Genomic DNA, 131,086 nt, shown 5'->3' with positions numbered 1-131,086 from the left:
TAATAGCAATAAAAAAATCACAAAGTAATTTAAAGAAATGTTAGCCTGTTGAGATATTTTTATTTTTAAAGCCATATTTAATCAAAAACATTTCCATGTTGTTGGTTATTTTCCAGATTTCTGGTGGTATGGAATCACGTAGTTTATTCCATCAAAATGGCTACTTGTAGTGACATGTTAAAAAGATGCTGTAGTCAAACGTGTCTTAAGGTTTTTCAAAGTGAAAATAAATTACATAAAATGAGTAGTGTTTTTCATTGTGTGACATATATTAGTGTCAGGATTCCTGTTGTCTTTCATATATAGTTTTGCACCTTTAGAGCTGTCCCTGGTTAGTAGAGATAAACCAATACACAATTTATTGCTAACAGAAGAACAATCTTGTAAAGAAGATACCATTTTCTATACCTTGCAGGATACTTTTGTTGAGTTGAAAATTTCATGCCTGAGATAAAGCTAGTTTTCTACATGACTTCTTACTCATGATTTTTGGAAATGTTTTTTTCCCCCTTGGCCACATAGATTAATGAATAAATGATATAGTTAATATTGTCAGCAACTATTTATAACTTAGGTTGGGCTTGCTTGCTTCCTCCTTCCTTCCCTCCCTCCCTGCTTTTTTCCTTCCTTCCAATGTTTTTGCTGAACAGACATTTAAAAATTACTGATGTTTTAAACTAGTTGAGACAATGTGTAGTTAAAGCACTTTTTTTTTCAGAGCCCATTTTCTCTCTGTGTACACAAAATCTCAAAATGAGATGATAAATTACAATAGTTTTTGGTTGACAAAGACCTGTGTTTAAGACCTTCTCAGTCTGTAAAAACGAATAAAATAACTGCTGGTCTCTGTAACAGTATTATTTTGTGACTTATAATATTATTCTGAGTAAGAAATACAGTAAAATTGTGTCTATATATCAAACCACAGCAGTTTATAGCAATATAGAATGAGATGAGTCTCTGGAGAAAGTACAATGCATATCTAAGTGTCAGTAGGTACAGAATTAGATTTGTAGACAACAGGATACTTATTGTAGATGGACTAAATTATAGAATATCATTGTTGTGGGTTCCATCCAACTGAATTTGTTCTTACCTTAACGTGAATAGATTCTAAAGCTCACAAACTGGTAATGCTTAACATGGAATCTGTACAATATATTTTTTATTAAATGTAGTTAACCACACTTCAATGAACAGTTTGCATGTATTTTCAAATCTCCTTCTGACGCATGAATTAAATCAAAGAATACTCAGAGGTAGTTTTGTCAGTTCTATCCTTGGAAATATAACTTACAGAACCTGGCATTTGATGGTAGTCTCCTGTCCAAGTACTTACCAGGGTTGATCTTGCTAAATTTCCAAGATCAAGTGGGATCTGGTATTGAAACTACCACAAATTTCTGATGTCAGGTAAGTCTATTTGAAATGCTTGGAAATATTGTTAGGATCAGTTGTTAAACTTTTTTTTGACATCTCTCATTGATTTTAATGGATTTGGGTCTTTAGGATATTTATGCCCATTACTAATAAGTACTCAACTTACACAAATCATTGTTAAACAAAGTATATCTATAAAGGAATGAATTATTATAAAGCTTTGTGTTCTTGAAAGATGTTTGCTCAACATTTCCAACTCAAACGTACTTTGCAATTCCCTCTTCTATGATTTAATCATTTATAGTCCATATCTATTAAAAGGCAGTTAGTAGCTTTTGTGCAATAAAATATTTCCACTGCAAGGCTGTTCTAGGAAATTATTCTGTATCTTCCAGAAACTTCCACCAATGTGCTCACAGGTCAAAAATGTTTGTTTGTGTGCATATGTGTGTGTGTGTTTGGGAGGGGGGAACGTTACTCCTGGTTTAAATCTAAGGGTGGTGGTGGGGTATGTGTGAGAGTGCCTTTAAAAATACAGGCATTATTTGAACCAGAGGCACTAATGGTTGTTCAAGTTTCTCCTGTTCCAGGATGAGACAAAGCACCAAACAGGAATTCCTTACAAGAACTGGATATTCTGAATATGTAATAAAACATATGGGGACCTAACTATATTACATTAATTGTATCACATGTACCTTTAAAATATTTTAATAGGTGAGTGTGGTTCTCTTAATTTGTGTTAATATCAAAGTATGCACAAAAATAGAATTTACTTTCTGCCCTAGGGAATTAAAATGGCCTCTAATCTCAGTTTAAAAACTTCTTGAATCAACAACAGGAGACAGGAGTTCTTCACTTGAATAGTGACATTGCTTGATCTAAAATCCCAACAGGATTTAAGGACTGCAAAACATTAATGCATTTCTTTGACCTTGAGGGGCCTGTCTTTCTTGTGAATTCTTTCGGATTTCCTGCACCTGAATCTCTGCCTCCTCATAAGCAGCCTGATATCTCTGTCTAAGTCAGCTGCTCCCTCGGGTGAGCTAATGTTATCATAGGTTGCTAAACTCCTTGTGAGTGAAAGGTCCTCTCCCTGCCTGTTGGATTCCAAAACAGTTCCACTTTCACACTCCATCTCAGAGACAGCATCTTGCTCTAAATCCCCCTCCTTTCCCTCATCTACAGAACCATCTAGCCCTTTCCCAGGCCCTGAAACCCCAATCCCCTCATCTTCATCTGGCTGAACCACAGAAACCCCAATCCTCTCATCCTCATCTGGCTGAACCACAACACCTTGTGGCTTGAGGTTACAGAATAATTAAAACACATAAACATTGTTAAAACACCACAAATACACATATTAAAATGTATTTCTATAAAAGATACATATTAAACATATTTCTATAAAATACATATCAAAATACACAAAACAGAGATTAAACAAAGAACACAAGTTTAAAATTCATGCTTAAAAACTGGCTGGGTAGGTCTGCCGGAGAGATAGGTCTTTGGATGGTTTTAAAATTGCGACAGCTGATCTAGCTGTCGGAGTTCTTCTGGCAGGTTGTTCCACAGTCTTGGGGCAGCTGATGAAAAGGTCCTTTGGTGGTGGTTGCTAGTCGAGTTCTGATAGGCTGCATCAGATGCCCCCCAGAGGACCTAAGTGTTCGGGGTGGATAATCAAAAGTCTGAAAACCAAGCTTCATGAGAAGGATCCTAGGGAACTGAGTGTATTTATCATGGAGAAGAGAAGAGAGATGACATCATAACTATCATGAGATATGTGATGGGATGCAAAGTAGAAGGTGGAACAAGCTTATTTTTGGTTGCTTCAGAGATTACAATGAAAGCCAGTTGGTTGAAATAATAACATGTTCCACCTAAATATTAAAAAGAACTTTTTTATTGTAAGAGCTGTTTAACATTGGAATAGAATGCCTCAAAGGGTGGTGACTCTTCTTCTTTGGAGGTCTCCAACCAGATGTTGGATGAGCATCTTCCAGAAATGTTTTATTTGTGTATTTCTGCATGGCAGGATTTGAACTATATAGCCCTTGTGATCCCTTCACTCTTTCAGATTCCATTATTACCCAATCTAATTTATGGTAATTGTGTTTGGGAAGCTACTGAAAAAAAAATCTGTATTATATTTCTGTAGTGTTTTCCTGTCCTGTAGAATTTATCTTAAAATGTCTTGTTATGATGATATAAAGGCAGATCCCCAAATCAGTCTGGGACAGATAGAACCAGTTTACAGTTCAGAGGAATTTGACTGGTTTAAGGGGCTGAACCTAACATGAAAAATATTCTTACTTATCAGTGAGAAATTATTTATCAGTTCACTGGAGCAAAGGGATTTCTCCTCCCAGTTCTTTCCCTGTCTCTTGGCAGCAGTTTTAGAAAGTACAAAATAGAGGCATATACTTATGAATAGATTTTTGGATATGCCATGCAAAAAATATTCTACATAGTTTATCCAAAGCACATTTAAACTTTATTATATGGTTCAGTATCATAATATGATTTCAGTATCTTAAGATTATTTCAGAGACTTTGAAAGTTAAATGTTTAATGATTTCAGAGACTTTTTAGAATTAAAAGAGGAAGGCACACTTTAAAAGATTTTAGGAAAATATTCTCTCTGTGTAAGCAGTAATTTTGTATTATTTTTATGTCAAAAAAGAAGTAGTCGGATAATGTTAATCTGGCTGCTAGTCAATGCTTGTCTATCAGCCAGAAAAAAACTTGGCAGGAATATTTCATTTCTGTACCAAAAACTAAAAGACTAGAGTTGATTTTTTGCAGATGAGTTGAAACTATGTTGTCCATTAAAAACAGCAAAGGGCAGCTGGGAATAGGTGAATAGTCCAGCTTTCAAACACAACTTATCTGAAAAACCAATATTAAGAAAGGGTAATGTGGACTGAAGGTATGTCTGTGTCTTTAACAGCTACTCTAAGAAAAAAAAATAGGGAAGTGGCCAAATTTCTATTAAGTAATTTATTCACAAATGTAGGGTTTATTGTTAATTTACTGGTGGAGATAATTTCTACTTATATCTTAACAATTTTCTGCTTACCATTTGCCTTATCACACGAGAGCCAATGTGTTGTAGTGGTGTGAACATTAGACTATTATGGACCTCATTAAATGGGGCTTTTGCCCCGTCGTAGGATGCTTTCAACATGGAGTCAAGTATAGAGCTTCCCGGAGCCCGTCACATGATATAGGGCTACTTCTGGCAGGGCTCCATGCTGGCTCTGTGTTGAAAGCATGCTGGGAGGAAGAATTCAAAACACAGCCTGTGTTCTCATTGAATAAGCAAGGGGCAGTGGTGGTGGTGGGGAGCCGGGCAGCGATGGCTTTTCACGTGTGATGGGAAAGGTGATGTGGGGCATGGAGCAACAGTTTTCTCTGCTGTCTTAAAGATTCGCCACACTGCCCCATAGATTCCCTTGCTGTCACCCAACTTCAGGACCTCAATGTTATGAAGTCCCATGACTCTGGAGACCAGAGTCTGAATACTAGCTCAGCCATGAAAACCAATTGCGTGACCTTGGATTAGTCACACTTGATTTCCATTCCTTTTTTCTGTTTGTGTGAGCACATCTGCTGATACCAGCTGCCATTTGGAAGCATTGGTGGAAGCGACATGGGCCAGATCCATTCCCTTTTCCCTGCACTCATTAACACAGTACAAAGGAATGGCAGTGGTATGCCGTATGGACAAAACAAATGAGACAAAATTCCCCTGTCCACAATGTGCTGAAGCTGCAGGATTGATGAAGATTTTCAGGCAAATACCAGAGCATGGCAATTAAAGTGGTTTTAAACTGCATTAATTTTGCAGTATTCATGCACCCCCAGATTCTAGAGGTAAAGTTTTTTGTTTCCAGGGAGTGATAGATGCAAAGGACCTAAGGATTGTCTTTAATTTTGCTCAGCATGGTAACTGTTGAACAGAAAGCCTTCTTCCATCTAAGGGACTTCTTTCCTGTTTGCAAAGCAGAAACAAAATTGGATGGAACCCAGTATTGGCACACAATTTGTTGTTAAATGCACAGTTTTGAGGCCAATTAAAAGATGGCACTAGCAACACTTGTTGACATTAGCAATCAACAATTTAACAGAACACCTCTAAACTAGGACCCTGTCTATATTGGCAGGACCATTGTGGCAAAATGACTCCTTGCTTTTCCTGTTTGGTGAATACAAGAGATAACATTGGCAAAGTTCTCAGTCAGCAATTTTCTAGCAGCAGTGAATTCACATGAGAAATAATAATGTCATTTTAAAAATGTCTCATCATATAAACCTCATAAAGGGACCTGGATTGTCTAATATTATAATGCCTGAATGAATCTTATCAGTAACCTATAAGATGGAGAATAAATGCAAAGTGTTCATAACTTTCTGAAGACCTAGATGAGCGTGGGGAATTTTGTATTTGCATGCAGCATCATCATAAGCTGTCCAAAACTAAAAGTTTCCAGAAGTTTCATAAACATCCTCAGGCAAGCATCCAAATGAACAGGAGCCAAAAGCTTGTTTCCTGCCTGCGGCTAGTGTTGCGGTGAAGACAGCTAATGTAATAATCAGAGAAAAGTGATACTACGGTATGTTTTATTAGTAATTTCTATCCAAATTGTAAACCCTTTTGTGAGATATCATTTTTTATTTCAGAAGTCTTATATTTATTAGTATGTGTGTAATACAATGATAAAGTATATAGATGTGCAAAATCCATTGACAAAATTTGGATGCTGATGTAAGATTGACTTTTTAAATCTGTTTTTCTATTCTGTGCACAAATCTCTTCCAGCTTCCCATTTTTGGAGGTAAATATGCTGCAGCATTACATTTGTAACTAGCTTGGGGACCTGGTTTGTAATAGTATTCTTGTAATCCTGAAGCTAAAACAATAGGTTTCCAATTCAATTCTAACTAGTGCAGGCAGACAGAACAGTATGTCTTGTCTAAAAATCTGTCAGTGTGTTTATAGGTTGTTCTACTAAATCAACAGAAAAAAATCAATCAAGTGTAACAATTGCTTAATATAATAATTTATCATTTAAAAGCCCCATATTCATTCAGACTGGATAGTTATCTATTCTGAGTCACTGCAATCTAGTCCATCGTCCTTGGATGCTATTGCATCTTTACAAATAGGCATCTTTCATAGAACATAAATGGCTCGCAAAATATCCTTTAATTGAGTGGGAGTACTACAACAAAACATAAGAATACTTTAGGTGGAGAAGTTCTCTAATACAAGTACATCAAGGCTCAGGAGTGATTCTCCCAGACAGAATTAGGGACTATTTGTCAGCTACATTTTGAAAATAAAACCTAATTGTCAGTAATGTATAGGACCAAAAATGAAAAATAAACATATTGGTATTAGACAAAATGATGGGTCATCTTTCCCCTCCCTCCTCTTACTCTTACCCCTCTCCCCCTCCCCCCTCCCTCCCCCCCCCCTCCTCCTTCACCACACTATCTTGTCTGGTTTAACAAGATGATATTGAGTCTATTTGATGTTTTTCACAGTGATTTGAAATCTATCCAGAATCTAGAGATCAGTGGGGCATTATCAGGTAATGTGGCAGCAAACCATTATGGGGATGAAGACAATAGTGATGATGACAATGCAAAGTGCACATCAGTAAATTGTAATTTTATGTAATAATTTGAATGGGAAAAAGTGGAGGATGGGAGAAGTGTGCACTGAAAAAACTATTAAGAAAGTGAAGTTGTTTAGAACAAGGAAAAAAAGGCGAGAACAAGAGAGGAAGGAAATTTTTACAAACTTGTGTGTATACCTTGGGGATTGCTGTCTGGTTCTTTTCTCTTTTAAAAAAATGAATATAAACAAATTGGAACATAACATTACTATTGAGACTTCCCCTATTCTCATTATCTCCTTTTAAAAGAAGTAATGAATGAACTTGGATGGAACCTAAAGGCAGGAAATAATAAAGAAGAAAATCTTTGTATCCAAAGGAATGTAAGTGAAGTCAGAGGTCAAGTCCTGCAAACAGCAGCACACATGGGACAAGGGGAAAATTGTTTGCTGACCTTTTCAGCAACGTATGCCAAACCAAGATGTGGAAGACTTTTGTGCCTGCTAAACATATAAAGTGGGAGTGAGGGGGTTGTTATTTACATGAAAAGAAGGAAACTTGGAATATTGGATTTGAACAATCACCTAATAACATATAACATTAGAAACTGGAAAATTAGCTCAATTTAATTAAATTATAAGCACTAATGAGTTAAATAATATGAATCAATAATTTATCATTAATTAAGTAATAAAAAACTCATTGGTAGGGACCACAGGATTTATAGAAAATGGCATAGAGGTTGTCACTGTTGACCTTAGTTTTGAACTTTAGTTGCTTTCCTCCAATGTAAAATCCCTCCCATGTTGACTACAAAACCTATAATGGCATTGTTGATGGGAATGTTGGGAATCCAGCACATTTAGAGAACCCTGATCAAGAGCAATGTGTGGATGCCACAGTGAGTAGTCAATTAATTCAGTGTGGAGAATTCTTAATTTGAAAAAAATTGAGATTATTTAAGCATGTGCAGAACATAGTTCTACACAGCAAAATTACTATATTCTTTCTGCCTTTCCACGTTCAAGAAAGTGTGATCTATGTATTTTTGATGCAGGAATCCAAAATCCCAAATATAATTGAGGATATTTGCCATTTTAATGAGCAGATATATGAGAAACATACAGTATCCCTTATTCCTGGGTTTGCTATGGTATCATTTATTCATGTGTCAAAAAATCCCCTTTGGAAGTGTTTGTGGGCTCTCTAATCCTCTAGAAAGGAACCGGTGCTTCTTCTCAGTTCTCCCAGGAAGGATTAAGGACCTCTTCACATGAAAGCAGGGAAAGCGAATTGTCTTATTTTGTGCCCTACTGTTGAGGTCCTGTTTCTTTCTGTCTTCAGGGATGGCAGCCATCCCATGTCTTTTTCCCGCCTTTCCCCTCTTCTATCTGGCTTCTCTCAATCTTCTGTCACTGGGAGTTGGGTAGCACCTGACTCCTGAAAATGCAGTCTTCTCTCCATTTCTCTGCACTACTGCAGCAGATTCCCATGGTTAACCACTGGAAGGGATCTCAGTGCAGGAAGAAGTCACTCACCTTCTTAGCCATGTGGGGACTAGGGACAAAGGGTAATAAAAGACAGGTAATAAAGTTTCAACTCCAGTAGCAATAGAAAAGTGCCTTTCCTTGAGATCCAGACTCCCTCTGTACCATATGAACCTGACCACTACTTTCTTAGGCAGAGATCATTGACTATCTGAAGAAGTCCCTGTCCCTGGTAAAAAAAAGGTGTTGTATAGGTAAGAGTTGCTGATTTTACTCCAAGTAAAGTTTTATCTTTGTTGGAAGTGATTTTTCTATATTTTGTCACATGGCTACCTCAGATACAGATTTGCAGAGAGATATTTCTGCCCTGATATATGAATATGCCAACAATTTTGTCAAGAGTCAGCATATTTCTGAATGCATACCATTGGATTGTCTAGGAGTGCAGTGTAGAAAACAACCATGTAGGTCACAATTTGATTTGGTATGATACACATTCATCTGCTAAGTATGCTAGAATCAATCCAATTTCAATTTAATCATGATTCACTAATTATGTGTGAAAGCTCATCCCAGCTACTTAAGAGCTTCAATGCTTGTGATCATGATTATGCTGACAATAATGCTGTCAACTGCACAATTTAACCTGGAACTAACCCAGTTTGGATACAGACAAAGAAAGTAATATATAGCCCTCTGATGTGTGAGAACGGTTTCCCAGAGCTTACAGCCAGGTCACTTTGACCAGATTGCTAAAAGCATTCTTATTATAGGAACAGCCTATTCTAAACTTTATTGAAGTGAAAGAACTGGAGTGGAAAAACACAGAATTTATACGATAATTTTGCAGTATATTTTTAAAAGCCCCTCTGACAAGTGGAATAACTATTGTTACTAGGTCTAGCAGTGAGAGTACAATCTGATTAGAATGAACTAGAAACACATACTTCATGATTGGACAAAAAAGGCCACATTTTGGCAGAGTATGAGGCACAAATCTAGAGGTTGGATAACCCATGTCATCATACCCTCGAACATTTTAGAGATGAAAACTGTGATATGTGTGGCCAAGCAGTATCAACATGTCAATATGACAAATATTAATAAAGAAAAAACATGCAAGTTAAGAAAGCCTGTTATAGTTTGTTTTTGCCTAAAGACTTTACTGGGCAGTGGTATTAACCGGCACATGACACAGTCCTTATTGCCACCTCCCTGCCAAGAAGTTGTCTCGGATCTACCTTGTGCAAAGAGTTTGGGTGCTTCTGTGATAGTATCCTTTCTTCTCCCCTTGCTGGAATTTTAAAAATTCAATTTATTTACTGCAATTATGAAATGTCTTTAAAAATGAAAAGATGATTAAGTATAATGCAGTAAGTAGCTGCTATCCCACATCATGGGGAAGTTGTGGAATAGCTATTACACCCAGTAATATCTTAAGACAACTAGGAAGGCCAAAATTGAGTGCAAACTATTTTTGTACTTTAAATTCAATTTGTAGCAATTGAACTAAGATAGCAATCAAGTGAGAAAGTGGAAGAAGGTTAGAGAAACTGAGACATTTTAAAAGCAGTTGAAAAAGTGGTGAGTGGTAACCATGGTTTTATTGATAAGAGATCCGTGTGGGAACACTACCTGAGAGTGAAGCTGGTTCTTCAGCTGGGCCTGTACATGATCTCTTGAACTTCAAAGTTCCCTAGAAGGGATCCCTGGCGGAAAAATAGGAGGGCTTTAAGTTCTGTCTCCCCAGACTGAATCTTGTCTCATGCCACACTATCAAATTTGTGAATTAAAGAATGTCATGATTGAGATTAATAAAAAGATGGCGGGAAAGTGGTCAAGGCCCAATTGTTAGAGGAATGTCTAGAGCAGTGCTTCCCAAGTTTAGGTCCTCCAGATGTTTTGGACTTCAGCTCTCACAATTTCTAACAGCTGGTAAGCTGGCGGAGATTTCTGGGAGTTGAAGTCCAAAACAACTGGAATTCACCACTCCTAGTAGGACTGGAGTAAAGACTACTGCTTTAACTTGAGGATCTCACACTTCCCACTGCCCCTAATTAGCTATTCTTCCTAAAAGCATGGGCTCTTTGGAAGAGATGTGTACTGTGGCAAAGATGGTGGTCCCTTGGAATGTGCCATAACTCCTCCTCCTCCTCCTCCTCATAATAATAATAATAATATTGATTGAAGTAAAAAATCAGAAACTCCTCAAAGCACAACAGACAAAAAACCAGTACAAGAAAACCGCACTACAAACTAGAGCTGACAGCTGGCACAACAAAACATTGCATTGAAAGCTCCTTGACAAAATTGAAGGAAAAGCTGACAAGGAGAAGACCTGGCCATGGCTCACGAATGGGACCCTGAAGAAGGAGACAGAAGGCCTAATCCTTGCAGCCCAGGAGCAAGCCATCAGAACAAATGCAATTAAGGCCAAGATCGAAAAATCAGCTGATGACCCAAAATGCAGACTGTGCAAGGAAACCAACAAAACCATTGATCATATCCTCAGCTGCTGTAAGAAAATCGCACAGACAGAATACAAACAGAGACACAACTATGTGACCCAAATGATTCATTGGAACTTATGCCTCAAGTACCACCTCCCAGCAGTAAAAAACTGGTGGGATCACAAACCTGCAAAACTATTGGAAAATGAGCACGCATAGATACTGTGGGACTTCCGAATCCAGACTGACAAAGTTCTGGAACACAACACACCAGACATCACAATTGTGCAAAAGAAAAAAGGTTTGGATAATTGATGTTGCCATCCCAGGAGACAGTCACATTGATGAAAAACAACAGGAAAAATTCAGCCGCTATCAGGACCTCAAGATTGATCTTCAAAGACTCTGGCAGAAACCAGTGCAGGTGGTCCCGGTGGTGATTGGCACATTGGGTGCTGTGCCAAAAGATCTCAGCTGGCATTTGGAAACAATAGACATTGACAAAATTACGATCTGCCAACTGCAAAAGGCCACCCTACTGGGATCTGCGCGCATCATCCGAAAATACATCACACAGTCCTAGACACTTGGGAAGTGTTCGACTTGTGATTTTGTGATACGAAATCCAGCATATCTATCTTGTTTGCTGTGTCATAAATTAAAATAACAATAATAATAATGTATACCCCGCTTTATATCTCCTGAAGGGGATTCAAAGCATTAGTACACAATTTAAAATATACAAATATACAAACATTAAAACAGAATTAAATATAAACAGTATTAAAAATTCACAGTTAAAAACCATTCTATCATATTCAATGCATAGTCAAAGTTAAAACCACAGCACCCCCTGAATTGATCTTGAAAACCTTTTTCTTTAAAAGCCTGTTTGAATAAAAAGGTTTTAGCCTATGGCCGGAAGGACAGCAGAGAGGGGACCATTCTGGCTTCCCTGGGCAGGGAGTTCCAGAGTTGAGGGGCAGTCACCTTCTCTTTCGTTCCCACCAACCGAGCTTGAGATGGAGGTGAGACCAAGAGAAAGGCCTCTCCCGAAGATCTGAGGGCCTCAGCAGGTTCGTACAAGGGGATGCGGTCAGCCAAATAGCCTGGACCTGAACTGTCTAGGGCTTTAAAGGCCATAAGCAGCACTTTGAATTGTGCCCGGAAACAGACTGACAGCCAAGTGGAGCTGCTGCAACAGGGGGGTGGTCCGCTCCCTGCAGCCAACCCCAGTTATCAACCTGGCTGCAGCTCTTTAAACCAGCTGAAGTTTCCAAGCACTCTTTAGAGGCAACCCCATGTACAGCGGGATCCAGATGGAATGTAGCTACGGCATGTCCCACCGTGACCTGGCTTCTCAAGGAATGGGCACAGCTGGCGTACAAGTTTTAATAGTGCAAAATCCCTCCTGGCCACTGTCAATACCTAGAGGACCCCCTAATTGCTGACCTGTGTCTTCAGGGGGGATATGACGCCCTCCAGCACAGGCTGGATCCCTATTCCCTGATCTGCCTTACAACTGACCAGGAGTGCTTCTGTCTTGTCTGGATTAATTTTCAATTTGTTTGCCCACATCCAGTCTATTATTAATGACAGGCACTGGTTTAGGGTCAGGACAGCTCCCTTGGCTTTAGTGGAAAGGAAGTAGTAGAGTTGGGTGTCCTCCGCATATAGGTGGCATATATCTACAATAAGCTTATCTAATAGGTCAGAAGCCCTAGCTTTATGTCTTATATCTATATGAAAAGTTAAGATATGTGCAAACCCATTGGGATCCTGACATTACAATGGTACAACTACAGTTGTCCCTCCGTATTGGCAGTTTTGACTTTTTCGTATTTGTTTATCCACAGATTTTATTAGGAATCTCTAGGTCTTCTAGTGGGATTTTGTGGTCAACATCCTACAGTCAGGTGTTGTCTCCCTCAATTTCTTTATTTGTAGATTTTCACTGTCATGGGTTCTGTGCTCATCACCTCAGCAAATGTGGAGGGCAACTACATATCTTAACAAAAAACTTAAAATGAAAGGATTTGAAAATGGCTCTGTAAGGAGTTAATAGTAGAAAATGTTGACAGACTGGCAGGGAAGAACAAAATGAACAAACTCATAACTGAACAGGATACATATATACATGTGTGTTTGAGGTTGGATATGCAGACTATTGGCCAGCAACAAGAGAAACAGAAATGGAGTTTATTGTCCTGAAAAGGTGTATAGCTGGCCAGCATTCTGCATCGCACTGTTGCAGGTATTAGCAATGTATCCTATATTTTTGATGTTTAGACATATTTATGTAGTTTAAAGGCATCATGCATAAGAGGATGGTGTCAGGAAGTTTGCGGAATCATAAGGGAAATGAAAAAATTGTTTCTGAGAAAGATTTGAAATTGGTAGTGGACCACATTAAATCAGATCAGTAGGTGCGTATCCATAACTCTACTACACAAAGTGTTGGGTGATTGTTAAATGGTATATACAAGAAATTAAAAACCTAAGGAAAGAATGGATTGGCTGGAATCTTAATAGCAGCATTCCACGTGGCAATGTTTGTTGCAGATCTCACTAATTTCTTCTACCAACATGCTGGAGCATTATGTCATCATGCCGAGAGTATATTTGGTAACACTTTGTTGGTATAATTAGATTGAGAAGAATTGGTGCCTTGTTAAGATATTAGCATTATTAACTGTCATGCTGGAACAGAGCAGGAAGACTGCACACTTGGACCTCCTACCAAATCATTGGGATCCTTAGCCTGAAAAGCTTTTGGCTTCCACATAGGCAGCAAATGCTATAATTACAATCAGTACCAATTGTTTCTGATTTCTTTTGCATCTGTGGGATAACAGCTGGTTGTTTGTTTTCCTCCCTCTCCAAATCAGCATCAAAGTCACTTTGAGGACAACTCAGCTAAAATTTTTGACCAACGGAGTTTGGTTTGTCTGCAAAATAAAAATGTCAGACTAGAATGTCTAGAACCAGTTTCAAGTTAGACAATGATTCACTTTTAAGAAGTAAGGTGCTGTGAATTTGACATAGCAGCTTTTGTGAAAGAGGCCTAAATGACATACCATTTCATACTTGGAACCTAGGACTAATTTTCTTTTTGTGTGTGAAAAAAAGGCAATGCGATACTTTCCCCCCAGTCTTATTTACCTGGTGTATTATTAAAGTACATAAACACTAACAATCCACATGAAATTTCTTTAGTACCTACATCAGGATTTTGCAATCTTTGTGTGCTCACATAACAGTTATGGCACAAAGGAGAGGGGTGTATTATCAGTTTTACCAAAGCACACATTTTAGTAAGCATTTAATAAAGACGTAGTATGCATATTTATCTCAGTTACATATTTTCTGCTAATCTGACTTCTTGAGCGATATAATTTATAATATCTGAAGTATTTCACATCTGTGCTCAAATGCGTTTGATATAAGCTCTTATAGAAGTACACATATATCTGGAAATAAGAGCCTGGTGTTTTTTGTTGTTGTCAATCCTGGAAATCAAGCCTTATGAGCAATGACTGAGGAAGCTAGATATGTTTAGACTGGTGGAGAGAAAACTAAGGGGGTCATAAGATATCTAGCTTTAAATATCTGAAGAGGTGTTGCTGAATGATTTCAGCTGACCGCTAAAGGTAGGTTCGGAGCCCTACTCTTTGCTACTCTAAAGGCCAGATAAAGACATGAACCAGGTTTGAAGGCAAGGAACAGAAGTTCATTCTTTTTAACCAGAAAGGATGTCAGTACAGAGTCTGCACTCAAAAATAACCCACATAAAGCATACAGAGAGGTATAGAGCATTTTATCCATTTTGACAGCCATTCAAAATACCTGCTCCCTTCCCTGCTTGGTGGAAAAGCTGGTCTGGTTTGGATCTGGATTCATGCTGGCTGGGGTTTCTTCCTGATGTCACTATCTGGAGAAGGTTACTCTTGTGGTGGGGAAAAAAGGAACAACTGTGGTTGGTGAATTCAAAATTTGCATATGTTTAAAGGTCCTGTGAAGGGTGTGAGTTCAGGAATGTGTTGACATCAAATACAAATAGTTCCAAGATTAACTTCATATTCACTCTAGGTAAACACAAAGGGATAGTCCAGAAAACACAAAGGGGTGATTGAGATTACTTGATGAAACAATGAGCTGGCCTTGCCTGCAGCGAATCTGTTGCTGCATACCAGCTTATAGCCCCAGTCACATCAGTGGGAGCAAAGAAGTTTCCCAACATACATAAGTGGATTTATCAATGGGGCATGTCAGTGGAAGGGAGTTGTGGTTTACATGAACACATAAATATCTCATTAATGTTATATGGGCATCTCCAGGTTTGCATACATTAGCTGTCTTAGCCCATTTCCTGTCCCAGCAAGAGATTAAGCAATGCAATTTTACAGATTTGCAGTTCCAGTTACTCTTTAAGGGTTTGATTTCATTTGATATAATTTATACAATTTCATAAAAGTGGATTCCATATATAAGAGGAGATATAGCTGGCCGGATTATTTCTGGAATTGAGGAGGATCCGCATTTTGACATAGCAAAATTGGTAAAAATGAAAAATAAAATAAATTCATGTTCAATTCATCTCTGTCTGTTTGTGTTTAATTATTTGGGGGGGGGGGCAATTTCTCGATAACAATGTCATGAAGTTGAGGTGAATATATTTTTTGCTGTTCCACAGAGTAGAATGAGAACCAGTGGAATCCAGTAATAAGATTCTAAAGAAACATTAGGAAGATGAGTGAAATGGGGTGGCCATAACTGTAATATATATAAATAGAACAACTACCGATAAGTTACATACACATACAATTCCCCTCCAGCAGACAATATGTAAGAAAACTGAGGTAGATGGCTCAATAGTTTTCACAACAATAAATGCACAAGCTGGACAACAAACCAAGGGTGTCCAGAAAGCACCAGGCAAGTCTTGTCAGATAAGTCAGTTCATGGGATGAGCCAAAATAGTCTACCAGAGATTAGACAACCTGAATCTACCCAATTTGCAGGTGTCCTCCCTCCTGCAAATGTGAAGTAGTCCTCCCAACTTAACCTGATGCCTTTTTTATTCTCTAATACCCATCAATTGTAAACAAACAGTGTGAGAAATCAGTATGATAGCAACAAAGCACTTCACATGAAGACCTCACATGAAATTGAGGGGAGGGGGAATGACTGCAGAGAAGGCAAACAAATAAACAAAAGCAAAACTCAATGCGACAATAACAATTCTTCTCACACTCACCAACTAACTCCAATGTTACACTGAGTGATTTTCCAGGGAGGAGACCTGGCTGGGGTTGGCTGAACAAATTTTCTGCCTGAGCAGAGAACAAGATGTTTCACCCTTCCATTCCATGTGTAAAAGTAATCTGCACAAACCAATTTTATTTTGGATGATGTTGTCTTCCTTCCAAATTATTTCCTGGGAGCTTCCAGAATTACCAAGGACTTTCATTCGCACTCCTCAGGTCAGTTTAAATTAGGCCATAAAATAAAATTTTATAAAATTTTATGAAAGTGTATGTATCTGTCCTTGTTTGTGTGTTCCTACAATCTCAGCAAACATTACTGCTGCCAATAAACATATTGTTTCTAGGACACATATTCACAGAGATTAAGCAGAGGAAAACAAAACTCTCCTAATGCTTATCTAGTGAAATATTGATAAAGCTCTATTGACTATAACTGCTCCTGAATAATAATAAAATTGGAAATGGTTAAAAATCAATTTCTGAAATCATGCATGAGACTGAATACGAGATGTGCTCAATTAGTAGGGGAACAGAAAGGCAAAACTTGCAATATTTCAATAGATAGAATGCTAATCCATGAACATGAAACTAGAAAAATAACACTGGCCAACACACATTTTGGTGCCTCAAAATGTAGTTCTGTTTCTAGGTATATTTAATCTGCTTATTCCAAAAATGACACAAGTTTTCCCCTATTGGCTCTAGTTTTTGAGATACAGAACATGTGCTATCTATCAGTTTCCATTGCTCACTCATAGAAAATCAGAAAACCACATCTAAGAGACTAGAGCTGATGCAGTCTATTAAATTTAATTTGGGCTGTGTAGTTGAAAGGTCTCAGTACTCTCTGAGAACATTTTCCAACCAGCGTTAAAGAACAGAGGCTATTGTCTGCCGATTGTCTGAGTTGCTCCTGCAGAATTTTGGGAAATGTAGTTCAAGGAGAAGCCTTTGGAATTCTCAGCTTGAGGGGTCCTCGGCTTCCCTAAACTACATTTCCCAGAATTCTGCAGGAGCAGATCAGATGATTGGCAGAATATTGCCTCTTTTCTATAACACATCCTGAGTTTTTTGTTTTTTTTTACCCCTCTGTAGGCATTCCCGGTTAACAGTCATCAACATGCTCTGTTCCAGAGGCTTTACTCGTTGCATTGAATAACTTTGTTTTATGCAGTACTCTATCATTGTTTCTGTGTGTTGATGGGACTTGTGCTGAGTCAGATGTCAAGAAAGGGTCACTGTACTATTGTGGTGCATTAATGCATTTAGGGCATTATCACACCATGCTGTTATACTGTCATAGTGATGCATTAGTCTTTTGTTTGCTTCATTCTTATCACACAATGTTGTTGCTCTGAAGTGATATTGAAAACGTGTTTCCATTTCATACTGGAAATAATTCATCAATGACCATAATTTCCCACAACAATTCAGTAATCAGTTCAGGTGGCAATATATCATAGCTCTTTCTTCCACGAATAATCTATTAGTGGGAGCAGCATAGATGTGGTCATGTCATCTCTCCCAAAAGGACATCTCTGGCAACGTCCGTGTCAGGTGATTTTTCTGGTATGTATGAATCACTGGTAACCCCATCTTTTGATTTCAGATTTTTTTTTGTTATATGCTCATAATGTTATACTATGCCCTATCAGCATACTACTGTATTTTGCCATTGTAGTACTATTATGGTTACTTAAAAAAAAACCCAGATGTACCAAAGATGGAGTGAGAGGTGGGATACAGGAGTTGGTAATTGCATCATTTATGCAGATGAAAAAAAAAATGTAAATGGTGCTCTTACATTGCAAATATGGCAAGGGTTTACTATAATATGTCAACAGGTAGTTAGAGTGGATTTCAAACAAAATAATGTGGCCTAAAGGAGCAGTGTAATAAAACCCTTACTGAATGCTAATATTTTGATGCTTGTTTCTCCAGGTATTGTTGCATTTGCATCTGAATTTTCTGTTGATTTGGCAAAGAAATAAATCTGTTAGTGTTAGGTCAAAATTTCATTTGATTTATTATTTGATAATAAAATTACAAATTTCTTCAATAACTCAACATAAGAACTTGAAAAAATAGAATACGGGGAAAAAAACTGAAGCTAGCAGAGCCATATAGCCAGAAGACTTTTAAAGAGGCTTGGCATATAAATGTTTGGTGTCATGGAACCCAGTTACAGGGCTTTGGTAATTCAGCCCTGTAACTGGGAGTCATAACATAAACAATCCCAGGAGCACCTGGCAGAAGAAGATAGAATATGCCTGGGAACTTGGGGCCGAAAGTATAAACAATTATAATTGGTTTAGTGTGTGAAAATGGTAGTAATGTGATATTGGGGGTGGGACTTGATGATGATATTTACGTGTGGTGTTACGTAGCATCAAAAGTTATAAAAATAGTTGTATGTAAACATTGGGTCATTCCTGACTTTTCCAAAGTCATGTGTTCTTCAATAAAGATTGGATTTGAGAGCAGCCATCTCTGATCTGCGTTCAGACTGATCCTTTGAAGTGAGCAGGACAATTAAGTCAGGAATCCAGTTCTCACCCTCCTGCAAATTTGCAGTGAAGTGATAATGAGCAGGGAAGGAGATCAAAGCCATGACGGAGCAAAGGGGCCTCCGCTGGGAGCTCTGCCGTTGGCAGAAGAGACATTGCAAGCCATAGCTTCCTCTACGGGGTACCCCAAGCCGGACGGCGTGACCCAGAGGATTCCCAGAGGGGGAAGAGGCGTTCCGGCGGTGGCAGAAACCAGTTGGGGATCTGGAGGAAGCATGCCGGAGACCGTGGCCCTGCGGTTATCCATCCTGGAAACTCATTTATCCAGGCTGTCGGATACCGTGGGGAGAATAGTGCCAATATTGGAAGAGAATCTCCAAAAAGAGCACATCCGATATGGCGCCGAGAGAGAGCCAAGCAAAGGAGGCGATTGGAGCCAGAGGGGACAGCGAGCTTCAACGCAGAGTCCCGCGGCGGCAAGGGACGAGGGAGACGAGGAATATTGGCAGGAGCTGGAGTTCAGAGACAGAATGGCACGCGAAGTGGAGCGCTGTGATGAACCATGGGCCTTGTAGTCCTGCTCAGGACATTGTAATTCCTGATGAAGATGAAAACTTGGGTTTTTTACCTTCCCAGTCTGAACTGGATTCCTCTCAGCCAGATCTTTCCCAGGCAGATCTGGGAACCTTGCACCTGCAAGAAAGTTGTGCCCCAGAAGTATGTCAAACAACCCCAGAGCCTACTTCTCCCGTGTTCTTGCGCCGGGAGTTTTGTAAACAACAGAGAAGTTTGGATTCAGCTTCGCGCAGGAGTGCGAGGATAGCAGCTAAGAATGTTGCCAATTAACACTGGTTCTCGTGAGAATCTTTAAGGAGTTTAACATCTGGTCTCAGAGTTTAGCTTTCGTTTCTGATTCCCAGAGAACCGCTTTGGTGAGAAAGTTGGACTCTATATAGGTGTTTTGCCCGCGTAGCAACTTCGCGGAGTCAATTCGTCAGCCTACGGAGCGAGTCGTGTCTGGACAGCGCGTTCCGATTCAAGCCTCGCTCTTGCTCAAGCCTTGCCTTGCTTCCCAGCCTTGTTTACCTGCGGACCTTGCCTTGTTTCCCAGGACTAATCCTTGCCTTGTTTCACGGATTTTACCAAGTTATTCCACGGACCTTGTTCTTGTTCTTAGTTACCTTGTTCTACGTTCAAGCCTTGTTTCAAGTATCAAGTTATTTCCTAGCCACGCTCAAGTTTTATGGACTAAAGGACCTTGTCATCTCCCCTCACTTTGCTTGGCAAAGTGAGTGTTTCGGTTATTGGATTACAACTTTGGACCTTAATATTTCATATTGGACATTATTTCCTTGGACTAATTTTGACCTTTCCTGAAAGGTCTGCTTCTGGACTATCTTTTACATCTGCTTTTACTAACTTTATATATTTCCTTAATAAAGATATTAGATAGATTCTGGCTTCTGCGTATGGTTATTGGTGCTCTGTAGCCTGGGTCGTGACAGTTTGACTCCGCCTCCCTAAGCACCAATTAACCTTGGCCAGAATGTCTACCGGAACCGTACCCGGTGGGCAGCCACTGAGCTACACCATCAGCAAGGACGAAGTGGATCGCATCCGCGACAGACTCAACGCCCAGGATGGAGAAATAAAGGGCTTGCGGGAGCGCGGAATCCGCCTCCCGGCCATGGCGTTGCCTACCAAGTTTACTGGAGAAGCTTCCAAGGTTCATGTTTTCCGTCGCCAATGTCAAGCTTATCTAGAGGCCCGTGATGCCGAGTTTCCCCAAGAAGACATCAAAGTGGCATGGGTTTACAGTCTTCTAGACGGGCCAGCGGCCAACTGGGCGACGGCACTGTTCGACCAAGCCTCTCCACACCTAAGATCAGCGCAACATTTCTTGGACCACCTCAAGGAGACTTGGGGAATCGAGGACAATTTGGAGGCAGCCGGCCACAAACTCCGTCGCCTTTTCCAAGGAGACAGACCTATGTCTCAGTATATAGCCGAGTTCCGAGTGCTGGCCCACAACACCGGCTGGAACGATGTAGCCCTCAGAGGACAATTCCGGGAGGGTCTCAACATTGAAATGCTGGAAGAAATCTCCAAGGTGGATCCTCCCCAGACCCTCGAGGCACTCATTGATCAATGTTTACGGGCTGAAGTCATGATTGCCAACAGGAAACAGTGGGTTCGAGGCCAGGGCAGTAGAGCCGGGGCAAAACCCCCCGCTCCCGCCAGCGTTCAGCCACGTCCAGTGTGGAGACCCCCACCGCCAACCCCATACCCCAGAGGAGGCGAGGAGGTGCCGATGCAGTTGGGCAATGTGCGTCCCAGACTAGATGCCGCCGAGAAGGCCCGTCGTCAACGCTTAAACCTCTGTTGGTACTGCGGGAACGGGGGCCACTTCGCCAGAGAGTGCCCAGCCAAGGGGAAGCCTGCCGCCCGGCTTGCGGCGGCGTCCTCCACGGAGACGAAGACGTCTGAGCCGACTGGCACACAGCCGGCGGGGGAAGCCAACGACCGGGTGTAGAGAGGCTCGCCAACCCGGTCAAAAAATCCATTCAAGAGCCGCCAACCGGGGTCCTGTTCCTTCTCGTGGTCACATTATGGTCAGCAAAAAGGGGACCCGTCATGATCCACGCCATGATAGACTCTGGAGCTACCAACAACTTCATTGATAGAGAGTATGCCGACTCTCTGGGATTACAATATCATGATTTCAAGAATGCCCGTGTGGTGCAAGCCATAGACGGCCGCCCCCTCAAGACGGGCCCCGTAAGTCAATGGTCGGAACCCACCAGGATGTGGATAAGAGAACATATGGAAGAGATTTCCTTCTTTGTTACCGAGGTTCCCCATTTCCCTGTGATTTTGGGAATTCCATGGCTGACTCTCCACGACCCTAACATCTCCTGGTCCAACAGAGAACTGCAGTTTGCTTCACCGTACTGCCAAAACCATTGCCTCGTAGCCAAGGTATGCCATGCCACAGACACCGAGCCCATCATCACCTTGCCAAAGAAGTACTCCGAGTATTGGGATGTATTCAATGAGAAAGAAGCCGAGAAATTACCCCCACATAGACCTTATGACTGTGCCATTGACTTGGTGGAGGGGGCCCCGATCCCGCGAGGGCATCTCTACTCCCTGACTGAACCAGAGCAAGAAGCTCTCAGGGAATTCCTAGAGACAAACCTTCGCAAGGGATTCATCAGACCCTCTCAATCCCCAGCCGCCTCTCCAGTGATGTTTGTGAAGAAGAAGTCAGGGGAACTACGATTGGTGGTGGACTACAGAGCATTGAACAATATCACCAAGCGGAACAGCTATCCCCTGCCCTTAATCTCGGATCTACTGGATCGGCTTCGAGGAGCCAAGGTTTACACCAAGCTGGATCTTCGGGGGGCTTACAACTTAGTTCGCATCAGGGAAGGGGACGAGTGGAAGACCGCCTTCCAGACCAAATTCGGATTATTCGAGTCCCGAGTTATGAATTTCGGTTTATGCGGAGCCCCCGCAACGTTCCAGCATTTTGTCAATGACATTTTTCAGGACTATCTGGACAGGTTCTTGATAATCTACCTGGACGATTTTTTGGTGTTTTCTAGATCACAATCAGAACATGAGAACCACGTCAAAATGGTGTTACAACGATTGCGGGATCATGGACTTTATGCCAAACTGGAAAAATGCGCCTTTGATCTACAAGAGGTAGATTTCCTTGGTTACCGCATCTCGCCTTTAGGGCTCTCCATGGATCCAGCCAAGGTTTCAGCAGTATTGGAATGGCGGGCGCCAACTAACAAGAAAGAGGTGCAGCGTTTCTTGGGGTTCGCGAATTATTACCGCAAGTTCATTCCAGATTTTGCCCACTGGTCTGACCCAATCACTAGCTGCATCCGTGGAAAACAGCCCTTCCGCTGGACTGATCAAGCAGAGAAAGGGTTCCAGCAACTAAAGAAATTATTCACGTCCCAGCCAATTCTACAGCACCCAGATCCTGGAACCCCTTTTGTTGTGCAAGCGGACGCCTCGGATGTGGCAATTGGGGCTGTACTCTTACAACCGGTGGGAGACCACCTTCATCCCTGTGCCTTTTACTCCCGTCAACTAACCACACCAGAGAAAAATTATACCATTTGGGAAAAAGAACTACTGGCCATAAAGGCAGCTTTTGAAACTTGGAGACATTGGCTAGAAGGGGCCAAATTTCCCATTGAAGTCCACACTGATCATCGTAATCTAGAACACCTAAGAACTGCCCGCAAACTAAACCAGAGGCAGCAACGTTGGGCTTTATTCTTTGAACGTTTCAACTTCCAGATCCATTATGTGACCCCAGCCCAAACCAAGCAAGCAGACGCCCTGTCACGTAAACCGGAATACGCTGCAGGACGCAAGGAGACCTTTGAATCCCAACTGCTACAACCCGAGAACTTTGCCACGCTCACGGTGGGGAACACCAAATCCATTCCCATTGGTTCAACTTCCCCTACTCCAGGACCCATCTGTGCTCAAGAAATCAGGGCTAGTCAGCAAGCAGATGCCTGGGCGCAGGACCAACTTCGCCAAGGTCTGCATTTTCCCTTTTCGCTTAAAGATGGGCTGCTCTGCTATAGAAATCATGTTTATATCCCACCCGGACCGGGCAGGGAAAAAGCGCTTCGCCTGTGTCATGACTGCAAACCAGCAGGACACTTCGGACTATTTAAAACTATGCATTTGATCCTAAGGGATTTTTGGTGGCCCAAGATCCGCAAGGATGTAGAAAAATATGTCAACACCTGCCCAGTATGCCAGCGCTCCAAGATACGAAGGGAAAAGCCCTCAGGGCTTTTACACCCCCTTCCTACCCCATCTCGCCCATGGGAAATAATTTCCGCGGATTTCATCACTGACCTACCACCTTCCTGTGGTTTCACCACGATCTTAGTGGTGGTGGACCTTTTCACCAAGTTAGCCCATTTCATTCCCTGCGAAGGCCTCCCCACGGCCAAAGAAACTGCGGATCTATTTCTTCAGCATGTTTTCAGACTACATGGATTGCCCAAGAGTTTAGTCACAGACCGTGGATCTCAATTCACCTCTCGTTTTTGGAAGGCACTACAAAAACTACTGGGCATAGACTCTCGCTTATCTTCAGCTCATCATCCCCAAACAGATGGGCAAACGGAGCGCACCAATGCCACTTTGGAGCAGTATCTTCGCTGTTATGTAAACTACCAACAGGACAATTGGGCTTCTCTGTTACCACTGTCTGAGTTTGCCTACAATAATGGAGTTCAAGCTTCTACAAAAGAAACGCCGTTCTTTGCAAACTACGGCTTCCATCCACGTTTCTTTCCCCCTGTCATTGAAACTTCAGAAGTTCCCGCAGCAGAGGATTGGCTGCAGGAACTCACAGCGGTGCAACAACTTTTGCTCCAGCAACTGGACCAAGCCAAAGAGGACTATAAACGCCACGCTGACAAACACCGCCAGCCGGGCCCTGAAATCAAGGTAGGAGATCGGGTTTTTCTGTCCACTCGCTTTCTGCCCTCCCACCGCCCTTGCCGGAAGTTAGATGCCCGTTTCATCGGCCCCTATCCAGTGGTGGCGCAATTAAACCCCGTGACTTTCAAACTCTAACTTCCGCGTTCAATGCGCATCCACCCAGTGTTTCACCGTTCCCTGCTCCTTCCGGCGGATGGTGTGCGTCCTGATACAGACCAACCGGCCCCCCCTCCTGTTTTGATGAATGGGGAGGAGGAGTTCGAGGTTGAGGACATTTTGGATTCTCGCTTTCATCGCCGCCGCCTACAATATCTCATTGACTGGGTGGGTTTTGGGCCTGAGGAACGCTCTTGGGAAGACGCCTCCACAGTCCATGCTCCTGATCTAACCCGTCGCTTTCATCTGACCTATCCCACCAAACCGCGACCTCGCGCCTCGGGGAGAGGATCCCAGTTTGGGAGGGGCCCTGAGGAGGGGGATAGTGTGATGAACCATGGGCCTTGTAGTCCTGCTCAGGACATTGTAATTCCTGATGAAGATGAAAACTTGGGTTTTTTACCTTCCCAGTCTGAACTGGATTCCTCTCAGCCAGATCTTTCCCAGGCAGATCTGGGAACCTTGCACCTGCAAGAAAGTTGTGCCCCAGAAGTATGTCAAACAACCCCAGAGCCTACTTCTCCCGTGTTCTTGCGCCGGGAGTTTTGTAAACAACAGAGAAGTTTGGATTCAGCTTCGCGCAGGAGTGCGAGGATAGCAGCTAAGAATGTTGCCAATTAACACTGGTTCTCGTGAGAATCTTTAAGGAGTTTAACATCTGGTCTCAGAGTTTAGCTTTCGTTTCTGATTCCCAGAGAACCGCTTTGGTGAGAAAGTTGGACTCTATATAGGTGTTTTGCCCGCGTAGCAACTTCGCGGAGTCAATTCGTCAGCCTACGGAGCGAGTCGTGTCTGGACAGCGCGTTCCGATTCAAGCCTCGCTCTTGCTCAAGCCTTGCCTTGCTTCCCAGCCTTGTTTACCTGCGGACCTTGCCTTGTTTCCCAGGACTAATCCTTGCCTTGTTTCACGGATTTTACCAAGTTATTCCACGGACCTTGTTCTTGTTCTTAGTTACCTTGTTCTACGTTCAAGCCTTGTTTCAAGTATCAAGTTATTTCCTAGCCACGCTCAAGTTTTATGGACTAAAGGACCTTGTCATCTCCCCTCACTTTGCTTGGCAAAGTGAGTGTTTCGGTTATTGGATTACAACTTTGGACCTTAATATTTCATATTGGACATTATTTCCTTGGACTAATTTTGACCTTTCCTGAAAGGTCTGCTTCTGGACTATCTTTTACATTTGCTTTTACTAACTTTATATATTTCCTTAATAAAGATATTAGATAGATTCTGGCTTCTGCGTATGGTTATTGGTGCTCTGTAGCCTGGGTCGTGACAAGCGCCAGCGAGCTCTGGGAACTCTGAGGCCGCCATCTCCAACAGAGCTCCCAACCCCCCGGATGGGCGTCGGGGTGGAAAGACCACTGGGGCCAGGGATCGGGTCCAGTGGATTAGCAGACGAAGGCGGAGAGGAGCAGGAGATCCAGGAAGAGGAGGAGGATGTGCAGTACGACGGGGAAAGGCGAGATGCGGGGGCTACAGCGAAGCCAGTATGCGGATGGGGGGAAGGGCCGACAGCGGCGGCAGGATTTCGGGAGCCGCGCAGAATGACCACCGGAGTGGGGCGCGGCGTGATCCAAGGAAACCCGATGCAACCCTTCCCCATGCCTCCCAGACAGCATCAACGGGCCGCTGAATGGATGCCAAGAAGGGAAGATCTCAAGCTAGAATACGGAGGGGAATCAGCCGAACTGAACTTTTTTCTAATTAGCATCAGGGGATACATGGAAGACAATGCACACACATTCCCCTCCGAAGCAAGCAGGGTTCGGGCCATCGGCAACACACTAAAGAGAGGAGCGGCCAGCTGGTATGTGCAACTACATGCCAGACAGGACCCATGCCTGAGGTCAGTGCCCCGCTTCCTCGCCGCACTGGAAAACCGGTTCAGAGACCGGCTAGAGCAATTGAGAGCTCGAGACCAGCTTAGAGGAATAAAGCAGAGGGACAAAACGGTGCCCGAGTACGCAGAGGAATTCCTCCACCTCGCGGAAAGGGTACCAGAGTGGTCTGAAGTGACCAAAGTGGAATTATTTAAAGAGGGACTACGCCCCGAGATTTTCAGCTGGGCAGCGCACAGAGATGACCCCGAAACGCTCCAGGGATGGATTCAACTAGCGGGGCGTGTTGAATCCACCCTGGCCCAAGTAAAGCGCTTCAGGAGCAGCAGCGGCCAGCAAAGACCGGTGGCGAGAGGTCGAGGAGAAACGAGGAAGCAGGAAAGACCCGGAGGGAGGCCGGGGATTCCCTCCAGAGGAGACGACAACAAACCTAAACCGGGATGCTTTGTATGTGGGAAGACGGGCCATCGAGCAGCAGAATGCTGGGCACGGAAGGGGGAGCCGCCAAAACCCTCAAAGCCCAAGCCAGCAACCGGGAGGCGTGCGGAGGAGGAGGTGCGAGCCCCAGAATCTTCAGAAAAATTGGTGAGTCGGGACAAACGCATGATAGTAGTGCCAATCTGCCTCTCGGGGCTAGAGAATCGGGCCACCTGCAAGGCATTTGTGGATTGTGGTTGTTCCAGGAATATTATAACTCCAGAGTTAGCAGGAGCGTTGAAATGCCAGCAGATGGCGCTTGACTCCCCAATTGCGTTTTCGCAGCTAGACGGATCAGTTGCTACTGGGGAAGTATCTACAAAGGAAATACGGGAGGTCCCATGTAAAATAGGCAAATGGGAAGGAAGAATATCCTTTGTGATAGCCCCTATTGCCACATACCACGTAATATTAGGGATACCATGGCTCGAACAGGCAAATCCCGAAGTAGATTGGAGAGGAAAGAGCCTAGCATTTAAAGAACAGCAGACGCAATGGGAGATAAGCAAGATTGCAGAAGAGGAGGACGAGGGAGATGAAGAAGGTGAAATAGACCCACTGCTATTGCCACCTGAATACAGAGACTTTGTGGATGTGTTCAATCAGAAAGAGGCAAGTAAATTACCTCCCAAAAGGAATATAGAAGTAGAAATTGAAATAACCCCCGGAGCAAACTTACCAAAACCAAAAGTATATCCCATATCTGTGCAGGAGAAGGAGGAATTGAGGAAATACATTGATAAAAACCTGGCGCGGGGCTTCATTAAGCCATCCAATTCTCCTCTCGGGGCCCCAGTGTTATTCAGGAGAAAGAAAGACAACTCCCTAAGATTGTGCATTGATTATCGAAATTTAAATGCAATTACTAAGGACAATAAATACCCTATGCCCTTAGTAAAGGATTTAATTACCGTATTGAAAAAAGGGAGCATATTTACTAAACTTGATTTAATTGAAGCATATCATAAATTAAGGATCAAACCGGAGGATACTTGGAAAACTGCATTTTCCTGCGCATTCGGCCATTTTGAATATAAAATTTTACCTTTCGGATTAAAAAATGGAGGCGGGTGCTTTATGCAGCTTATAAATGAAATACTGCACCCATTGTTGTACAGAGGGGTATTCATATTTCTTGATGATATCTTGATTGTGACTGAAGATAAGGAAAAGCACGTGAAATTGGTCCGGGAAGTTTTGCAGAGACTAAGAGAAGCAAAGCTGTACGCAAAACTGTCCAAATGTGAATTTAATAAAACTCAAATTGACTTTCTGGGGTATCGGATATCTCCAGAAGGGTTAGCTATGGATCCAGCTAAAGTATCAGATGTAAAAGAATGGGGAGTGCCTCAAACAAGGAGGCAATTGCAATCGTTTCTGGGGTTTGCAAATTTTTATAGATCCTTCATAAAAGGCTTCGCGCAAATAACCGCACCCCTTACTGAACTTTTAAAAACAAAAGGGAAAGGAGAGACAGCAAAAGTAAAAGCTCCTGGCGCCAAACTAAGTTGGACGCCAGAATGCCAAAAGGCATTTGAAACCCTAAAAGAATGCTTCACAGAAGGACCCATTCTAAAACACCCCGATATCAGGAGCCCTTTCATAATCCATTGCGATGCCTCAGACTGTGCGTATGGGGCAGTACTATTGCAAAAGGATCAAAATGGGAACTTAAAACCCTGTGGATATTTGTCCCGGAAGTTCAGCGAAACTGAAAAATGTTGGCCGATATGGGAAAAAGAGGCACTAGCCATATTAAAAGCCTTAGAATGCTGGCGACACTTTCTCGAAGGAAGCGGAATCCCATTTGAAATTTGGTCTGACCATAAGAACCTCCAGTATTTAAAGTCCCCTCGAAAATTGTCCCCCAAACAGATTAGATGGGCACAATACTTCAGCAGGTTCGATTTCCAATTAAAGTTTTTTCAAGGGAAGCAGAATGTCTTGGCAGATGCTCTTTCACGCATGCCTCAACACGAAGGAATACCCACAGCAAAAGAGGGAACAATATTCTCTGACAAACAATGGGGCTTAGCTGTCAGAACAAGAGCACAAACCCAAAAGGAGAACACTGCTATGGTTGAACTCGACGGAAAAGATAATTGGGGAAACGAGCTGAAACAGTCTTATGAAGGAGACCAGTGGATCGCATCCAATGCAGAACAGGGGGAGCAGAAGGGGGGATTTTGGTTTGTGAACAAGAAACTGTATATCCCAGCAACATTAAGGATCAAGATTTTGCATCGTTTTCACAACAACCAGAGCGCTGGTCATACAGGAATTACAAAAACAACAAAAGCAATAGCAAAACATTGCTGGTGGCCAGGGATGAGGAAGGACATAAAAAATTATGTTGTTCAATGTGATGATTGTGCCAGAAATAAATCGAGAGGAGGGAAGCCAATGGGATTATTACAAACAGTAGCAGAACCTACCAGACCTTGGGAATGTGTAGCTATGGACTTTGTGGGGGAACTACCGGTTAGCAAAGGACATCGTTATATTTGGACAGTATTGGACCTGTTTTCTAAACAGGCCCACTTTATAGCACTGACGAAACTACCATCAGCCGAGAAACTAGCTGAATTGTACATAAACCACATTTACAAACTGCATGGATGTCCCAGTAGAGTGGTCAGTGACAGAGGAGTACAATTCACAGCAAAATTTTGGGAAAAATTCCTGGAAATGCTAGGAGCAGAAAGGAGTTTAAGTTCTGCTTTTCACCCCATGACAAATGGGGCGGTAGAACGTACTCAGCAGACACTTGGGCAGTTCCTTCGAATGTACTCTAACATGAGACAAAATGACTGGTCTCGGTGGTTGGCTTTTGCAGAACTAGCTTTTAATTCGACTATACATTCAGCAACAAATAAAACCCCCTTTGAAGTAGTTTACGGGTATGAAATACAGCCTCTGCCCCAGCTGCCAAGATGGACAGAGAATGAGGGAACAGAGGCAGGGAAATGGAAAGCGCAAATGATGGAATGCTGGAGTCAAGTGACTGCATCCTTAAAAGAAGCACATAAAAAGTATAAAGTATTCGCAGACAGAAAGAGGGTGGAAGGTGATAAATTGGAGAAAGGAGATTTAGTGTGGCTAAGTACCCAAAACATCAAACTGGGGCTACCTTCGAAAAAATTGGGCCCTAAATATATTGGACCATTTAGAATACAGGGTGTTATCAACGAGGTGACTTTCCAGTTGGCATTGCCAAAAAGTTTAGGGAAAATACACCCTGTATTCCATCGTAGCTTACTGAAAAAATATATGGGTACTTTGGACAAAATGGACACATAGAATTATTGTTTTGTTTCAGGCTTGTGATGAAAGAAGAACCGAAGAGGAGGACGAAGAAAAGGAGGGCACCATGTCATGGAACCCAGTTACAGGGCTTTGGTAATTCAGCCCTGTAACTGGGAGTCATAACATAAACAATCCCAGGAGCACCTGGCAGAAGAAGATAGAATATGCCTGGGAACTTGGGGCCGAAAGTATAAACAATTATAATTGGTTTAGTGTGTGAAAATGGTAGTAATGTGATATTGGGGGTGGGACTTGATGATGATATTTACGTGTGGTGTTACGTAGCATCAAAAGTTATAAAAATAGTTGTATGTAAACATTGGGTCATTCCTGACTTTTCCAAAGTCATGTGTTCTTCAATAAAGATTGGATTTGAGAGCAGCCATCTCTGATCTGCGTTCAGACTGATCCTTTGAAGTGAGCAGGACAGTTTGGCATTAAATCCCTCGTATGTTTATGGTGTGAAATTAGGTTGCCATCTCTTTTTTCCTTTTAATATTCTCCTTAGCAGGCAGGTAGATTGTAAGTTTCTTTATATCTAACAGCAGTTATTTAATATGACTAGTGCAGATTGTTGAGACTTTCATTCAATTTGTGTTCAAGAGGAACCTACCAAAATCTACATAAATTTGTATCTTACTGATGTCCAAACTGTGCTGCTGCTAACCTCTCCTTTAGCAGGATTATAGGACTACAAATCTGCTCAAGGAATACAAAAAAAGGTTAAGCAGCCTGAATTTGTTTTTTAATGAATTGGAACTTAGTGTGAACTCTGCAGTCTGGGTTGGGGTGACTTTATGGGGTATGCAACAGAAATATGTTTTGTGCAGATGGAGCATTTCTCTTTGATGGATCCAGAGCTGTTACTCTTTTTGGTAAAACTGACAAAAAACAGATTGCAAAAGTTGTTTTCCTGGATCTGATGATACAGGGGCCTCAGAAGGGGACTAAAAGTGATACAAAGCAAATTGAGAAAGCTTTATTTGGATTATTTTCAGCATTAACTCCCCCCCCCCCCTTCCTGGACAGAGATGAAGCGTTGCTTTTGTGGTGTGGGCCTATACAGACCTTGCAAAATTCTCCCCAAATCCAGAATTAATGGGGGAAGCATTTTATTATGCCATCTTTTTTCCTTCTATTTATGCACATGCATCCATGGAGCTGAAAGTGAAACAGGAACATTTAGTAGAGAAATTCCATGTAGTTATCAAAAGTTTATGCCAGCAAGGGAATAATTGATAGGAAAGGCAAGGGATGGGACGGTCTGTCCCGAGAAGCTTATGGATCCAGGTGGATTCTTAATGGTTTTTGAGGAGGTTCTTGTTACCCTATCAGATGATCCTACTGAAGACCAGGCTGACCTTTGGAGTTGGGAAATGGTCAGGGTTGTGGAAACAGTTAATTCTAAGCATAATTTCTCATGGATTGGAGCTAAATGGGCCACTTGGTTTACGAAACTAGTGGCAATAAAATATATTCTATTCTATATGGAACTAAGACTAGAGCATCAACTTAGAAAATTCAGTGCTATTAGATGCTATTAGCCAATTTGCCCGTCATATGCTGCTTCACTTCTGTTTTCATCATGGAACTTTTCACGCAGCATAAAGGGACTTCCAGCCGGGCTCCATGCTGAAAAGGGAGAACCCGGGAGTTTTCCTATGTTGCCTTCCCTTCAATAGGGGGAATTTAGGTGGTGACACTTCCCCCCAATGGGATGAGGAGGAAGGTAAGGTGGGTGATGCGTGGTGTGGAGTGGCAGTTTCTCCTTGCCCCCTGCCAGGAGCCCATGGATTCACCCCAATGTGGGGTGAATCCATGGGCCTTTCTGATAAGGTAGTTGAGTTTCTGTAAGTCAGAGTTGATGCAAAGGCACGTAACATCAACAAGATTCAGTTGGAAGCCCAAGCAATCGGAATGTGACACTAGGAACTTCTGAACAGAAATAGTTAGCTAAGAAATGATTAAAACCCTTTATCCTTCAGTCTAAGAGAGATCAGGATAGGGAATCACACTTATTTCACATTGGTGGTGTTTTTGTTCTCTTTCTGCAAGCAGGTATAGACCTCTTTATTTAGGCAGGCCTTTGGTTCTCAATTCATGTGGCAGCAGAGCCTTTTAATGGAATGTGCTGTGTTTTTATACCGTATGTTTTAAATTATTTTTTCATATGTGTTTTAAACTGATTTAAACTTTTTAATAGAATTATTTGAGTTGTTGTCCGACACTTCTGGAGTGCATGAAGTTGCCTGCAACTACATTGACTATTTTGACCAGAGATGATGGAATATGGAGTCCAATAGTATCTGGATTGCTGGAGGCTTTCCATCACAACCTTGTAATTACCAAAGAAATCACATTGATTTGGAAGATCAAAAGATGCTGACATTTATTAACCATTGTTCTTTATTAGACCTCACAGAGGTGTAAACTATACATACAAATACATTAGAAAGATACCCTCTTACAGTAATATTTCACATTTTGGACTGGATTCAAGGAGGGCTGCAAACATTTCAGTACATTCTACAAACCAGAGGTTGCTGTAGCCTTTATTTAATACAGTGTGACCAAGCGCTCCTTTTCCTTTTTACTGTAATCAGTGAAGATTTAGAAAAACAAACATATAAGCAATGGAAATCAAACAGCTAGCTCTTGAAAAATCATTCAGACATACCATGATAAATGTATAAAATGAACCACTTAAAACAAAGCTTTACACTATTTCTTTATGGAGCAATGCTTAACCAGTTTTACAATTCACATGAAGTGTGGATGGAACATGGATTGAATGGTTCTTAGTGACTTATGATCCAGTCGTTTTTTTTAATAAGGATTAAAATCTTCATTGTTTGAACCTCCTGTGTGTGCATGGAAAGTCAACATGGAGAGAATAATGGGATGTTACTAATAAATCTGTAGTAGGTATGGGATAGGGAGTACTGCAACACACCAATGTTACATACATAGTATGAAATATTATTTACTTGTCATCAAATCATGACAGTTTACATTTTGAATGAACAGAGGGGAAAATGGAAACTGCGCATATCCAAACATTTACAGCCCAATCTACAAAGCTTTGTGCTGGTGTATTGCCCATTCACTTCAGCAGTACTTGGGCCACCAAAATGCTTTGAGGATGATGGCAAAACAAAGCTGATGTGGTTGACTGTAAGCAAATAATACTCCACTTCATTGTGGATTTTAAAAATGTATCTATTATGGAACCAATAGCTTTCTTTATTGTAATATTTAGGAATTCAAGCATATTACCTGTACACACAGTTATACTTTTAAATCCATGACATTAATCATGCTCCTAATGCAACTGGGTGGATTATAAAACCTAGCTCAGTGAGTATGAAAGAATGACCTTCTGGAAAACAAATGAATATCAGTCTTAACATATTAACAGTTTAATAGCTAACAAAGTAATGAAGAACTTTTATATACTGAACTTATAAAATTACATAATTGTATAGGGTCACTCATCTTTATGTCCATCAGCTCTTAGTCCTGTTAGTTTAGTCCAGGTAGGATGGACATAAAAAGGCCTTGGGCTGAGCCAGCTGATAGTAGAAATTTGTATAATTTGCTTCAGGTGCTTCGTTACTCTCCTTGGGTCAGAACTGATTTGTCATCACTGGAGTTGGTTACAAATGCATCAGAGTCACTCTGTCATGTCTCAAAGTAAAATATGTTCTCATTTACTGTACAGTATAAGGAAACTTGCCTGTGCGTATGTTTGGTGCAGGCAAGTTTCGTGCTTAAGGCTCCTGTCCTCAATGGGTTTTTTGCCGGCGGAGTACTTTGGGGATTGGGCTGCAAGTGGAAATAAACCTAAATTACAATACAATTTTGGTAGATGGATTACAACAGGCATTTAAGCTAACAGTTTGATTACAAGAAAGTAGCAACAATAATTAAGGCTCACAAAATCACCCACATGCACAGAACTCTTCTGTTCCATCCGCCCCACCTTCAGTGCTAGCTCAGTTTAAAGTGGCATATTGGCTGTGTGATGTCCCTTATGACACTCCCTAAATCCTATTCTTTAATAGCAAAGTACCATTCATAAATTAAGGGCAACGGAGCATTTCATTTTCTCCTTTGCAAAGTAAAAAAATAAAACAAAATTAATCCATCAGTAGGCAAGATTTGTAGACTGCTGTCCACAGACAAATTATATTGCCTGTTATGGCAAATGGAGTTCTGCTTCTTCAAATGAAGTTTTATAGTGACACTGCTAACAGTGGGAGATTCCCACTTGCATGTGTTCTGAGTGGCATCTTGGGATGCATTTACACTATAGAATCAATGCAGTTTTACACCATTGTAACTGCTATGGCTCAATGCTATGGAACACCAGGAGCTGTAGTTTAACAAGGCCTTTAGCCTTCTCTGCCAAAGAATGCTGGTATTTCACCAAATTAACATAGATCCATAGCGTTGTGCCATGGCAATTAAAGTGGTGTTAAACTGCATTAATTCAGTGCCAGACTATTAACAGTGCAATGTGTAACTATACTCAGAACCAGGACATTCATTTCTATTTACAGCCATACCATTCTATCTTGTGTTTTGAATTTTATATAACTGCATTGAGCAATACAATAATTTGCCATTGCTTTTAAGTTATTCGGTTTTGATGATAGCATGTCATGGAGGTCTGTCATTCATAGGATCACCATAAGTTGAAAGTCACTTGATGGCAATTAACAACAATTAGTCCATTTAAATTAGATAAAGTTTACTCCTGCTATTGTAGTTAGGTAACTGAATATTTTGGGTTTGTTGGGTTTAGTTGAAAGCTTTTTCATTATCTAGTTGTTTACCAAGATAAACATGTAAATAAGAATGTGTTTGCAGATATAGGTTCTACATGTTCAAGATCTAGGGTTGGTTGTAGCTCCAGTCATGCAAATGCTTCCCGAGAAACCTGAATTTGCAGACATGTATCATGGAAGAAAGCTACCTCATATTAACAGTGGCTTCTTTTCTGAATGAAATTAAAATATTTGCAGGATTCATGCCAAGCACACTTAATTCAACATGCAAATGGAATATAATGTTGATTTTTTAAAAGCAGCAATTGCATTTTATGTAGTGTCTATAATAAAATAAGCAGGGTTTAGTAAAGGAAAACATTATTTAGGAAAAGCTCAGAGAAAGAAATATAATTTTCAATTAGGAATGCACCAACCAACACTTTACATGTAAATTGTTTTTTCTTCAGTGTTTTTTCCTCATCAGTAATGGCTCTGCTTGTGTTTCCCAGAGCAAGTTAAGCATTAGGTAATCTGAGCATGCAGACTTAGTGGACAACCAGCCATCAGTAAATGATTGTACTCTGCTATCTGCATATATATAGGTGGATCCACATATATAAGTGGAACTGAAATCCAAAAGTGGGATGGCAACCTTCACCTCCAATGTTAGTTGCAGCTATCACAGCAAATAAATCACAGCAATAACTGTTGCAAAATATCTGGGCTTGGGTTATTATATGATGTCATAATTTTACTCAGGAGGTCATGGCAATATTAGAAGATATTGGGTTATACTGTCAGAAAGAGATGACAAATTGATACAATGAGTGGATCAATATCAAGATGTACATTGATCCCGGAAAAATCATCTGGATTTGAAAAAATAGGCATAACTAATTTTTCAGATTGATTTCAACTATTTTCAGGTGTGGCTAATTTATATACTTAGCAAATCACAAGAGTAATCCTCCCAGAAGCAGTAACATAGGGCACAAAAGTACAAATTGGATCTTAATGTTTGAGGTGTGATTATTATTAGTATGGGACAGCATAAAACAAGTAGAACAAGCCATATTGTCTCCATTGACTCCAAAAGAATGCTACTGCAGTAAAGGGAGCTCTCCGGAAAATTTCTTAAAATAATAAATACATTAAAATAAAATAAAATTAGATCCTGTTTCCATCATGACTGGAGAGGTGGAAGCTTTTGAGATAATCAATGATCAGAGATCATGGTGGTGAAAGATCACAGGTCCTCATCTCTGCTGTATGTTATGAAAGCAGCTAGGGAAATAACCTTAAATAAGGACGTATACTTGAACACCAGAAAGAGGATTGTCCAACTAGTTTGGGGAGAGGTAATATTCAAGGAAACCCAAGGAAAGATATGTTTTTTTTTAATTGTACAGATGGGTAGAGAGGAAATTAGCATATTTGTAGTGATGCCAAACAGATCCTCAAGTAGATGATCACTATGGTAGAATCACCAAAAAAGCCAACACATACTTTTTGGGGTGTCATGTTGGCTATGTCTCATTTGTTGATGCATCCTAATATAATTAGTTATTAATTTGGATTTTTTTAAAACAAATAACGCAGACATTAAATGTGAGAAACAGAAATTTTGGGGCTATGTTATAGGTTAAATACTGAGGTTACTGAAGAGATAGAGAAAAGTTAAAGTATTCATACTTAATGCAGTATGAGGATGAGGACAGATGCCTCAAGATAGCGTGATAGAGATATTACTGCTCAAGTGCTCATATTTTAATTTTTTTCCTGTCCCAATAGTATCTCTGTCCAAAGTGGCTATGTCTATTGTATAGCATAAACATGATGAAATAGTGAATATCTAATATAATTTAGTGGTAGAGCATGGTCTGCATGCTGAATATCCCAGGTTCAATGCTTTCCATTTCCAATGGAAAGAATTAAGCATCACATGATGGGAAGGCCTACTCTTCCTGAGAGTCCGAATAGTTTATTCTGGTTAGATGGACAAGTTAGGCTTTACCAATGTTTTTTCATGTGTGTATAACGTGACTTCATTTTAAATCCCATATTAAGAGATTTGGTAACAAGGTTAATCATGCATTCAAATAATTTTCCTCCTTTCAAATCTTGACTAGGTGGGAATGATGAAAAGACTCCAAGAGCCTTGTTCAGAGTTTGAAAAAGTAATTTGCAAAACTGAAACTGGTTTGGAAGTCTGACTGTTCTTCAAAAACATAATTGACTAGAGACTGTAGTTTCCTATAGACTGTAGTTTCCTGGTCAACAATTTTTTCTGGGGCTACTTTAAGAAGGAAATGAGGAGCAGTGGGCCTATGTCCCATCTACACTGCTATATAATCCAGTTTCTGAATCCAGATTATCTGCTTTGAACGGGATCATATGGCGGTGTAGACTCATAATATGGCAATGTGGATCCAGCCCCAAATAATCCAATTGTTGGTTCTATAAAAGATGGGACAGAAAACATAAAATAATTTACTCATGAGCAACAATAACCCTATCATTCATTTTTGAAGTCTATGAAAAAATACAAGCCCTGATCCAGTTGAAGTTACATATGACTGAAATTGCACCTTACCTATGTACCTGGAGGTGTTATTGGAATCAATGAGGCTAATGCTAATGCTAATAATGCTAATAATAATAATAATAATACTTTATTTTTAACCCGTCCTCTCTCTCCAAGGGGACTCAGGGTGGCTTAGCATAGGATTGCACTATAAATTAATTGAAAACATTAAGTATGGCCCCAGTCATAATTAACCTGAACTGCATCAGGTTCATTTTCTATACCTAGCCTGAGCCTTCCTAGAAAAATTAAGACAATGTTGAGTTTTGTCTTTTTGAGTGGTATCTCTATATTGTATTATATGTAGTCAAGTTTCAGATAGTCTTCATCTAAGTATTAAACAGAAAAACATAAATTCTATGTAAAATACTGATTTTTGAGCAATGGTAGTCCTTGGAGACTATTGTAGTATTGTGATAAGCAAAAATGTCTATAAAATTAATACAGGCTTATATTTAGGATGTTGTTTCTCTTTCAAGACAAGGATTTGTGGTACATTGTTTACCTTCCTCTATATCTGAAGTAAATAGCTTGTGAAAAAAATGGATATTTGTGATTTATTAAATAACACAAGCCATTGTCACAAATAAAAATCTGAATTCTCCTTTTAAAATATTATCACTGAATCCACTTAACTAGAAGGCCATTGGAAGACAAAATAATTGAAAGTTTGTTTGGATTACTTTTAAAACATATGACATATGAACTGGAGTGGCATTTTAAAGAGAGGAATCAGTTGTATATATTGCAACTTTAATAAATTATTACAATTCAATTCCAGACTAAAAATATTTTTAAAAACGTATAATAATTCAGTCAGAACATTTTCCCTATCTAGTCTCTAACTTCAAAGAATATCTCGTTTGGATTCTGCTTTCATTTTTAAAACCCTAAATATGTCATTTCTGCACATTATGATGTCTATGAAAAGCATATAAAGTTTTTCAAACTCAGTGTGTGTGCACACACTATTTCAACTTCACAGAATGTTAGCTATATATTTCAACTCTTTCTCAAGAATTAGAAGCATTCTCCTTTCTCCTGCTCATTACAGAACAATTTTCAAACACTGAACACATATAGGACCTCTTCACACAGCCCTTTTGGGCTCTGTTGGCACCCTTTCCCTCCCCTCATCAGATGGCAGAAAGAGCGGCAACATGTGACAATGTGCATTGCCCCGCCCTCCTTTTTGCCATCACACAACAAAAAGGGGAGGAAAATGCAGGTAGCTCCATTGGAGCTATCCAAACGACACTTTCCTCCCCAGAGTGGAGGAGAAAGCACCTTTTGGCACTTCTCCTCCACTTTGGGAGGAATGTGGATGGGGTCTGCCGTTCGTCGTGTGATGGGGCATGACAGGCCCCGTCCTTGCCATGATTAAAAGCAGCAAAAGAGGGCAAAAGTGCCCCAAGTGAAGAGGTCCATAGACTAGTATATAGGATTAGGGGCACTGAGGCCCCATGAAAGTGAATAACAGTAAAAAAAGAAATTGCTATCTCTCTCTCTCCCCCCCCCCCCCCCATATCTAGGAATTTCCAGGTCTTCCACTATGACCCTATGGTTAACTTCCACTGGAAGCTGATCACAAAATAACAAAAGTGGATCTAGAAATGTGTTGACTCTGGAAATTACTAGGTTCTCCAGCATGATTGGAGGAACTACATCACACATTTATGTTGGAGGAGCTACAGATTTCTAGAGAGAGCATTTGGATCAAATCTGTAAAAGCCAAAATCCCAAAGAAAGAGGGGCAAATTTACTTTATATTTTGACAGTAGTATAACTGTGTTTTGTGCTCAAGTTATTTCCCCCTAAATGGTTTCACTGGTATTGGCAAGCTTTCCAGGAGTTATCAGTTTAGCTACAAATATGCCCCTTCAACATTTCTTGAACCCAGCTAAAGAGAGCTGACCTTCAAGTGGGAATTTTGGACTTCGGATGCGTATCTTGCAATCCTGTGCATATTTACCTGGGAACAAGTCTGGCTGAAGCCAATTGGCCAACTGAGCTTATTTCTGGGTAGACATGTTTAGGATTATATTTTAAGTGTGAATGAATTGTTGTCTGCTTCTCTTGCATTGCAATTTAGTGGGCTGCTACCGTAAGTAACCTTTTAAAGTGCAATTATAATTAAGCTTCTGTATTTTTGAACTTGGTTGGAAACAAAATTGTTTTAAGCATTTTCACACATGAACCTTTAATTGCCCCATTTCTTCAATTTCCAGTGTATATAAAATCAACTCTGGCTGATATTTGCCTTCAGTTTAAAAGCAACCACCTTTCTGTGGTTTATCAACATTCACATATTTGTACAGGTGTTATGAATTAGGATCAAAGGCACATTTGTTTTCATGTGTGAAATGCATTTGTCATGCATGAAAGTGGTGTAAAGCAGTGAAGGGATATTGTTGGACTGCAAATCTCTGCAGCACAAACAAGGGTAGCCAATAGTAAGAAGTTGCAGTTCAATGACATCTGGAGGGCCTTGAACAATTGGAGCCTTCTGACATAATTCAAAGCCATATCTTGTTTTAAGTGCAGTATTATCATTTGCGTTTAATACGAACTGGGGTATATATGGGGCCCTGGGTTGTATACTTGAATATCCTGAAAAGAATATCCATCCAGGCATGGATTATGAACGTCCTTCACTAAACCCTGTTGCAAAAAATGTCCATTCATCCCAATGGGATTAGAGCATAAGACCCATTGAAACAAATGGAGTTTAAGATGCAGATCTCACCTTTCAGCTCTTAATATTAATGGCATGCATTTTGACATTTTCATTTCTTGATCTTATTTGGACACGAATACCTTCTGCAATAACATATGTGTTCCTCTCTTTTTGACAACAAAAAGTTGAAAGGTTATGGCTAGACATGACATAATTGTTTTAATAAACAAAAACTATACATCAGTCACTTTATCTTTAAAATATTCATATATTTTCTTTTATATTTTTAAAGTCAAGTACTTTCTTAAACAAAACAATAGCACCACTTTGGCACTGCTGACCAAATCAGTAAAAGGTAAAGCAAAGATTCACTCTATAATAATTATTTTCATATGCTTCATTTGTAAAACACTTGCTTTTAAAAGGAGAAGTCTAGAATACAGCAGAAGACTTCTTATTACATTCATAGGTTCCAGCCATCATCCAAAGACATGTATAAATTATTAATAAGTACAAACAAAGTTCATATCCATGCAGTGAAAAGCCCAAAGCCATTCTGAGTCCATTCTTCATTAAAGCCCAGCTCTCAACATGCAGAATTATCCCATGCATGTTTTTCTTGAAAGTAAGTCCCACTGGATCTCATTGGGCTCAATTCCTTGAAATATGGATAGGGTTATAGCATCACAATGTGTTTTCATGCTTATCTGCTCGGATGTTGGTCCCTTTGAGTTTGTTGAGACTTATTTCCAAGAAAATAGGTATAGTGTTGTAGCCTTGAACTCACTTGTATACCATGTATATCATATACAGCATGCGTTTATACCAGATGAAGGCAGTAAGACTTTATGAACATGCAAATATTTTTAGGATTACCTAAAGCTGTAGTGACATAAATTTTTACATTACTCTGTTTCTTGGCCAGGAACTTGTTTTCTTACTTTAAATGCTTCTAATAATTGAGAGAAACTTCCTAGCAGGAGCACCTATTTTGCAGTGAAACATACTACCTTGTGAGGTGGCAGATTCTTTTCTACTGTAAGTATTTAAATAGAGACTGGATATCTATCTGTCAGTTATGCTGTAGTTCACTAAATAGTGCATTGAGTAGGGGGCAAGACTATGTTAACTCTATAGCCCTTTCCAGTGTTATAATTATAAGACATCATTACTTAAAATAGTTGTGGGTTGCAGCGACAATTGCTTGCCTTTCATCTGGGTTACACATTTAGCAAAACAATCTGGTACAGTTCTTACTGAAGAGCATATTTCTGGCATACTGATAAGGTTCTCATTTGTGAAAGGTCTTTTTGGTATGACATATCCTTCCAGTATATACTCAAATATAAGCCGTATATACTCAGATACCGTATATACTCAAATATAAGCCGAGTAAGCCTCCCTTGGCTTATATTTGAGTCATCCGGGCAGCGAGGCTCCGAAGCTGGATGGCCTTCACCACCATGGAGTGGGTGGAGGAGGATGAGTGCCAGCGACAATGGAGACTGCAGGTGTGGTTCCAATGCCACCATCACCACTGTTACTGCCGCTCTTCCTCCTGGGATGGCTGGCCATGGAGGAAGAAGAGGGAGAGGACAAGCAGCAGCCTATGTCTTCAGCCTCGGGCTTCCATCTTCAGCCTCCGGACTAGTGAAGCAGATGGCAAGCTCGCTTGCCGCCATCGCTTCCGGCGAAGCTTCCCCCAGCCTCTGTCTTCATCCTCCAGGAAGCTCCGGGAGTGGCATGACGTGGACCAGACACTCCGTTGAGCCCCAGCTTGGCCCAGGAAGGAAGAAGGCAGAGTAAGGAGGGAGGCCCAAGGCAGCATTGCCAGAAGAAGCGGCAGGCGCGCTTGCCAGCCACTTCACTCGGCCAGAGACTAAAGACAGAGGCCTGAGGCGGCCTTGTCAGAAGCGAGGCCAAGTGAAGCAGATGGTGCACGTGCCCGTCGCCGTTTCCAGTGAGGCCGTCTCTGGCCTCCTTCCTTCCTGGGTCCAGCTGGGGCCCAACGGAGCATTTGGCTCATGCTGCACCACTCCAGGAGCTACCCAGAAGCTGAAGACTCTTTTTATTATTATTAATAATATTAATATTATCATTATTAAGGCTGGGTGGCCATCTGTCAGGGTTGCTTTGTGCTTTTGATGCATGAAGGCAAAAGGGGGTTGGACTAGATGGGCCAAGGAGTCTCTTCAAACTCATTATTATTATTATTATTATTATTATTATTATTATTATTATTAGGGTTGAGTGGTCATCATCTGTTGAGGCTTTTCATTGTGCTTTCCCTGCATGAAGGCAGAATGAAGGGGGTTGGACTAGAGCCCCTCCAACTCTAGGATTCTATGAAAGGAGTCTTAGTCAATCACAAGCCAAACACGAGCCAACAGTGTGATGCTGCAGCTGAAAAGGCCAATGCCGTTCTAGGCTGTGTCAATAGGAGAAGCCTGAGAGAAGGCGAAAGGGAACCGATATGACACTTTACCTCAGCTGTTTTTTAATTGCTTTTAATGATAATTATGTAATGCAACTGTTTATTTTAACTTATTATACAATATTTAGTATTGTCTCTTGTTTATTTTTTTATGTTTTTTTTTTGTTTATATAGGCATTGAATGTTTGCTTGTTACTATGTTGGGAGCCATCCTGAGTCCCCATTATTATAAAGTTATTGTTGATACCATATTGGTTTTGTTGACCCTCCTTTTCCACTTATAGAACTATTTTACTGTTTTTCTTTGAAATATTGTAAATATTCAAAAACATTTAACTTACTGATGCTCCAATTAATGTAATTTTATTGGTATCTATTTTAGTTTTGAAATTTATCAGTAGCTGTTGCATTTCCCATACTCGGCTTATATTCGAATCAATAAGTTTTCTCAGTTTTTTGTGGTAAAATTAGGTGCCTCAGATTATATTCGGGTGGGCTTATACTCGAGTATATACGGTATCTGGAAGAAGATTAAGATAAGACCTTTCCGGGTGCAAGTACTTTTTTTTTTTTAAGCATGGAAGCATTTTAGACATATAACCTTCTGCCAATCCCAAATAGTGCAAAAGTGCAAGAATTGTGCCAGCTAGAAAATTTCAATTGGTAAAATGTGGCAGAATGGAGATCCACTCTACCTGCATGTGACTATTCTGATCTATATTCTGGATCAGTGAGGCTCTCTGCATGCTACCTTACTTACTTAGTGTGTGTGGTTTGGCCTACAAGTTGCTTCAATTCCATTGAATTTGTGCAATTTAAAAAATAAATGGCAGTGTATCTCGGACCTCTACTAATTCCATTGATTCTGGAAACCCTCATTGACTAATCCAATTGAGAAGCAGTGACAGGATTCAGTTATCCCTGTTGTGGTGCACAACTTTAATTTATGTATTTTTTATGAACTGAGTATGAAACTACCATAAACTAGGACCAAAATGTTGTCAATGTTACTGCAATTACATTAGTCCCTTTTTCAATTTGCACTATATGTTTATAAGGTAGACATTTTTGCTTCTTTTGAATAATAGCAAAAGTACTTGATATTTACAGATTTCATCTATTAGCAAACTTTAAAAAATCTTGTTTTTTGCAAAACCTCATTTCTTTCTATCTTTGGTTTTCTTTCCACCACACTCCCAAGTGCATTTATTTTGCCTTTACCTCTTACAATTTTGGCCAGACCCCTTTCACAAAGCAAGCTACAAAATAGCACCATTGGACTATGAAATAGTTGTACATACTGTTGATTATATGTGTATTATTGATATGCTGTTTCTATATGCTGCACTATATGGTGGAGAAGACAGTCTATTTATATTGTTGTAAAGGAATTCACTACCTGAAAGAAACAGTGGTGATTTAAAGGAACCTGTTTGGGTTGATTCTGCCGATTCCAACCAGAAAATCAACCAATTTGTGTTATATCTTTGTGTTGTGTGTTTTGAGAGTAGGGAGGAGGAAATATATAGTCTTAAGTTCAATTATCCTAATCCACGGGTTTATTGTAAATGTTAGAGCCCCCATACACAGGACTCTAATGTGTATGGGCTGTTCTCTTAATTTCAGCGGCTGATAGAAGCCACATATGAAAAAAAGAATGTAAAATGGGTATAGTAGATTCCTTCATAGAAGTAAATGGGACCTTCTACTCAAGCAAGAGCTCTCTGTGTGTATATTGGACCACACCAGGATCTCTCCTTGGAATAAAATATGTGTAAGTCATGCGCTATCAAAATGCAGTAGGTGAAATTAATGTGTTACTTACTGCCATTACTAGGAATGGAAAACTAGGCAAATATGGAAGGGGCAAACAAACTGTTATCAGACACTGCAAGACAAACTGTCTGTTGCTTGTATGGAAGTGCAAATATTAAAAGAAAAAACCCACAACCCACTTAGATAAGGCTGGTGAATGACTCCAACAGCAAGGTTCATAAGTTAATTTAGTGCAATTGGATCCATCAAAGGCCTGGACATTTGCTGGCTTTTGAGGGGCAGAGAATAGAGGAATGTATTTGTGTATATGTGTGTGTATGTGAGTGTGTGTATATATGCAGGACATTTTGTAGTTGGTGAAAAATTAGAACAGCAATCTACCGTTCTCAGAAACATTTTAGCACTGAGATGGTTTTTATTGGAATGTTTACTTGCATTGTTCATTGGAAGAATGCCCATTAGAGGAGATTTCATCAAGCTTATTGAACTCTAGTGTTTTGTCCAATCTTTGACAATTTATTTGCAGCAAAATATCCTGCAGATGGCACGTTCATTCTTCACTCTTATGGATGGTATTTTCTTACATTCTGAGGTTCCTGTTTCCTGTGTTTCCTCTACTTGCGTTCTTCAAATGCATTTCCTGAAAATGAAAGAATTAAAAAAACTGTTCAAACAGCCCTTTGGAATTCTCACTTTACTAAGCTTCACAGTAAGCTCTTCTGTTCCAGTTTTATAAATGGTAACTGACTGTTGAAATACAGTTTGACACTACTTTAATTGCCATGGCCCAATGCTATGGAATAATAGAAGTTGTAGTTATACAAGGTCTTTAGCCTTCCTTGCCAAAGAGTGTGGTTGCCTCACCAAACTACAACCGCACACAGTACACTGGTATAATGCTATGATTCTGTTCAACTGGGGGTGGGGGGAATGCATGCAGTTATGCAGAAGTTGCAATCAAAATTGGGATCAAAAGGAATTGGTTTCTGATTGTTTTGAAAGAGGGTAAGGATGGATCCTCTCAAAGATCAAGGAGGAAAAATGTATTCAAACTTGTACTGCTTAGCAAAGTATTTTTTTAACATTAATGTGATTTCATGATCAATAAAAATCTTAAGAAGTGTAATTAGTTGAATTTAATTAATTGAATTGAATTTCCCCTGTATATTATATTATGACACAGCAAACAAGATAGATATGCTGGATTTCATATCACAAGTCGAACACTTCCCGAGTGTCTAGGACTGTGTGATGTATTTTCGTATAATGCGTGCAGATCCCAGCAGGGTGGCCTTTTGCAGTTGGCAGATCGTAATTTTGTCAATGTCTATTGTTTCCAAATGCCGGCTGAGATCTTTTGGCACGGCACCCCTGTATATTATTCTTCTTATTCTTATTATTCTTATTATTCCTATTATAACTTTACTTGTGTATCCTGCCTTCATCTTCCTGAAGGGGCCAAGCTTGATCCACATAGTTTAAAATAGCACAATAAAGTTCGTAAAACAACATCATAAAACAATAAAAAGCAAACAAATAATATAGTTAATTTGCAAAAAAGTTTAATCATTAACTATACGTTTACTTGGAAAGTGAGGCACTAAAAACCTATCCAAAGCACAAAGAAGTTTTGCCTGTTTTAATTTTGGCTCCTGCCTCCTGCCAAGCTGTGCACGTCTGGTGAAAATGTATCCATAGATAAAGTACGGGGAATTATACTGAAGCATGTCAGGCCAGTCATTCATTTAGCATAGAATTGTATGTATTAACTGGCAGCAACACTGCACATATTACTTCTCCAGCACTAATATGAGATCCTAAGGATTGAACTCAACTCAAAGCGTGTACTTTCTTGCTGAGGTAATATGGCTTTCTCAACTTTCCCGGGTCTTTTGCTGTAAACTAATCAAAATTGAAACAGAAATAAGCTAAGGTAAAATCCGCAATGTTCTGCTTCATATCAGAAATGCCAGGCGCAGCATCCTGGTTTGCCTGGCTTCCGCGAAAAAAGAGAGGGGCAGCGGGGCCCCGCTTGCAGCTCCGTCTCGGTGACGTTTTCCCCATCACACAGGAGAGGCCCCGTGTTCTGGGGGAAGTGTCCACCTCAGTTGGGGGCAGGGGAATGATGGCCGGTGTGGGACTCCATCCTGAAGATGGGATAGAAGCATCCTAGGGTGCTAAGATGAGGTCCACATTCTCTCTCGAAACAGTATCTACTGTGGTTGAATCCCAAGACTGATTTTTTACTGGTTGTCTTTTTAATGTGGCAACCAGCAGCATTTAGAATCAATTAATACTTCTAGGAGTCAGATGTAGTACCATTTTTTTTTGCTTTTTATGGTGTGAAAGGGTTAACATATTGTATTTAAAAGTAATAATCAATTCTGAACTAGTTTTTCAATAATATCACAAGCTCTGGAAACTTTTCCTGTGAAGTCCCTGATATAATGGATTTCTATCAATAGTGTACATGCTCATTAATAAATCCATTACATTTTTACATTAATATGAAAATCTAAACAATACTGAAAAAGGTATGGCATTTTCTTTCTAAAACCCTAGCATTTAAGATACATGAAGATTAAAAATCAGGACCCCCCCCCCCCCCCTTGTGGTGCAGCAGATTAAACCGCTGAGCTGCTGAACTTGCTGAGCAAAAGGCCAGCAGTTTGAATCCAGGGAACGGAGTGAACTCCTGCTGTTCGCCCTAGCTTCTGCCAAACTAGCAGTTTGAAAACATTCAAATGTGAGTAGATCAATAGGTACCGTTCTGGCAGGAATGTAACAGCGCTCCATGCAGTTATGCCAGCCACATGACCTTGGAGGTGTCGACAGATAACACTGGCTCTTTGGCTTAGAAATGGAGATGAGCACCAACCCCCAGAGTCGGACACAACTAGACTTAATGTCAGGGGAAAACCTTAATTTAACCTTACAAATCTGGAGCATCACTCTCTAGTATAGCTTTTAATTTCAGAGGTATACCCTTTATACAAAATTTTAATGCCTTCATTACCACTGTTGGAAAGAGGAGGGATCTGACTGCTATGATATTGAGGCATAGACATGTAATTTTGGTCTTAGTCATTTATTTCTGACTAGCATGAATGACTGAGGCAATGTGAAATCAATGGAGGCATCTGGTTTGTGTTTGGATAACATTTGGCCTTAATGAGACTTTTCCGTGCAGCCAATGATATCAGTGAAGCAAAATCACTTGAAAAAACTTGGTTTCATTCCCATGGGTTGATTGGATCATGCTTACTTTTCTTGACCGGCTGTAGAGTCTTTTGCAACAGTAGCCAAACTAGGTTATGGACCACATGTCATTCTTGATCAGCCCAAGAATAACTGTTAAGGGAAGCCAATTTATTTATCTTGCCAATTTGGAATTCTAGGCCACCCTGTCCCTAAGGCCTGGGGATGATTTGACTATAAAAAGACCACACTAAACTATTCAGATAAAAAAAAAATCTAAAATGCAACTCATCCTCCATTAATGAATGCTTTGTGGAATATCCCACTGACCTTTAAAAAAATACACTGTTTGCATCTTCGGAAAAAGAAAGGGAAAACAAAGCAATTTTCAAAATAAATTAAGAATGTTTGTAGATTATTGGAATTTAAGTACAGGCATAGTGTCATTCTGTTTGTGTGAATGCAAATCAGGGATGAGAGTTAATCTTTCTGCAGCCAATGCACCCACAAGCAAGAAGGGACACAGCAGAAGTTTTAGGGCAACCCAAGGTTTGCAAAAATATGAACAGTCTTGCGTGGGTGGCAGAGTGGTTGGTGGGAGAGATAAACCCAGCACAACCCAACAAGTTGTGAGCGTCACAGGAGCCTTAAAACAGGGGTTAGGGGTGGGTGGGAACGCCTAGGGAATTGGATGGGATCCGATGGATGATTGGAAACATATTCAATATTTCACAGATGAAAACTGAGGCCAATGTGGCCAAGCAATATCAGAGTGTGGTCCAGATGGCAGAAGCAGACAAACTTGAGAAAACAGACTGACTTAGAGATGCTACTGGAGCTTTCTTTTGCCTGAACCTACAAGGGAAGGGCAAGATTTTGCCCCATTCTGTCCTGTCCCCACTGCTCAGTTGAGTATTGATTATATTTGTACATTGAACTGATCAGCAGAAGTAAGCAGAGGGCAATGGGGAAGGTTGGAGGAGGATATCTTAATGGTAGCTGGAAAAGTGGGATGGCAGGGACTCTCATTGCCAATTCAAGACAGTTGGAGGATGCTGGAAGTGACTGGTAATGAAGGAAAGACATGGCCAGGGTAGATGAGGTGGCTACAAAATTAAAGGAAAATATGTGGGTTTTTTTTTGTCAGATAGCAGTCTTGTTCATTATGTTTATCTCATACACTTCAAGGCCACAAACTTGAATTTTTGAAAACTGGTTTGAGATCCTGGGATGTAAATTAAATTTAATCAGTCAATTAATTGCTGGAAATGTGAAATTGTCTCCAAACCATTGTATCATTATATGGCTTCCATGGAATTGTATTGTCACATAAGAAGATGCTGAGTAATCCCTATTCAAAGGATTTGCCTACTCTTTCATTAGAAGTACCTACTCAATAAATTATTCTTGCCATGAACTGAGTTGCAATCTGCTACCTTAAAAAATATTAAATAGCTAAACAAAACATTCTGCAAAAAAAATTCTGAATTCTACATTTTGAAAAATTATGTGAAGCATGATGATAGAAGGTAGTATCATTTTATCACACAAACATTACTTTTTATTAAAAAAAAAAAAGAAATTTGGCTTTCTCAGTAAAAATATAGAAAGCAGCAAAAGTTAGCTCTTCTTTGTCCCATCTGCATTTTGCTTGTGACACATCACCCCAGTTCAGCCATTCCATGTTAGTTACAATTTGGAGGACAATTTCTTGGCTATATATTATAATCAAAAACAGACATCTTACAGGGCAGTACTCTAAGGTAACTAAGAAATATTATGAAACAACTGTAATGATGATTAAGGATATAACAAGAAACGATCTGTCAAAATATTCTTTCTATTTTTATTTTAATCTGTAACAAGAATGTTATTTAATTTAATTATTTCAGGGAGGATAAATATTACAAAACTGGATAAAGGGTGGAGTGTTCTACCAAGGTATCTGCCATGGTGGTCACCTATTTGCTATCTTGCTTCCGTAATGGAGCTTTCACCAAAACCCTGAGGCAGTACCTTATTATGGAATAATGCTCTTATTGGTCACAGCTGGAGATTATTACAAAAGGAAACTAAAGGTTCTTCAAAATGCTTGCTGCCAACAGAAATCGATGACTTATAGTTGTGAGTTGTCAAGTCATTTCCAAGGAAAACTTATCATGGCATTTTCATGGCCAGATTTATTCAGAGAGGGGTTGCTGCTACCTCCCACTGTGGCTGAAAGAATGCAATTTGCCCAAGGTCACCAAGTGGGCTTTCATGGTCAAGTGGGAATTTGAACTCTGATCTCTAGAGTCCAACACTCAAAGTACTGCACCACTTTGGTTCAGTCAGTGGCTGGCTACTGCATTATATTGACTGATGATTTGACTTCCCACAAAAGTTTCAGATGTCCCATTAACTAAAAATGCTGCAAAAAATAAATGTAACTCACAGGAACACATGCACTCACACACAAGGAATACTGATACTTTTAAAGACAAAACCTATTCCATTACTTCAATATCTGAAGGTTGCTAGCACAAGTTAAAGAACAACATACTGTATAACTATAACATTTTTATCCTTCAACCTTTCAACAGATATGTTGCGGGAAGATATAATTTGGAGGAAATACTGGGAAAACAAGGGAAGCTTACAAATGGTATATACAGTAGAGTCTCTGTGAAGTCTTTGCTCTTCCTATTCCGCTCCTTTGCTTTAGTTGCCGCTGTTTATAGGTTTTCCCAATAATGTAGATACCTCCCTTTGCATTATCTTTCAGGTGGAGCATAAAAAACTCCTACAGGCCAGCCTTAGTTGGTCTATTCCATTTGCCTGTACAGAGCTCTCTTGCTAGACTCCTTTTTTCTGCAGCAGAGCTACAGTGACCAGAGGCTTGGGCATTGTCTGGTAATCCTAGGCCCGAGCAATCCGAAACAGGCATCCTTAGCACCTGCATTCAGCCAGTATTCATATACCACTAGTCCTAGAGACAATAGAAGCTTTTGACCAGCTTAAGCTTCACAAGGAAGAAGATTGAGACAGCTTATAAACACCAGCTTGTAAACCATCGCTTTGCATCAGAGGCAGAAGACTTTCAAGGACTCCAGAAAGATGACTGCAACCAGCAAAATCTCCTTTTGTAATGTATTTCTCTAAGCTATCTTATAATAGTCACAGGTGGAGTTAACCCGTTTTCATCTTGTTTTCAGTAAACTCATTTTGGTTATCTTTTCACCTAGCCTAAAGTGCCTCTATATGTTAAGGGTCTTGATCTTAACAGAAGGTATACAGAGAGCCCCCGTGTAAAGCCAGATACTATAGTTTTTGCCAAAGACTCGGGCGTGCCATCACAGTGTTAAGGATCTGTTCGGCCTTGCCGCTTGGATTGCCAATAGAAAGGCCAAGATAAAGCCTGCTCCCTGGAGGGAGAGAGAAAGAAAGGTGCAGCGTTCCCTCCCATTCTCAGCAAAGGGCGAGGCTTGCAGCAGTGAGTCCTTGCAAAAGAGAAGTGTTTTGGTGCCAAAGAAGGTCCATGAAAATCTGCAGCTGCCATTCTGTGTCCAGCATTTTCAGATCTCCACTATAGAAGCAACCAAAGTTATGGTGGCCATTTTGTCTGCACTAATCTCCATATGCTCGAATGGTATTAGTGCATATAATTTTAAACAGCAAAGTAAAGTTTGTTTTGTATTTGTGTCTTGCATACACCGGAGGAAAGAAGCTAGAAGACTCTTCAACCGATTCCAGTTCATTGTTGTAGCACTGAAATAGCAGAGGTGGTGACAGCAGGAGAGTTGGAGCAATGTGGCAGGCTGTAAGTACATTCAGCACCACACCACTCAGTCCTCTTCATCCACACAAAGTTGTTGCTTAGGTAACCAGTGAGCAGCTAGAATGGACAGGCTTTTCAAGGAAAGTGCAGACAAACATTCACACAGTACCCGCTCACATAGAGATAGACACCCTACTGAAAAGGCCCTTCATCTGTTGCTTGAACAGGAAAGCCACCTGATTGCAAAGGCTGGAGATGCTTGGAAATACTTGCAATATGTCATGCACATATTGCCAACTTCCAGAGGCCCTGAAGAAAAAGCAGCGGGTAAAGCAGAGCTCCAGGATAGTTTTTTTTTTTACAATTGAGAACCCTAATAGAAAGACGACAAGTCCTTAAAAACATCAACAATGATTTAGCTCATGCAAGGCTGCAAGCACTATTTCTTGATGCTCAGAGCAAAGAAAGAAACCTTAATGCTGTTCACGAAGCTGCACAGTCCCAGCTTCAGGAATTTCAGCTGAGCAAGGCTAGCACTTCATCCCCTTCTAGAAGCTTAAAATCCAGTGAAGGATTCGATCCTTTGCAACCTCAAAGTGCCAAGAGTTCTGCCACGTACCGTTCACATGTGTCATCTTCCCATAGATGTCGTTCATATTCCAGTCATGCTAGTGATAGTTGTTCATCTAACCACAGTTAGACCTCTTCAGTGGCAGCCCAATAGTTCAAAGACGTGGAGAGAATGAAACTCAAGGCACAGATTCTCCATGTGGAAGCTGAATCAGCTATGGCAGCCAAGGAGCTTGATTTCTCCTGAATGGAAGCTCAGCAACCTAAGCAGGAAGTTGAGATGAAAGCTCAGCAAGCCAAGCAGGAAGGTGAGATGAAAGTTCAGCAAGCCCAAATGAAAGTTCAGGTAAAAGCTCTACAAAGTGAAAGAAATATGGTAGAAAGGGCCAAAGAATCAGCTAAGCTCGCTGTCAAGGTGAAGATTTTGGCTAGAACTCTTCAGGACGAGTCAATCCAAGAAAATGTTAGATTGCTGCCTCACGAAGTCATCAACACCAAGATGTCATTTTTTCTCCTTGCTGATAAAGATGTCACCTCCAAAGAACAGAGTCCTATTAAAAGCAATTCAATTAAAGTCCTGCATAACACTAAAGGTGAAAGACCTGCACCTCAGCTCAATCACTTGCCACTGGTAACAGCAATCTACAAAGAGGATGAGAACCCTTTCAAAACAAAGTTCACAGCAGGGAGCCAGTCTTACATGCTCTCCAGCTGTCCTCCTGCATCAGCCACATGGTCCCTTTCCGACCACTAGGCCTGAGAAAGAAATCATGATAGAGGCTCCAGAGGATGTGCCTACAGTCCAGACTCCTTCCACAATGAAAACATAGCTTTGGGTTATCCTCCCATGGGATGAGACAAAGACATAGAGAGGGGAAGACCAGTCTTTTCCACACCTTACCAGATGTTTCCCACACCATCTGAGGCCTGGAACTCTTCCATCTTCAAATATCCTAAAAGAGATTTAAAAGATAAGGGAGTTCAGAGGTTTTCTGACTTGCCTGAAGATTTCTTCCTTTGGAAGGTGATGTCCAGATGAGCTATAAGGGATTTAAAGCTATCAGTTGATGAAGAGCTCACACTGCTTATAGCCTGGCTGGGCCCTAGCTCTTTGCTGCAAGTACAGAGAGTCTATGCAGCATATGTATCAGACCCTGAAAGAGCCCTAGAGACAGCATGGACACGCTTGCAGGACAGATATAGAGCCTCCGCAGAAATGGAGGCTTCTCTGTTAAATAGACTGCATAAATTTCCAGTTCTCAAACTCAAAGACTGTAAGCAACTATGGGACTTGAGTGAGTTGACCTGACTTGAGTGAGTTGGAATCAGTTATGTTCAATCCACAGCTCCCTGGATTGACATGCCTAGACCAATACATAACTCAAGGACAAATTCTGCAAAGCTCCTCTTCCAATTCCAAGAAGCTTTGGGGAAAGAAGTTTTCACTTACAAAGGGCAGAACATGCAAAAATATCCACCGTTTAGCTATCTCAGAACCGCAAAGGAAAGAAATGATCCTCAAACTGGATTTCCCACTCTTTATTAAGGTTTTTGGCAGGAAAGGTCACCCAAAGCACAGCAGAAACTCTTAAGTGATACTAAGAGGGTGGCCTTTGCTGTTAGGTCCACAGAAGTTATATAGCAAAGTGTGGAACAGAGACCAAAGAAACCAAAGACCAAAGAAATTCTGTGCCCCTTACACAAAAGGCCCCATAGTCTTGCAGACTGCACTGAGTTCGTTAAGAAACCTTAGGAAGAAGAAAGAGTTGCAATAATAGAGAAAGCAAAACTTTGCTTCAAATTTTGTAGCTCTCAAAGTCATTTTGCGAAGAACTGCAAATCAATGGTGAAATGTACAGAATGCAGTAGCACCAAACACTGCACAGCCATGCACAATTTCAAAAACAAAGATAAAGTAACCAAAGGGCATCAGATTCAGCAGTCAAGCCTTTTCCTGATCCTCACAGAGAAGAAAAGAGCCACAGTGACCAGAGACTTGGGCATTGTCTGGTAATCCTAGGCCCGAACAATCCAAAACAGGCATCCTTAGCACCTGTATTCAGCCAGTATTCATATACCATCAGTCCCAGAGACAACAGAAGCTTTTGACCAGCTTAAGCTTCACAAGGAAGAAGATTGAGACATCTTATAAGCACCACCTTGTAAACCATCACCTTGCATCAGAGGCAGAAGACTTTCAAGGACTCCAGAAAGATGACTGCAACCAGCAAAATTTCCTTTTGTAATGTATTGCTCTAAGCTATCTTATAATAGTCACAGGTGGAGTTAACCCTTTATTCATCTTTTTTTCAGTAAACTCGTTTTGATTATCTTTTTACCTAGCCTAAAGTGCCTCTGTATGTTAAGGGTCTTGATCTTAACAGAAGATATACAGATAGCCCTGGTGTAAAGCCAGACACTATACTTTTTGCCAAAGGCTTGGGCATGCCATCACAATCTCGCTTATCCATTATAAACAGGCTGGCAGAATGTTGGATAAGAGAAAATGTTGGATAATAAGGAGGGATTAAGGAAAAGCCTATTAAATGTCAAATTGCATTATTTTACAAATTAAACACCAAAACATCATGTTTTACAACAAATCAACAGAAAAAGCAGTTCAATACATGATTACGTTATGTAGTAATTACTGTATTTAAGAATTTAGCACCAAAACATCACAATGTATTGAAAACATTGACTACAGAAACACTGACTACTAAAAAATTGACTGCAAATAAAGATAGAATTGCTGTCTAGAGAAACAGTTGTGGATCTGGGTTGGAGCCAGACTGTGTTGGATAATACAGAACGTTGGATGAGCGAAGGTTGGATAAGCAAGACTCTCATGTATTTTGATTTGCCCCACTCTACATTTGAACTCGGGTGATTATCCAATGAAACCCCCATTATGGCTTTGAGGATTTTCAATGATATTGAGATTTTGAAGAGGGAGGAGTTGCATGTTTAATTCTTTTCATGCACTCTGACTTAACAATAAGACACTCTTATTCTGCCATTAGACCAGGAAATGAAAACATATTATAAGATGCATGTGGCTTGCAGGGGACATTTTTATGGTCCCAGATCCTTCCAACTTAAAAATGGAGAATTGTGTTTCCACAAACCTCTAGAACACTGCTTCTTAAACTGTGGGTCCCAGCCCCAAATGGGGTCCCCTTAGCTCAATGTTGAGAGTCACAAAATTTTTGTCAACAGTAAAAGGTTTTTAAACTCTACCCATTTACATAAATCTGTTAGCAATTTGAGTAAATAGACTTTGCAGAAAATGCTTCAGCTGTACTCCACAAAAAGGAAAATCCGCCTATTTAGCAAGCCTTGCAAATGCTGATTCGTTATCATTAATGTCTGATTTTTATAACTATGGGTGAAAAATTGAGTGAAAAGAGGTTGTGAATGGAAAAGGTTTAGGAAGCCCTGCTTTAGAAGATGCAATTCTATATGCTTTCACAGTTTTGGATACTTTATACTTGAAAAGTATAAAGTATAAAGGCCCAAAAGAACAAAAAAGAGAACCAGAAGTGATCACACTTCACATTTTGTTTCATGAAACTGATGGGGTATGGCCTACAGAGCTTGGATGGTCTGAAAATGGCAGAAGATGATTTCTGGGCCCTAGGATTACCCTCTACACCTTACAGCAGGGGTGGGCAAAATGGGGCACGTAGCTCCCAAGACTGTTTGTGGCTCTTGATCTCCCCACATTCAATTCATTGCCCTGGAGATGTATAGGAGTGGCGGCTCACCTTTTTGGGGTCACTGCAGTGAACTGGTTTGAGCATTGGACTGTGACTTTAGAAGACAAGGTTTTGAATCCCTGGTTGATCATGGAAACCCACTGTGTGACCTTGGGCAAGTCCCACTTTCTCAACCTCATAGTGAGGACATGGCAAATACCTTCTGAACAAATCTTGTCAAGAAACACTGTAATCAGTTTGCCTTAGGGTCACCGAAAATTGGAAATGACTTGTACATAACTCAAGCACAATTCACCTTTGAAATAGGTGGAATCTTCTATTGGAACCAGGAGGTTGGTGAAGCTGCCTTAATATGACCTAAAGTTGCATGTAATGCATTTCAAGTGGTATTCATTACCATTAAAAATCTGCAAATCACAGAACTTTAAACAAATTTGCATGCAACTCCTAATGCTGCACTCACTATAGACATTTTACTGACCTATTTCCTGACAGCTGTTCCCTTGATTGATGTCTTCTTCTGGTTTATTAAGTTTCTCTTTCTGTCCTTTGTGTTAACCCTCCTGCTTTTTCCCATAGATACTGATACATACTGCCCACGGGTTTTTTGTTGTGCGAAATTCTAGGAGAGTGAATGTGTTAGGAATTAATTATGCTTGAGTAACCTTCAGGGGTTTTTTTGAGGCAATCTTCGTAAAGTAACATAGTAGTAGATACAAATGGATCTCACTCTGGCTACCTTTTGTGCTTTGGGCATGTCAGTGTGGCGCTGCGCACGTACAGACCGTGCGGATTTAGGTGGTTTAACAGGAGCGCAGTACATCTCCAGTCGTGTCAGGTCACAGCTTTGAAAGCAACATTCATCCACTATTCCTCTAGCAGCAATTGAACGCCGATTGCCTCCATATCCAGCAGGTTTGCCTAAACATGAAAAAAAAAACCCAGTTATTATTTAAAGCAGATAGGAAAACATCAAGATTCTAGTCATGTAACAGTATTGTTGGCTAGGTCACTTGACATAGTAGAGAGCTACCATGGTATAGTGGTTTGAATGTTGGGCTAGGACATTACAAACTAAGGTTCATATCTCCCTCACCCATGTAAGCCTACTTGGTGGCCTTAGGCAGAACACACACTCTCAGCCTCAGAGGAAGGCAGTGGCAAAGCCCCCCTGAACTAATCTTGCCAAGAAAAACTCTAGATAGGTTCACCATAGGATGACTCACAAGTCCGAAATGACTTGTACACAACACAACTAGAACCTACAGAGCAAGTTATGCTGTGATATCTTTGATTGGAGTAAGTAGTTGTTTAAATACTGACCACCATACACTCCAAAACTCTACTGGCAATGATATGCACATGTAGAGTGGTAGTGGTGGTGTCTTACTTTGCCGAGGACAGTCTTCTGATTGAGAAGCGAGGGTACTTCTCTTCCTGAATGATTGCCAATTCAGCAGGACTGTTTAAAGGCAGAGTTAGGGACATTGGAGTTAGCCGTCAATGGTCACAACCTTTCATACAATACTGGGGTTGTTTTCTATTTCTATTTAAATTATACTAATCCCTTATAAATTGATCCCAAGTGATCTTTGAAACTGAGCAGAGTCAGCCCTGGTTCCTTCCTCTGAATGATAGACTACACCATCAGGTATTTGTTGATGGTCTACCATCCAGACCACCACCAAATGTCTGATGGTGCAGTCCATATTTCAGAGGAGGTAACAGGGAAACCTACTTCTGGGGCTTTTTTTGCCTAAGAAAATCCTATGAAATGATTGGAGCCACAACAAGTTGACAGGTAAACTGAAGGCATACCAATCACTTACAAATTTGGTTATCTACATATACATTTTAAAGGTAGATTGATTCCATAAATGAAACCCTGTGAAAAAGACTTCCAAGAACCATGTTCATCAATAGCCAATTGGAATTCTGGATAAGGAGTATTCAGCCAATAATAATAAAGACCTCTTCACACAGATTGTGGCGATTCTGGCGGTGCCCATCTGGAGGTGTGGGGAACCCATCGCCTCACACCCTGCATAGATCAACTCAGCAATGCCCCTATCCCTGTCTGGCTTCCCGTTAATCCAAGGCAACACAGGAAGTCTTGTGTATTGTCATGATGGTGGCATACACCTGTTGGCCTTCCCCTTTGAGACAGAGCCCGACCAGGAATTGGGGGCAGCCAGCAGACTCTGTCATAAAGGAGAAGGCGAAACTAGCACATGCTGCTGATTTCACCCTTGTCTGGTGAGGTAGTATGATGGGGTATGAATCTCTGTTCAGTCTTGGAAATTCATTCTGGGCAAATCATATATTGTTATTCCCAGTCATCTTACAGTCATCATAAGTCAGAAATGACTTGAAGGTGCATAGCAACAATTTTAATCCAATGAAAATATAAGGTTTTGAGATTTGGAAAAGGGAGAGAAAAAAAGAGGAAATAATGTTTATTAGAGAGATGTCTGAAATTGCAATATCCATTCTTATGCAACTTATTTATTAGAATAAGTAAGTCCAATCTTGCAGATTCTATGTGTATATTTAAACAAAAACCCCTATCAATGCAAAGTAAAAGTCCATATTCAGGATGTATTGATTATATAGCACTATCTGTGTGCTTTACAAAGTATGGGATGCTGTGATCCTACCTCCAAGAAGCTTTATTTAGTAGGGCTGTGCAATCAATGAAAAAATGTTTCAAAACTTATTACAAAATTAGGGGGTGCCAGCATTTTATTTCGAAAGTCCTGTTAGTGAAAATTTCATTACTATAACGAGAGTAACGAAATTTTGTTACTTTTTCATTATAATAATTGTGCAGTGAGGAAACTTCAGGGGCTCCCTTTTCCCTTATTTTTACAGCTATTGGGGTGAAACTTGCTACAATGGTAGAACACATTTACCACTGTTAGCCCATCAAGTTTCAGAACATTTCACTTATTGTCACGACCCCGGCTACAGAGCACCAATAACCATACGCAGAGGCCAGATTCTAACTAATATCTTTATTAAGGAAATATATAAGGTTAATAAAAACAAATGTAAAAGTTAGTTCAGAAGCGGACCTTTCAGGAAAGGTCAAAATTAGTCCAAAAAAGCAATGTCCAATAAGAAATATTATGGTCCAAAGTTGTAATCCAATAACCGAAACACTCACTTTGCCAGGCAAAGTGAGGGGAGATGACAAGGTCCTTTAGTCCATAAACTTGAGCAAGGCTAGGAAATAACTTGATACTTGAAACAAGGCTTAAAACGTGGAACAAGGTAACTAGGAACAAGAACAAGGTCCGTGGAATAACTTGGTAAAATCCGTGGAACAAGGCAAGGATTGGTCCTGGGAAACAAGGCAAAGTCCGTAGATAAACAAAGGCTGGGAAGCAAGGCGAAGGCTGGATAGCAAGGCAAGGCTTGAGCAGGAGCGAGGCTTGAATCGGAGCGCGCTGTCCAGACACAACTCGCTCCGTAGGCTGACGAATTGACTCCGCGAAGTTACTACGCGGGTAAAACACCTATATAGAGTCTAACTTTCCCACCGAAGCAGTTCTCTGGGAATCAGAAACGAAAGCTAAACTCTGAGACCAGATGTTAAACTCCTTAAAGATTCTCACGAGAAGCAGTCTTAATTGGCTACATTCTTAGCTGCAATCCTCGCACTCCTGCGCGAAGCTGATTCCAAACTTCTCTGTTGTTTACAAAACTCCCGGCGCAAGAACACGGGAGAAGTAGGCTCTGGGCTTGTTTGACATACTTCTGGGAGACAACTTTCTTGCAGGTGCAAGGTTCCCAGATCTGCCTGGGAAAGATCTGGCTGAGAGGAATCCAGTTCAGACTGGGAAGGTAAAAAACCCAAGTTTTCATCTTCATCAGGAATTACAATGTCCTGAGCAGGACTACAAGGCCCATGGGTCATCACACTATCCCCCTCCTCAAGGCCCCTCCCAAACTGGGGCCCTCTCCCCGAGGCGCGAGGTCGCGGCTTGGCGGGATAGGTCTGATGAAAGCGACGGGTTAGCTCAGGAGCATGGACTGTGGAGGCGTCTTCCCAAGAGCGTTCCTCAGGGCCAAAACCCACCCAGTCAATGAGATATTGTAGGCGGCGGCGGTGAAAGCGAGAATCCAAAATGTCCTCAACCTCGAACTCCTCCTCCCCATTCATCAAAACAGGAGGGGGGGCCGGTTGGTCTGTATCAGGACGCACACCATCCGCCGGAAGGAGCAGGGAACGGTGAAACACTGGGTGAATGCGCATTGAACGCGGAAGTTGGAGTTTGAAAGTCACGGGGTTTAATTGCGCCACCACTGGATAGGGGCCAATGAAACGGGCATCTAACTTCCGGCAAGGGCGGTGGGAGGGCAGAAAGCGAGTGGACAGAAAAACCCGATCTCCTACCTTGATTTCGGGGCCCGGCTGGCGGTGTTTGTCAGCGTGGTGTTTATAGTCCTCCTTGGCTTGGTCCAGTTGCTGGAGCAAAAGTTGTTGCACCGCTGTGAGTTCCTGCAGCCAATCCTCTGCTGCGGGAACTTCTGAAGTTTCAATGACAGGGGGAAAGAAACGTGGATGGAAGCCGTAGTTTGCAAAGAACGGCGTTTCTTTTGTAGAAGCTTGAACTCCATTGTTGTAGGCAAACTCAGACAGTGGTAACAGAGAAGCCCAATTGTCCTGTTGGTAGTTTACATAACAGCGAAGATACTGCTCCAAAGTGGCATTGGTGCGCTCCGTTTGCCCATCTGTTTGGGGATGATGAGCTGAAGATAAGCGAGAGTCTATGCCCAATAGTTTTTGTAGCGCCTTCCAAAAACGAGAGGTGAATTGAGATCCACGGTCTGTGACTAAACTCTTGGGCAATCCATGTAGTCTGAAAACATGTTGAAGGAATAGATCCGCAGTCTCTTTGGCCGTGGGGAGGCCTTCGCAGGGAATGAAATGGGCTAACTTGGTGAAAAGGTCCACCACCACTAAGATCGTGGTGAATCCACAGGAAGGTGGTAGGTCAGTGATGAAATCCGCAGAAATTATTTCCCATGGGCGAGATGGGGTAGGAAGGGGGTGTAAAAGCCCTGAGGGCTTCTCCCTTCTTATCTTGGAGCGCTGGCATACTGGGCAGGTGTTGACATATTTTTCCACATCCTTGCGGATCTTGGGCCACCAAAAATCCCTTAGGATCAGATGCATGGTTTTAAATAGTCCGAAGTGTCCTGCTGGTTTGCAATCATGACACAGACGAAGCGCTTTTTCCCTGCCCGGTCCGGGTGGGACATAAACATGATTTCTATAGCAAAGCAGCCCATCCTTAAGCGAAAAGGGAAAATGCAGACCTTGGCGAAGTTGGTCCTGCGCCCAGGCATCTGCTTGCTGACTAGCCCTGATTTCTTGAGCACAGAGGGGTCCTGGAGTAGAGGAAGTTGAACCAATGGGAATGGATTTGGTGTTCCCCACTGTGAGCGTGGCAAAGTTCCCGGGTTGTAATAGTTGGGATTCAAAGGTCTCCTTGCGTCCTGCAGCGTATTCCGGTTTACGTGACAGGGCGTCTGCTTGCTTGGTCTGGGCTGGGGTCACATAATGAATCTGGAAGTCGAAACGTTCGAAGAATAAAGCCCAACGTTGCTGCCTCTGATTTAGTTTGCGGGCAGTTCTTAGATGTTCTAGATTACGATGATCAGTGTGGACTTCAATGGGAAATTTGGCCCCTTCTAGCCAATGTCTCCAAGTTTCAAAGGCTGCCTTTATGGCCAGTAGTTCTTTTTCCCAAATGGTGTAATTCCTCTCTGGTGTGGTTAGTTGACGAGAGTAAAAGGCACAGGGATGGAGGTGATCTCCCACCGGTTGTAAGAGTACAGCCCCAATTGCCACATCAGAGGCGTCCGCTTGCACAACAAAAGGGGTTCCAGGATTTGGGTGCTGTAGAATTGGCTGGGAGGTGAATAGTTTCTTTAGTTGCTGGAACCCTTTCTCTGCTTGATCAGTCCAGCGGAAAGGCTGCTTTCCACGGATGCAGCTAGTGATGGGGTCGGACCAGCGGGCAAAATCTGGAATGAACTTGCGGTAATAGTTCGCGAACCCCAAGAAACGCTGCACCTCTTTCTTGTTAGTTGGCGCCCGCCATTCCAATACTGCTGAAACCTTGGCTGGATCCATGGAAAGCCCTAGAGGCGAGATGCGGTAACCAAGGAAATCTACCTCTTGTAGATCAAAGGCGCATTTTTCCAGCTTGGCATAAAGTCCATGATCCCGCAATCGTTGTAACACCATTTTGACGTGGTTCTCATGTTCTGATTGTGATCTAGAAAACACCAAAAAATCGTCCAGGTAGATTATCAAGAACCTGTCTAGATAGTCCTGAAAAATGTCATTGACAAAATGCTGGAACGTTGCGGGAGCTCCGCATAAACCGAAATTCATAACTCGGGACTCGAATAATCCGAATTTGGTCTGGAAGGCGGTCTTCCACTCGTCCCCTTCCCTGATGCGAACTAAGTTGTAAGCCCCCCGAAGATCCAGCTTGGTGTAAACCTTGGCTCCTCGAAGCCGATCCAGTAGATCCGAGATTAAGGGCAGGGGATAGCTGTTCCGCTTGGTGATATTGTTCAATGCTCTGTAGTCCACCACCAAGCGTAGTTCCCCTGACTTCTTCTTCACAAACATCACTGGGGAGGCGGCTGGGGATTGAGAGGGTCTGATGAATCCCTTGCGAAGGTTTGTCTCTATGAATTCCCTGAGAGCTTCTTGCTCTGGTTCAGTCAGGGAGTAGAGATGCCCTCGCGGGATCGGGGCCCCCTCCACCAAGTCAATGGCACAGTCATAAGGTCTATGTGGGGGTAATTTTTCGGCTTCTTTCTCATTGAATACATCCCAATACTCGGAGTACTTCTTTGGCAAGGTGATGATGGGCTCGGTGTCTGTGGCATGGCAGACCTTGGCTACGAGGCAATGGTTTTGGCAGTACGGTGAAGCAAACTGCAGTTCTCTGTTGGACCAGGAGATGTTAGGGTCGTGGAGAGTCAGCCATGGAATTCCCAAAATCACAGGGAAATGGGGAACCTCGGTAACAAAGAAGGAAATCTCTTCCATATGTTCCCTTATCCACATCCTGGTGGGTTCCGACCACTGACTTACGGGGCCCGTCTTGAGGGGGCGGCCGTCTATGGCTTGCACCACACGGGCATTCTTGAAATCATGATATTGTAATCCCAGAGAGTCGGCATACTCTCTATCAATGAAATTGTTGGTAGCTCCAGAGTCTATCATGGCGTGGATCATGACGGGTCCCCTTTTTGCTGACCATAATGTGACCACGAGAAGGAACAGGACCCCGGTTGGCGGCTCTTGAATGGATTTTTTGACCGGGTTGGCGAGCCTCTCTACACCCGGTCGTTGGCTTCCCCCGCCGGCTGTGTGCCAGTCGGCTCAGATGCCTTCGTCTCCGTGGAGGACGCCGCCGCAAGACGGGCGGCAGGCTTCCCTTTGGCTGGGCACTCTCTGGCGAAGTGGCCCCCGTTCCCGCAGTACCAACAGAGGTTTAAGCGTTGACGACGGGCCTTCTCGGCGGCATCTAGTCTGGGACGCACATTGCCCAACTGCATCGGCACCTCCTCGCCTCCTCTGGGGTATGGGGTTGGCGGTGGGGGTCTCCACACTGGACGTGGCTGAACGCTGGCGGGAGCGGGGGGTTTTGCCCCGGCTCTACTGCCCTGGCCTCGAACCCACTGTTTCCTGTTGGCAATCATGACTTCAGCCCGTAAACATTGATCAATGAGTGCCTCGAGGGTCTGGGGAGGATCCACCTTGGAGATTTCTTCCAGCATTTCAATGTTGAGACCCTCCCGGAATTGTCCTCTGAGGGCTACATCGTTCCAGCCGGTGTTGTGGGCCAGCACTCGGAACTCGGCTATATACTGAGACATAGGTCTGTCTCCTTGGAAAAGGCGACGGAGTTTGTGACCGGCTGCCTCCAAATTGTCCTCGATTCCCCAAGTCTCCTTGAGGTGGTCCAAGAAGTGTTGCGCTGATCTTAGGTGTGGAGAGGCTTGGTCGAACAGTGCCGTCGCCCAATTGGCCGCTGGCCCGTCTAGAAGACTGTAAACCCACGCCACTTTGATGTCTTCTTGGGGAAACTCGGCATCACGGGCCTCTAGATAAGCTTGACATTGGCGACGGAAAACATGAACCTTAGAAGCTTCTCCAGTAAACTTGGTAGGCAACGCCATGGCCGGGAGGCGGATTCCGCGCTCCCGCAAGCCCTTTATTTCTCCATCCTGGGCGTTGAGTCTGTCGCGGATGCGATCCACTTCGTCCTTGCTGATGGTATAGCTCAGTGGCTGCCCACCGGGCACGGTTCCGGTAGACATTCTGGCCGAGGTTAATTGGTGCTTAGGGTGGCGGAGTCAAACTGTCACGACCCCGGCTACAGAGCACCAATAACCATACGCAGAGGCCAGATTCTAACTAATATCTTTATTAAGGAAATATATAAGGTTAATAAAAACAAATGTAAAAGTTAGTTCAGAAGCGGACCTTTCAGGAAAGGTCAAAATTAGTCCAAAAAAGCAATGTCCAATAAGAAATATTATGGTCCAAAGTTGTAATCCAATAACCGAAACACTCACTTTGCCAGGCAAAGTGAGGGGAGATGACAAGGTCCTTTAGTCCATAAACTTGAGCAAGGCTAGGAAATAACTTGATACTTGAAACAAGGCTTAAAACGTGGAACAAGGTAACTAGGAACAAGAACAAGGTCCGTGGAATAACTTGGTAAAATCCGTGGAACAAGGCAAGGATTGGTCCTGGGAAACAAGGCAAAGTCCGTAGATAAACAAAGGCTGGGAAGCAAGGCGAAGGCTGGATAGCAAGGCAAGGCTTGAGCAGGAGCGAGGCTTGAATCGGAGCGCGCTGTCCAGACACAACTCGCTCCGTAGGCTGACGAATTGACTCCGCGAAGTTACTACGCGGGTAAAACACCTATATAGAGTCTAACTTTCCCACCGAAGCAGTTCTCTGGGAATCAGAAACGAAAGCTAAACTCTGAGACCAGATGTTAAACTCCTTAAAGATTCTCACGAGAAGCAGTCTTAATTGGCTACATTCTTAGCTGCAATCCTCGCACTCCTGCGCGAAGCTGATTCCAAACTTCTCTGTTGTTTACAAAACTCCCGGCGCAAGAACACGGGAGAAGTAGGCTCTGGGCTTGTTTGACATACTTCTGGGAGACAACTTTCTTGCAGGTGCAAGGTTCCCAGATCTGCCTGGGAAAGATCTGGCTGAGAGGAATCCAGTTCAGACTGGGAAGGTAAAAAACCCAAGTTTTCATCTTCATCAGGAATTACAATGTCCTGAGCAGGACTACAAGGCCCATGGGTCATCACACTTATTCACAAAATTTTGAGAAATTTTTATAAACAACATTTTAAAAAACAAACTACAAGAGCTATCTCCTTGAATTTTCTATACAGTGATATAAGATAACAGGGGACCATTCCCCGCAACTTTCAGAAATATTCATACATCTACTGATTTTAGAGATTTTTTAAAAAAAGTTTTGAAAAAAATGTTTATTTTTTTAAAAGCCACAAGAAATATCTCATTGAATGTCTCTCTTATTAACCAATAGAACTTCCATTTAGGGATTTCTTCCCAGCCCAGCAAAGAGATTAAGGGCCCTTCTACACTGTTAGATAACCCAGAATATCAAGGCAGATAATCCACAATATCCGCTTTGAACTGGATTATCTGAGACCACACTGCCATATAATCCAGTACAATGTGGATTTTATACAGCTGTGTGGAAGGGGCCTTACTTACTAAAGTATCAGTCAGTCTTGCTCTTTGCAGATTCAACAATTTATTGGAACTCTGACTGGCTGCTTCTATGAATGGACAAATCTCTCCCCTATCCTGACTGGGGCTTTTTGATGCTGAGCAGAATTCTGGGAAAATATAGTTTAGGAAAGGGCCTTTTGAATTCTCTGTCATAGGGCTCCTCACCTTCCCAAACTACATTTCCCAGAATCCTGTGCTTTCTCAGTCTCTTTCCCAGCGAACTCTGTTTTCTCCCTGTTACTTTCCTCTCCTAATGGCCATTAATTTAAAGAGGAAAGGCAGTCTTTTGGCTTTGCTTTTCTTCCTTGCACTGAAAATGAAACTGACTTTGGGAAGCTTCCGAGATTTACAAAATTCAAATGAAAAAGTATTGGGTAAGTTTCCATTCTTAAATTTTTTGGTACGGGCCATGCCCACGCACTGGATATCAGATTGTAAGTACAGATTAAACAAATTTGATATGACTTATGACAACTAACAAAAACATTGCACACCACTATTATTTAGACGGTTGAATAGGGCAAGTGTTATTAACTTAAAAACCCAGATAAACACATAAACAAATCTTTCTACAGGTGAGAAACAAAAATTAAGTCACCTAACCTACCCCAGCTGCACTCTCCCAAATTGCTTTGCCTTTTTCAATGCCCACCGTTTTCTGAAAGTCTACACACAGATATGGTAAAAGCTATACAGATATGCCATTTATTTATTTAGATCTTCCAAACATATTAAATCAAAACAGCCAATGAAAAGAAACAGATTAATGGACTAGTGGTATTTGTCTGTTGACACAACCTCCCTGTGTTAATATAATGTCTACTTTAAACAAATAATAGGCAACCACATTACTTATGAACAATAGTGGGGTCACATAAAAATTAAGAAATAAAAGAACTGGATGCTAATGCAATAATATATAATTCAATGCCAACAATGATTATAGCAACGAAGACAACATTTTCATTTTTCATTTCACTGTCAACATCTTTGGAAATGTGTAGCACATCTGCCAAGTAAGCTGCCATTGCGAAGATGGCAGTTTTGATTGTAATTTGTAGTGGAAATCGAAAACTCACTGAAACAAGAAGGTGACAGACTACAGTATCAGTTTATTTGGCCAAGGTAACAGCCCAACTATACAGGAAAAGGAAACTGCCATACCCACCATTGGCTGAACACACCTTTTATAGCATATTATAGTGCATGTGTGGTTTGTAGTTTCTATTTCCCCGAAATCATCTGATTTACAAGAAATCACATTAGCTAATTATATGCACAAGTGCACTAACATTCTTCTTGGTGTTGCTCTTTGGTAATCAGCTCAGACATGTACACACTATAAGGCAAAGCCATATAAGAAGATTTTTTTTACTTCCCTCTTATTAGATTTAATATAATCTGACAACAGGTCACAAATAATGTGATACAGGTACTAACCAGCATGTTCTATGAAACAATTCCCAAGCAACCCATCCTGGGTTGACTATTTCTAAAGTAGAACTAATCTTTACTGTCCTCAAAACTATATGTTTTGCTCCCTTGATATGTGGTTTCCAGTTGCCAATATACGAAACATGTAGTCCCAAGAATTTAAAAGTATGTCATTGCTCAATGAAATGTGCATCAATGTTTCATTTATGGAGGTGCTTCCTCTTGCAGAAGACAATTACTTTTGTTCTAAGTAGTCTTACTTTACTTAGTTTTTAAGTCTCTTCAATTGTTCTTGAAAGGTAGATAAAGAGACCATATCATCTGTATTTATTTTTTTCTGTTTCCAACAAAAGGTGGGAAAAGTCTAGTAAACATATGTCACAGACTAGGTTGTTCACAAAGAAATTAGTTAATCTTTAACACCACAGTTCAAAATGTCTATCTTCCTTTGCTCAGCCTTCCTTATGGTCCAGCTCTCACATCCATAGGTTACTATGGGGAATACAATTGCTTTAACTATGCGGACCTTTGTTGCCAATGTGATGTCTCTGCTCTTCAGTATTTTATTGAGGTTGGCCATTGCTCTCCTCCCAAGCAGTAAATGCCTTCTGATTTTCTGGCTGCAGTCTGCATCTGCAGTGATCTTCTGCCTAGAAATATAAATTCTGTCCCTGCCTCCACATTTTCTCCCTCTATTTGCCAGTTATCAATCAGTCTGGTTGCCATAATCTTGATTTTTTTTTTATGTTTAACTTCAACCCAGCTTCTGCACTTTCTTCTTTCACCATGGTGATAAGGCTTCTCAGCTCCTCCTCACTTTCAGCCATCAAAGTTGTATCATCTGCATATCTGAGGTTGTTAATGTTTCTTCCATCAATTTTAACTCCAGCCTTGGATTCATCAAGCCCTGCATGACGCATTATGTGTTCTGCATACAAGTTGAATAGGTATGGTGAGAGTATACATACTCCTTTCCCAATCTTGAACCAGTCTGTTGTTCTGTGATCTGTTCTTACTGTTGCTACTTGGTCATTATACAGATTCCTCAGGAGACAGACAAGGTAACTTGGTATCCCCATACCACCAAGAACTTGCCCCAATTTATTATGATCCACACAGTTAAAATAGTCAATAAAACAGAAATAGATGTTTTTCTGAAATTCCCTACCGTCCTCCATAAAGGTAAAGGTAAAGGTTTCCCCTGACTCTGGGGGTTGGTGCTCATCTCCATTTCTAAGCCGAAGAGCTGGCATTGTCCGTAGACACCTCCAAGGTCATGTGGCCGGCATGACTGCATGGAGCACCGTTACCTTCCCGCCGGAGCGGTACCTATTGATCTACTCACATTGGCATGTTTTCGAACTGCTAGGTTGGCAGGAGCTGGAGCTAACAGCGGCCGCTCCCGCCGCTCCCGGGGTTTGAACCTGGGACCTTTCGGTCTCCAGCTCAGTGCTTTAACGCACTTCGCCACCGGAGCTCCACCATCCTCCATTATCTAGTGGATATTGGCAGTTTGATCTCTTTTTCCTCTACCTTTTCTAAACCCAGCTTGTACATCTTGCAACTCTTACTCCATGTATTGCTGGAGTTTACCTTGCAGGATCTTGAGCATAACCTTACTGGCATATGAAATAAGTGCCACTTCCAAGCCTATGATTCTATTTTCTAAACAGCATTGTTGGTATTCTCATGAAGATGTATATAGTGTAGGGAATTTAGAGCCTGAAAGGGTTACTTTTTGAATGACAGCTCCTAGAGGCCCCCAGCCAGCATAGAGTGAACATACTGAGCTGGCCTACTGAAAGATGTAGTCCCAAAGAATAATGTATCCAGATTTGGACAGAACACATAAATGCCAATAAACAATTCTGCCTGACACTTCTGACATTGACTTTGATCGAGAAAGTGTCTTTCAGTCTTTGCCTTTTGAGTATTAAACTAGCAGATTGAATCAATTCATTTTACAGTATAAAATTTTAACTATGGTCTCAAATAAAACTAAGAAAAAAGCAGTCAATAACAAATCTATCACAAGTTGCAGAAGAAGAGCAACATGTCCTCTCTACAACTTTGATGACTGTGGAACCACTTTGTTTTGGCTCTATAAACTATTCTTATCCTATTAACAGGCTCCTGCTCTTAGACTCTTCCTGCTGCAACTTTGAATTAGAAGTAGTTTTGCTTTATGAGATTAGCTGGTTGCAATTAGTCAGTGGCACATAAAAATCTTCAGATTAAAGGGTAAGAATCATTCCAAGTAGATAATATAAAAAGTGAATACATCTCTATCCTTTGGCTCAAAAAATCTCTGACATAGACAGTGGACTCTCAAGACGCTAAACCTGAACAAAATATGTCTTCTGCTCATAGGTTTTGAACAAGGGCATTAAAATTGGATCATATTTTGAAATGATAAGAAGATAATCGATTCTTTTAAAACAGTTGTAAGTAAAGAGCCTTTTTTTTGCATGGCCTTCTTAAGAACATGTAAAAACATCCAGCTCAGAGTTTTCTAACATTTCATCAAGGCTGCTATAACAGATCATTCCATGTATTAGCAATGCCAGATGACTAACAGTGCAGGGAGTCATCAAAAATAAGTTTAGAAGTTTAAAACAAATCTTCAGAGTGTTTGAATTCACTGAGAAGAGCCAGACCACAACCTTGTTAACACTCAGTAAAGAAATAACCTAATCAAAACAGTTGAGATACTTTGGAAATACAAAAGGTAAAACAAACAGTAGAGGTTATAGAACTTTGCCATGCACCATGCCATCTGAGCTCCTCTGCCAACTTCAGTAAAGTTAAGATAAACTAAGCATATTATTCAGGATTTCACAGAAAAAAATTCAGAACATGTGTGGCAAAGCAATATCATAGTGGAGTCAATATGATAAAAGTTATTAATGGGAAAGAACAGGCAAGCTAGGAGAGCATTTGCTCCTGCCTGAATCTACAGGATAAAGAAAGATTCTGCCCTATCTTTTCCTCTGCCCCCTGTTGCACTGAGTGCATTTGGACTCACTTTGCGCCAGTAGAAGTGCAAAATGGGAGGAGGAGAGAAAAATTGGGACATTTTAACAGAAGCTGAAAAAAATGAGATGGCAGAGGATAAATCAGGACTGCCCATGGAAAACTGGGACATTAGGAGGATATGTCTAAGAGAAGATAGGGGAAGGAACAAAACTGTGAGGGTTTGTAAAAGAGGCACCATGATGTGGTGAGTTAATTGGAAAGGACATGTGTCGACAGCTGATTGGCTGAGCCAGCCAGAAGCCAGAATTCCGATTGGCTGCTGTCTCTAGCTTGATGCTGAGGCAAACGGTTTTAACTGCCACTTTCATCTCGAAGAGGGAGGACTGAAAATTGTCAGGGAGGAAATGGCTGCCATACTCCCTGAAGCCTGATTATTTATAAGGCAAATGAGGCATATTTAAAGACTGTTTAAAGGGACTGTTTATTCCTTATGTTCTCTGTGGGAATTCAGAAAGACTGCTATATATATTGTTGCCCTGTTTGAACTTTTGAACTGAAGTAAAGATGCTGTTACTTGGTACACAAGCCTGAGTGACATTTTATTATCATCATCATCATCATCATTTAATTACTTATTAATCGCCCTCCATCCACGATGCTCTAGGCGATTTACAAGATAAAATTGTAAAGGATAAAAATACATACATACAAATATTGATTAAAAATATTAAAATAGATTAAAAGCTCTAGTAAAGAGCCATGTCTTGAGTGCTAGGGTAAAAGGCCCCAACTCACGCATGGCTCTCATATAGGGCGGCAAGGCATTCCATAAGGCAGGGGCAGAAACAGAAAAAGCTCTGCGCTTGGTCCTTTCCAAGTGCACTTTTGTAGGACCCGGTACATAGAGTAAGTCTCGTTGGGATGGTCGTTGCGACCTCTGATGATGGGAGAAGGAGCGACGGTCCCTAAGATACGATGGGCCCTGGCCGTAAAGAGTTTTAAAAGTCAGGACTAGCATTTTATATAGACCACAGTAATCAGTTGGGAGCCAATGCAGATGCTGCAGCACTGGTGTGATGTGGCATTTCATGGGTGTTCTTGTGAGTAGCCTGGCTGCCGCATTCTGAACAATACGGAGCTTTCGGGTCGTGGACATCGGAAGGCCAACATACAGGGCGTTGCAATAGTCCAGCCTAGATGTGACCGTGGCATGGATGACTGTTGCCAGAGCCTCATCAGATAGATAGGGTGCCAGTTGCCTCGCTTGTCGTAGATGGAAAAAGGCCTGTTTGCTGGCAGCAGCGACCTGAGCTTCCATTGTCAGCTGCGAATCTAAAACAACACCCAGGCTCTTAACGGTGGGCGAAGGAGATAGGACAGCACCATCGAAGGTGGGTAGCAAGTGGGTCAGACCAGTTGAACGGCCATGCCAGAGAATCTCAGTCTTCGCCGGGTTCACCTTCAGTCTACTAGCACGTAGCCAGTTCGACAGAGCCTCCAGACATAAGGTGAAATTGTCTGGTATTGACGTTGCTCCAGGCTCCAAGCGCAGAAGGAGTTGGGTGTCGTCCGCATATTGATAGCAGTCTAGGCCAAAACTCCGAACCAAGCTAGCAAGGGGTCTAACGTAGATGTTGAAGAGAAGAGGGGAGAGGATGGCACCTTGGGGTACCCCACATAGGAGGGGAGATCTGTCAGAGACTTGATCCATAAACTCCACGCATTGGCTCCGGTTTCGCAGAAATGAGTTGAACCAATTGAGGGCCTGACCGCGAACTCCAGACATGGCGAGACGGTGAATCATAGTCAACGGTGTCAAACGCTGCGGTAAGGTCGAGAAGTACCAGTAGCGCTGATCCGCCGCTATCAGACTGGTGACGAAGTTCATCTGTAATGGCAACCAGGACTGTCTCCGTCCCATGGCCAGGGTGGAAGCCTGACTGGAAAGGGTCCAGGCCGGCTGTATCATCCAGAAATTGTTGCAATTGTCCCAGCACAGCCCGCTCTATCATCTCACCCAAGAATGGGAGGTTGGAGACAGGACGATAGTTGGCAAGGGTCATGGGATCCAAGTTAGGCTTCTTTAGCAAGGGATGAACCCTTGCCTCTTTTAGGATGTCCGGGAAGACCCCTTGTTCAAGAGAGCCATTGATGATATTACTCAACGGATCGAGTAGACCCTCCAGGCAGCTCTTCACCACCCAGGAGGGACACGGATCAAGGGAACAGGTGGTTGGTTTTGCAATAGCCAGGATTCTAGCAACATCTTCCTTTTCAAGCGGAGTAAATCGGTCAAAGATAGGCCCACTAAGCGGCCACAAAGTCTCAAGCTCACTTAAGGTATCAGCTGTAGGGGGCAGTTCCTGACGAAGCACGGTGATTTTATCAGTGAAAAACTTCTGGAATGCCTCTGCTGTAAGAGCCGTGATTGCTGGGTTTTGGACTAAGGGAGCCGGACTGGTCAAAGCACGAATGATTTTGAATACTTGAGCTGGGCGCGATCTAGCAGAGGCTATTAAGGAGGAATTGTAAGATTTTTTAGCATCCTTGACGGCTGATTCGTAGGACCTGCGAAAAGCCTTGAACGCGGACAGTGACACCTCGTCGGGCTTCTGTCGCCACCGATGTTCCAGCCGCTTTCGTGCTTGCTTCATCGTCCGTAGCTCATTAGTGTACCAGGGGGAGCAATTCCGGTGAGGGCGAAGGAGGCGTCTGGGGGCAATCTCATCCAAGGCAGCCAACAAACTGACAGAGTTTATATACTGCAGAGTTTATCTTGATTCAGAAACTGTGGTAAAGCTTTTATTTATTTATTTATTTCTACAACCCTCAACAAAAAACATATTGCAGGCAGTCCCCAAGTTACAAACACCATACGACTCACAGTTAACAAGGTGAGAAAACAGGAAGTGAGAGAAATCTTCTCTTAAGAAGAGAAATTCACTCCTGAAAGTGTTATCATGGGAAAAGGGGGTCTCCACTGAAGTTTTATCACCAAGCCTTGTTTCTGCAACATGCCAATTTTTTCAAAATCCAGTTATCACAGGGACGGAAAGTTAGGTGATTTTTTTTGTACAAATAGTAAAATAAACACCATGAGGGTGTTGACCCTTCCCTATGCTATCCAAAGTATCCATGTACCTGTTCCAACTTACATGCACATTCAACTTAAGAACAAACCTACAGGAATTATCTTGTTCATAACTCATTTATTTATTTATTTTCTGCATGTCTATCCTGCTCTGTCTCACCCTGGAGGGGACTCAGAGTGGCTTCCAGTTTTGGCAATTATTTTGGCAATAAACTTGGGGACTGCCTGTATAAAGCCTCCAATGAGGGCCAAATCTCAAGGGTATGTATGTGTCTGAACATGAACATGTGTACCAATGTACGGATGCACTCATAAAAGGTGGTGGAAGAAAGAGAGAGAAAGGGGAAAGATATGTTTGTATATTGTGTGTCTTCAAATCATTTCCAACTTATGGAGACCCTACGGCAAAGCTATCACAAGGGTTCTTGGCAATATTTGTTCAGCCTCAGAAGGAGCCTTTTCCTCCCTCTGAGGCTGAGAGAGTCATCAAAATTCAATTGTCTTTTTTGATCATAAGGTGGTGACTCCTCTGGATGCGGCCGTCCCATCAGGGTTAAATGAGCAAGGCAGACTGTTAAGGGTACTTTTTTTAGCCCGCTCCCTGGATGGGGTGAGCAAAGTGGATCCTAAATAGGGCTGCTCAGCTGTCTCAGATCTTGAGTTAGAACAACTGAATCCATATCTACCACTCGTGTGCCAGGCCGTAGCCAGGGGCTTCCAGATTTCACAGTCCTGCCCCTATTGCCACACACTGATCACCATGGTACTTTTGTTGATTTTGGTTTTTCTTTTTCTTACAAGATGTCTGTGCATGAATTTGTTTTATATGTGTAGATCAGTGCACAGCACTCAACACACAGTCTTCACAAAGGGAAGTTTTGATCCAGTGGAATGGTTAACATGACTACTGGTAGCCTCTCATTTGTTGCAATCTTGTTCTGCCTTCATAGCCATTGTAATATGTATCATGTTAACATCCACCTGCTCTGCCACTGAATTCAGATTGTTCTTTATCGGGTTCCTCCTTATGACCCCGCCATCAATGGGAAACCACTCTGGGAGTATATCACTCCGATAGCTTCACTCCTAGGTTCACTGGAACAGGCAAGCCCCTCACCATGACAAGGTGACAATCCAGCTGAGAGCATATGACTTGTCCAAGGGTACCCAGTGGATTTCCATGGTGAATCAGGGATTTGAACCCTGGTCTCCAAATAATGACCAGCACTTTCATCCCTTCCTATCAGGGATTGCATCCCATGTGGTCTTACATGTAGAGCTTTTCCAGGATGTACACAGTTGCTAGGGCTTGTGGAAGGTGTGTTGCCACTCCACCAACCTTGCTAAAGTTTATGTATTAAGAGTCTTGGTTCTGGTGTTGCTCCAAATGGCACCATGAGCCCATGGGCATGAAACCTTTGGCTCTTTCCCTGTTTCCTTTCCCTGCCCCATTCATTCCCCCCTACTTGGGCTGCTGCTGGGGAGCAAATGAAACACATATGCAAACATTTTTGTGCTGAGCCTGCAGATTTCCTGACACCCGTGGGAATGGAGAAAAGACGGGTCTCTAGGCTTACAGCCAGTTTACACAATCCAAACTTTCTCCTTCTTCTGCATCACTTAGTGAGATATAGGTTTCCTCCTAGAGACCTGGGAAAATATATCATCACTTTGGAGTTTTAGCTATGACCCTGAAACTTTGAAATACCAGTAGTGGTAGAAATAGTAGACAAAGAATGTTTCCCATTTATGTTGGATTTTGTGAACAGTGAATATATCATTATGACCTATCTATCAAGAGAGCTAGAATGGTGTATTGGTTTGAGTGTTGGCCAACAATTTTGGAGCTCAAGGTTCAAATCCCTGCACAGCATGGTAAGCCATTGGGTGACTATAGGCAGGTCCTACATTCTCAACCTCTGAGGAAGGCAAAGGCAAAAGCCTCTGAATAAATCTTGTCAAGAAAAACCTGTGACAGTTCCATCTATCTATCTACGGTATCTATCTATCTATCTATCTATCTATCTATCTATCTATCTATCTATCTATCTATCTATCATCTATCTATCCACTCATCTGTTTATCTGAAAGTCATCATGGCATTTTTGCACACATTACAGAAGACCAGGATGTGAGATCAACAGGTTGAGTTAATTATAAATGTGTTTGGTAAACATACCCTACAATGAAATCTTCCTTTGCAGTCTGATTTCAGTGGCAAATATTTACAAATTGCTTAGTCTATAAAATAACCCCATTCTCCCTCCTTCCCTCTTGTTGTAAACTCTGTACTTTGGAAAGTGTTTACTTTCACACATAGTTGCACTGAACTATGCCCTCTTTCTAAGGCTTCTGTTGGGAAGCTGCTAAATCCACAAAGCATGTAATAAGGGCTGCATTCTTTACATAGTGGTTTCCGAAGCCAGCTGGGGTGGTTTGAAGAGCAGGGCCTATAGGCAGTATTGATCTGGGATCTGAGGTGGAAATTTTATAGCATGAAGGGTTTTATGGAAGTGAGGGCCAACAAGAGAGTGGGAACAGAAATGATGTATTGCTTTAGTCTAATACAATACCCCAGAGTACAAGAGTATGCCAGAGTTTATGAGCCTAGGTCAGATTCCATGGCTGGAAAGCTATAGATTCTGCCAGAAAAGAAGAAGAAAATCCTGAATATATTTTGGCAAGAAAAATGCTGTGTTGGACACAAAGTCAATTTGAAGTGAATTGCCAGAACGTCCATCAAGGACTGTGATAAAATAATTGCAAATTGCTAGAGATAATAACTGCATTTTGGTTTGGTTTGGTTAATCGCATCAAACAGAGTCTAAGGTCCTCTTCTACCCCAGAACTCTATTTATTTCATATTCTATTATATCTACACACTGTCTCTTGGAGTGATTTTCCAAGAAACACTCAGTGTAATTCTAAGCCACACTGGGATCTGATAAATGAATCAACGTCAAGAATAGTGTCTGCGCATCAAAACAGGCTTCAAAGACACCCAGATGAAATATTATATACACTTTACCTGGTGATACACAATTATCCCCATCACACCATTATAGCACCAATAACTGCCATGCCTGCATCCTACAGAATCCCACAGTTTTTGACAGACAGAAACAACTCCCATGACTGCATAGCATTGAGCTATGGCAGTTAAAGCAGTATCAAGCTGCATTAAATCTACAGTGTAGATGCACCCTATGAGGGAAAATCCACTATTTCATTGGCTACCCATAGTACTATAAAATGAGAGGCAGTATGGTGTAGTGATTTGAATGCTAGACTATGACTCTAGAATAGGCATGGGCCAACTTTGGGCCTCCAGGTGTTTTGGACTTCAACTCCCAATAATCCCAACCAGCTTACCGGCTGTTAGGAATTTGGGAATTGAAGTACAAAACACCTGGAGGGCCGAAGTTTGCTCATGCCTGCTGTAGAGGCCAGGATCACATCCCTGCTTGGCCATGAAGACCCACTGATCGATCTTGGGCAAGTCATACTCTCTCAGTCTCGGAGGAAGACAAAGGCAATCTCTCTCTGAACAAATCTTGCCAAGAAAACCCCATGGTAGACTTGCCTTTGAGTGCCAAAAATCAGAAGTGACTTCAAGTATCACATTCCCATGCTATAAAGTCATGCAACAATAATAAAGTACTTTAAAATAAATGATAAACCCAGCCCTCTTCCCATCAGTCCTAGTTAGATGTTTAACACCTCAGTTAAATTTTTGTATGAACTCAATAGATGCAATCTAGAGAGACTAAAGTATATAATCTATACAACTCTATAAGGTTTGTGCATTATTTGTTATGAAAACATTAGGACAACCAAGCTTTTCTTAACTTCTGCTTCTGACCTCATAAGGGACCTTTGTTTTTCTAATGCGAGTAAGAAAGCCAAATAACTGCTGCTTTTGATCTGTTCAATTGAGCAAAATCCATACTTCCCTGTCCCCATAGCCTTTGCTGTGGCTTGAGATCTTTTGGCACAAAGCACAGCCAAAGTCATCCTACTCCCTCTTTCCCAACTCTTGTGTTAACAAATTGCAGACATGGGTTTTCCTTCTCGTTCAACATTATCCTTGTCAAGCCACATTTTTCTATTTCACATTTTCCTTAGTATTCAGCCTGGTTATGTTGTTGTTGATCCTTATCAACAGAATATGAATGGATTTCTCAAACAAGTTGATAACCAATTAGTTTATTGGCCATTTGGGCAGGAGCTGATGGAACTGTTGTCCAAGAGCACATCTTTTTGGCTAACTTGATATAAGAAATGGATGAAGAATTTCTTTCTTAGTACAGGCTACTCTCCCACTAACATAAAACAGAGGTTAGAATCTTGCATCCCTCACAATATTTCTTGACTCCATCAGCTTTAGTCAGCACAGCCAGTGATCCTACTGTCGTCTAACATAATAATAATAATAATAATAATAATAATAATAATAATAATAATAATGATGATGATGATGATGATGATCATGATGAATTTGCTACCCACTTCTCCCTGTGGCTTGAGGTGGGATACATCATCATTAAAATGACATACAAGAAGACACACAGACCTATTATTTGAAATAAAATGTTCACAATTCACATACCTCATTCTTTATAGTGGGAGTTAAGCACAACATAACTATGTTTCTCAGGATTTAAATTTGCATGGTGCATACACCATTAGAAAAGTAACTTGCGTCTTTGTCCTACGTGTATTCAGAAACAAACACTTGCAATTGCATAACATATTGCAGTCTAATTCTTATATAGCATTTAATGTGCTCCACATATGTTGTCACAGTAATCCTTACAATAACAACAACAAAAACAACAACGTCATCATTCCTTAATTACAAATTGGGGGCTGAAGTTGATTGATATTGGTTTACCTAAGATGACCCAGTGAGCACATGGCTGACGAGAGATTTAAACTATGAACGTGCTGATTCACACTCATAACCACTGTGTGATACCAGCTCTTAAGCCTTTGTATCTGCCCTAGAAGGATGTACTATTATTCTGGAAGCACCTAAACCTGTACATGTTTCAATAAGGAAGTAGATTTCACAACTGACAGAAGTAAAAGAAAAAGTTTTGACCAGAAATAAAAACTTGGTGTTTTGAGATATGATCCTCAATGATGTTAACAATCAGTGCAAGAGGTGAAAAAAAGTATTTTGCAGAGTGAAGAGAATATCCTGCCCCAACAATGGAAGGAAGATTTAATTCAATGGAAGGGAGACTATACAGCTGTATTTACATAATACAGGGATACCTTTAAGTCCTACATTATAAGGCTTCTGATTTCTTCTTCTTTGATTAGAAAGGCTCCCCCGCATCTGCTTTTGAAAGTTTATTCTGTTTCCTTTTTTTCGTGTCAGGAGCAACTTGAGAAACTGCAAGTCGCTTCTGGTGCGAGAGAATTGGCTGTCTGCAAGGACGTAGCCCAGGTGACGCCCAGATGTTTTTGATGTTTTTACCATCCTTGTGGGCAGCTTCTCTCATGTCCCCACATGGAGCTGGAGCTGATAGAGGGAGCTTTATCCGCACTCTCCCCGGGTTGGATTTGAATCGGCAACCTTCAGGTCAGCAACCCAACCTTCAAGTCATCAGTCCTTCCAGCACAAGGATTTAACCCTCTGTGCCATGAGGGGGCTCCTGTTTGCTTTAAGAGCACAAACCCAAATTTCATTGGGTGCATGGAACTAATAATATAGCCCTTTGGTTCCTGTCCATTGTATACCCCTGTGAGAGTATTCAGCCACTGGATAAAGAAGACTTGTGGACTCACAAGTCACTACAGTGCGCACTCCACACTCTTTGGGATTAAGGGTGAAAAAAGTGAAGGGAAAACATCTCCTATTGTTTTAATCTGAGAGAGCTCCTCTTTAGGAAGTTCTTGGTCTTCCAGAGTGACTCTTATGGTCAGTTCAGAATTGACCATAGAACCATGCTGAAAAACCTACAAATACCAAGAAAAATGGTTCTCACTAAGAATCTCTACATCCTCCAATGTGACTCTATGGTCAACCTCTGGTAGAAGTTGACTATAGGATCTCGCTGGAGTACTAACAGATTCCTATGACTTCATCACAAGGGGCTTTTTTAGCATCCTAGGACACTTCCCCACCAGTCCAGCGATGGATGGGTATGCTGCCCATCACATGACGTTGCTGGACCTCTGGTGGAGGCCCTGCCACAACCGGAGCCTCCACCCACAATCAAAGCTTCGCTCCAAACACAGGAGCGTACCTGTGTTATGCTGGCTTCCTTGGAGGCAGCACAGATCCGCGCCGCTTCGGCGATGCTTCCCCTGTGTGATGGGAGAAGCATCGCCATGATGAAGTGGCCCGCAGGGCAACAGACGCCCCTCATCCCTGCTGTTTTGCCACAGAGGCTGGCAAAATGGCACCGGGGGGGGGGGAGTCCCCCATGTGATGAAGTCCCTAGAGAGTACATACATTAAATCCACAAATAAGCTAGTTTATTCATAAAAATAGCAGACTGACTGTAGTTTTGTTGCAGACTACTTCCCCAGACCTATCTCCAGAACAGAACGTGCATCTTTATTAGCTTTTTAAAAACTGGGGTAAAATCCAAAACAAATTAACCTAGGGCTTCTATTTGTATTTTCTATTATTCTTATTATTGTTAATGACAATTGGCTGATAGAGGGCCTATTTCATTCATCAAGAAACACCTCAGACTTTTTCACTTTTTTGAAAATATAACATTTTCACCGAAGTCAATGTTTAATTTCACTTTCCCCCTAATGGTTAAGGTTTCTTAAAGTGATTGTAGTAATCCTCCCCCACCCTTTTTTTGCACTGTTTTCACTCCAAGTTTGCTGGGATTTTGACATGAATCCTAAAAACATTTAAAGATGTTTCTCAGCAATAGTTTGTTATTATTTTTAAAACTTGGCAGATGTTCTTTCCTTTTGTTTCATTGGATTCAAAGCCTGGCTAAAGCAAACATCATAAATTATAGAAAAACTGGATCATGCAGAAGAAAAGAATTGAGCTTGTTTCTCTCAAAATTTGTCTAGTCCTAGCATACCTCCATCAGTCAATATCCCTATATGAAGTTAAACAACAACTGTTGTAGAATTTGCCTACATAGTGACTATACGTTGTAAAGTTTTTCCAGGCAGGAAAGAATGTAAACTGTGATAATCATTTAATAAAGTTATGTTTTAGTCATAAAAATATACATAGCAGTGACATAATACTGATGTGGATACAATGGCAAATGGAATAAAACATCCACTTGCCACCTTCTTCTTCTTCCTCTTCTTCTTGTTCATTGCCATCAAATTGACTTAAGTTTATAGTTATTTTATGAATGAGACTTCCAGATCACCCTGTCATCAACAGCCTTGCTCAGGTCTTGTAAACTCAGAGCTGAAACTTCCTTGATTAAGTCTATCCTCTTGCAGTGTAGTCTACTTAATCTTTTCCTATTTTGACCAAGAGTAGTAATCATTTGCCATATTACTGCATTATTATTCAATTTCACTAAGTTATAACTATATTGCACATTTCTGTGCAAACATAGTTGATTGCCTATTGCTTAACAACTGAATTGACCAGTGTTTCTATCCTTATTTATTGATAGACATCTCACTCAGTATCAGTGTTGCTGGCCATCTCTGACAGATCATTGTAGCAATGTCTTGAATACGCTAGCATATCTTCATAAATTATGGTGGTGCAGTTATTGTTATTTGGCATTGTAATCACCATTTTTATCTGCACAAATCTGTGATGGATCAAAATACTGAAACATATGACAGCTTCCAAAACTGAAGGAAATGAAGGTTGCCATCTAGCCTAGCACAGTGTATATAAATCAAAGGAATCAAAGGAAACCCTTTGAATCAAAGGAAACCCTTCAAAGCCTTCTCCATTTAAAAAACAAAATCTTATGTTTTGGCCCCCAAATTTTCCATAACCACCTAAAAAGTCAAAATGGCAGCCAGAAGTGATATTACATTACTTTGAGCACACTGAAACACACCACATGGCTCACCACACGGGCCAGGAAGACAAACTGACCCCTGCTGTGCTTGCAGTCCCCCATATCTATATGCATGGGCAACAGCTTGCAGCATTTCAAAAAGCATTTTTCCAGCCTTCATTGGAGCTGCCAGGGGCTGAATTAAAGTGTGCAGCCATAGTGAGGGAGGATATGCTATTATTTAAACCAGGAGCAAGGAATGTTTGGCTATCCATACTTTGTTGGACTGTAACTCTCATCAGCCCTCACCAAACAGCCAGTAGTAAAACAATGATGGGAGATACATTCCCACAACATCTGGAGGGCCATGCATTCCCCACTCCTTATAAGAGTACAGTATGCATGTTGTAAGCACTCAGTGTTGGACTGAGTATTCTGAATTAAATATACATGTTATGTACATAGCCATAAGAATAGCGAAGAGAGTTCTTTGTGGTGTGGTTCTGAGACATAGAAGCTACACACAATAATTTTTAGGATTAGCATCAGGGGCACTTTTAGAGGGAAAACCAATTGATATGATATTTATAATGCTATTATGCTATTGACAGGAAGATAACCAAGCAGTCAAAGGAGAAGAGTATTGGTGTTTGTAGAAATAAATAGGTAAATAGAAGCTTTATCACTGTCTTTAAATCAAGATAAGATCTGCTGTGTAACAAAGTTGTCACTTAGGCTTGAGTATAACAATTAACAGTATTTTTATTCAGGTTCAAAAGTTCAAACACACACAGGGCAACAGTATACCGTGTTCCCCCGAAAATAAGATAGTGTCTTATATTAATTTTTGCTCCCAAAGTTGCACTAGGTCTTATTTTCAGGGGATGACTTATTTTTCCATGAAGAAGAATTCACATTTATTATATACTGTACAGTAGTTGTCATCACAAACCAGCATAATCAGACAAACTGTGAACCCTATGAAGAATTTCTTGTTACTACCATTATTTCCATGTACAACAATTTATGGTACGTACATTTACTGATCCTGCATGTTCTGGTGTTCTGTTCGTTGGGCATGCTTCCAAACAAAAACTTTGCTAGGTCTTACTTTCTGGGGAGGCCTTATATTTAGCAATTCAGCAAAACCGCTACTAGGTCTTATTTTCAGGGGATGTCTTATTTTCGGGGAAACAGGGTAACAGTCCTTTTATATATGCCTCATTTCCTTTTTAAATAACCAAACTTAGGAGAGCATGACAGCCATTTCATTCCTGACTAAATTCCCAGTCAGCTCCTTTCTCCCTCTTCAAAATAAAAGTAGCTGTTAAAATCCGTTGGCCTTGGTTCCAAGCTAGATGCAGCAGCCAATCAGAATCCTGGCTGGCTCAGCCAATCAGCTGTTGCCACAACTTCTTTCCAGTTAACTCACTTTAACATGGAGTCTCTTTTATAATCCCTCACAAAGAGGTGAGGTTCATGTATGGATCAATTAAAGATTGGGAAGTAGAGAATAAGAATACATATGCAATTAAGGCCTGCAAAACGGAAAGCCATAAAAAAATTTTTTTTAATGTATGCTAATTTTATAGGAATTTGACATTCCAAATTCAAAAAGTAACCTCAGATTTGTCCCATTGTGTATCTTTTTTCCACCATTTGTTTCGATGTTTTTCTGCTGTAATATATGACTGAATGAAATTCAATAGCCACAATAGTGAAAAAATATTTTTTATCACATTATTGAATTATGGGGTTGCAAACACTGCCCTCCTAAAGTATTTGAATTGGAATCAGTGCATTTCATGCATTAATACATACAATACATGATTTGGAATGATGGGGAGAATTAAGTTGGTAATCTTTGGAATATTGACATTTGGGTGCAAATCTCCACTCTTCCATTAAGGTGCTGGGATGACCTTAAACAAGCTAGTCAAGTCAACTTTATTTATATCCCGTCCCATCTCCCAGCGGGAACTCAGGGTGGCTTGCAACATAAATGGCAGCCATTTAATGCCATAAATTTAACTACACTCTCCAGCTTCACTGTTATCCAAACATTGGTACTCCAAATGTTTTGGACTTCAACTCTCAGGAGCTCCAACAAGCCTGTCCAATGGTTTGTAATTCTGGGGTCTGAAATCTGAAACACTTTGAGATCCAGAGTTTAGGATCTACTGCCGTACTTTAATTTATTTCTGAGGTTCTAGAATGGAAATTGGTAACCAAATTTGTCTCTTGCAACAAAAATAGCAGATATTGGCTAGATTTATTTGACATAAATTCAGCTATACAGGGTTGTTGGGAGAATTCACATGAGGGGAGAAACATGTACACCCTCAAAATACAGAAAATGCTAAGGAGGGAAAGCAAAAGGATCTGGAGCAGAGCAGATACATTAACTTTAATCAGGCTGTCTGAATCTCATGATGTGAACAAGGAAAGCTCCTGTTCTCCTTCTAGGCCTAAATGCTAAATAAATGGAAATTCATTGCTGCACAACATTGCAAAATAAAGAAAGGGAATAAAGTTCATATATGTATAAAGATAGAATCCTTATGCAATCCATTCTGGCATCTCTCTGGCTCTGCCCATATTACTCTAATTCGACTTTTTCCTGCACTGTTTAGAGAGGAGGTCACTACCCGTGTTGTTCTTGACTGCTTGGAGCCATTCTTTGCCCATTACCTGTGCCATCCTGAAAGTTGAAGGACTTCACACAGAGAGATGTGGATGATCTGTAATGGTTGCGAAAGACACGATTTATTTTGAACAGGCTATGGTCTAAATGATGCTTTTCTTCATCCCTTCAATATCTCTATGAAGAGATATTGAAGGGATGAAGGGAAAGGTTCATGTAGACCAGCAGAATTAATGTCAATATCATCATCACTTTTAATGTTATGGTTTGGAATATTACTGTCGGTTGTGGAACAAACTATGCATTAACATTGAGCAGTCAGTTGGCATCTTTGGGTAGAAATAGTAGCTTCTACCACACTCTGAAGCAAAGAGTTCCATTGCTGAATAGCTGTTATAATCAGGGAGGTCTTCCTAATGTTCAGGTAGAATATCCTTTACTGTAATTTGAACCCATTGCTCCGAGTCCTAGTTTCCAAAGCAGCAGGAAACAAGCCTGCTTCCTCTTCCTTATGGCATCCTTTCACATATTTATACATGGCTATCATGTCTCCTCTCAATATTCTCTTCTACAGGCTAAACATGCCCAGTTCTTTAAGACGATCCTCATATGGTCTCCAAACTTTGATCGTTTTTAGTTGCCCTCCTCTTAACACCTTCCAGATTGTCAATATCTTTTGTGGTGCCCAGAACAGGACACAGTATTCCAGGTGAGGTCTAACCAAATCGGAATAGAGAGGCACTATGATTTCCCTCAATCTAGACATTATACTTCTTTTGATGCAGCCCAAAATCCTATTGGCTTTTTTAAGCTGCTGTATCACATTGTTGGCTCATGTTCAACTTGTTGTCCACAAAGACTCCAAGATCTTTTTCACATGTACTACTTTCGATCCAGGCATCACCCATCCTGTATCTTTGCATTTCATTTTTTTGTAGTATCTTACATTTGTCCTTGTTAAAATTCATTTTGTATTTTTGGCCAAGCTCTCTAATCTGTTAAGGTCATTTTGAAATCTGATCCTGTCCTCTATAGCATTAGCTATCCCTCCTAATTTGGTGTAATCTGTGAACTTGATAAGCACACCATCTAAACCTTCATCCAAGTCATTAATAAAGATATTGAACAGTACTGGACCCAGGACCGAACCCTGCAGCACTTCTTTCCAGGATGAAGTGGAACCATTGGTGAGCACCCTTTGGGTTCAGTCGCTTACAGATCCACCTAATAGTACCATTGCCTAGCCCGCATTTGACTAGTTTGCTTGCAAGAAGGTCATGAGGAATTTTGTCGAAGGTCATACTGAAATCAAGATATGCTACATCCACAGCATTCCCTACATCTACCATGCTTGTAACTATATCAAAAAAAGAGATAAGATTAGTCTGACTTGCTTTTTGCTTTCATGACTTGCTTTTGAGAAATCCATGTTGACCTTTAGTGATTACAGCATTCTTTTCTAGGTTATTGCAAACAGCCTCCTTAATGATCTGCTCCAGAATCTTTCTTGGTATTGATGTCAGGCTGACTGGTTGATAATTATTTGGGACAATTTTTTTCTCTTCTTGAAGTTAAGGACATTTGCCCTCCTACAATCTGCTAGGACTTCTCTTGTTCTCCAAGAATTCTCCAAGATTATTGCCAGTGGTTCTCAAATGACTTCTGCTACTTCCTTCAATACTCTTGCATGTAGTACATCTGGCCCTGGAGACTTTAATTAATTTAGAATAGCCAGGTATTCCTGGACTACTTCTTTACCTATTTTGGGTTGCATTTACTCTATTATCTCTTCTGCTTCATACTGGTCAGGTTGAATACCAATCTCTTTTTAAAAGAAGACTGAGGCAAAGAAGATGTTGAACAGCTCTGCCTTTTCCCTATCCATTGTTAGCATTTCACCTCCATGCAGAGGCCATAGACAATAGGTCTAGGTCTATTAAGATATGTGATTTAATGTCCTTATATTTTTGTCTATGAATTTGATGTGTTGTGCCTCACGACAAACCTTGAGGAAAGAGAGGTATGATGATGATGATGATGATGATGATGATGATGATTTCAGCTTTTCTTGAAGCCTTTGGGAAAAAGAAAGGTTTTCTAGCAGGTCTGGGGCTTCTCCTTTCAGCACCAGGACCTTTAAAAGCAGGAAACTGCCTTCTCAAGGGGTTTTCTCCTTCATGTTAAGTGGCAGCAATGGCTACTATGATAAATCTGCCTAGAGTTTTACTATGATAAATAGATTTACTATGATAAATCTGCCTCATGTTTTAGTTTAAACATCAAATCAGTTGGACCTACTACCTCATCACATGGCCACTGAAAAAGGAAGATGTTGCTTTGACACAGTGCATACAGAAGCCACAACCCCATGCCCCGCATTCCCTGGCTTCTCTGGCTGTTAATCTCATGGGGGGAAGTGCGTGTGTGGAGTGCACGCCTTTCCCTCATTAAAGTCAATTTGGCAACACGGGAAGCTTCCCATGTTGCTGTGGCGGCAGTGGGCCGGTTCCACCCCACTTCACCCACGGAGCCAGCACCACATCATATGATGGGAGCCGGCCAGCTCCATGGGTAGCTCTGATGGAGCTACTCACACTTTTCTCCCCTTTCCCCTATATGATGGGGAAAAGGGTGGCAGGGCAATGCACATTGCCATGCATTGCCGCCCTTTCTCCCATTTGATGGGGACAGGGATGGGGTGTCAATGCACCCTGTCCTGTCCCCATCCTGTGATGGAGGAGGGTGCACAGGGTGCCATGAGCCACCCCACATGCCTTCCCTTTCGCCGGGAATTGCCGGTGCAATGGCACAGCCTGAAAGGACCATGTGAACATGTCGTAGATTAACTTGGGCCACACTCTCTCAAAGGAAGGTAAAGGCAAACTCCCTCCAAACAAATATTGCTAGGAAAACCCATTGATAACACTATATTAAACTTGCCATAGGTCAGAAATGCCTTGAAGGTCAGAACCAACTAAAGCACAGGAAAAAAAAACAGTTATTTTGTGATGCTGAACTAGGGTTGTCTCCTCTGACAAGCTTTTCATCTTTAATAGCTAAATGGTAGGCTGCCAACATGTGTGATATGATCTCCATTCAAAATGGCCTTTACCTATTGGATTTAATGGGGGCAGAAGGTGACCCTTTATTGAGAAAGAAAAGTGATGACAATTAAGAAAAATAAGTAATGCGATATGCTGATCAACATGACTTTAGCACTTTCTTTTGGGTATTTGCTTTTTTTTGGGTGTTATTGCTATCAACATTATGCTGTAATAAGTAGTAAAGCAGACAGCTGGTTCAGGAGGAAATCGCCATTGAAGGCTTGTTAAATATTGTAAAAAATACTTGGAAACAGTTGCTGTACAGTAGAAAGATACCAAAAATCCCAGGTGGCACTGCTTATACAATCTGTAACTCTTAACTTCATTGGTGCATAAAACTCCAAGTCGATCCTAATTAAACATGTGTATGAGCTGAGAGGTGTATTCATCAGAATTACTTGTAATTCCTCAATAATACAGCAATGAGAGGGAGATTATCCTTGCCTCCTTTCCAAGTTGACGTCACTACATTAGGTCTTTTGTGCTGATAATCGGGACTTAGGAAACGTTTTATGTTCTTAGTGCCAGCATTCAAAAAATCTAATACTGATGTTAATGTAATAAGAATTAGCAGAGCTTTAGAAATTAATATTTATCTTGAAAGATCAGTAGGCGACTCTTTTCTCTCTCGACTTAGGAGGGGGGAAAGAGTGAGAGGGGTGATCTAAGGATAAGGAAGCTTTGGGCTGTAGTATTCCTCAATTGCTCAGTCACATCTGGCAGAGATTGAGAATATCAGCCAAACTGATATGCTGTAAAAATGCAGCGTTTAGGAGTACAAACATATTGCTAACATTTTAGTGCTGAAGCTGGAGTAATTATAAAGTCATTTAGCAGAACAGACATTCTTAATTTATGAGTTCAGGCTGTAAGCTTTCATGTCAGAAGATTTAGGAGCAGTGATATGGCACTCGTGAACTTTCTTTGTAACACAGCAATAGTGGGTGAAACATGTTTGGAGTACATCTCGTACTTTCTTGAAGAAAGTGCTCTCTAGTTTTCTATTGTTTCTTCCTTAGCTACCACCATTAGCAGACACCTTTTGTAAGACTTCTCATCCATCCAGCTTACCTCATGCTTAGTCATTTAAGCCCTATTCTTGGACCAAATTCTCATGGCCACCTGTTTGGCATGCTGCAACTCCAAGATCTGGCTGGAGAAAACAGCTTCACGTTTCTTCAGAAAAAATCCCTTGTTTTGGAGCCAGAATTGTAATTTTCTTTGCACAAGAGGTGAAAAATGGTCTCCATCCCAACAAGTTCAATTTAATTTCACAGTAACTACTCTCCCTGTAAATTTGTATCCTATTTGTCTTATAAGTCTGGCTATAAAATATGAGATGGCATACTGATTTGAGTATCAGATTAGCACTCTGGGAGACCCTGGTTCAAATCCAAGCTTAACCATGGAAGCCTATTGGGTGACCTTGGCCAAGTTACATTCTTTCAAGCTCAGAGGAAAGCAAGGGCAAGCAACATCTGGATAAAGCTTTTTTAAAAGCCATGATAGTGTCTCTTTAAAGTCACCATAAGTCAGAAACAACTTGAATATACAGGACAATAACAACATAATAATGGTCATTGAGGCTATCAAGAGCCAGAAAGAGAAACTAACTTGTAGGAATTTTCAACAATGCTTCAAAGCAGTATGTTAAGCCAGGGGGAAAGCATCTGTGCATACAGCTATGGATTATAGATCAGAAGTAAGTGGTTTTTTCCCTACTATGGGAGATATTGAGTAGTCTGGTCATGAATCTAGCAAAAGGAGGCAGGATGAAGGGAATACAAAACACAGCCAGATCTGTGGAATTTTGCAATATATAATTGAACTGAATGCAGTTACTTTTACCTATGAAGCAATTAAGAACCATTGTGTCAAAACCAGAAACTTGGAGTTCTACTAACTAATCTAGATGATCTTGCGCTGAGTGGCTTGTTTGTCTTTCCTAATAACTGGACACACATATTGAGAAAATGTATACTTTTCCTGTTACTTCAGTGAACCTGTCTGGTATGGAAGAGATCTATCACCACCATGGAATGGTACTATGAGCAGTGATGACACAAATGGAGTACTACTCAAGGAATTGTCTGTTCAAGGAAAAAATGTAGCTTTCATTGATTCTCTTGCCATTCCTCTCTCATCTCTACTCTGGGGTTAAAGGGTTCTCTAGGTCAGCACTGGAGTAGGGAAAAGAGGTACAAGGAAAAAGGAAAATCTGTGAAGAGTTATTTCTCTTGTCACAAGCCACTACTTAATTCATTGCAAAAGGTCTACTTTGGATCCCAGCAAACCTATATTGTTCTTGACTGGCTTCCTTATATTATTCATTTCATCTGAATTCAGAGGACTTCCCAGACCATGATGCTAATATTCTGGCATCACATTCCTCAAATGGCATTCATTAAGGGAAAAGAACCACGCATTTGTGATTCAGAAAACAACCTTGAACTATATATAACATGATGATGAGACTTTCATATTACAGAACATGTTTGCAAAACTGACATCGGTATAAGTTACACAATGATCTGATGTCAGCCCCTTTACTGGTGTCATACTATTGAGCAACTCAACTTGGATGAGAAAGTTCACACACAAGAGCCTTCCAACAGTTCTAGGAATTTTATATCTTTAAAAGCATTCAATATATTTCTTTGTGGTGCTCAGGCATAGTCTTTCCAAAGCTGTGTTGTTATTTTCCAGAAATTTCACTTAACCCGAGGTCACCAAATAACTTTCTCACTGGCTGTATGAAAACTGTACTGTAGTCTCTTCCCTGAGAAGACTGTAGTAAAGAATTCTAAGGCAAGTTTCTATAGTAGGCTTCACAGAAAATATTCTTTACACATAGGGTTGGCCTAAGGACCTCATCAGATGGGGCTGTTTTCAGCAGCATATACTATCCCATCTCAATTTTGTGATGGAGCCCTCCAGCTCCCATCCCATGATGTAGAACTACTTCCTGCTGAGCTGTGTCGCAAAACTGCAGATGAATTGGCATATGCTGCAGATGATCTGTGGCAATTCTGGCTGTTAATCACTGTTATGTGAAAAATTCACTCTCAGAAGTTTAGGAAGCATGGCCAGTGGTCAATGATTATGGAAATTATAGTTCAACATCATCCAGTGCCTCTAATTAGGGAACAACAGACAATGGACAGATTTATATATGCTTGTTACCTACCTACGTACCCATACAAATATATTTAATGGCCACTCTGTTTCATACATAGCAGCCTTCCCTAATCTGGCCTCGAGATGTATTGCACTACAATTTTTAGCATCCCTAGTCATCCTGTGAATGTTGTACATACCTGGTGCTTCCATAAGCCTCATGTTTAATACTTAATATTTTGTAAAGTTAAAATATGATCACAGTGGGAGTGGTGGTAGTTATTATTCTCATGGTTCAGTGTTATATGACTTCAACTTTCTGCCCACACAATTTTCCTCCAAATTACTTCTTGTTATATAGGAATTGTTTCTCAACTTGCAAACCATTGGCAGTGGCTTAGAGCACAGGCTTGGATCCCTGACCCAGTCATGAATATTGTTTTACATCTTTTTAATACCTCAGGACAAACTCAAAGGTTAGATTTTATAGTTAGGATAGCTTCCAAAAGTGTTTCTTATGCCTGAATATCCTTTAAGAAATATAAAAGGAGTCCCTAGTTTCTCTATAAACTGCTTCTGCTGCCATTTTTGTTACTGCTGAATTACACTACAGAGCCTCCAAATCTCAATTGCTTGGGAACAATAGTGAGAAATAACTGCTGTCTTCCTGTCCATAATTTGCAACCTTCCAAGAGACTTTAGGTTGACTACCACTTTGAAAAACATACTGCTGGGCTATATCAATTTTTGCTCCAATCTAGTAAGAATCAATGTACTTCATTATTTTGTTTTCTGAAGTGAGGTATTCAACTCTGTGGGTACATGGAAATTTTAAACTACTGTTATTATAGTGCTTCTGTACAAACCTATGGGATACAGTCCACAGTTGGAATATCATGTCCTGTTCATCACATATTAGGCTGAATCCACACCAGCAAAATAACTTAGCTGCAGTTCATACCACTTTGCCCCTGTTTAACTCTGTTCATAGTATACTGGTTCATAACAACCTGGGCCCAACTTGCATTGAAAGTCATACATTTTCCACATCTGAATTAAAATCAGTGCAAAGCGGGATTCCTACATTAGCCATATGTTCACTGCAGCAGATTATTTTGGGATGATACCACCACAACAGCTGCTTGATCACTGGGGGAAACCAGGGATGCCCAGAGCATGGGGCAACTGAAGCAATGTGGCTCTGCTGCAAGGATTCCCTGGCCTGAACTCCTGGGCCTAACGTTGCTTTTTGTCTTAGATTGGTCACATTCTTTGTCATAGCTCAACATAGAGAAGGGTCCCTTTCGGAAGGAGAAGTGGAAGTCCTCCAATATCACATCAGTTTGGGGCTCCATTACATTTTGAACAGCTCTACTTGGCCTGATCCAGAAGAGTCCATCATATACTTCTATGTATGTACATGCATCTTTATTTACTACAAGAATACACAAACTGCTATATTTATATGCATTAAGGCACCCAACAGACCTTTAGGGGTGAGCCAATTGTCACAAAATACAGTGCCTGCATCTGAGTATGCGGACTATGACCAGAACAGCAACTGATGTCCCTATATCTGACTGTAGGGAATAAACAGTTTTCCACAATATTAATGGTTGAAATTCTGATCAATTCTAACATTCTTCATGATTGACAGAATTATAGCCATGACCTCTTGACCTTCTGAAGATACAACAAAATAGACTACATTGGCAAAATTCCTTAAGTGTGTATTTTTCATGCAAACATTTTAATAACACAAAGCCTCAATTTTTTTCCAACAAAATAGGTTTTCTTCCTTTCCAACTAACAAGAGGCCAGACAAAGTATGCATGTATGTCTGTTTATATGAGTGTATATCAAGATGTGAGGCATGAGATTTTATATTTCTGACATTCTGTGTAGAGAAGCATGAGTGAGCACATAAGTGAGGATTTTGCTGATGGGGAACTTTTAACAAATACCAAATGCAGAGAGCCATAATGAAATGCTCCCCACCCTTCCTACCATAAATAATGAAATACATCCCCCATACATACATTTGCAGGTAGTGACATAGTAGGCATTTTGTATATTTTGGGGGTGTTGGGAATGGAAGTGTAGGAAGACATATTATAGATGTCAAACTATGTACTGTGTTCAGCTTACCATTATGTGCCAGAGACTTTGCCCTGTTTTGGCCCCTCTCCCCCGCCTGAACTCAGTGGTACTTGCTTTCCAGTTACTTCTAGGATTCCATGATTCCCCCCGCCCCCCTGAATTGTAAAATCCTATTCCCTAGCTTAGCTGCTCTTGTACTATCAGGAACTAGCACTATGCTGATTAAAGGGAAATCTTTCTTGAGGGAAATGGAATAAAGCTAAGAATAGACCTTTTGATCCTAGGGAAAAGAGTTATTTGATTGACCTGTATGATAATGAAAGATTGGCACTATGGCTGCCTCCTTATCATAAATTTATCCAAGGTAAATTATGTGATTCTTTTTACACTGTTGTCCCTGTAAAGGACATAGATCTGGTTCTAGTACTGAAATAATGAAAAGAAATGCTTGGGTAGAATAGAGATTTACTAGAATGATTTCTGGAAAGGTTGCTTGTAAAGACAAAATATTTCTTTGAAGATACGAGGCAAGGAAGCTGATATAGATTGCAAAACAACAACAAGCAAACAAACAAAAAAAGCCTATGAAGCAAATGAAATGTTTATTTATCTACTCACTGTAGACATAAATCTCTTTATTGTTGTACCTTTCTGTCACTCTCAAAGACCTTAACTATTTAAATTTGGCAAAATCTGACTAAGAACAGTTTCTGGCCCATAGCACTGCTTTGGAAATTGCAACTGCAGCAATTAGCATTTCCGGTTTTCAGTTCAGAGGAGGTCAGGCAATGGGGTTATCCTTGCAGCAGTTGTATATTACCTTAAAGAAAAAAGAAAGATGGAAAGGAGGCAAAGAGACTTTGCACCCTTGACTTGTGCAAACACCAGCAAAGAAATCCTCAGATTTTTCATTTACTTTGTGTGTCATTGATATATTTGTCAGGATTTGGAAGTTACCTGACATTTTCTAAGTGATAGCAGAGTTAATACCTCTGGCCTAACCACCTGTAAAAGAGTTAAGCCACTGTAATTATGGTGTGGTGGTTAATGCAAGAGGAGTAGTATATAGGTTGTAGTTATATTAAGTTGGATGAGGATTGATGAGTGATGAATGGAGGTTTGGAGAATCCTGCTGTGAGTAGTGAGGAAGCAGAAGCTGTAAACTGTATATTTTGTATATCCTTTGTATACTGCTTCAACAAAGGAGAAAGAAAAGCTTTCCTGCTTATTTGGGAAAGAACAAGTATCTGCATGTTTTGTTCTTCAAGTAGAAGACCACTACAATGGTGTCTTTGGATACCTGGTTCCTTCATCGGAACTAGTAGAGTCACTTCTGCAAGAACAGGAGTTTTATGACTGCAAAGAATCCCTAACAGCATTTACAGTCAGTTTAGATATACTTTCCCACCCTCTTTCCCCCCAATTTAGGTGGTTGTTTATTGGAGCCCACTACTTTCCTAATCAAATTTTAACTGGTTTTACCTCCTGAAGGAGTCCTGGAAAAAAAAATCATGAAAAGTGCTGGTCATTCTTTGTTTACAGAGAGATTCCTCACCAAAGAACTACAGGGACACCTCTCCACAATTCCTTGACATTTTAGGAAAGGTCTATCAATTAGAAGTGTGTAATTCGGTTAAACCCCGTGCCGTTTTCAGTGTCCATATTCCAGTGACCCTGCTCCCCATCTATTTTTGGGAACCTCTGAATTCGGTCAGGGGAAGAAAAATCAGTTTTTTGGTTTGACAGCCAAAAGATCCAGGAAGATCCAGCCCATTGGCAGCAATGGGAAACTTACGAGACTACCCTTTCCGTCATTTTTAGGGCATCAGGCTTAAGAAACCCCTACTCATGACATCCTTCCCTTTAATCTCCTTCAGCTAACCCTGGGTTAAAGCATCAGGTTTAAGAAACTCCTGCTTCTAGCATCCTTTCCCTTAATCTTTAAGGCACTGAGATAGATAGAACACAGATAGAACATGGAGCACTTGAGTGGCTTTCTTCTTCTGATTAGTTCAGGCAGGGAGAAGGGCTGACAGCCTCACAGAGAAACCTGCCTCTCTCTCAGCACTCCAAATGTAGCCAAAAGAAACCAAAGGCAGCTGTTTTCAGTAGCCACATGGTCTGTTGTGCCGTTACGGCTGGCCAAAAGAGCTGAACCAGCCGGAGCCCATTTTTAAAAATGGATATATGCAAAACCCTACTATCAATTGGCCCTAATACAAGATATTTCTTTTCCTTAGCTTTAAATAAATAAATTGATGGCTGCAGTATTAAGGCAATAATCATCACCTTCTTTAAGAATTTCCTCACATTGAGGTTAGTATGTCAGGTGATAACGGGGGTGGGGGGTTTGGCATGGATCGTGGCAATCTCACATCACCCATATTGCCTCTTATCTCATCCCATGAGTGGAAGCTTTGCCACTTGCCTCCCCCCCCCCCTGTTCTTCTCTATGCAACACAGGAAGGCTCCTGTGTTGTCAGCACTGCCTCTTACAACAGTTCAACCTCAATTCAGGCACGGAGCCCCGTTAGAAGTAGATCTACATTGTGTGATGGGATCTGGTGGGCTCCGTGCCTGAAGTGAAGTCAAACTGTTGTGAGACAGGCAATTTTGCCCATGTGATGAAGTTGTAAGAAAGATTACTTTCCAAGACCTTATGTGGTTTTAGAGACCTTGCAGATGTGCCACCGAAGATGTAGTGGATTGTCGCATTCTGGTGGCAGTCACACAGGGGGTGTGGAGACCTGTCACTCCAAGCCCCGATCCATTGCGGCTTCCCCCCTTCCCCATTATGGGGAGCCTTTTTCGCCAGCCCAACTCATCTTTCCTTATGGAAAGACGGGGAAGTCTGATGTTGTCTGCCATCACCATCTTTTTAGTGGTGGTGGCACTTCAGTGATGGAGCTGCTCCAGAAGTAGTTATCTGGAGTATGATGGGAACCATTGGGTCCATGGCTGAACCCCAAAAATCTGGCTACTGAAGCCAAAAAAAGGTACGCATGAAGAGGTCCTATTTCTGTCCTCATCCCACCCCAGAAACAATTGTATCTTTATTGTTTAAACATCCTAAAATAGTAGTATGTAAACAAGACATATGTTTACTCAAGACGAACACTGATTAAGGAGATAGGTGGCTTGTTAAGTTGATGCAGCTTTTGTACCTATGTGGCCAACAGGTATATATGTAGTACAATTCCCAGAAGAGTGATCACCAGAGCTTGTTGCAATGGACCCTTCTGGGAACTGGGTGGTCTGTTTCTCAGAGAAAAAAAATCAGAGAAAACTTGGCATCCTTCCATGTTAAAGGCTCTGCAGAATACTAAGGTCAAACATCATGTATCACTGGGAGATTGCCCAGTAATCTCCAGCTTTTGCTTCTTCACTTCCTCCAGTATCTTCATCACCATCACCATAAGAAAAATACAAATTTCAGAAGCTGCAAATTTGATTGCATCAGCTTTGAAGTGCTGAGGAAGAGGATGTGTTTCCGTGGGTGAAAAAAGCAGCTTACGTGGGAGGACCATTCCATCTGTCACTTCCTTTGCTATCCTTCTAGTGCTGAGCAAAGACCCTTTTATTTTTGGGCCTTTGGACTTAATCTTAGCTCCACTAATAATTTTTGTCTGATGTTTAAGATTCTGGTGGTTTTTGGTGCTCAGATTTGAACAAACTATATTTTCGCTTTATCTTTTAAAAGGCTCCTTCTTTGCAAACTATCTTATGAAATTGGATTGAAAATGGGCAGATACATAAAAATAAATAAATAGATAGGTGTGGGAGGGACAAACATTTACTATCTCACTCCAGTGCCACTGCTTTAACCTGTTAGCAGTGAAATAAATGCCAATAAAGCATTGTCATAGATAGACTCCTGCTATCTTATCTATTTTAGTATAACTTTTGAGATCAGTTGTAGAGTATAGGGTCCACCAAATGTCATGATTCCAAGCATTGTATATACCTTAGGATGATGGTCACTTTTAGGAGCACAGGATATGGAAAAAATGACTATGGCCATTACCTCTTGCTTGCTGCTATCCTTCATCATTCCTGTAATGTGGGATATTGGCAACTTAGCATTATGGTGATAGGTGGAAACACCTTGGTTGAATGAAGTCTCACTTCTGGGTGGAAAATGTAACTCTACCCTCCCACTATGTCACTCCCCTGCCCCTACAATGATTTCATGTATATAAGCTCTTATCTACCCTTAAATATGGATTAAGGCCAGCCTTGCCCTGATCAATGTTTCCTGCTCCTTAGTATCGAAGGCTGTGACTGTGATTGTTTTTTAACTGAAATTACTGTGTTTATCTATGATGTATTATTTGTTATATTTTATTGTATGTTGTTTTGTATTTGCATTTATATTTATTTCGGAAACCGCCCAGAGTCCCCTCAGGGAGTTAGAACGGTATATAAATAAATTTTTATTATTAATATTATATTATATTCATTGTGGGGAAGTTGGAGATTGGCAATGGATAGTCTATGTTATACCATGAGGTTTGTGAGAAAGTGCGAGAAAGTACTATAGTGAATAAAATGTCACCTGTCAGTTCTGTAATTTTGTTTATGTGGCTAAATACAGCCATGCTGGGTGCCATGTGGGATAAACAACTCACAAGCCTGTGTACACATTTCAGGAACCACAAGTTTGCAGTCCTGACCAGGAAACTTAAACAACCATTAGCCAAAAATTTTAACTCAGAATATCATGGTCTTTCATATGTCTCTCTTTGAAACTGATGTACCATTTCAGTCAAGCATACACTCAAGACTTCTATAACAACAACTACAACAATTTTATTTCTTACTCGCCTCTTCTCGTGGCTCAAGGTGGGTTACAACATCGCTAAAAACACATAATCATCTAAAACATTATTTAAAATACACATATTAAAACATATTCCTACAAAATACATATTAAAATACACAGAACAAAGATGAAATACTCAAACTGCCACCTTGGCTACAAGGTCACTGTTAGTTTAAGCAACTGAGAAGGCACAAGTTGAAACATCTGGCTTAAATTCTGTTCGTTAATCACACTTATGTATATGTTGAGAGAGGGGGAAAGATATCCCAATTTGATATAAGGCAATTAAGTGTGTTATTAAATATGTAGTATGGATAGTACAATAATAATGTATTCTGAACTATCCAGAACATATTTCTCAATGCACTGATCTAAAGTAAATAACAAAAGTGAAAATCTGTATGTGTGTATGTGGCACGAGTGTCCACTTACACAGACAGCCTCCAGCCTCCACAAACAGGCTATAGTTCCCAGTGCTGAGGAGCCACCATGTCACTCCCTCCCAGGACATTGCAGGTTACAGCAAGCACATCCCAGTCTTCCTTTCTCTCTCCATTTACATGACCTCGCCCACTGCCTCTCCGTTAACCCTTTCCTACCTTTTCCTATGGCACACAGCAAACAGAGGAATTAATTAGCAACTGAACATACTAGAAAAGTTTGGGGAGAATTCACCATGATTTATAGGAGTTGTAGGGCCTGGGATGTATAGTTCACCTGCCATCTAAGAACACTCTGAACCCCACCAACGATAGACCTGGAACTAACTTGGTCTAACACAGATCCAACACAGTCAACTTTTCATACTGGCGGGGTTTGGGGGTGATTGACTACAGGTTATAATTCACCTGTATTCAGGGAACACTGCACCCATCTGATAATGGTTCTGGCCCAAACTTGGCACACAAATTCAACATGGCCAACTGGGAATACTGGTGGAGTTTTGGGAGGGTTTACCCAAGATTTTGGGGAATGGTACTTCACCCACATCCTTATGCATTTTCTAATGTGAGCATTCATAAAAAAACAAAAGCAAAGACTTAAGTTTTTTTCTAAGAAATAACATAACATATGATCAAACCGATATTACCTAACATCCAAAAACAAACAAGGCCTTTTTCAAATAACTCGGGCATCGCCGGGTACCTAAGCTAGTCAGAAATAAGATTAAGGAGCATTGGAACAATAATCAAAAACAAAATTTATGAGATGTAAGTCTACCTGAACTCTGAAATGAAATATGAATCACTCCTTGGAACCCTCTGCCAATAGAAAACAATGAGAATATAGTACTGCATTTCAAAGTATTTAAAGAGAAAATCTTTGTACTCGGTAAAGTAGTTGACCCATACCAGATGTGACTTGAAAGTGAACCAGATAGAGGTTTGAACAAAATTCTACCCACCTTATCACACTGGGGCTTTCATGCATGCAGCCCTGTGCTTCTGGCATGAGCAAAATTCCGGGAAATGTAGTTTAGTGAGGGGACTTTTGAATACTCTGCTACAGAGGTCTTCACCTTTCCAAACAACATTTCCCAGAATTCTGCTCGCACCAGAAAAATGGGGCTGTCCGCATTACAGCCCCAGTGTGATAAGGCTGGTCATTCTTGCTTTAAAAACCTTTTAAGACCGTGTATTTAATCTGATTTAGAGAAAGGGAAACACTGCCCTAGATTTTTTAAAGGTTACATTGGAAAGGTTGTAGATTTTTTTTTAAGTCCACTCACTGCTTCATGACGCTACCTACTTATCCATTGCCTGCTCCTAAATTACACAAAGAGAAATTAGATACATTTTCAGTAGCTCATTCTCAAATCTTTTCCATGAGTCACTATGATTTCTTTTGCCAAATTAAATATGTCTGAGGAAGGCTGGAAACATTAATGGAAAGAAACATAAAATTTGAAATGTGTGTGCTGGTGGATATGCACATGCGTGGCAGAAGAACAATCTCTTCCATGGAGCTTATTGAATCATAATTCAGCAATTTAAGGGATTCAGGAGTGAAACCCTGTAACTCAATTTAAAGGGCTTTTGAGACTGTGAACATGTTAAATTGAAAATGAAATGGATGTAACAATTACCGTTCCATTAAACTTCAGGAACTGTAGCAATGCACACAGCTGCCTCATCGCCAAGCTTTTTGCAAATTAAAAAGAAAAAAAAAGGGATTTTTTAAAAATCAAGAAAGTTTTTACATGAAAAGAATAAATTTCATGATATCGAGTAACACAGCAAATCTTTTTGGCATGATACATAAGTATGGGAATCTTCTACACTTTGGTGGGGGCTTTCCTAGATTATAAATCCCAGAATCCCCAACAAACATAGTAGTCCTGGCCAGGCATTCTACTAAAGGGTGGAACTGAAATGCTGTCTAATTAATGCTTGAAAACCAATTCAAGAAATATACGATGAAAGAACTGAAGGATGAGAGGAACATTGATGATAACTTGTTTATGGAGAGGGAAATCTAGAAAGATATGGGAGCTACTAGGACCATTGTGAATATGGGCTATGTGTCATTTTGATGTCAAGAGGTGTCAAGACAGCCATGTTTAAACCTTTGAAAGGATGTCATATTCAAGATGACGCAAGCTTGTTTTCTGCTGCTTCAGGAACTACAACATGGAGCAACCGATTCAAACTACAGGAAAAGAGATTCCACCTAAACATTAGGAAGAACTTCCTGATGGTGAGAGATGTCCAACAGTGGACTATGTTGCCTTGGTGTGTGGTGGAGTCTCTTTCTCTGGAGGCCAGATAGACATCTGTCAGGAGCAGTTTGATTCCTGTGTGGCAGTGGGTTGAACTGAATGACCCAACTCTATGATTCTATGATCCAACTTCTAGAAGTCCTAGTCAACATGTCCAATGGCCAGGAATTGTGGCAGCTGAAGTTCAAAATACTGTGTAGGGCTACAGGTTGTGCACCACTGTCATTGAACTACAGATGTCATGCAGATTGTCCAGAGTTTTAAATATTCTGTGTCTTGATAAGATGGACTAATTGTCAGTTGTTTGTTTGTTGATGACAATCCACTATTTCAAGCTGAATACGGAAAAAATAAGACTCTTTCATGCCATCACTGTTGTAGATAGTTTGGAAAGCGAGGATGAGGAGATACTGGTGGAAGGCTCAGCAATTAAGCTGGAGCCCAGCAGTGCCCAGTAGCTCCCACTGCCAAGCTTTAAAGCAAAAACCATGGAAGGAGCTACTACTTCTCAGCTTGCAGAACAAGTTTGAGCAGGTTGAAGAAGAGTTAACTATTCCAGTGTTTGTGGAATTGTGAAAAGAGAGATCTCCATTGTGCAGTTCCTTGAGATTAACTGAGAAGAGAGCCAACAACAGGCAACATCTGTGAATTTAGGATTTAAGGAGCTCAGGGGAGGCTCCTTGTTATTGGCTGCAACATCAGTTCAAGAAACTACGACCTTGAACTCCTGCTATCTTGTGTTTTCTGAACTCTGGACTTACCTTGGACCTCGGTTTATGGATTCTAATTCAACCTTGTACTCTGGACATTCTGGTAATCGGATTACGGTCTTGGAACTGACATTTGGCTTCTCTGTTTCTGCTATCCTATCAATGTTTGCACCTCTGTTGGACTATCATGTTGCTCTTGGACTGTTGATTAATGCTGTGCTGATATTTGGGGTTGAGGCTTCTGACACTTATTGTGTTTACAGGATTTTGCAGTGGTTCCTGTTTTAGCTGCCAGGAACCTTGGAGACCCTTTGTCTTGGCACCTCTTTATCATGGTGACAGCAAAGGCATCACTCATATCTGTAAGATCCATAGGTTCTTGGTCATTGAAACTCATTTGCTTATGTCATGCCTAGATTACTGTAATAGCCTTGCTCTATTCTCCCGATTACTTTTAGTCAGAACAGTGCCATCCAAATATGTTGTTTTATACGTATCTCCCCAAATAGTTTAGTCTTGTTATTTTAATCTTCTTGTAAACTGCCTTAGGTTCCACGTTGGGAGAAATGTGAAATATAGATAACTAAGTAAGATACATATTTTAAAAAAATATACTGGCTGTCAATTTATTTCTGGAATGACTTACGGTCATGGCAAAGATATTCAAAGCCTCAAATCACTTGAGAGCTATATACCTGTCCAAGAAATATATTGTGGAAGAACATGGGAGAGTCCATTATCTCTTAAGGCACCTCTTTGGAACTTTGGTTGATGCTGATATTTGCTCCTTTCAGATGCAAAGACAAAACATAGCTTTTTATTAAAGTTTTTGGGACCTAATTTAGTTTTTGAATGAACATGGCTTTAACTGTTTAATCCATTTTAATTTCTGGAATATTCAGTCTGTTTAAACTTTAAACTATTTTTATTTGTACACTGAATGTGATAAAGGTGGGATACATATTATTTTAGAAAAGTAAAAGTTTAAATTTGCCACTTCATGTACATTTTAGTAGCGTCTTGATTATCTCAATGCTCCAGGAATGGCACCTGAATTACGTTTATATCTTCAACCATCTTCAGTCACATCCACAGGATATATTAGCAGCAAGTCCCTAAGAGACTGATTAAGAAGATGCTAAGTCAAGAAAAGGTTGAAAGACCTGAATATGATCAGCTTGGAAAAGAAAAGTTGGAAGGGAGAGATGATAGCAGCCTTCAAATATCTGAAGTGCTACCACACAGGCTTATTCTTTCTTCAGAAGGCAGGGTTAGGATCAACAGGCAGACATTGTAGAGAAGTAGATTTTGACTGGATACGAAAAGGCATAATACTAGGAACTGTTTGAAAGTACAACAGACCACTTCAGGCAATGAAAGGATGCAAGTGGGGGCAGTTCCACACAGGGCTTTAACCTGGGAGCAATCAGGTTTCTTAAATGCAATTGCATCCAGGTTGAAGTCCAGACACCTCGCTCAAACATCCGCACTTTACTGGGGTGGGGGTGTCCAGATGCCATGCCAGACCTTCTGACAGGGTCTCCGGACACAAAATATAAAGCCCCAGCTAGAAAGACCTGGGTCTTTCAAGCGGCAGCTGCTGTGTGGATGGGGACTGCCATTCCCCCTTCTCTGGAGCTCTCCTGGTGTGTAGGAATGTTGTGCCAGGAAAAGGGAGGCAGGAGTGAATTTCCTCCCCCCCTTCTCCTGGCGCGTCATTTTTATGCACCAGGAGATCTCCAGAGATGGGGGAATGTTGACAGGTATGTTATTTTATTTTTAAAGGCTTTTTAAAGGGGTTTTGGGAGGGGGTGGGGGGAGGAGTCCAAGAAATCCGAGACAGATGTGTGGATGAGCATCGGAAGTCAGGCGACATGATCCGCAGTCCCCATCCATACAGCGGCCGCAGCTTGAAAGACCTGCGTCTTTCTAGATGACAAATTACTGTGGCACAAAGCAGGGTTTTCCTGCTTTGTGTCAAAGGAATTCGTTTTTATCTGAGGCATCGTTTTGATGCCCCGGGGAAAAACGCGAGAGGGTATGCACTTTAGGTGCTGTCTGGATGCTCCCTGAGAGTACAGTTATGAACTTGTCTTATATGCAATAAAGGCCCACAAAAGTAGACTCTGGATTGAAGCTATTATATATAGGTTGTTTTATAAGCTCAATACTTTGAGCAAAAGATTTTAATTACAGGACTTGTGTGGTCTTGAATGACTATATGATTTGCCCAACTGACTCCTGTTACCACTGTTCAAATATTGCAAAGCCATTAATAATATCAAGACAAATAGAGGTGATCACATGAAAAAGTTTTGGCCAGCTACATTGTGAAATACGCCAAAATGAAAACAAATCAAGAATTTCTTGGTATTTCAGGTTCTGTGAAAAGAAATGTGGGGTAGTAATGCCAAGAACTGACACTGAGTTGCCAAATGTTTCCGTAAGAAACCTTCACCATCACAACGCCAAGCAATGCACAGACATCACACATACAACTGACCTCCAGTTAAAGATTCCAGAATTAAATTCCATCCCCCCTTTTCTTTTCCATTTGACTTAGCACACTGATAAAGTTCAATAAAAGATGTGTCTGTGCCTTGCCTAGAATAAAGGGCAAGTGGATTCCAGTCCTTAATCTTTTAATTTTCATTGAGCAAGACAGGCAAGGCATGAAGATTTATGTGGCTAAAATATTGCCTTTGGCTGTCTCTCCAGTTCAAAGCTTTTAACTCATCATCTCCATTGCAGCAGAAATAATTTTACCAAATAAAAACATAATTCTTCTTGAAAGAATTTATTTATTTATTTATTTAAGATCTCTTTGAGTGCTGTCTTTTGCTTTTGCCAGCTGTTGAAAATCTAATAGAGTCAAGTTGTTAGAAGGTGTCATCTGGTGATGAGCCATTTTGGGATAAAACTATGGAACAAGGGCTGCAAAATTATTGGCTTACTGAATGGCTTCAAACAGCTTTCCCTTAGAATTTCAAATTTGTGACTTGAAATATCAATGCTTATGGGGAAAAATGATTGTGTTAATCTAGGTTTACAGTGGATACGTTATCATTGAAGTTCCTTTGCTTGTGTCTATTCATGTTAGCATCTTTTGTGTATGTTCGTGTTGAACCAAGTTGCTCCTTGTTGTTTAAAATTTCTTTGCCCTCTTGTTGCACTTGAGCTAAGCTACATTTACATTAGCAGATGCATACTACAATTGCATTTTGTATGCAATGGTAATCTTACTACCCTGGTTCTCCAAAAATAAGATCTACCCCAAAAATAAGTCCTAGCATGATTTTTCAGGATTTTGAGGATAAGCCCTCCTTCAAAACAAGCCCAAGTTACAGTTCATTAAGTTTGGAAAAATAAGCCCTAAGAACAAAAATTAATATAAGACCCTGTCTTATTTTCAGGGAAACAGGGTACTTGCTTGAGGTAAACACAGATGTATCTCAAATAATGGATTAAATGTAATATGTGTGGCTCAAACTGCTGTTACAGAATAATTTGTTGATGATTGACATAGTGATACAAAACTGTTCTCAGGGTTCTGTTGTTTAGGTGACCAACTTTGAATCAAATGATTTAGTTAACTAATGTTAGTTAATGAAGTCCAACATGGGACAAGAGAGAAGTTGTATAGTGTGGCTTATATGCTTGAATCAAATGAAGTTTCATGTTTGAGGAGCATTGAATCAGTGAAGAACACATTGATTTCTCCTACTTGTGGGCAAGATGGTGTGTTTTAGATTGTGAGGACCTAATTTAGTTCTGCAATTCTGAAATTTGTAAGTAGACTTTTAAATATTGTAACTATGTATTTATTCAATTTCTCTGATTATAAAACTGTTATTATTTATATCTAGCTATCGATTCTTTGGAGAGACGTTGTATAGTGGTCTGAGTGCTGGATTGTGAAATGGGTGTTCAAATTTACTTAAGGCCATGGAAATTTACTTGGTTGCCTTGAGCAAGTCACTCACTCTCAAGCAATGGCAAACTCCCTCTGATCAGATTGTGTAAAAAACAACACCATGATAGATTTGCCTTAGGGTTACCATAAGTCAGAAAAAACTTGAAGGTAGGTAACCATAATTCATTCTGTCCAGAGCTTATGAAATTCCTTGAAATTTCATGTTATTTATATTTGTAGTCCAATTATTTCATTTCAACAGTTCAGAAGAAAGGTGGAAGAGGCAAGATACTACAGGCCAAAAAATGCCCATTTATATTTTTTATTTTTGTTTTTCCGCTTTGTAAAGTTTACTTTCTCCATGAAAACTTACTACTGAAAGTGTATATTAAGGATAGTAGTATTCATATCTGGAATTCTTGCTCGATTTATTGACATGCTGAATAATTTGCAGTCATACTAATTAAATACTTTCAAAGGGTAGCTTCTCGCACAACAATATCCCTTGTTGAATTCTTTCTCTTTATATGGTAAAAAGTCAAACCAAGCCAAAGCAAATCAGAAATAAGAAAGCATACACATTTTAAGCACTATAGACATGGCATGTGTATATGTTTGTATTGTGTGTATATATCTGTCTTTATCTTTATCTCTATCTCTATTCTATAATGAAAGTAAAAGTTTGTAAGTATGTTTCTATGTTTGTATGTGTTTTCCAAGATGGCTCTCACTTCCAGAGAGCCCTGCTACTCCCACCAGCAATGGATCTCGACTAAACCTGGCACATATACCCAACATAGCCACCTTTTAGTACTGGCAAGCTTTGGAAGAAATTGACCTTGGAATTTAGGAGTTACAGTTCACCCACATTCAAAGAGCTCTCTGAACCCAGCTGACTCTGGATCTGGACCACACTTGGCATACATACCCATCATAATAAACTTTGAAAACTGGTGTGGTTTATGGGGAATTAACCCACAATCTTAGGTGTACACACACATCCTTACACATTTTCTAATGGGACCATTCATAACAACAAAAGCAAACAATGAGAATTTCTTATAAACAACATTACAGAACCCAAGCATTGCCTGGCACCTAAGCTTGGCGTGTGTTTGTGTCATATATATATAATCTCCACACTTACATACATACATTAGAAGCATGAGTTCTGATACACACAAAGTCATTTACATGTTTGAATGTTTCTATGTAAAACTGACCTCACAAGACAAATAATGTGTCTGTTGGGTTGCTGTGAGTTTTCCAGGCTGTATGGCCATGTTCGAGAAGTGTTGTTTTCTGACATTTCACCCACATCTATGGCAAACATCCTCAGAGTTGTAAGGTTTGTTGGAAACTAGACAAGTGGGGTTTATATATCTGTGGGGTTTATATATCTGTGGAATGACCACCCCAGACATACCACTGATATATAAACTCCACTTACCTAGTTTCCAGCAGACCTCACAACCTCTAAGGATGCTTGCCATAGATGGTGAAACGCCAGGAGACTAAGCTACTCGAATATGACCATACAGCCTGGAAAAAATCACAGCAAACCAGTGATTCTGGCCATGAAAGCCTTTGACAACGCAATGTCTGTTGCTCAAACACTGAGGACTATTATCACTATGCTCAGGAAGGAAGACCTGGATGCTAAAAGAGGGAATCAAGTAATCTAAATGTCTGAAGTTGGCCATCCATACTGCAGAATTATGGCAGTTTGATATCTCTTTAACACCAGAGCTCTCTGACAGAGAAAGGCAGAGAAACTTAAAACTACAAATTCCAAAATGCCACAGCACTGGACCATGATAGTTAATGTGGTGTCAAACTGCTATAATTCTGCAGCATGGATACAGCCAAGAATAATAATTAAGCTACTAAATCATAGAATTTAGTCATAGAAATGAGTGACATGTTCATCATTGCATAGGTTTGAACAGAGATATCAAAATACACAAGCCTTTATATGCTTGGGCAAGCTCCCTCAGCATCATTTGGGGCATATTTTCATTTGTGTGTGTTTTTTGTATTGGTGGCAAGAAAACCAGCACTCAAATGACATAATGGATGACTTCAGCCTGTGCCAAGTGCCAAATATCTCAGAAACCAAAATTTTCCCAGTTCTTTTATGAAATTCTTTCTTCTGCTCAAGGAAACATGTGTTAGATCATTCCTACCTACTGCCAACTCTTTAACTTCAGTTTGTGGTTTTCATTTTTTTTTCAATGCAAGTGATGCCTCAAAAGTTTTGCTTTTAGCCCACATATGACTTTTGTAACTGGAAAAATGCATTTTGTTTTGTGAAAGTGAAAACCTCTATTGCAGTTTTTAGGTTTATGATATTCTGTTGAATGAATGAATGAATGAACGATTCAAGTTCTTCATTCATTTGGTCCTTGCCCACATTTCAGAGGACCATCATCCTATTTCTTTTGAGCAATTATGGATTACACTGATGTCTTTCCACCAGTTTCCCAATGGTGTTCAATATGAGTCTAGACAGATGGAGTGGAATCATAGATCTGATAATATGGATAATTACCGCCTTTTTCGATGTAAGAAGCCTTTACCCTCTTTCTCTGGAAATGACATGGGAAAATATTATCAGAATTTGAAGAGCAGAGCCTAAAACCTTGGGAAGCTACTGACAGAACAAATAATTTTGGGCTAGATGCCAAATAATGTCTCTTGTTGGAAGACCACTTGTTGCATTCTTACTGTAGACTAGATGCTAGAGCAAAGAGAGATGTGGCTTGCTCAGGAGTGATAGTTCAATCAGGCACAGTCTGCTCCAGAATTCAGCCTAAATCTACACTGTAGAATTAATGCAGTTTGATACTACTTTGACCATCATGACTCCATGCTATGGAATTCTGTGGGTTCTAATTTCTGAGGTGCCAATATTCTTTGGCAGAGTAGGGTAAAGCATTACTAAGTTTTACTTCCCATGATTTCATAGCATTAAGCCATAGAAATTAAAAATGTGTTAAAGTGCATTAATTCTACAATACAGATGCACTCTTAGTGCTAGCATAACTAAACCAGTACAGAGTGGAAGAGAAAGGAGCGTACAATGCAGGTGAAAGGATTATCCACTGATATAGCAGGCAAGGGAAAAGCAGAGAGGGATGAAAGAGCTGCTAGGTGATAAAGAGCAAGTCATATTTCACTGAGCAAAGAAATTTTGAAATGGTTGCCAAATAGCCATGGATGTTTCCAAGTTGTCTCATTCTGTACAGCATTCTATTATTTGCTGCGAAATCAAGCTGCTTGATAGCCCAAATTCCATGGCATGGTGAAATCCTGGCTTTCCAATCTCACAATGAGATGCTTGGCAACCATCATAAATCTTTGTATCTCAGTCTGATGGCCCTTGGGACCCAAACAGCTGGAAAACCACCTGGAATCTTATGTGTTTTCCAGAAAGAATCAAAGGTCATCAAGGCAATACTTTAACTTATGATTTTCTTTCTTCTTTCGCATACAAACTGCTAGCTAGCATCCAAACACCCTACTGGTGTTTGAAATAAATCCAAAAGTTGTTATAAAGCCAAATGGAGCTTAAGGTTTAAATCAGGAGAAGAAAGTAGTGCTCAGGAGACTTTGAGTACATGCACCCCTGCTAGGAAAAGGAGAAAAAAGCACTTAGTCAAGAAGTAGTTTTCAAAGAAGCAGCTGTGTTAGTCTCTGTGTTAACACAGAAAGGAGGTCAAAAGGGGGAGACAAAAAGAATGTTACAACACCTTTAGAACTAACTGTTTTTTTATTTCAGTGTGATGCATTTTGCCCTACATATATATTTTAATGGCTGTGTATGTGCATGGTTAGGTTTGGTTGGTTTTCCCCTGACATTAAGTCTAGTCATGTTCAACTCTGGGGGTTGGTGCTCATTTCCATTTCTAAGCCAAAGTGCTGACCAAAAGGTCATGGGTTTGAAACCGGGGAGTGGGGTGAGCTCCCGCTGTTAGCCCCAGCTTCTGCCAACGTAGCACTTCGAAAACATGCAAATGTGGGTAAATCATTAGGTACCGCTTCGACGGGGAAAGTAACAGTGTTCCATGCAGTCATGTCGGCCACATGACCTTGGAGGCGTCTATGGACAATGCCGACTCTTCGGCTTAGAAATTGAGATGAGCACCAACCCCCAGAGTCAGACACGTCTAGACTTAATGTCAAGAGGGGAAACCTCTACCTACCTAAGGGGAAGGCTTCATGTGTTTGGGAATCCTCATGAAGCCTGAATCCCAATCACTTGGTCGGTTTTATGTAAGTTCACAAAAGCCTGAGTGGTATCCTTTTAGACTTCCTGGTTTAACCCACCATAGTTTGGATTAGAATGACTACAAATGGGGACACTATGGCTGGGATTTGTACCCACCCACCCACTTACACTCACTCACATCCTTTAGCCCCTTCATGAGCAGCTAGTGCATCTGCATAGCACCTGCATAGCACTACATATTATTTGCAATATCTTTTCAAGGCAAAAAGCGACAAGAAGACCAGAAGAATAATAGCTATGAAGGCATCAAAATGTTATGAATATAGTCTTTAGAATGACAGTTTTCAAATTAAACAGAATGAGCATTTTAAAAAAGTAAATCAGTATAATTCTTCATGAAATCTGAGTGTAATTTATTTTTACTTGCTTTTCTAACCTATGTAATCATCATACTCAGGAGGTTATGGTTATGATTTTACAAATAAGCAGCCAATAGCATCTGTCAGTGAAAATCTGTACTAAAATACAATCATATCCTCAAGGGCATAACTTTTGCCATCATTACCTGTTTCATGCAGCCACAGGTAATATATTACCAATATATATTATCCATAATAGAAAAAGCATATTGTCCCATATGCTTGGATAATATGCTCTTAGTATTGGAATATACTTGGACAATAGAGGACCTGTTTGGTTCCGTTTGACGTCAGAACCAGATGCAATCATTGTGAGAATCTCTACTCTAGTAAAACTATTTTGTGTTTTGTTTTTATGGTGCCAATATCTATATCTAGATATAGATATTTCATAAAACCATGTGAAATATTTATATCTAGATATAGATATTTGGCACCATAAATATAGATATAACACAAATGAGTTATCACTATGAATGTATTATAGGTGGCACAAATAGAGAAAGAAAGAGAATAAAATAATAGAAGAAGAAATGTCTTTCCTTTTCTTGTAATAGAAAGGACGAAAAACAAAATTCAGCTTTCCTAAGGTAAGTCTATTTGGAAAATCACGGCACTGAAAGTATTGCAGTATCTAAGATGTCTCTTTGCCAGCCAAATGATGGCCTCTCTTCAACCCTGAGCATGGACTGACTCAGATGGCAAAGTAAGGTCAACCGAATAAGCATTTCCTGTATGTCTTGTTTTCACTGGAAATCTCCCACTGAAGCAGACCTAATCTTTCACAGAACATTAATTTTATAGCTGACAATACACCTCTAACTACAGGATTGAATCTTGTGGCCAAGAGATTTGTGTCCCCTTAAGAAAAATTAAACCCTGCCAATTTACTGAGTGCACTTGTTGGCATTATTGGCAGAGGCTTGCAAGGTCAGAATTGGCATATAGAATGAACTGCCCTTTTACCCCTTCAAGAAGATCTCTCTGGGTCATGGTTGAAACCCTTTGGGAGAGTGATGGGAAGAAGCTTGCATTGCCACTGCCTATGCTGGACTTCCTCTGTAAATAAACAGAGGATATTCTAAGCTTTCAATCCCAAAATTTTATTGGTTCACGAGGTAATCTAGCGTGAGTCATATTCTCTTTGTTTCAGAACACCTCATGTTGAGTTGCAAGTTGGAAATGGCTTGAAGGCACACAACAAGAAGACCTGGGAGATAAACTTATTCTGATAGTAGCCATGGTGAAATTGGTAGTTGCTCTTGGCGCTGCCGCCACCCCCCCCCCCCCAAAGTTCTGGACAATCCTAGGCAGTAGAGATAGCAGCCCCTACTTTGGGTTTACTTTCCTCCTTCCCATCTCCAGGAGAAATGATGCAATAGACAGAGGATTCAAGGAAGAATAAAGATGCCTAGGAGTGCCTACCAAATTCAACACTGCTGGTGACACACATTGTAGAATGTTTTTTTAGAAGAGGAAGAAGGAAAGAAAGAATAAAAATGACCACAAGTATCAAAATGAACATGATCTCCACTAACGGAGAAAGCAAATTAGTGAACTCAAAATGAAATAAGTTAATCATATTAGTGAATGGAATTTCAAAAGGGGGGTCAGAGGGGAGACGTCTTGTACAGCGCTAGGTGATAGCAGCAGTTTCCATTATTTTCCCTTCATTTAACATGTACAGTTCTTCAAAACGAGCACAAAAAGTTATTATTGTTCCTGATACACATAAATGACTCCACTGTAGCTTCTCCAATACATCCATCTTGTCCAACAAACTTTCATCACTCGTCACAAAACAAACAAAAGTATTAACATTTTGTCCTTCACACCAAAGTTAGGGTTTCCAAGCCTTGGTATGTGTTACTTAATTTTGAATTAGTAATTCAAAACCATAGCTTTGACTTAGATTTCCTTAGCATAGCACTAATATTCAAGTGATTTAATAATACACCACAAATACAGCAACTAGGAAAATTATATGTTTTATTCTGAGCTTTGGATTACAAACATTAAACCATTCTATTTGTTATGTTTTGTTGTATGGTTTTAATTATACGTGCATGGTACCTTAGAGAGCTGCATTTACCTCCTCTCTTCAAGTCCGCGAAGTAACAATGTCAGGATTTATGAATGAAAGAGAGAAAAAAGGGGGATGTTCAAACTTACTAAAATAGAAGCCTCTTTCTCCGCAGACAAACTGAAGAGCATCTACCAATTCAGCACCACAAAGTGTCTCTTGGCCAGCAGCAGGAGACGAACTGGTCAAAATGAGAAAGCACAGGCCAAAGTAGAAGAGATGAACATAGGACACTGTGAGCATCTTGACCTGTCAAGGAAGTAAAAAGTACCACATCAAAATCTCCCAGTTGAATCCAAAAGCAGAGCTTGCCAATTTAGTCTTTTACATTTCTTACCATCCCCAGTAATGGGTACCATCAAGTGAACTTCAAGTTATAGTGAACCCACCTTAGGCTTTCTTGGTGAGATTTACTCAGAAGAGGTATTCCATCACCTTCCTCTAAAATTGGAAGAGCATGACTTGCCATGATCACCCAGTGGATTTCCATGACAAAATGAGGATTTGAACCCTGGTTTCTTAGCATCCCAGTCCAACACTCAAACTAGGACACCAACCATGCTAACTACTCCCAACAAGATATGAATGGCCAATATATTCATTATATCTCCTTCACTGGTCATGCTGGCCAGCGGATTCTGGGAGCTTTAGGCCAAAGCAAGTAATTCCCTTAGAGAAGATGAGAATGTAGGAAGAAATGCTATAGTTTGAATTAAATTATAGTATAACTCCTAAAGTTTCCAGTCCACAGTCTCATTGGTGGTGAATACCTTTCATCCTCTGCACATTTTTATGATAGTTCTTCATCTTTAAAGTTAAGGTTGGGCTGGACATCCTTCAAAATGAGGACTGTCTCTTGACAGCACTTTTAGCAGAAGACCATAAATACAACACTCTAGGGACTTTACACATGAAACCATCAACCCACAGCAGCTATGTAATCACTGACAGCAATAACACATTGGGATGAGCACCTTCACTACCACACCTTTCTGCATTCACACAACTATGCTAATTTGGCAATCCATGGTTCCTGGTTGTATAATGCCATCCACCAGCATTTCTGCTGTCCCATAATTTTTTAAAATTACTTTTAAAAAGCCACTTCACAATTTCAGCTAATTTAAAAATATATAAATAAAATATAAAAGCAATAATTACTGCCTCAGGAATACCATGTTGAAGGGGAGTGGGGGAGGAGGAGAATCTTATCCCCTGATGTAACTTCAGTGCTGGCATTGTTGTTGTTGTTGTCATTATCATTTTATTTATTTCTATTCTACATTTCTCTCTTCGTCAAGACCCAAAATAATAGGATATGCAGGTTTCTTTTTTAAGTCGAGGGGATATTGGGAGGGGGGGGGTTGTCTCTATCTTTTATCCCCCAGTTTTTATCCCTCAATGGGTTAAACCCTTGTGCTGGCAGGACTACTGACTGACAGGTTGGTGGTTCGAATCCATCTGTCAGTTCCAGCTCCCCATGTGGGGACATGAGAGAAGTCTCCCAAAGGATGGTAAAACATCCAGGCGTCCCCTAGGTAATGTATTTACAGACGGCCAATTCTCTCACACCAGAAGCGACTTGCAGTTTCTCAGGTCGCTCCTGGCATGAAAAAAATCCTTGTGTGTTTGGGTTTTAAATTGCATCTATGTATCAATGAATAAGTAAAATGGTACCTTGGGTTATTGCACTAAGGACCTCAACACATAGATGAGGTCCCGCAGGACAATTCGCCACCACCCATGGTGAATCAATAGGGCAGCAAGGCAATTCTGGTGCCCTATGTCTCGCCTCTCCCAAAGCTGATACTTCGCCATCCCATTTGGGGAAGCGTCAGCATGCGGCTTGGCCCCATGGTTTTCAATGAAACATGAGAGGCCTTTTTTGTTTTGACGGAAGCCTCCTGCAATGCAGTCAGGACACTTTGTCCATGGGGCTCCACCTGAAGTCACCGTACATTGTGTGATGGTGTCCGGTGGGCGGTGAGGAGGAGGTGTCCTGAAAGCATCCTAGGATGCTCAATTTACCTCATGTGATGAGTCTGTAGAACCCTTTTTAATATATACAATTCAAATCAGGGATCCTCAAACTTTTTAAGTAGAAGACCGGTTCACGTTACCTCAGACTATTGGGGGGCCAGACTTTAGTTTGGAAAAAAACGAACTGATTCCTATACATGCTGCTCATATCTTATCTGTAGTGCAAAAAAAAAAAAAAAACACCATGCAAAGCAATACAATATTTAAAATGAAGGGGGTGCTTTGAATGCGATTTCCTGCTTCTTGGCAGGGGGTTGGACTGGATGGCCCATGAGGTCTCTTCCAACTCTACTATTCTATGATTCTATGATTCTAAGAACAATTCCCACCAACATAAACTTAATCGTCTTTCAATGGGAAGTGTGGGCCTGTTTTCTGATAACGAAACAGTCAAGTTAATTAGGATTGTTGTTGTGTGCCTTCAAGTTGTTTCAGACTTAGAACAACCCTAAGTCTAAAGTTTAGGACAGGGGCCAGGTAAATGACCTTGGAGAGCCACGTCCGGCCCACGGGCCTTAGTTTGGAGACCCCTACTTTAAATGGTCAGCAAATCATGCCTCCAGTTTAAAATTTTTTTAGAAAGGTACTGGTGCTGATCCAAGAAATCACTACAAACCCATACATAAAAGGAGGAATGAGTAGATATAGAGACAACAGCAGCTAAAAATCCTGGCAACCCCCGTCAAGCTATATTATGCCAATGTATGCTTCTTTGAGAAACCCCTGATGGCACAGTGTGTTAAAGCGCTGAGCTGCTGAACTTGTGGACCAAAAGGTCACAGATTTGAATCTGTGGAGCAGAGTGAGTGCCCTCTGTTAGCTCCAGCTTCTGCCAACCTGGCAGTTCAAAAACATGCAAATGTGAGTAGATCAATAGGTACCGCTCTGGCGGGAAGGTAACGGCGCTCCATGAAGTCATGCTGGCCACATGACCTTGGAGGTGTCTACGGACAACGCCGGCTCTTCGGCTTAGAAATGGAGATGAACACCAACCCCCAGAGTCGGATATGACTGGACTTAACATCAGGGGAAACCTTTGCCTTTACCCAGAGGCAGTCCAAGGGTGAGGCAAATTAAGCGGTCTCCACTGGCGCACACCAACAGGGGGTGCACTTGAGGCACCCCGTGTAACCATGGTGCCACCACCGCAGCGCTGCCCGCCGCCATCCCCCATGCTTTTTTGTGCTTCAGAAGCCTTGTGCATGCGCACAGGAGTCCCATCGCCCAAAATGGCCTCCGCAGCCGCGGCCTCTGGTTTGTGGGGGGTGGGCGGGTGCCAAAATTTGGGTGGGAGCCAGAATTAGGTTTGCCTACTACTTAGAATTACCTCGGGCCGGTTCTGCCTTTACCTATGCTTCTTTGAGCCAATTTGGAAGAGTTCAGTGTTTCATTTACAGCATTAAATTTTGCTTTCAGTTTCATTTCTGGAGAAAAATCTTGCAGCAGTCTAGAAATAGGTTCAGTCCTCACTGTTCCAAAATCCTGCCCATGTTTTCAAGCTGAACAAATGAAAAAATATCCATTGTCACTGGACAAGCACAAGCCAAAGTTACACTCACAGTTTCTGTATTTTTAGCATCAAAATCACAGCAGATTTCAGTGATTTTATCTACAAAGGGCAAGGCGGCTTGGATTTTCCTTTCCTGGGGTGTAAAGGACCCCTGATAACTCAACATATCTCCACCAACCAGCTCTTTGCAGGTTTCATGGTGACAGAGAAAAATTGCTTTTCTATCAGCATGAGCAACTCAGAAGTCATCCATATTCACAAACCTCTTGGAGCAGTCATATTTAATCAGGCTTCCATACCTGCAGTGGTTTTGAGTCTCACTAAGTCTAAATCCCACCAAGCAGAGCCCCCAGTGTCGCAATGGGTTAAACCACTGAACTGCTGAACTTGCTGATCGAAAAGTCAGCAGTTCAAATCTGGGGAGCAGGGTGATGTCCCGCTGTAAGCCCCAGCTTCTGCCAATTTAGCAATCCGCAAACATGCCAAATGTGAGCTCAACAGGTACTACTCCGGTGGGAAGGTAATGGCACTCCATCCGGTCATGCCGGCCACATGATCTTGAAGGTGCCTATGGACAACGCTGGCTCTTCGGCTTAGAAATGGAGATGAGCATGAACCCCCAAATTGGGCATGACTAGACTTAATGTCAGGGGAAAACTTTTACCTTTACGAGCAACCAGTCATTGGCAATGGAACTATAGACAGTTCTTCCATTCCCAAATCACCAGCTCCTTATCCAGCACAGAAAATGAGGTCAAGAGTGTGCCGTCAGCCTGAATGGGGTCAGATCTTGCTTGGAAGAGACCCAAGTGGTAAACATGCATTTTTGTGTTCAAAAAGAATCCTTATGTGTTTTTCTGTGCAGAAAAATCTTGCACTTTGCAGCACTTCAACACATTCAAATATTGGGGGGAAACCATACCAAGTGCCTTTGACCATAGCACAATTTCTGTCACCACTATATCGTAAATATTTGCACCTGACACTTTCCCCTATTTCCAAGACTGATATGTGGCTATTGATCCTGGCATGTCACAGATAAATCCAGAGTGCATTGCAGTTGTCATGAAGCATACTGTTAAATGAACAGTATGCTTCATCTGTGAAGGGGAAGACCACATGGACTGGGTGTGGTCCAGATACCAAAGCAGCTCAAAACCCTGTATAAATGCTGTTTAAATTAGGATTAGCAGCTGCTTTGTGTTAGTGGAGAAGCACAAAGCGGCTGCAGCATCCTGATCTTTCCTGGACATCAGTGACAATTTAATCACATTATTCGCAGAATGTTGAAAGGGCCAAACGGAAATTGCAAACACAAGAACTATCAAGCCACTAGAAGTTCAAAAGCACTTCTTTTGCCTCCTTGGCTTCAAGAACAACTGAAAACATCTCAACGCCTGTTAGATGAGCCATCTTACACATATGTCAGCTCTGCCACAAAACACTGCAGTATGGAGAGGTTTATTAGATCGATATATTGTCTTCCATACTATTTAGTCTCCCAACAAGTGTCTATTCCTTCTGCACACACAAACTGACACCGGTGGAAACTTTTTTTGGTATTTCTGCAAATCTTAAACTTCCAATAAGTTATTGCTTTTGTTTCTTAGTAGACCTGCTTGACTATAATAATAATAATAATAATAATAATAATAATAATAATAATAATATTTATTTATACCCCGCCACCATCTCCCCAACGGGGACTCGGGGCGGCTTACATGGGGCCATGCCCAGAACAATACAATATAACAAAATATAAATAGAACATAAGTACATACGTACATATACATATGTACATATACTTAGCAGCTGGGCAATTAGTATACTATATATGAAGTAGTGGTCTACTTAGATTAGACAGATATAATATCTCTTAATTTTATGGCCCACCCATCAGCACTCTGTCATCTTCCAATTATGAGTAGAATTTAGTACAAGTCTGAGGTATGGCTATATTGATAAGGGAAGGCTCATTTCTTAATGAAATGCATTGATTCTGTGCTCTCCCATTTGCATCTCTGATTAGGTGTAGCTCATGTTCATTACTGCTGCAAGTGCAAAATCTACCAAGACAATGACAGGCAATCTCTCATAGGCAAGGATCTCACTGACGTGACATTATATGAACACACACAAAAAAGGATAGATTGGTGACATAGGCACATACTTTCTCCTTCTAAAAACAGTATGTAAGCCCTTCTATTGCAAATGTCTATGTGTGTGACAGATGGCTTAATTGCTAGCCAGTATGAAAACAGAAGATGGCAACATAGAGGCTGAAATCAACACCGTTATTCATCATGATGACATCATCAATATGAAAATATTGAACACAAAAGCCAAAAGAGATACATCAAGGATTGACTGAAGAGGAAACATATTTTCATCTGCAACATGACTCATTCTCCAACCATGCTGTTAAAAAAAATCCAAGGGAAAAAAATCCTCATAATGTATGAACATGACTTCAGTCGCTGATAGAAAAATCTTATGGTTAATTTTTCATGCTTTGAAGCATCCAGACTTAATATTATCACATTTCCACCTCGTAATAATATCTCCAAGCTGTTTGGTGAGGGGGAAATCACCTGCTGATTTCATGTTCTTGCTTCCAAGGATGCAATTCATTGAGTTCTTCTATCACAGTCTCAATGGAATGACACTGTATAACTGTTGAGGAACACTGTGTATTTCACAGGGTGTTCTTGGATCACGTTTGCCTTTGCATCAAGCAAAAACCTCATTTAACAATGTTATAATTTTTTTAGTTATGGAGCAAAAATATATTGTAATAGAAATAACAGTTCTGGGACAAAATACAAGGTCTCCACGTTCTTTGCAACGTGGTGAGTGTTAAATGCATGACACAATGGAATTGCTAGGAGTTTCAACCCCTCCCTTCATGATAAAACAAACAAGTATTTCCAAAATTTGGAAAAAAATTATGGATTCATATTCCTCAGCCATACAGACCTATGAACTCAATCGAAAAAACCCGCATTGCCTTTGTGGAAACAGCTTCCTCTTCCGTACCTGTATAGTCCTTTCCCCCTTTCAATGGGATAGTTGGATTCATAAGAAAATACTTACGTTGATTAACACTTTGGCTGTGGGGCTTTTCAACTGGTTCTAGGTGTGTTCAGTTTATTTTGTGTCCAAAATTATCAAAACACAGAGGCCTTTAAAAGCGTGCCCAAGCAGGTGGGTGGAGTTTTATCAAAGCAGCTGATTAAATTTGGACTCTGAGTCTGGTCAGTGCAAGGCTGACTAAACACCGCTATAATGAATGACCAACTATATTTCACAGCTGGAATTTCCACCAGTCTCTACTTCAAGAAAAGATCTGGTGTCTACTGCGCTTGGACAGCAGCAGTCCAAAACAGTGGCTTCTAAGGAAGCCAACAGATGGCTTGCTCCATGGCTTTTACGCCTTCCTTGCCCTCCCCCAACTCCTCCCCTTCAACAAGCTTTAAATCAAGCAGCGCATCTGAACGCTCAAGCGGAATTCGGGTAAACGCCTCTCTGTGGCCATCAAAAACGGATGATGCTTACAATAATCTTCTGGAACAGCTTCCCAGAGTCACAGCGATGACAATAGATATGCCATATATTAAAAACAATATGTTTCTTCTTATATTACTTGGTTGCCTATGGAATTCTAGGATCCAAGCATGAACCTATGCTAAGGAAACAGATACATAAGTTTGTTGCCATGCTGTGAAAGACAATCCTACTAGTGTGTTGTCGAAGGCTTTCATGGCCGGGATCACAGGGTTGTTGTATGTCTTTCGGGCTGTGTGGCCATGTTCCAGAAGCATTCTCTCCTGACGTTTCGCCCACATCTATGGCAGGCATCCTCAGAGGTTCTGAGGATGCCTGCCATAGATGTGGGCGAAACGTCAGGAGAGAATGCTTCTGGAACATGGCCACACAGCCCGAAAGACATACAACAACCCTGCAATCCTACTAGTAATTAATATATAAACATGTTCAGTGGATTCAGTCAAAAGTAAATGAAAGAAGATTTCAACAACAAGCTCTAGACACCAATGACATTCACAAGTCTCACTAAGTTGTTCATCACTTCTAGTAGATGTAGAAAAGGGATATACAAAATCAGTGCAGGTGGCATGAGTCAAAAGGATGCTGTGGAAAACTCCCATACTATTTCTGATCACTTCTTTAAGATGCCTTTCCATTTCTATTATTCATACAGGACTATAACTACAGATAAGTATACCCATTGGGGGTTAAAACTACAACCCTATACATTTGAGAATAAATTCCATCAAACTCAGAACAACTTCTGAAGAGAAACACACAGCATTTCACTGTCAGCTTTTCTGAACTTTAATAAGAGTTAACATGCTTGGGTCAAGTTATGAAAGGATAGATTACTTTTGTAAAGCATTAACTGACATCAGTTGCAAATCTAGGTTGATGAACTTATATTAAAAATACTTGTTAACTCACTTACATTTTCCTCTTTCCAATGAGCTGAACACTAGATACTGTCCAGTTGCTATCCATACCATTCAGTGGCAATCGACTTCACAAGGATTTATATGACACTCTATTTTCCTCTATGATAATGCATATTCCAAAAATCATTCCCTGCCACAAAATAAAATGAATGAATCCTACTTGTGTTTTAAAAGAAGCACAGCTAAACTCAATTGGCATCTACTGTATTGGAGTTTGTATCAGCTGCACACGTCTCTGCCTACACATGGAAAAACAAAACAAAACTTTGCTCTTGAAGGATATAATTTTGCTGAGAATGGAAACTTGAGTGGAAGCCAGCTGTCAGAATCAAGGGTCAGTGCATTTGCTGAAGCCAAATCTACCTTCAAAAGAGTTTTTATGTTCTTAAAGAACAAGACACAGTAGTATAAGAAACAAATTTATCTCAGACTTTGCTTGTCAAATATCTCTTTGCAAAGGGCTAGATGAACAAGATAGCTTCATTTCCCTTAAAGCACACTTGCTTAAACTTAGGAAACTGCATGTCCAGCAAGAACTGTTTTAGAAAAGGGAAAACAAAACTTCATTTTGGCTTTTAACAAGACAGCAGTACCAAGAAAGAGAGAGAGAAAGAAAGAAAGAAAGTGCAATAGTGCCAGCAAACAGCTGTCACAAGAACTGCATGTTGTAGTCCTCAACCTTCCTTCTGTGCATATTATAATCTTAGAGAAGTGAACCAACTACCTGGTGTCTAATGGCTATCACAATGTTAACATTAGCACCTGCAGAAAAATGCTAGAATTCTTGTTCCATGCTCAGCTGTCTTGGCTACAGAAAATGATGTCAGTGGAAATTTCAGATATCTGACAGAGCCAGAATTTTGCAAAAAGTTTCTACAACCCAAGCTACATTCTTAAATACCTGCAGTACATTTACCTTGATAGTTACTGAGCTGTGCAAAACACCACAAGCAGTCAAACCTCCTCAGCTCTGCTAAAACTGTCTGTTCAGCAGTTTAGAAATAAATTCCCAACACACATAAATAATGCTACTGAAAAAAATATAACCAACAGCTTCCATGCCAGAATCAAATCACACACAGTAAAATTCTTATTCTCATTATTGTTTTTAAAAAAAGAGAAATCAAATAGGAAGAAAGATTTACCTTCAAGAAATCACAAAAGCAGCACTTAAATAATTGTGTTGAAAGACTGTTGATTTTTCCCATTGCTTCTTAAGTGCAAACTCTGGAAATGAATTGGTTAGCAGAAAGAATGAAGGGGAAAAAAAGAAGAAAAAAAAAGAAATCCAGAGAGAGGTGAGATGTTGAGAGCAATTTACATTTCAATATTGAGGACATTTATTCCATTGCGCAGGCTCGATCTGCTCTGATTTTAGCAGTGACAGTGAGATTTAGCAAACAGAAGAGGGATTTAGAGAAAATCCTCACATTTATCTACATTACAGACACTGTAGACAGGAAACAGCTGGGAGAACATTTGCCTTCTCTCCCTCTCTTTCTCTCTCTCTCTCCCTCTTCTGGCAAAGTTACTGAGTAAGGACTTTTTTGGGCATGGTGAGAAATAACATCATACCTTTGCATTTTGAAACTGGAGCACTGGATTTTTTTCAAGAAAAAAAAATCCCCTCCCTCCTTAACATTAATGACGAGAAGAAAAAAGAGGAGGCAGAGTTTTAGAAGCTGAAACTGGAATAGGAAATGAAACATATGAATGGTCACTTTCAGCATTCTGCTATGCACACACACACATACTGTAAGATCTAAGAAGCTGCTGAATATGTTGAACCATCATCAAAATCAGATCCTGCTAATGTTAGCTCTAAAAATCATAGTTTGAACTTTGGTTCATATAGGAAGCTCAAGCTGGAACTTTTCTCACTTTGCAATCTTCTCATTACCCAGAGCTTGGAAAAATAAGTTCTCTGAAGTCTGTCACAACCAGATGAAGTGGAACAATTTCCTTAACACATCCCATCATCTTCCCTGTGTGCCAGAGCATTTGTATTGCCTTTGATTAGTGGCTTATGACATTTTGTTTACTGAGTCAGTTAAATATTTTTTTAAAAGGGGGAATGACTTAAACTCAGTGGCAAGGGTAAAGTTTGAATGCAAAAGGTTCGAGGTGCTTCATTGCCTGAACAGCCAGGTAAAAAGGAATAGGTGATAGGAAACACCCATGTGCTTGAGACTCTGGATAGCTCCTGCCTATCAGAGCAGAAACATTCTGACTGATGGTGAACTAGTTTAACCCAATGTAAAACGGCTTTTCAATAATCCCTAAAAGATTCTAACAACAGCAAAAATTGGCAGTCGGTATGAATTTTTTAAACTCACTTGGAAGTCTCAGGGTGTATTTGCACGATAGAAATCATGTAGTTTGAGACCACTTTAACTGCTATGGTTCATTGCTATGAAATAATGGGATTAGCAGGTTTTTAGCCTTCTCTGCTAAAGAGTGCTGGTGCTACACCAAACTACAACTCCCAGGATCCCATAGCATTGAGCCTTGGTAGTTAAAGTGGCATCAAACTGCATTAATTTTACAATGCAGATGTACCCACAGTGTGGCTCTAAGGCACAGAAGCAAGGAGTTCATTAAAACATTTGCATACCTAGTGAGCAGATTGTTATCATTTCCAGTATTTCATCTGACAGAAGAAAATATTAACTATATAGATTTGTATAACACTGAACATAAAAACAAAGTACATCTTAAGGAGGTGTCTTTGGTCCCTTCCACACAGCTCTATAAAATCCACATTGAACTGGATTATGTGGCAGTGCGGACTCAGATATTGTGGATTATCTGCCTTGATATTCTGGGTTATATGGCTGTGTGGAAGGGCCCTAAGTCTGGTCTCCACCTGCCCATTAATAAGGAGAGAAGGCCACACATGAAGAACTCAGTGTTCTGTCTTCTGGAAGCTATGCATGTCTGGTAGCTTCCAGGCCATGTGGCACCACAATCTGGTACCACAGAGATTTATTCTGAGGTCTGCAGTGACCAGCCAAGTGTAAAAGGGATCAGACAGTCTTTGAGATAACCATATTCCAAGTTGTTTAGGGCTTACCAATAAAGATCTTAAACTTGGCACAGTGACACCCAAGAGTTCTTTCTGTAGATATATTATGTGCTGTTGAAAAAATATTTCAGTCACTAGTAACTGATAATTCTACATGGACCCCAATGGAAGCATCACAATAGAATGCATTGCAACAATCCTGTCTTTGGTCTGGCTGGACAGCTATAGAAGCTATGCTAGTCCAGCAATGGCAACAGCTGTGTTGGAAATAGCAACCTCCCAAGTCTCTTACTATTTATTTGTTAATGTATATATTTGCTAACCTGTATTCTAGAGTTTCAGAAAGAACGTTTAGATCTGTTATTGAGATCACCAGATGCATGTTACTTAGATACAAATCTACCAAGAAGATTTTGGGGTGATGTCATTGCAACAGCTATTTACCTACAGAACAGATTGCCAACAAAAGAAACCACAAAGACTTCATTTGAGATGTGGCATGGAAGAGTACCAAATATAAAACACATTAGAAAATTTAAAAGCATAGCTTATGCATTTATAGCAGGATAAAAAAGACACAAACTAGACTCTACATCAGAACAAACAATTCTGATTGGATATGCAAGTGGAACCAAAGGATACAGAGTCATGAACTTAAATATTGGAAAAGTATCTATCAGACATGTGACCTGTTTTGATGAACAAACTAGAGTCAACATCAGAGGAACCGTAATAGATGAAGAAGATGACAATAGATGTAATAGATGACAGTACACCAGTAATATTTCCAGATGAAATACTATAGAAACCATCTATAAGAGATAGAGGATCGACAAGAGACATCCAACAATGATACACAAACTGAAGAAGAGCCTATTCATACTGCTGAGCCAGAGACTAAATCCACAGAGATGGACTAAATTCCAGAAGAAGCTTGCAGATATCCAATACAAATCAACAGAGGTATACTACCTGATCGACTGTCTTACAGCATGAAATCAGCCTTGTCTACTGAACTTTCACCAAAAGAAGAAACCTATCGATCCAAATGGGCTTTCAGATATAAACAAGTTACAGAAGAAGAGATGAAACACTACAAGACGGATCAAAATTGAGTGCCATGGAATGTGAGACATCAGACAAAAAAAGATGATCCATTGCCCGACCAAAGAGATGACAACAGACATTTCAATCAAGAGAGACTTTTAAAAATCAGCATACCAGAATGGGATTAGTGGTCAGCTTGATCGGTTGAGAAGGACTGTTGGAAATAGCAACCTTCCAAACCGCTCACTATTTATATGTTTTTGTATATATTTGCTAACCTGTATTCTGCGTGTATGTTGATGATTTGCCTCTTTGGTATGGGAGGAGTTATAGACATGTGATTGTACTGAGCATGTGCAGACTCAAGACTCCTTTTTGTATTCAGTACCTGTTTAGACTTCAATGGGAGCAGTCTTGCATCAGACCTCAGAGGAGGTGAATGTATGCAAGTGTGTGTTTGGACTTCAGTAGAGAAGGTTGCTGTTTGGACTTTAATGGATACAATATGATTTATTGACTTCAGTGAGTACAACTATATATGAAAACCCTGTGTTCTCAATACTGAGAGAAGCTACATCTTATCTTTAATTGAACTTCAATAAGAAATGTGCCTATATGGTGAATTAATACAGTATGTTTTATGAGTAAACAAGATAGGTTATTTTTCAAAGAACACTTTGTGTTTTTAATCTCCGAGTACATACTTTAAACTAAAGGGTTTTTAAAAGGAAGTGTATATGTTTTGGGCAATTACAACTGCAAAGAAACAACCATCCTATGCTAACCAAATATATTTTTGTAGAGACATGTCTTTATCCTTGGCAGTTCAAAGACATTGTTCTTCAGTTTAACAGCTGAGTCAGCTGTGTGCTGTTCCATTAATGCTAAATATCATTTGTTCAAAGAATTGACTTCTAACAAGGCCATGCTTTTCTTGACTAGTGGTTTTCAAAAGGTGGTCTCCACATATTCATGGAGAGTCATTTTTGCCAAAAGGATATGTGTCCATAGACCGAGTGCAGTTATTTTCCAATAGCTTATGCAATAGGTTATGAAATTTGCAATAAGCTGATATACCAGCTCAAAGGTCCTCCTAGATACTTTTTATCATGTCAGATGCAAATTGCAAGTCGCTTCTGGTGTGAGACAATTGGCTGTCTACAGAGAGATGTTGCCCAGGGGATGCCAGACTCCTAGATACAGAAGATGGAGTTAGGAGCACCCCCAGATTAGACCTCTGCTCTTTCAGAGAGGAGAAGATAATGAGTAACAGATCTATACTAGGTATGGGAACCACTCATCCATACATGTATCAATCTTGTTAGGGTTCAAGCTCAATTTCTATCTCATATTGAATCTCACTCAGCTTCTAATTGCACTTGGCCAGACCTGGTATGGCTCAGCTGATTCAGACATTATAGAGAAACCAACCAACTGGACTGGGACAACTTTGCTCCAAATTTCCTCATGACCAATCCTAACCTATTCATGTACCTATGAAGCAACACTGTGTCACTCCATGGGACAACTGCAAGAGGAGGGAGAAACATTCTTCCTGCAGATAGGAACACAATCACTGCTATAGGGTGTTCCTGATATCCATCCCATGTTCAATGGTCTCAAAATCTATGAATCATGAGGATCATGAGGCAATCTAGAAGAAACAAGCCTTACTCTCCCCAAATAGTGCTAATCTAAACTTAAACGGGTTGAGCTCAAAAATGGGCATATTCCATGGTTCAAAGGATCAATTGATTATCCCTATGGGCTGCACTGCCCCACTACATGCGATTTCCTTTCTATCTGCAATAAATTTCAAAACTGTGTTTTATTCTACCTTGTTTTTTATTTAAGGCCCTAACACACTACACTGTTAGAGCACCACTATTCCAATTGAATTTCCACAGCAACACATGTCACAACATTTGGAAATACATGACACAACATTCAGAGAGTTGAGAAGCCTCATTGATAGCAACCTGACCTGACCTGAACAATAGTCCAGGATCTGGCCAGTTTGTATCAAAATTAACAAATAGCTTATTTGTCACTCATTCTGTGTCCTGACACAACCCTTCTCTGCATGTTACCTTCTTGCTTCAAAGCCTTGGAAATGGCATCACTGTAACAGGATTGCTTTCAAAGCATGAGTGAAGGCAATCAAAGCCTTCACTCATGCTGAGTCAATCTAAACTCTGTTTGAGGGGGTTGTTTCCATGTTCTGCTTCCGGATTCTCACCCTGATCATTCTCAGCTAAAATAACCAGATTCAAAGGCAAGCAAAGAGTCTTAATCTTTCATAGCCTGTTTCAGAGGGGGATAAGGAAAAGTGTGCGTGATGGAATTATCTCTATCTGTTGGAGTTTTCCTTCTCATTTTCCTCTTTCCTCCACTGAACCATGAATTAGTTTCATGGCTCATTGGAGATGTGAACTTGGATCTCTCTAGTCCAGTGATTCCCAAACTTTGGTCCTTCTAGTGTTTGGGACTGGAGAATTCCTGACAGTTGGCCAAGCTGGCTGGAGCTTCTGGTAGTTGAAATCCAAAACCCCTGAAAGACCAACATTTGGGAACCACTGCTCTAGTCCTAGTCCAGTGTTCTAATTGCTAGGCAATATTTGACTTCAACAGATAACACAGAATCTATTTTCCCATATGTTGCTGTGTCTAAACCCGGTTCAGTTTCCTGTCTCTTTTAGAGCTACATAGAAGGAAGACAACCAATTGTAGCATTTTTTCGAGGAGTAAATAATCCAGCTCCCATTGGTGATATTTTTTTATCCTGTGTTCTTAAAGACGCAGAACTCTTCATATGTCATCCTCCTCTTAAAAGAACTTTAAGTAGAAGCAGTTGTATTTTGGTCAGGTCAGACTTTTCTAGCCATTGGAGGGATATGGTTTTCATGAGATTTAGATTTCATTAGCATCGGCTTTCTTTTTTAGTGTAACAGAGACATGCAGAAATTAGGTAGTCAATATTTTCCTCCTCACATCTGCTATGATGAAAGAGTGTCAATTAAGATTTATTTATTTGTTTACAGTATTTATATTCTGCCCTTCTCACCCCGAAGGGGTATCAGGGTGGATCACAATGCACATACATGACAAACATTCAATGCCATTATGACATGTAGACAGACACAGAGGCAATTTAACATTTTCCAGTTTCTGGCTTCATGAGGGTATGCTCGATTCTGGCCACAGTTAAATTAGCCTCCCTGCATGAAGTGGTACCTAAATTTTCTACTCGAAAGATGCAGCTGTCTTTCGAGCTGCTTAGGTCAACAGCAAGCTAGGCTATTAAATGAACAGGAGCTCAATCCGACCTGGGTTTTGATTTTTTTTTCCTGAAATTCTCAGAGTGGTCCATGTGAAGGCCTTATATTTATTATTTAAACTGTTATGGTTATTCATATCATGATCTGATCATCATGCTCAATATATCCCATATTCATGGGGGTTTTGGGATAACGATACAAAAGGTTTGCTAGGGCAGATCCTCTCTCACTCAGAACCAAAATCCCCCCCTAACCAAAATCCCAGCCCCTCCTGAACCAAAATCCTGGCTACGGGCCTGCCTAGATGGCTTCATTTTCTCCTAGTCACGAAGCAGTTATAAACATAATATATCTCTTTGGTGGGGATGGTCATGGTGATGTCCATACAGCCATTATTCCATGAAAATCTTGTCTAAAAAAGGGCAACTTGAACATCAAACTTTCATTGCATCAGACATTTATTATTAAGAGCCATCAACTTTTCAAATGGGCACCATCCCTTAACTGTCAGCAAAGGCAGGGAAATCATAAAAATGCTGTTTATTTCTCTTTATTTGTTAAAAAAATGTATGCAGAATTAAAGGCACACATCAAAAACATAACTGTTCACATTCCTCCAACTCAAATGTCCAAGAAAAGGTTGTGGGATCTAAATCAGGAAAACACACAAAAAGAGGATTCATTCTATCCTGGACCCCAGTCCAAGTCCTCCTTCCAAGTCACATGTTATCAAAGAAAGACATTGGGAACTGTGATGACCAATCTGCCACATGCCATGTCTCTGGGTCTTTGACGGTAGTTGGGTCCAAATATCAACTGTACTTCCTGTTGTTTCAGATTGCTTCTTGGCAAGGGAAGATGTACTACAGAATGTTCCCTTCTAGTCTTAATGTATAAGAATCTGATCTCAGGATCTGGCCTCAGACTGGAGAAGAAGACATGCATTTTGAATGGACTCTGTGCTTTGACTTGTGTTGTGGCCAGTTCACATATTTCCACAGGCCAGCCCCAGGACTTGGCAAGATTGTCCACTTTTTATCTTATCATGCTGTAAAGGGATCTTGTGTGAAATCTGATAAGAAATGTATTTACTTATGTTTGAAGGTCTACAAATTTCCTAGAAACCATTGTCAGGGAGAAGAGATGATTCAGCAGAGAAGATGAGAGGCCAGGCGATCTCTTGTTCGATTTGTAAAGATAAATAACATTTATCTTTATAATTTTAAAAAGGAGGATAGCAGACAGAAAAAAACTATTTGAAATACAATGTTACACATTTATATTTGATAAGATATATAGGTCAAACTATGGGAAGAAGTCTTATATAACATCAGGCCACTGGTCCATCCATTTTGCCATTTTATTTATACTCCATCTTTCTCCTAGGCCGGGACTCAAACTTATAAAATCACAGAATGTACAATAAAACCTATTAGTTAGAAACATAGGAAAATAAAGATTAAAACAATATTAAAGAACAGAAAAATTAAAAGCAATTAAAATGTACTTTAAATCAGATGAAAAACAGTGCAGCACTGTAAAAGTCATTTTTGTTAAAATCAGTCTCCAAAAGCATGCTGGAAAAGAAAGGTCTTAATCTGTTGCCAAAAGAGAAACAAAGAAGGAGTCATCCTAACTTCCCCAGGGAAGTTTAAGAAGGGTGTTTAAAGGGTGGGAGCAGTTGCAGAGAAGGCCTTCCCTGTGTTCCTATCAGCCTTCCCTGTGAAGGTAGTGGGATGGAGAGAAATGCCTCCCCAGCAATCTTTGAGCTCAGGCAGGTTCATGTAGGATGATACAGTCATTTAAACTGCCTGAGCCTGAGCTGTAAAGCACTGTATAGGTCAAAGCCAGAATTTTGAATTGTGCCTAGGAACAGATCAAAAGAGCTTTTGCAACAAGGGAGTTGTGTTGTGTGCTCCCTGTAACCAGCAACCATTAGGAATCTGACTGTAGTCCACATAGCACAGTACTCCTTCTTCAAGGATTCTCTGACTCTCTAGGAGCGGTTCTGTGAGAATACTTTATTATTTATTATTTATTTATTACATGCATTTATACCCCGCCCTTCTCCCCGAGGGGACTCAGAGCGGCTTACATTCTGCCACGAGGGCCAGCAACAAATATACTATAAAACAAAACAATTAAAACATGATAAAAAGTATACAAAAATTAAAACGCTGCAAGGCAGCGATATTGCACCATCCTCAGTCATTCAACACTTTATCTAAGGATCAATTCATAGCATTGAATGCTTTGGCACTGGGATGGTTTTGACCACCAGCCATGGGGCCACTGCAGAAGTGGGGAAGAGTCCTGACCATTTAGTGGCACCAGACCTGGTTCAGCACTGCCAGACGGCCATCCTTACCCGCTCCTCCTGTTCTTGTCATAGCAGTAGCCACTAGTCAGGTGACAAGCAACATGACTAATGTTCATTGCTTGTCATTTGGACTGGCATTGTTCAGGGCGCTAGAGCCCTCTCCCTTCTCCAATTGCTCTTGCACCTGGCCCATGTCACTCCAGGCTACAAGTGACGGACACTATCTTGTCATGCCCAGTGGCTGCCACTGATGCCAAAATTCAGCTAACCACTTAAGAAGCTGTGTGGATTCATTGTCCGGAGTGCCTGCTACTTTTTAGACCAGATCAACACAGAGGCTGGCTTTGAACATAACAGAAATAGAAGTTTACTTTCATGCCTGAAAGGATGTCTGGGACAGAGTACCCACTCAAAAGGAATTGGACATAACCATACAAAACAGTGCAAGACATTTATCCCCTTTGGAAGCAATTCAAAAGACCTGCTCCCTTCCCTGATTGGCTCAGAAATGGTCAAGCCATGATCTGGTTGTTTGTTGACTAGGGACTCTTTGTGATGTCAGAGGCGGATAGAATCTCCTTCGTGGCAGGGAAAATGAAGGGCTACCAGTTGTTCATTGTAGGCTGGGGCCATTTGGAAGGTCCTCCTGGGAGAAAAAGGGCAAGACTTAGCAAATTATCTGAGGGAATATGAAAGCAGTCTAGGATGGGATTTGCGATGATGTGAGGCAGGGAGGAATCCTTTTAATCCCACCACACAGTTGCCACCAATTTGTAAAGATGTCTTGATGATGATTTTAATTAATTATTTATTATATATATATATATATATATATATATATATATATATATTTATATAACCGCTGCCACCAATAGAGGAGATGTCAGGCAGAGGATAATTTATTCCTTTTTAATCTTTATTTATTTCTCTTTCGATGGTAATGTTGTTTAGCTTAGGATATGATTGTGACAGAGACTTAGATGGTTTTAAAGAACAAAACAAGTTTATTTCATGTACAGAGCTTAGTGGTTCAATAACTTCTTAAAGGCACTTAGATAACTGTTACAAATAGATGTGAGGTGTTCCAACTTTCAAAATACTTCCTTCTCTCAAGACTAAACTAGAAACTGATCACTTGGATCCACTGGGATTAATTTCCCTTACTCCACAGCCTCTACAAATAACCCTAAACAAGTCACCCAACTTGCTTAGTCTGGCCTATTAGAGGTCTGACTCCCTGGTTTCCTTAAACTTGTAACCAGTCTTCCCCTGTGACTAGAAATCACAGACTGCCTAAAATAAGTCACCTTATTTTAGAATTGACTCAAATTCCCTCATTTGAGCCACCCTGATCCTCCACTTGAGAATCAGTCCTCACTGTAATTTCACCATTACAGACTCTCACTGACTGACTGGGTTTTAAAACGTTCCCTCCTTTTTCCTTCAAACAGCAATTGGCTCCGCCCCCGTTGTTATGGTAACCTGCCTTAGAATGCTAAGATGGCTACCTTCCCCTACATATTATCAACTCCAATACTCACCCATTTTAAACATAGCCAAACATGACTGTTTAAACAAAATCAAACAAACATGTCATCCATAAATCAAAATAAAACACACTTCTTTACAGGATTATATAAGTCCACTAAAGGACCCAGCCTCAGAAATAACAAAAAGGCTTATGTAAATATATATAGACAATAGAATGGAAAGCATACAGAACAATACAGATATCAACAAGGCATTGCTTGTACCTACCTTGTCTCTCCACCTGGATCTCCCCCTTTCAGACAGGCCCAAAATGCGAGACCTATCTTACTTTTTACCTGGCATCCAAACAATGCCTCAGGTAAAAGCGAATTAATGCAGAGTAAACTGGGTTTTCCCATTTAATTTCACATTAATTAAACACCTCTAAAGATCTGGACCTTAAGCTTGCGTTGCAGAAGGCTTTCATGACCAGAATCACTGGATTGCCGGGCTGTATGGTTATGTTCCAGAAGCATTCTCTTCTGATGTTTTGCCCACATCTATGGCAGGCATCGTCAGAGGTTGTGAGTAAATGCAGCAAACGCAGTGCCCAAACATGAATCAAGGAACATAAAAAGCACTGCAGACTAACTCAGCCAGAGAAGTCAGCCATAACAGAGCACTTGATGAACCAACCTGGACACAGCATATTGTTTGAGAACACAGAAATGCTGGACCAACCTAACAACCACCATGTCACAGAGAAGCCATTGAAATCCACAAGCATGTGGATAATTTCAACAGAAAGAAGGAAACCATGAAAATCAATAAAATCTGGCTACCAGGTTTTTTTTTTTTTTTTTTTAAAAACCCTCTAAAATCAGGAAAGTAAATAAAGAACAACAATCTGAAAAACAGAGGAATTCCAGAGGGAACCTCCGCTGAACTCTGGCCTGCTAGAAATGGCCAGACGGGCGAGCGGGGGTAGCGTGGGAGGCGGGGCCAGCTCTGGCCCCGCCCCCCCGCCCAGCGTGCCCTGGCCCCGCCTCCCACGTTGCGTGGGAGGCAGGGCCAAGGCAAGCTGGGCGGGGGGGGAGCGGCGTCAGAGCTGGCCCCGCCTCCCACGCTACCCCCGCTCGCCCGTCTGGCCATTTCTAGCAGGCCAGAGTTCAGCGGAGGTTCCTCCAGGCCGCAATCGCTGAACTCTGGCCTGCTAGAAATGGCCAGACGGGCGAGCGGGGGTAGCGTGGGAGGCGGGGCCAGCTCTGGCCCCGCCC

The 131,086-nt window shown here is 40.8% G+C and overlaps 2 protein-coding genes across 8 annotated transcripts; one reads left to right on the top strand and one right to left on the bottom strand.

Annotated features, from left to right (window-relative positions):
* The first annotated feature begins 25,655 nt into the window (after positions 1-25,655).
* LOC134299642 (uncharacterized) lies at positions 25,656-30,380 on the top strand. The gene is made up of 2 exons (XM_062983050.1): positions 25,656-26,797; positions 30,009-30,380. The coding sequence occupies exons 1-2, from the start codon at positions 25,712-25,714 to the stop codon at positions 30,090-30,092; spliced, it is 1,170 nt and encodes a 389-aa protein (XP_062839120.1). The 5' UTR covers positions 25,656-25,711; the 3' UTR covers positions 30,093-30,380.
* Positions 30,381-32,358: 1,978 nt separating this feature from the next.
* On the bottom strand, positions 32,359-120,093 carry igf1 (insulin like growth factor 1). Of its 7 annotated transcripts, XR_001730285.2 has the most exons (7): positions 119,815-120,093; positions 110,722-110,881; positions 56,222-56,403; positions 55,964-56,104; positions 52,665-52,716; positions 44,823-44,878; positions 32,359-33,820 (listed from the first exon to the last, which is right to left on the bottom strand). XR_001730285.2 is itself a non-coding variant. In XM_008110570.3 (5 exons), exons 1-5 carry the CDS (start codon positions 119,875-119,877, stop codon positions 33,781-33,783), a joined length of 501 nt encoding a protein of 166 aa, XP_008108777.1. In that variant the 5' UTR covers positions 119,878-120,092; the 3' UTR covers positions 32,359-33,780. The 7 variants fall into 7 exon arrangements, 4 of the variants coding, with proteins under 4 accessions (XP_008108777.1, XP_008108776.1, XP_008108784.1 ...); XR_506358.3 differs by lacking the exon at positions 32,359-33,820 and having other exon boundaries at positions 44,634-44,878; positions 52,660-52,716; XR_001730284.2 differs by lacking the exon at positions 32,359-33,820 and having other exon boundaries at positions 44,634-44,878.
* Between the last annotated feature and the right edge of the window lie 10,993 nt (positions 120,094-131,086).

This window comes from Anolis carolinensis, chromosome 5 (genome assembly GCF_035594765.1).
Source record: "Anolis carolinensis isolate JA03-04 chromosome 5, rAnoCar3.1.pri, whole genome shotgun sequence".
Lineage (NCBI taxonomy): Eukaryota > Metazoa > Chordata > Lepidosauria > Squamata > Dactyloidae > Anolis > Anolis carolinensis.
The sequence above is the reverse complement of the archived record's forward strand: the minus strand, read 5'-3'. Positions and strand labels throughout refer to the sequence as shown.

Bases quoted from the DNA above. Each gene is read 5' to 3' on its own strand.
- igf1 (XM_008110569.3), bottom strand. From the start codon at position 119,877: ATGGGAAAAATCAACAGTCTTTCAACACAATTATTTAAGTGCTGCTTT. The intron at 110,882-119,814 runs GTAAATCTTTCT...CTTCCTTGACAG, and splicing joins GCTTTTGTGATTTCTTGAAG to GTCAAGATGCTCACAGTGTC. The intron at 56,105-56,221 runs GTAGCCAGAGTG...TCACTCTCCTAG, and splicing joins ACATGCCCAAAGCACAAAAG to AATTTCGCACAACAAAAAAC.
- LOC134299642 (XM_062983050.1), top strand. From the start codon at position 25,712: ATGGGCGTCGGGGTGGAAAGACCACTGGGGCCAGGGATCGGGTCCAGT. The intron at 26,798-30,008 runs GTGAGTCGGGAC...GTTTTGTTTCAG, and splicing joins CAGAATCTTCAGAAAAATTG to GCTTGTGATGAAAGAAGAAC.